Source organism: Anopheles coustani, chromosome 2, assembly GCF_943734705.1.
Source record: "Anopheles coustani chromosome 2, idAnoCousDA_361_x.2, whole genome shotgun sequence".
NCBI classification, from domain to species: Eukaryota; Metazoa; Arthropoda; class Insecta; order Diptera; family Culicidae; genus Anopheles; species Anopheles coustani.
The window spans coordinates 45,024,386-45,168,564 of NC_071289.1; the positions used below are offsets into that span (position 1 = coordinate 45,024,386).

A 144,179-nucleotide genomic window follows, 5' to 3' on the forward strand; every position below is an offset into this window, starting at 1 on the left:
ACTTTTCCAAACCCAGCAGCTTTATTCTGCCGTTTCACAGACTTCTCAGTTTAGAGTGGTAGACTAATGTATCAATTTGTACATCAATAAATAACTTGTACACTATCCAATATGGTAATCATAAAAAAAAACATAAGATTGTAGTTTTTATGCAAGGTGTTATTTAGAAATAGAATAGAAAGTTAAGTGAAAAAAAATTAAATTTTTCTATTACACAGTAAATGTTATGACCAAAGACAATTAAGTACTATAGCACTGTATTTCTTTTGCTTTTCGATTGGTGATGATTGGATAGCGACATACAGACTCCAAAAGCTGTATGAAAACTTTGTTCGCGAATGAAAACAATTAACGAAAGTTAACGCACAAACGACTTTAATTGCTGCATTGAAATATGTCGGTATGACCATTTGCCGTAACCTTGTTTCGTGATATGTTAACAGATATGAAGTTCAAAAATCGCACACATTTTTCATGATATAATTACCAGAGCTTGCTTTGAAATACAAACAGGACCAATAGCTTCCGCGAGCAATATTCCACAATAGATACACCGTAGATTACTGCACAACGAAACTCAAGAATATACATATAATAACACACGATTTTTATCTAATGATATACATTTAAATATAAAATTGTATATAATAACTCTGTATGCGTTTAAATACAACACTTTACATGGCAAAAACTTGGACGAGAAGAATATACTTGGAACGGATGAGCGTGCTACCGCGCGCAAATCAAAACTGCACGGTACGTTTTTTTCGCTCAACTCCTCCGGCTTCTGACTGACCAACAGGTGGTTATGCGAGGCGTAACCTTGTTTATTTTTTCCATGCCTATATTGTGCAGTATTGTTTAACTGCTGGTAATTATCATCGAAGCCATTCATTATGCTAATAGTTAACTCATGTACGGTCCAACTCGACCCCGTTTGATTACTAATGATATTATTTTTTGCGAATATATTAAGTATTTACTGGCCAAAAACAACAAAGCTATGAAAAATTGATCACTCATCCGGAATACATCAATTCTGTTTACTATTTTGCTTGGTGCAAAGTCTGTCGATTTGCAATGGCAAATTTAAAGTTCCCTTCTTATTTACCTTCAACACATCAGAATTAAGTTTGAAGGAATTGCAATGAGATGTGATTACATAATTCTTGCTTACTTTTGTGTTGTCTCTCTTTAAGAAAACTCTTCATCAAAACTGTGTATTTAAATGCATGTACAATAAAAAACAAAAAACCAAAAAAAAAGGATTCAATTTTCAAAGACGATATTTAATGAGATTGATACCATTGCAATGAAATTTAAAAAAGTTTAAAACATCCTTATCATCGTCCTCCAACAATGAATCTAACATTGACCAATTGCTTTTAATTATTACAAATATATGTACTTTGTTTAATTTCTTAAGTACCATGCAAACGTTTTTGTTGGAACATCCATCATATTTGTTCTTCTCCAAATTATATCTGTACACACGCATCTTTACAATTCTCGCTCCTTTATCCATCATAATTCATAAAAGTTCTATGTGATAGCAATAGTAGAAAGTTGATAAAACAAAGTAAACAATGTGTTCACTGTGTTACAGTTCAAAACAAAAAGAAAGAAAGTAAGCTGCAAAGCCCACGCAAAAAATTGAGTGAAGTAACTACATAAAATTTACATTCAGCTAATCAGGAGATCAATTGTCGTCCTCGTATCAGGTGAAAACATCTTAATATACAGGAAAAAAATAGAATCACTACAAAGCAGTCATAATGTGCACATCAAGATAGTCTTGCGATTCCTTTCTCGCAGTTAATGTAGCGGTGGAAAGCAAAAGTAGTAGTAAAACCAATTACCTTCTATACTTCCAACGTGATCGCGATGTTTGACTCTAAATGCTTTGCGGGAATAAGGTTGAGTGTTGAACGTTAATGCTGCTTAAATGTGAGGAGGACTGCAAGGTCCGACTATGGAATGACTACCGCCCACAACAACGGGACTGCCGTTCCAACGGGTATGGCAAAGTCGGCCTGATTCGGAGAGGACTGATATGCGTTTATCGTATAAATCCTTCCCGCTACTGCCGGCACCAACACCGCTGCACTGTGATGCCATCGCCGTTGATCCTCCGGCCGTGGCTGCTACGGACGGTACTACTGCTGCCACCGACGATCCTCCGTTACCGGAGGAAGAATGCATGCCGGTCGTTTGAGACAGCAACGTATTATTGTGGTGTTGCTGTAACAGCGAGGGGTCCGTGTTGAGTTGCTTCTGCGATTTGGCACGTTGTAACGTGGAACAGGACGCCATCGACGAATCTTCCGCGGCGCTCAGGTAGAGCAGCCCACCGGAACTGGTGACTCCGTTCGCCCCAGAGCTCGCACTCATAAGGCAACTGCTGTCGTCTAGACCTACACCGCCACTACCAGCACCACCGCCAAGAAGTAGCGAGCTAGAGCCGACAGCTACACTGCCACTACCAGCACCACCTGCACTGCCACTACAACTCACGCCTCCACCACTCGACGCTGACGTTGTGATCGAAGCGATGGCTGGAGGGGGTGGCATGTTGTTGATGCTCTTGTCCCAGGTGTTCTTGATCATATGATGGGAGCTGTCGAAGTTCGACAGCGTATTGCTGCTGTTGCGCTTTTGCCCAGCTGAAAGGTGGTGATTGTGAAACCCATGGTACTGCTGCTGTTGTTGTTGCTGCTGTTGGAGTTGCTGCTGTTGCGAGCCCGGATGCTGTGAGGCGCCTTGCGCCGACGAAGGTGAGGTCGAGGACGATTGCTGATGATGCTGCTGCTGCTGTTGCTGCTGCTGCAGGTGATGATGATGGTGCGAAGAGGAGAGATTGTGCGACGCGTTCTGTTCGTTCTGCTTCCTAGCTTCAGCGTCATCCTTCTCCTGTTCTCGCTGACGCTTGCGCTTGAGGCAGATGACTATCGCAGCCGCTATGAACGCAGCCAATGGAGTCGAGATGGAAAGTATAGCGATCAGCACAATCTGGCCACTACTTAATCCGTCGGCATTGCGGCGGACACCGACTCCGCCAGCCAAGTCACCACCAGCGATGGCGTGCCGCAGCTGCTGCTGCGGGTGATGATGGTGATGCTGGATGTCACCGTTGCTGACGACGGCCGCTCTCTGCACGGCGGCGGAGGTGGACGACGTTGGTGACTCCAGTTCGCAGGTTGAGCCGCGAAACCCCCCTGCACACACACACTGGAAGCTATTCACCCGGTTAATGCATGTACCACCGTTACGGCACGGGGCCGATGCGCATTCGTCCACGTCCGCACTGCAATCCTTGCCCGCGAATCCAGCCCGACACTGGCATCGGTAGTCGTTGTTGAGATTTGTGCAGGTGCCCCCGTTCGCGCACGGTTTCGTGAGGCAAAGGTCCACCTTTTCCTCGCAGTGCGTCCCGATGAAGCCAGGCACGCACTGACACTTGAAGTGATTGTCCGCATCGAGGCAGGTGCCACCATTTAGGCACGGTTTTCCGACGCAATCGTCCACATTCTCCTCGCACCGGTCGCCAACAAAACCGTCGGGGCACAGGCACATGAGCAATCCGCTGGCTCCCGCATCATTGCTCGACGTGTGACTGAGCAACGTCGATAATGCGGACGCTGATGCCGATGATCCCGCCACGTGGCATGTTCCTCCGTTCGCACAGAAGTTTGAATAACACTCGCCGGACTTTATTTCGCACGTCGTCCCACTGTAACCGGTAGGACAGTCGCATCGAAAGCTGGATGAAGATGACGACGACGACGACGAGCCAGTACCGCCGCCACCACCGTTCGAAGGCGTATCGATGCAGGTACCATGATGGCAGGGTTTTTCGGCGCAAGTGATCGCTTCCCGTTCGCAGTGTGTTCCCATCCAACCGGTCGTGCAGTGGCACCGGTACTTGCGATCAGCGCTCTCTTCGGTTGCGTCGTCCGGAGAAGGCACCGGTCCGGATGCAGTGGAGTCCCCGTCATCGACCAACTCGTGGCAGGTGGCCCCGTGCAGGCACGGCTTGTCGGTACAGCTCGTTATGCTCGACTCACACTCGGTTCCCGTATAGCCCGGCCGGCACTGGCACGTGTACGAGCCCTGACCAGTATTGAAGCAGGTGCCCCCATTCTGACACGGCTTGTGGTTGGTGCAAAAGTTCAAGTCCTGATTGCAAAATAGCCCGCCCCAGCCTTCCTTGCAGATGCATTCCCAGGGCTTTTTACACGTTCCGTATACGCAGCCCGGATAAGGTTCACACTCGTCGCACAGCGGCCCCTTCCAACCGGACTGGCAGCTATAGAATAAGAAAGATAGAGAGAGAAAGAAAAAATCGAGAAGCAAAACGGAGAGAGAGAGAGAGAGAGAAACAGTAAGTTAAATAATATGTTAAACCATCTCAGGGACACATCGTCATTATTGGTAGGCTTCGGACTGCGTCGGAGGAGGGTATTAATTATATATGGCATTACAATCTCTCGGTAGAAATCGGTACATATGCCATATACCATGCTACCATCGCCTGCAACCTGTGTTGGCGCATGTAACCACTCCTGTCGGGCATGAGGAGAAGAGCTTGCAAGTAGCTACCAATACTTACATGCATTCGTTCGGCTTGTTGCAGTGTCCGTGAGTGCATCCGGGAGTGCATCGTGCTTTTTGTGGAGGTTGTGAAGAAAAACGAGCAGCAGATGCGGGAGAAACATGGAAAGGAAGAAAGAGGAAAATGAACATTAATGTTACACAGTCCATGAAATTGCACTGAATTCGTCTTGTGCAGTCATAATGCCTCAGCAATGAATGTACAATATTGTTCTAAGTTTTATACCGGCAGCCCATGCGACGAGAGAATGTTATCTGTTTATCAAAAATGCCTTTCAAGCGAAGATAATTCATGCAACTAGACTTGCAATGGTATAATAGTTTTTTTAAAATGAATTATCTTAAACTTTTCAGGGCGAACATTTAGAAGGGTAAAATATAAGTACAAATTAAATTTGAAAAAAAATACTTATTTTATAAATCGCATATTTAGATTATTAAAGTTGTTTTAATACAACACTGTGCTTCAACAAAAACATGAATGTCGTAAAAAGTTTCTAACTATAAAAATATCCTTTTTGAAATTTTCAACTTCGTTTTTAGAGGGATAGGATTATATACAGGTTCATTGTCAAAACGAACATTGAACATTTATTTCTAGTACTCAAAAAAAAATGAATAAAAAGTAACTTTAAAAACATAGAAAATTCATTAGGATGTCAGATATTGTAGCAATTGAATTAAAATAAAACGTGCCAGGGAAAACCGCTCAAGAAAAACACATGTCTTTCAGTTTGTTTGATATAATAAGATGATATTTTGCTGGCAAAATAACAGCAAGTGCCCGAATTATTTCGATCTAAAACTAAGCACAGTCGATTTTAATTTTACTAGAAACGCATTTTATCTTCCATTGAGTGTTACATGGATGCGCCCTGTATTCAAAGGTAAAACCGTACGTAACTACTTACACAAAAGGATGTAATTTTAAAGGGAAAATTTGGAATTTAAACAGCGCAGCATTTAATAAGGGTTTCAATTATCAAAGAAACGTAATCATTTTTATAAATGCATTAAGCCGTACGTTTAAACGTTGGTTAAGCTCAACGGCTGGGAAAGGAATGGAACTCGGAGAAGAAAACATAACCGAAACCATACTTATTAAAACAGAAGCTGCCCGAACGTTTCTCAAATACGCTGCCCCTTTTCCTGAGACAGTAGTGAGCTGGGGTGGACTGGGTGGCTGGTTGGCTGGTTGGCTGGTTGATCACAGAGGCCCATTCAACCCCCTAGAGTATTAGCGACACGGTACAGGAAAAAAAAGGAGAAGAAATATTCGACTTACCGAAGGTACAGTATTCGCCTTGCCAGCCGGACAGGCACACGCGTTCACCGGTCGGTGAGCAGGTGTAATGGCCAAATTGATCGTCCCGCTTGCGGCACAAATTGGCACAGCCTGCACCGTAATAGTTCGGATCGCACGTCACCCGGAACGCGTACCGTATCATCGTGTGCGATGAGTTGTAACTGTCTTCCATCCAGTCGGCCGAAACCTCCAGTATCCGCTGAATCGAAAGCCGGGAAATGAGCGTGCCTGCGGACCGAAAGGAGAAATGCATAATTATTAATGCACGGAGCAACGTGGCGCAGTGCTGGGCGTATCAGGTTGGGGGGAGTCTGTGTTTTTCGATGCTGAACGAATTTTTATTCAGTTAAAGGTAAAATTTCTTAATTTTGTGTGTTCGTTTTTTTGTTTTTTTGTTGGTGTTTTTAATTTGAACAGCAAACGATCAGGCACACCGAGCAACATGTCTTTCGGGGCCAAACCAAACTAGATACAAACGGAAGTGTGTGCGCACGCTGAAGAGCTGTGGCGAATTATGGTGCTGTTCGATCGAAAAACTGGGAAATAATAACGGATTAATTTCGCGCAACGCACACACAACTCGCACTCGGTTGGCACACGAAAGTTCAAATTCCCCAGCCTCCATACCAGGGCGCAGCTATGTATAGCTCGATCCAATATGCACTACCTACCGGGCGATCGGCTCGTCGTTTCGTTCGTGTCGTGCCATGCTTCTATGATCAGCGTGAAGTAGCCCTGCGAAAGGAAAGAAAAAGAGAGAGATCATTAGCTGGATGGCCTCAAAACGGTCAGTTGAAAAATGGAAACGTCATAAGTAAACTACCAAACTTGCGCAAACGGATATGTGATACTGTAAACATCCCGAAACCCTACAAAACCTGCAAAAATTGACGGTAATGCTTCTTTTTGAACAACAAAACATTAAAGTCGTCTACTTGTGGACTACGGGTGCTGCCGATGTTTACAGTCGAAAGGAAGACGACATAAACAACACACGTCACATACAACAAAACAGCAAACTGTAACAAACCAAAACAAAAAAACACAAGACAAGAAATAGAACACTCTTTTCTGTCCGTCCACCAGCGAAACTTGCCGCGCTCAAGCGGGTTGTACTGAAGGTCGCTGCCTGCGGTAAGCACCTCCTGCCTATTTGCCAACATGACAACAACAAACATTCCATGTCCTGCCGAACGGTTCACCGGGAGTGGTGGGGGTTGGTGGTCGTGGAAAAGGGGGACACCTAAGAGTGGGCTACGGGTCGTGAAAGATTAAGGTTTGTCAAATTCCATATTCCGTTGGCAAAAAATTGCACCGTTCATTTGTACAGGAAAAAAAAGGTTGCCAGCTGCGCGACAGGTTGTAGAGCTTGCCTCTGCTTGTCCCAATAGTCAGTTGACCGGTTCTAGTGGCCCTCAGGTGTTTAGCCTCTGGAAAGACGCCCGATTAATCCCTGTGGCGTACAAACTCTTCGAGGCAAACCGGTACCGAGTGAGCCATTTCTAGGAGAAGCATATAGATTTGGTAGACGCGGGTGGTGACGCATGGACCCAACGGAAAGGAATGCGGCGTCGTTGTGGCTATTGCACCATACTTCTATTGAGTGCATTTTGGGCATAGTTTACAACTTTTTTTAATTCTTTACCTAACACATCAAACGTAAACTTACCGAAAGGCAAATTGACTTAGCAATCGAAGGAACACACTTAATAATTTAATTATTTTTTAGTATGACGGACCATGGGCGTACCGATACGATACCATGACCATATAATAAATGATATAATATGTGAGGAATTTAGTTTCCTAAGAAATTTCAAGCGAAGTACCAACTCAGACGCACCATCTGGCGGCAGCAGTCATCCTTTCAAAATAAATCCATTTATTATTATTTTTATTCTCTCCTTGCATTCCTTCCCTGTGGCATCGTGACACGAGGGGGGGGGGGGGGGGGGGGGACACAATGTTTTTTCAACATTCCAGAGAGAAAAGCGAAACATCTTCACGCGCATCCCAATGCCGTTGATCGCCTGCATCTCACAAGATTCTTTGTTGTCTTGGTCTTTAACACGTCGGAGATTTTGGCAGAAATTGGTAGAGCCAGCGCCGTAGAGCTGCTTGGTATTTTTACACCCTTCGCGGTATCGACAAGCGAAATGATAAACGCGCGAAAACATCGAACTATTCTCGTTGAATTCTGTGTTTTATGTGCCGCTTGGTAAGATATTTATTTCTATCTTTCCAGCGTAGAAGCGCACAGGTAAAATTACATTTAGCATGAGTTATTGGAAAATATTTTCGAATAGCTTCAAATGGGCAAAGAAACGATGAGTGCGATTTCATTTGGACCGACTCATGAATATTAACACTTTGACGGCCGGACTATTCACGGTGTCGCAACGCTTTACGACCGCCGCGTTTGCACTAGTTCCTCCGTATCTGGCCGCCCTGTTTGATCATTCTTTTTCAATCTTTATTAGAGTTAGTTATCAAACGTACGAACAGCAACGCGCCCTGTGAAATTTGTTAACTTTCCTTTTGATATTTTTTTACATCCAGTAGTCTGTGGTGCGTGTCAGGAGACAGCGTTGACAGCACACCAAAATGATGATCGATCGGATGCAGCACACCAAAATGCTCGGATGCAAACTGAAACGGAGCGATTACATCTATAGATGTCGGCCGTCAGAGTGTTAAAGTCTACACAAAACGCAAAAATGACAGAAAAACTGATATTTGCGCGTGTATTTACAGTCTTTGGCGATTCATCTAAAGCTAGCGTTAGACTGCATTAAAAAAATGCATCAACTGGGTGCTGGGTGTAGCAAAATGTGCTGAGGATTGTTAAGCGACAAATCTCCTATGTACAAATCTGCCTGTGAGGCTAAAATCTCCATCGAATCATACCAAATTATAAAAAAGATAAAGTTTTGTAACAGAGGGTGGCATAAAATTTGCGATTGGGGTTTTTTCAGTCAATGCGACAATGAACTATATCCTTCCCCTTTTACATAAAGAAAAATGATTCGAATACAAACGAACAGTTATTGTAACGTAAAGATGTACGCTTGATTAACTGAGCAAATTAAATTACGTTTACTTTAAAAATCAAACTGTTTAAGGTTCCATGTTGTATGGCTCGAATGGCTTCATGCGAATTCGATCTTGTTCCAAAAACTTGTCAATGGATTTTTTGGACGCGCCGATTTTCACCCTGGCCGGGACGCGATGCGTACTATTTTTTAAAAATATATTTATCTTCCATTTTTTCCACATGGACCAATTGATTATTTTCTGACGCGCACTGCTTTTCGCTTCACTGTGTATCTCCAAGACTCTTCGAACCAGCCCGGCCAGGTGGTGGCGATGGGTGACGGTCCGTCGCCGCTCGCTTGCCTACCCACCTCCACCGCCGGTCGAGGCCAACAAACGTGTCAACTAACGCAAGCTGCCCGCCAAATCAAATAAGAGCGGCGTGTGCGCGCTCGCGCTCCGGAGGACAGCTGGCACCCGCCGCCTGGGGCCGGGCAAGGATAGATGATAACCCACATGGGCCAGGCGGCAGCAGGACAGGACAGGGCGCGCGTCTGGCGACAGGTGAGACAGAGATACAGTGCGATCAGCAAGAAGGAAACGGACCAGACGACGGCAGCGCCATCCGATTCCCATGCGACCAGGGCGAGGATGGAAGATGATACCGGAGCCGATTCTAGGGCGCACGGGAGGTGGGAGTGTGAGGAAGGAAACGAAAGAAAGAACATTGTTAAAAAAACCGCTCAAAAATAAAATAAAATAAAGCGCTACACACCGCCTTGATGTAAGCAACAGCAGCGAACCATGCGCACACACACACACACACGTAGTATGTGTATAAAAATACGACTTTCCATCTGGCTCCGGTTTGAGACCCCGCCGCGGAGGCCGGCTGGCTGGCTGACAGTGGGTTGGTTGGTTTGTACTCAATTAGATTATGCTGGTCGACCGCCCCTGACTTTCCGTGTCCCACCACTCTTAACCAACTCCAACAAACCCCTGCCCTGACTGACTGGGCTTGGATTGATGCTTACTTTGATGGACGACGGTCCTTCCTCCGTCTGCCTCTTCCTTTCGACAACCCTCCACACCCGGAATGGCAGATTGCTTTTATTGGATGGCTTACTTCGGCGACTGATTTCTTCCCCGCTGGCTGGCTGGCGCTCTCACCTGAATGGCAAGGATTGGGAGTTTTTGTTGCCGTTTCATTCGTATGGTGGCGACAGCAGACGCACCGCGTCGTTGTCACTCTATAGAATATGTCGCCATACGTCGCCGACACGCCGAGATGGCGGCGGTGCCTTGCTGCTTGAGATTCCCTACGCCGAAGAGTTTTTGCTTTGTAGTTCTTGCTTTGCCATACCATCACCTCGACGACGATGAGACAGTGTGTACTGCGCTGCCTGCGTCCTTCTTTTTTCACATCGAGTTCGTGTTCTTATGTTGCACTTGCACTGCTTGCACCTGACCGACTGGCGCTGGCGGACTGCATCGTGAGCAAAAGTGTAGCCATCTTTCCGCGCTCCAACAAACCCCATTCCGACCATTGTCTCGCTCCTGCTCCTTGAAGTGCATAAGAGTGCATTATATTACGGTGCCGAGCGCATTTGTGCACGCTTCCCCATAGTGGAAAGGGGTTCTGCTTGTGGACAGAAGTCAGAACAGCATAGCAAAGCAAGAACAAAACAATAAACAAACGCACCGCTGAAGCCAACTTCGTCGCCGCCAACTGCAACATTGGCAGATTTTTCCACTGCTTTCCTTTCGACATTTTATTTTTTGTTAGTCTTTGTAAGACGCCAGCCGGATCTGGTTCTTATCATGCTAAGAACCTCCTTTTCCGTTTCAGTAATTGCTGTTAAAAGGAATTGACTTACAGGGGTGATATGGACTAATTGATAGAAAATGAAGCAACTACCTGGCTCATTCGAGTGAATGTAGAAATGTGTTAGATAATAAATTACTTATATTGAAAAAGTAAAATTTGCTGTTTGAGGCTGATGTTTTAGTATTCGACTTATAAAAGCTTAGAAAATTTAAATACGTCACTACGTTTGTTTGCCACGTGTAGCAAGAAAGATAATGGGAGTGCATTTATTATATCTATCTTTAATACAAATATTGAAAAAGTGTAAGGCTTGCGTAACTCCGAATCAGATTCATAAATCTGAATGAATCTTTCGACTGAACCCATCTGAATTCGCGAAATAATTCACTGACGATTGATGGTTCTCAAGAGACAGTTTTATAAAACTACAAAGTACATGTAGAATTTTAAAAAATTCTAGAACTTTCAGGCGATGCTGTACCATTTTGTTCAATGCTTGCGTCTCTGGAGATTCCTGAATCTTTGACGAATCATAAAGATTCATCAAAATCATACAAATGATATACATCAAGAAATTATCAAAACACAAAATAGCCTTTAATTTTCAATCAGAGTATCTTCTTTACAAACATATTTATCGCAAACATTCTACCTAATGCGAACGATACTCTTATCCAAAATGTTTGATTAAACACACTTAAACAGGGGGCATGCATGTGTGCAAAAATGTGGCTGTGCGGAGAAAGCACGCTTCGTGTACTTCGACGATTTATTTGCATTGTTGATATCTCATCGACTCGATCGGCATTCCTTTCTCCGGCTCCTGGGTAGGTGGGGTAGATGCAAACGAGCCATCGCCGTGCATTCCAATTCCCCACCAAAGAGTGTCAACTAGAGAAGCCTCAACAGCGGCCATTCACGTTCACTAAATCTTGAACAACCCTTCTCTCGTGCGCGCCTGAACGAATCCGAAGAAAACTGGCGAAACAAGCTATTATAGCTCCCCGCTGTGTCGCTGCGTGGTCTCCCTTTGGGAAGAGCTTAGCAAGCGCAAACTATTGGCAGTAGGCCAAACCTCACATTCACACACATACACATACACACAACAGCCAGCGCGTACAAGGTTGCTGGCTCCGACTACCGTTCGACCGCGATCAATTTCTGTGTGTGCTTTCTTCCTTAGTTCAAAGCTGCAGGTATAACCATTCAGTATAAACACGGCGTCTGTTAAGAATCAAATTTTTCACCTGGAGCTGTGCATCTCGTTTTATCTTGGGTCATCTTTCTCGTTTCACCCTTTGCTCTAGCGATGCAGCACACAAATACCTACACGGCACGTCGTCTTCCACCAGGCCATTCAGGCGCGCGATTTGCTTTCGAAGCTACAAAGTAGCCGCGCATCTTAGTTGAAGGAGGACGCGCATCTTACTCGGGGTCCACACTACAGCGCGACGTCCCGTTTCAAAAGTAGCCCAGTTTCGGCAGAACAATCGCGCAAGCCAAGCGCGACAGAGGTAGGGGAGTATGTGGAAATATGTATCACATAGGGGCGCAAACTCGGCTAAATTTTTTTTTGTTGAATTATGAGGTAGTAATGCATGATATTTGTTTAGCTACGTATTTTATGCACCCTGAGTGAGTTTGGCGCTTCTACATTTGAAATTCACTGAGAAAAGAAACTAAAACAAACATCGACGATACTTTGCCCCACCGTAGGAGGTATATATTTTCCGTCATCTCCTACTTGTTGAAGAGTAGTTTGTTTACGTTTCGGTACCCGAAAAAACATTGGTAAAAATAATTAAAGCGAAGTTTCATAACTGAATTACATTTGTAAAGAGTAGAAATAGGTAGTACAACGAAAAATCCGTTGTTTCGGGGAAAATATTGCTCGTTTTTCTCGCGTTTGTGTTTCGGTTTGGTTACGATTTGTCCAGCTGTCGGTTTGTTTACGTTTTCGTCGCGTTTTTCGCTGTTTCTACACTAGGCATCGTCTAGCGCGATTTGTGCGACACTTTTTTTGTATGGAGTTCAGCCGCCTGTCAGGCGACGTCGCGTTTTGTGACGGGACGTCGCGCTGTAGTGTGGACCCCGAGTTAGTTGAATACGCACGCGAAACCGCTTTCGGCGTCCGCATGGAACAAAAAAGTGTAGATGAAATCAACACTCACTCAATCGCATCTGCCCGAATGCCGTGTCGCTTCGAGCGGCGGTCGGAAAACATTTTTAAAAATTTAGAAGGGATCACCAGCGTAACGGGTTGTGTGTGTTTAGATGGAAATGGTGGTCTGCGCGACTTTGCAATATTCGTCTAAGCAGCCTGCGAAGCGAAGCAGCTGCTGCCACAATCGTCACTCGCTAAGGTGTTTGCTGTTCGATTCACCGAGCATGATGATGCCAGTGAGAAGCAAGCAGAGACCGAAGTGCAAGTTAGAGCCGAACGGCCAGAGCGATTGTCATGAACCTGATCTTTTCCCGTCCCGGCCAAAAGCCAATCCCTTGACCCTCGATGGAACATTGGTGCTTCGCTCTTCCCTGGTCGTGTTTCGGAGCTTGCTCCATCCCTATAACCTCTCGCCAATTCGATTTTATTGTGTGTATGCACAAGTGAGATGAACGCTGCTGCGAGCGACTCTTTAAAGAATTAGAGTATTCCAGGGCTGTACAGCCCACCTCAACTAATCAATGGATATAATGTAATTGGTAATTGGATTGGAAAAATTAAAAATTATTTTATGTATTCATTTACTCAACTTCCTAATAGTCGCCCTTGCTTTGCTTATAAAAATTCTGGCAACAACTTCACTGCAATCATGATTACTATCCTAAATCTCTTGCGATGTTCTGCTATGTAATATTCTATGCTTGCACAGCACAAGCGACGAAAACCACATCTGCTAACACGTTGACTGCTGCGTCACCCATTTCGCGGGAGGATGCAGCAATCTACCTTTTACACTATATACACTATATATAAGTGCACTAAGCACTTATATAGCATAAAGCTATAGTAACAACAAAAATGTTACCTCTGTGAAGTCTAGTCTTTAATTGCTGTACGAAATCTGTTGGTTTGATAAATGTTATAACCAAATTTTATTTAAAAAAATGATAGTTCTAAACACATGAACTAAAACATCGTGACAGTCGACGTGTTAAGGATATTATTTGTCTTGCTTACTTGGCGTAACGACCTTGTTGGTCATGCCTGCCCGTTAAGGGCTTACGAGACTTGTTTCCCTGTTGTACGTGGATAGTCAGTCCTCTCGTACAGGGGAGGGGGGTCCGGTCTCGGTTGGGATTCGAATCTTACACACGATATCGATATAAATAACCAACCATAGTACAAATTAACTTTTGTAGCATAGTTTAAAAACGATGAACAAAGTTTTACTTTTTTTTTATGTGGCACAACATCCCCAAGTGGGACAAGGCCTCTCTCCGAGGAGAGTTTTCGGGGACCGAAAGACGGTATATTATAGATCGGTGGTCAGCCGTTCGTAATACCGGAGGGTGCCAGACTCGAGATTCGATCCCACACCTGTGGCGTGGTGTTTCCTCGCGCTACCGCTGCGCCATGGGCACCCCCACAAAGTTTTACTTCTACGGTGTTTATAGCGCTTTACGACAGGCGCGTTTACACCAGTCTTCTTTGCGTGTGGCCGGCTTGTTTATGCCCTTGCTAAATTTCTGCATTCGAATATCCGTACATACAGCAATGCCTCCTGTGAAATTTGTTTACCGCCCATTAGTTGTTTGTTTACATCCAATATGATGTGACGAATGCCAAGTGACAGCATTGCCGTCACTCCAAAATGATGTGTGCGGCTAGAAATCGAAACGGTGTTTGCGGGACGGCAACGTGTTAAAATTGGCTTAGAATTGATCCGATCAATTCTTCAAGAGATTGATTTATATTTTGCATTCCTACATTCTTAACCAAAAACAGTTTTGGTCAACGAAATTTCAAAAATATACATACACAATATTTTCGTCTTTTTTATCCACAACTTTTATTCCTTGGCCCAGTGTTGTTGAGATTAAATTGTTCTTTTTGAAACCAATCTGTTGCTCAATTCTTTGCTCGAACGATGAGAACATCTTATCTAAGTCGGCAGATTTTTCCACTGCTCTCCTTTGGCAGAGGAATTATAATAGAGTTGAATGTTCCAGATTCAGATTTAGGAGTCTGGTTAAATGTTGTATGCTGAACAAACGAAGCTGATAAAATTTGTTCAATTTTACAGGCACAAAAAGTTGACGGTGATCGTGCGTTAAATCGTGCGTTTCATCTTACGCAATTAGAGTTTAATTCGCACGCCGGACACAATGAATAATCTCTATTTGAAATGGGGAACAAAAGCAAAGAACCGATAGAACAACCATCTCCTTGTGACCAAACAACCATCAAAAAGAGAAACGTGGGACTCAATCAATCATCACCAAATGCTACAAATGAATAACAATTAAAAATCAAAAGGTAGTACGTTCCATCGTCAAGCAGAGCACACGGCTGAAGAGAGGCATGGTTGATGGTGTGGGGAGGGGGTACATGTGCATCCGTTTTCCCTCCCGTGACTCGCAAACCCCAACACCGCCCTCGGCTGGGTGGTGAATCGGCAGCAGTGATCGTTCTCCACTTCCTTCACAACACACATGGGCCACGGTCATACCGTCGCTACCCCGTAGTAGCCCTCTCTCGCTCTCTCATTTCTTGCTACCCGCTCCTTGCCAACCCAGCACAACGCGCCATGGACAGCACCCGGAAAACCTGAACAGCAGATGTTCCCAACAAAGTGAAAAGCAGACGCGCAGGCCCTCTTGCTTGGCCTGAGGACGACCGACCCGACCCTTACCACCGTCCCAGCCCCCGTACCCGATCGTCCCTACTACCTGCTGATGCCATTCTTACGCTGTGGCACACTGCACTTTTTTGCTGTCGTTATGTTCTGTTCCTCTTTTTTTGTATGTGTCTTGGTTGTTGCTGTTCGTCTCTTTTTTGTCGTTCATTTCAGCATACATTTTTTTTTTTAAGTTTTAGTTACCACATGGCGCATTTTAAAATCGACCTCCACCCTTAAACGCCGCACTGTGTGCCGCTGCCTGCTCGCTCGCCCTTCCTGCAACCAACTCCAAAACCGTGGAACTTTTACTCCTCCTGCTTTAATATTACATTTAAAGCTTGACGCTGCCTGTTGTTTGGGACCAGTGATGTACCAACACACGTTTCATTCATTGGATAAAAAATCATTTACAAATTGCATTTGAATATAATTCAAATGAATGTTCAACAAATTTGAATGGCACCATTGAAAGGGGATAATCAGGAATTTTTATCGTAATTTTGTATATTTTTCGTTGAATCCATCTAATCTCGTGTTAACTAAAACAAGGTCCCTTAACGAGGGACCAAAAAGTGGGATTTAAAGTTTGGACGTCATCCGATGAGCCACGAACGAAAACACTCGATGATTAAAACGATTCCAAAAAACTCGACTCATACCAAATTTCTGTTGTTTGCCATGTTTATATTCCATGCCAAAAAGTTTTCCTTCCATCGGTACACCACTGTGCCGGGAACAGACGTTTGCTCGTTCGTCACCTTCAAGCGGCCGTTTGGGCATTGTCTGGCCAGCCGTTCTGATTTTACACGCGCTGCCTACAATTTTGCCAAAAGTGTACCATATCTTTGTGCCTGCGTTCTCTCACGCGTTCAAATTGGCCATTTTCCCGTCTCTGCCCCATGCGTTTCGGCTGCATTTTGCACTGTTCGCATTTAGCAGTTTTAGATCTTACTATAAAGAGATACTTACATCACTCTGGCAGCAACGGTTGCAAGAGGCCATTAACAAAAACAAAAAGTCACATCAACGAAACAAAACTAGACAGGCGTGGCCGGGCGACCGCCGCATGAAGTACCGACCATCAGTGATTAGTTTGCAAATTATTTTTCCCAGGCTCGCCTCACAGAGCCCACACGGTGTATACCGCGATGGGAACAATTCGGCCGGGACCTGTGGACCGGGACGGGACGGGGGAAAAGGCTGAACAGTGGACGACCTGCAACCAGAACCGGAGTGTCATTGGAATCCAAAAAATAATACTACCTCCAACAATCGCCATGCCTTATCGTTGATCGGTTGGATGGCGCAAGCAGCACCAACAGCACACATGTAATAACGTTGCAATTGCAATAGCGATGGATCTAGAATCACTTCGGCCTAGGGAGAAAATTCAGTATTGTTCTTGGTGAAATCCTTAGGTGGTCCTTAGGAGGTCCGTTTAAGATGGCTTTCAAATTCAACCTATTTGCTTTTAATAAGTTTGATGGCAGCTCTTACATACCGTGTTTCCATTGCGCCATTTAAAACACCGCTTTTTATACACAATTTATGAATCGAAAGGTAAAGGAGCTAGGTTGCTAAATTTGTATACCCATTTCTTCATTTCCTCATTGAGAAAATCACTAAACAAAAGGTAAATACAGAAACTCTTGACCCTGGAGTAGGTTTTATAAATTCAAAATTAACTAACTGTGAGAATAACACAACGAAGGCCATTCGTTTAGAAATAGCCGAGATAAAATAATTTCTTTTAAATCAAAGTAATTTAGTCAATTAACGCGTAATTCTTCTTCTTCTTCTTCTTGGCGTAACGACCTGTTGGTCATGCCTGCCCGTTAAGGACTTACGAGACTTGTTTCCCTGTTGTACGTGGATAGTCAGTCCTCTCGTACAGGGGAGGGTCCGGTCTCGGTTGGTATTCGAACCCACGCCGTCGAGGTGGTGAGCCCCGGCGCTCATGGGCCGATTTTCTAACCGGCGCTACCGCTCGGCTATCGCGGACCCCCAACGCGTAATTACGTATATAAAATTTGAAAAAAGGAATTGAAACAAAACCCTTCTTGCAAGATGCGGCTTACTAAAATATAGCATAAAAAGTAAACAAGAACTGTGATTTGGCTGCTTCATTGTATCATTCTAATTAATTTAATAGAAATGGCAATTCATAGCTCATCAAGTTCTTCAAGATTTAAAAACACAAAACACAAATCCTTAATATAAAGCTAAAAACATGAACCAGTTCTCAAAACGAAACAATCAGCTTGATCCACTTCCATGTAGTAAGCAGCATGTTTGGGATCCTACTTTCCCACACAATTTATTCCGTAATCGCAAGCATCAATATTTCTCCCATACAGATTAAGAAATCTTGGCACAGCTGGAGGTTTATCCAGTAAAGTTTCTCAAACAAATGGCAGACCAATACACACACACACGCACGCCCCGCCAGGCAGCTCTAGTAAAGAAACATCAAAACCCAGGATTTGGTGTTCAAGGAAACGTAACAGATTGTTGAGGCTTGGGAAAGGAATAAATGGTTCTCATAAAGAAGCAACCCGTAACACACAACAACATCCGCTAGGTGCTGGCTGCTCGCTCACCACAAGAGGAAGCACCTGGTGCGTGTTGTGAACTCCCTTTTTTTGTGAGCGCGCAAGACCAGGTAGGTAAAAACATGTTGTGAATTTTATTTTTTGTGTGTTTTCGCCAACGAACGGCCCATGCGTTCGGCCGGTGATGATTTTAATTCCACACTCGATCAGTTTTTCGGGGACCGCTGCCTGGAAACACGATGAACCTGACCTGTGTGGACAGGGCGAAAGATCGGGAAGTACGACCCGATGATGATTGTCCCGAGCGTGGCCAAAGGAAGTAATTTGAATGGAAGCATTCTCAAAGCGAAATAAGAGATTATAAAGTATATAACTCACGAAAACTGCTAGAACCCGTTCGACCGGATTCTCTTTAAAAAGGAGCAAAATACAGGACCGGCCAGGACCCGATCGACCCTAACGGCCCTCACACACGAGGTGTCCGCCCGATAAGGCAGATAAAAAGCGCAAGCAAGAATCGGACAGTAATAATCGAGGATGCAACCGTACGAACAGTTAATTATTGTAGTTGTACATACACACACACCCTCTATAACGGGTGCGGGTAAGGAGGCTTACTAGCCTGGTTGGCTGCTACTGTTACTTACCGGCCAGCCGAATTCGAACGGAAACCGCAATGGATTGGCGAAACCCTCCGTGGAGCTCGCGATCGCGGTAAAGTTGAGCGTGGTCCCTTCGAGGACGGGCGTGATGACGTCACCGAAGGTGCAGGGCGACGTGGTGTCGATGGTGGCCTGGTAGTGCTTCAGGCAGGCCCGGAACCGTGTTTTGCATGTGCCGATGCACCGTCCGAGCGCGTCCGCCCTTCCCGAGCAGCACTTTTCATTGTGGTCGATGCTTTTCTCGTTTTGAAAGTAGCGCAACTCCAACTCGAACAGTCCCGAACCGGCAACCTGGCAAAAAAAAGACAGAACAGAAGAAATAATTAACTAAAAAGCCGGCACACTCACACAAAACTCTTCATGGATCGAGCGCACAATATCATGCCAACACGCGACGCTAGTCGATGCGCGATGGCCTATACATATTTCAACAGTGTGAAACAGGGGTCGTTAAATGCCTCCCATCGGATCATAAGAAAATTTTAGTGAAACATACAAAACAACATTTCAATTGATGTTCAATATGCCTGAACGAGATGTTCAATAGGGCTTATTATGAAACTCGAGCGTTAGAGAATTTCCAACACAAACGTCATATTCGCATTATGCCTCATCTTCGAGTTTTCCTTTGGTTTCCGTTCGAGAACTTTTTTTGTCGATCAAAGCAATCTGTCAAATAATGTGGGAAAAATTGCATTACGGTTCCCGAACGAGAACTCGAATTCAACAATTTTTATCCGTAAGTTTAGTGCTACGGAAAGTGCCAAACAGTTCAATTGAAATTAATTCAATTGAGTAAATTCCAATACATAAAATACATTCAAAGTAAAATAAAGCATTTTTATAATACGCAGGCATCTTTTCGTTTTAAATTGTGCTTTAACACGCCAAACTCTTCACAGATTTTTCGTTGTTTACATAATGCAACAGTCGTTTCACACCAGTTTAACAGTTACGTTTGGAATAAAAATCTATGAAACTTACATCGACTCTAACGATCGAGTTGGCGATTTTCGTGTGATGTGACAATTCGAGAATCGTAATAGGCCCTAATATCAGAAGACAGTCTTGTACAGATTTTGTATATGTGTATAGATGTACATTTTCAATATTAATTATTGTAAAGTTTTCCAGTTTCGTACTGCTCGTCCAGAATCTAGCGGCAAAATAAAATGTAACAAAATAGCTGCTTGTCACCAGTACAATTATCGACACCATTATGGAACAATACATGTTTACAATTTACAAAACTTCTCGAAAATAAGTGTTTTCTTGCTGAGTGAAGGGTTAAGTATAATAAAAGAAATTAAATCAAAGTACGGTGAACGCAAAATTATACGTACAAAAAGTATACAATTTAATGTGTAACATAAGTATCAAAGTAAATGAATAAAGTAAAACTATGTAACAATTTATCCTATCATACTGTACGTTACTTCTCGATTTAGTGCATAAACAGATTGATTGGTTTAATAACACTTTTCGGCTGTTTTTCCTCATTTGCCCCCTTATCAGGAAGCGTGTGTGCCGAGCCCTGATGTAAAAGAAAAGCTTGCATCCGAGACGGATGGTGCGCTTTCGTGGCTTTCGGCAATCACCCAGTATGCGGGCCCCACTGGCCGTTGCCCCACCCCTCCTACCACCCCAAGCCGATTGGGCACCGTCGCACTGTCAATGACATATGCACGCCACCATATCAGCTCACGAGCTCGTCGTAACGCCCCGATCGGGTTGGCCAGAAACGCTAGTAGTCCCCCGAGAGGCTACTCGAAGCAAGAAGCAACTCATAATAAGAGCGGGAACGGGAATCGATCAGCAGGGCAAGATAAATAGCGCCTCGGTTAAAGGTGTTGTTGCTGTGGCCCAAAATTTAAATCGATTCCAACGCATCCGTGCGAGCAGAGCGGAAGGAAGAGAGAGAGGATCGCCCTACGTTATGTACTCCGTTGGGTCAACGTTAACTTTTGCGTTTCTTTTCCATCGGTGTATTTTTTGAGTCAGTTTTTCCACCAATTTGCCAACCATCAAAATACCATGCAATTTCCGGTTCTGGTGTCCATGGTGGGCTCTATAAGTGTTCGTTCGTTTTAAAGATAACCACAGGACGATCTACGATCGTTGTCGTTATAGCAACTTCAATGGAAATGCAAACTATCTAGAATTGCACCGCAACCATTCTCTTCCTTTGTTCATTGTTCGCAGCCACGTCAAGTCTATTGCAATGTTTCAAGAACAAATTAACAAATATAGTGAAGAACTGTTGAAAATGAAACAAAAAAATTCCATAACCATCGTGAGATGGTCTCCTCTACCCGCCCCTCCTCCTTCCCCCTCCTGCTAGTGGAAGAAAGCGAATGAACGAAAATTAGAATTAAACTCTCCGTTTTAATTCAGTTTGCCATTCGCCAGCCGTAAGCCGTTAAAAATCTAATGGACACGGCAAGGCAAGTAGCCGGCCGGCCGGCCACAACTTGTGGGCACAGCTTTACAATTAAGCTAATAGTAATGCCACGACGATCTCATTTCGGGCACAAAATAAACATAAACACTATAAACTGCCTTCGTAATGATAAGCATCGAAATATCCACGCGGTGCGTGTGTGCGCGCCCTACCCCGGTGTTCCACAAAGCCCGCGACATAGCACCGCGATTGAAATTAAACACAAAACACGCAGTGAAAAGATAAAGAAGATAAACCACATCACAGCGGGAAGAAAACTGCTTAAAACGAATGAAACAAATGGAAGCAAATCAGAAGAAAAGATCAACACGAATGATGAGCAGGATATATTGCAGGAAAGAAGATGGTTTAATGCTGCTGCTGCCTAGTCTGCACTAACGACAGGCACGCAACAACCCGAGCAAGAAAGCAGCTTTAACGAGTGGATTTAATAGCACGCTCATGGGACCTTCATTACGCTTCCACGACAGTAAGCTTGCCTTAGAATCGCATTATTTTTATGTTTTTTTTTATTGAGTTCAAATATTTTCTTCGAAACCAATTTCATCAGCCATAATTCTATAAGTATGGCAGTATCACTCATCATGACGCTTAAATTGTCTAGACCATGGTTCAATTCGGATAACTCACAATAGGAATAGGAATAGGGTAGGAAAAGTGTAATACTGTACGAAAGTTCTTTATACTGCTTGTTTAACATTCGAAGATGAGCCAAATGTTAAAATTCGCACGATGTCTGATAACTTGATTAGAGATAAAGGTATTTTTCTAAAGAACCCCAAACCACAGGAAAACAAGTGAGTATACGAAGCACCTATTTGCCGGTTACGAACGATCTTCCTACTTCTCTTTTGTCTAAGGATCCGTGGCTTGAAGCGGCAGCATGCCGGAAGCGGAAACTTCCCTTTTTTCCATGCAAACACCATCGAGCCGCCGGCGGGTGCTCCATATGCACACACTATCTACCTGCAGCGTCGTTCGTCTGGAGATTCATGTGCATCTGGCCAGCCATCGTACGAACAAAAAGATGGGCCACAGCAACAGCAGCAGCAGCATCAGTTTCCGCCATCGATGGCAAAACAAGCGACCGGAAATGAACCAGGAACAGCAAACGGACGTAAAGGAAAATATATATCCGTCTGGCTCAAGCTCGCCACACGTAGCACAACAGTTGGCACGCCGGTCGGTTCCACAAATTGAAGAGCTTGAAAGGTTTTTTATCCAAAAATCTATGCAGGATATTTGATACGGGCAGGAAGTAGAAGGGAGTTTACTTTTTTTTGTCGTTCCATACCCTTCCCGATAGGGATTCCTCCAGTGGAAGAGTTCTTTTGTTCCGCGCTTATTTCGTGTGTTACATACCTTAGGGTTTTACATTTCGGGACCGTGCTTCGGTTGGGGCTTCGTGTTTCCAATGGTATTAAACTCTCTTTAAAATCGGTATTGTATTTTTAAACACATTTAATACACCAATTTGTTCGTACCTCTATCTTGATGCTTTATACATGCTACCAAAGTGAAAAGTTTGCTAATTGAATTTATTTAAATTTCAAGCTTTTGAAAGCTAGTCTAGGTCACTTCAAATGAACGGGGAAAATCCAAATAAGTATTTGACAAAACGTAGTAGTACTTAAAGCTTCTAAAAAGCCCATCCTCCTCCAATAGATGAAACGTGTTTGATAAAAAAGCGATTTAGTCACAACTTAAAAATCGAGAGTTCCAGAAAATTATGTGAACCAACGATATACAATTCATAAATGTTTTCATTAAGATTTTAGAGTCATTAAAAGTCTTGAAGGCGTATGACGTGCTTTAAATTTTTGGCCCGCCCTTCGAGCATCCGGATAATAAACCCCAGGATTAACTAATCAATTGCAATAGAATAATTAATGGAAACAAATTAATTGAAGGTAAATGTTTATATAAAAAAAGCCTAATTTTTAAACAACTACAATAACTCAAGCAAATTTATGGAATCCTTTTCACTGACATTTTTCTATTGACGGGGCAAGATGATGTTACTCAGCAAATACATGCCCAAAAGAGTTTATAGGTGATAACATCGTGTCGCCTGTTGACTCAACCGACTATCTGACAACCAGGTATCAAACCTCACACAGTGAGCTTTGAAATGTTTGTAGCTTTTAACGATGCGTCCGGCCTGTTTGATTTTAATGTGTCGAAAATGTTTGTTTCCTGAGCTTCTGCGTATGCATGTTAGCTGGCATTGTTTATGTAGATTTGTCTCCCATATGTGTCCAACAATATGTTACCAACTTACACACCCAGAATTCGATGGCAATTTCCTTCCCTAGCATAATCCGTAGAATTAAGCCCAACCGCTTAAGCATACACAGCATCCGAACAGATTCTAACAGTTTGGCTTGGCATAACTATCGAGTGAATGTGTCTGTTTTTATTCTCCCACCGATATTCTCCGGATGTATGCATTAAGCACAACACACAGTGGAATCATTCAATCAAAAAGCAAGGAAAACAATATCTCATCACCATCATCATCATCATCAAAGACCTTCGCGATCCTGTTGTTGCGCATTCTCAGACCCAAAACCCACCTCCGCAACGGCCAGAGTGTGCGGCCTGTTCTCAGGCCTACCGATTGTGCGCTCAAAGAAAGGGGAAGAAACCCATTGGCTAGGTGAGAATAGGTTTAGTAGAGGATGGACAACAGATCGCTCTTGTACGGACCGAAGAATAAGGCTAGATTGGGCCCGCGCGCAGGGCGGCTTTTGCTTCTTCAGTAGCATAAGAATCCCTACCCTCTTACATCTACCACGCCAACCCGTTCCGACCAGCACACAGCTATCCCATCCTTTTTCATGCTTTTAATCACCCCTCACATCTGAAGTGTAAACACACAAAATAAAGAGAAAACATCAATAAAAACAATACTACAGCACACAACGGGGCCAACAAAGGCGAACAAGAATAAAAAATTAACACTAACAGTTGATTTCCTTGATCCTCGCCACCACCACGTATCGTCTTTCCTCGTTCCACTATCATCAACAAGCTTTCGCGGCTCTTCGCATCTCTTTCGCTTTCTTTTATTTATTCTTCCTTATTTTTCTATCTCCCGCTCAACCCGCGGTTCGATCGTTGTCTGCTGATGGGTTTACCGATCAAATTTACCGGTTCCACACAAGTCGGTTAACAAACCTCTTCATTTCAATAGGCGCATTAATGGCAATTCCATCAATAGTCCAAAACCATCACTCCCGCTGCCTGGTCTGCCCTCGTTCTCCTCGTTGTTTCCGACCGTTTCAAACCGGCCGTTCCTTCTTCGCAGCGGCGAAGGCGAGCGGAAGAGCGCCAACCACCACGTGGGAGAGAAAACGGTTGGGAAAAGATGGCGGCCCAGCAGTGTGACTCCCTGTCGCGGTATGTTCTGTTTATTTAAATACGATTTTGTGCGCTTATTTCATGGTTCTTGCGCGAGCCTTCCTTTCCCCTATTCCCGGCCCCATCATGTTGCGTTGCCGGCGGCCGAAGGAAGCATTCCCCCTTTTCGTCTCTTAGCAACAATCCGTGATCATGCATCATCGTTCCATTCATCTGCTCGAACACTTTTTGATCGATCTTTTGTTTGATTGCGCCTTCTCCGTTGGCCCTCTCTAGCTTTCCTGTCCCCCTCTTTCGCGTTTCTTTATCTCGTCCTGTTTTGATCTCTTCTCCCCTTTTCCGGCAACCCCAACCCTTCTGCCAATTGCGAGCTAGAGATAGCATCTCCTTTAAGACAATCAATTTTGTCGATCACAATCGGCGGATCAACGAAAGTGACCGAAGGGGGGCGTCTTGAGGGCGGCGGCGTGCCAGCTTCGTTAGAGGGCACCCTCTGCCTGTTCTTGGGAGGGAATCACCGAGCGCCTAAGCACAAGCCGCCCCCGCAGCCGGCCGTCTTCTTGCCAGGACTTGCAGCGTCATCGTTTCACGCCTTGAAGCAAGCTACCCTTCCAGAAGTGCTTAGCCCAACGGGAGCCCAACACATACTCCTAATGTACGGAAACACCCGGGGCCAAAGCAGCGACTCCCTTCTTTGAACTTCCCCACCACCGGACAAGTGAGCGGAGGAAGCAACACAACAATCTGTACCTACGTGATTTTGTTAGTTTTTTATTTCATTTTCTTACACCCGCCTTTGTGTTCGTTCGGTTGATCGATGTGCAAACCTTGATCAATTTCGTTCGATTAATCTTCCCTTGAATTACTGCCCATTCTCTTCAATTTCCACACGCTACCGGTGGTTCTGCGCTCCCGTTTATCCCTTGCGAGCTTCTTTTGCGTGATGGTGAGGACTTCGTTTGCAAGTAAATGACTTTGTGAAGCGTGGCTTTCTTTCTACGTAACTTCACGCGTCCTCTCTTCCTGTAGCTGCAATAAAGTTGAAAAATGATGAAAAGTATCTACTGCATGCCGAAATAAAAGTAAGTACACTAACAGAGGTTCCGCCTCTGGACTACCAATGCATTCCAGAAACAACCCGGAATCGTTGTTTTTTCCAACTTCAGGGCTAAAGCAAAGGAAATACCATGCGACTGTGGCCTTTGTCGATTCGATTGTTGCGGAAAATGTTTAATCCTCGGCTGAAGACCCACCACCCAGCCACCGCTACGTACTTTTCCTCTGCTTCCCGGGATACGAATGATAGTCCGGGGGTTTCCGTTTTTATTCCTTCAGTGGCGCAAATCGACGACGCCCTTCATGGGAACAGAAACGCGGTACTGCCGGTAAATACGTGAAATTCTTTCCAGAACTTCTAAACGAAGTGCTCGGTCAGGGACCAAAGAGTTACTGACAGAAAGAAGAAAAAATCCACTTTTAAACAGCCAAACATTCACGATTAAGGAATTTTCTGTTTATTTGTCATTTGCCATCGTTGCACAGCGCATTAAACGAAGAGAAACCCTGAAAACCAATACACATATAACTCTTTTTCTGTAAATTTTCGAAGTGTACAATCCATTCTTAGGAAAGAACTAATCACGAGTCAAATGTTTTACAGAAATGTTCGTACGTGGATTAACTTGATATGTTGAATAACTAATTGTTGTTCCCTGCGTTGGAGATATGGCAGTGATAATTACGTTATTTACTAAAGATAACCTGGAAAATCAAATCATCATCCTATTTCCCATTTGCTCAAATTATAATTAATCGTTCAAAAAGCAAAATCGATTTTTTCATGGCATTTGTATCTACCAATTCACTAAATGCTGAACTATAAAAAGCCATAATATCTTTTAAAAAACATAGTTATATGGTAAAAACTTGTGTTCATTTAAGCAGCTAAGTTCTGATGATCAGATGACAACAAAACTGATTATTTTGTAATTAGAACCAGCATTATTTGCAAACAGACAAGATATTCAGCATTTTTGTGCAATATCGCCTATGTCACTTACGCAGTATCACAAAGTCGTAGACACTGTTTAACTGTGACACGATAATTTGTACCCACAAATCTTGTTCTCAGTGCCAATGGATTGCATCATGATGCGGTGGAAGTTGAAGGTCGACCTAGATGAGTGTACCAATATATCGATTTGTAGGCCCGATCCCGTTCCTTTTGCAGCACACAAGCATGGTGGATCGTCGCGATTTGGTAAACACACATCGACACCTACAATCAACCGCGATCAACGATTAAAATCAATCGGAAACCAGTGAAACACCAAATACCTAAATAGTCGGCATCACTGCTTAGCTTTTAATATCCGCATCTAGAGATGGGGCAACAAGCGAATAATGAAAAAGAAAATCGTGAGAGTTTTAAACGGTGATTCACTCCTAGCGGAAGTGTGTCTTCGAAACGACAAACCCAGCAGCACCGCAAAAACGTTGAAAAACCGGTATCCACGGGAGGTCGTCCCCTGTGTGCATGGGTATATGTTGATTTGGTTTTCTTTTTTCACTTCGTGGGAAGATGAGAATCCCCAAAGCTCCAGAGAGCCTCCACACTGACGTAAGGGAGCGTGTTCCCAATGGCACAGATGCAGAAGTCCGAAATTTTTATTAGATGATTATTTTTTCATTTTAATTATTACTTTTTCTATAAATTCTGTAGAAGATCATTCAACAAAAAAACTTTCAAAATGATAAAAACTGACTCGTTACCAAAGTCCAAGTAGTTCCATTGGACATGAATTTGTACTTAAAGAAATCCGTACATTATACGCGTTAATTTTATATTAAGAAATCATTTATATTTAAAACAGTAAGTGTAGTTTTTTCATTAACACTAGATTAGATTGCTTTGGAATTTTGCCCGAATGCTTTTGAGCGGTCATTTTGATCGCTCTTTTTAACACGCTATAACTTCGTAATTTTTGAAGATTTTTCAAATCCATAAATGGTTACTTTTTAGTATCATTGTTGGCTATCTTTTGACTATTTTTTAAACATAATTTCATATTTTGTAGATAACAAATGACGACACAAATTGACCTTGAAGATGTGGATTTTAGAATTATATAGATGTTAATTTTTAAATGTTACTTAACATACTTTGTATAGCTCACACTTTTTCGCTAGATGTACATTTAACATTTTGAATAAATAAAGCTGGAAAAAATCAAAACTTCAATTCCGATGTATTATCGAATCGAAAATTGCGTTGCAGTCATGTCTTCTTGTTGGGCTAACGACCTTGTTTGGTCATGCCTGCCCGATTAAGGGCTTACGAGATTTGCCCCTCTCGTACAGGGGAGGTTCCGGTCTCGGTTGGGATTCGAACCCCCGCCATCGAGGCGGTGAGCCTCGGCGGCGCTCATGGGCCGATTTTCTAACCAGCGCTACCGCTCGGTTGTCGCGGACTCCCAAATCATAGTTTCTAAATACAAATATAAACAACAGAATAGAAAGTGCATGTATCAAATTGTGTACTAAGGGTACTTTAAAAGCATTTAAAAGACCAATTGTTCTCTTCGTATGTTCTTAAAAGATAGGATATATTGAATAAACCAATGGTAACAGTTTGGAGTGGATTCGTGCGGTTAGCAGTGCACGGTTGTCGTGAAATAGGTTACCGGCAAGTACGGTTAACCGGTTGGCTGACTCACACAGATAGTGAGGACAATCACAGAAAATTAGGACATATGGCCTTAGAAACTGGTCCTTAAAACTATAGAGGTCTATGTCTCCAGGATAGCTTGCCCAGGATTCAAAAGCCGTACTGGGGTAAATCCTTATCGAAGAAGAAGAAGAAGAAGAAAAAGGAGAAAAAGAAAAGGAAGGAGAAGCAAAAGAATAAATTTCCTCACATTTAACATATTTATTTGGTCCCGTCCGAATTGCATTTCGGAACACTTTCCCCTATCAAAACGGATTCGCCCTGGTGGCATAATATGTTGATGGCACCTAGAGACTCCTTCTACCCTGTTACTTCCCCATCCAACCCCCTTCCTCCATTTTCTGACCCATCCTTTACTATCTGTTCAACATTAAACTCTTCCATACACTTCGTTGGTGAAACTTAGATTAACAGCACTAAGCTTTGCGATTCGCTAAGAGAATAGATAGTAATAGATATTAGAAATTCCATCCCGTTCAACACGCTCACACAGTTTGTTCTCTCCTTTCAACTCCCGTTTGCCTTGTCGCACTCTCGACACACATAAATGCATTTATAGCTTCGAGATATTACATAGCGTTTGTTTTAATGTCGTCATAAGCTTCTCCTTTCGCCCATTCAAGCACGCCACCTGCCACCTATCACCATCCTTTTTTTTCCATCGATCCATTCGGGCTTCTTCTTCGCTTGCGTCTCGCTCTTCTTGTCCTGCCATAACTCTTTTACTTCCAAGATTCAACATTCGCCAGCGCGTTTTGCTCGATACCTCATTCGCTCGTCTTCTTTTTAGCAGTTTAGCTGACGACAATACACTCTCTCACATTTTATTTTCCCTCTCCTTTCCGCCACTGAGTTGTGCCCGATTCGTCCCTTGCCTTACCAAGAGACGACCTGCCACAGCGCGCTGGAGCCGATGCTATTATTGTTGCTCTTGTTGCCGCTGTTGCTGCTGCTGCTGCTGGCTGGGTTTAGTTTTGCCGGTTTATTCGTTCGTTCCTTGGCTCGCTCATTCGTTCGCCCGTTTGCTCTTGCATCCTTCCTTTCGTATATATTTTCGAACCGTGGGAAACAATTCATCCACATCGTGCGCCACCCGCCCAACACACAACCGACTAACCATACCAACACTGTGGTCGCCACCGTTCCTTCTCCGTACCCCTTCTTCACCTTCTTGTACCACCTACTTCTTCCTTCTTCCTTCTCTGCTCATCACGCCCGGCACCGTTCATTCGCATTATTCGCTGCCACTTCTCCCACTCCACCGACTTCTTATTTATTCTACACAACCGTATGATTCATTTTAAAAAATGAAAAAAAGCTATCTCTTTCTCTCCTCCGCTTTGCGGTGTCCGCACGAGGTCCGTACTTCACCTGGCAGCTCCAATACTAATCCCCAGCCCCCCCCCCCGCCCCCGCAAACAAACCAAACCAAACTTCGAACATCAATATAAACCTATACGTCGCTTTTTCGAACATGTTTACCTTTACCCTGCATTGTGGCCTACCTGCCTACATACATTCTCGTTCCCTTCTCTTCATTTCCCTACACATACACAAACGCACACGATCGCGTGCGATCACGTGTACCTCTGGGCCACCACAATCCTCTCCCTCATCTACTAGCATCCAGGTATCCATCATTCGATCTTCATCCGCTACTCCGTTTACCTGACCCTACCCGCCCCTTCGCCTAAACCATAAGCCGGTGTGCGCGCTGATGGCCCACTATGCGCCGGTGTGCGTTTCTCCCATTTGATACCACGTTGCCGATCGGGAGGATAGCCAAGCGCGTTTTCGATATTCTTTCGAATTCTTTTTCGCTGCTTCATACGATCGTTTACCGGTCTCTACCCGTTGCCGCCAACTGTACGTCCCCCGCACCCAGCGACACTGCACAGCCCGACGACCTGCTTGCTGCACCAGTCTTTTCTCGTATCCTCGACAGCACACCGATACAGCCAAACCGCGGCAGCAGCATCATTCCTGCGCTATTCCACCGCTCTGTAATCGTATATCTGACAGCCAAATACATTATAGTAGGATGCGATCCGTACCCCCGCAGGAGAAAGAAGGAAAGAGAAAAGAACTAAGCAACAAACAGGACAAATTTTTACGCGTTGTGTGTTTTGAACGGTTTCCTTTTCTTTTTTCACCCCACGGTTGTGTGTTGTGCTTGTGTATGTTTCGAATTTTCTCCACGACCATCCATCGTGCACCCAAATCGTGGCAAAAAAAAATCTTTACCTCTACTGCAAACGCATGAACATGTTTTTTTTCGTTTTGCACATGACACACTGCCAAACGTACACTCGTTCCGCTGCAATACCGGCCTTTTTTCATGTCAACACATACTACGATCTCATGTCGTTGTCGATCGATTCGGCAACGTTCCAGGTGCAACAGGAGAAATGCAAAAAAGCAGCAGCAGGTTTGCTCGGAGCTGAAGAAAAGAGGAGCAAGCCATTTCGTGCACGCACACAAACGGTAAGGAAACGCAACGCAACAGGTAAAAAAAGAATTCTCCACATTGCCAGCTGCTTCGAGTCTCCGGCCATGATTTCCCGATCCCATTCAAAGATCTGCAGGATACGCCAACACGATCGGAACAGAGAATCGCTGAAGCTTTTAAAATAAATAAATCAAGAAGATGCGTGAGAATTTGAAGGAACGTTCGATGATTCGATTTTATTCCGTAAAGCCATCGGAGAAGTGTACAATCTGAATACGTTGTCCACTACTGGAACGTTGGGTATTTCCTTGTTTGTCGTTGTAGTTTGTTGTATTTCATGGCATGCATGCATTCCATCAAGTCAGTTTATGTTGTTACCCAAGCTCTTTCCACACGAATGGGTTTGAGCCGACTTCTAGTCGAGTGAACTATCCCACAAAAATTATCTCTGACGATGGAATAAGTGGTTTCAATCTTTATAATTGCTTCTTGAAAGCAACTTCATTGCCGCATGAGCTTCCATGTTCCAAATTCAGATGACGAAACGTTGTCACGCTGATTTTTAAAATAAACTAGACGAGAATGCCCCTTCTATCTTCCTCTTCATCCTACAGTGACCGGCAGGAAAAAGTGCCCACTTCGAATTTTGTTGATTTTCGCTCAATATTTTTTTCTCAATCCAACTAAATATACTGCAAGTATTTTTCGTATATTGATTTACATATTTCATATAAGATCCACTAATGAGTAAGCGAAAACATACATATTTTGATTTTGAGAAAAAAATAATAAAAAAAGTATCTAAAAAACAGTGACAAGAAAAAGTGCCCACTTTGAAATTTCGAGTTTTGCATAAAGTTTTGCATGGAGGGCTAACCAATTTATTGCGTTTTCATATTTTTTAGGTTTGTTAGCACTATTTCTGACATTTATACACGTATGATCACGTGTTTAATTCATGTTTGGTTGTAAATATACAATTTGTTGATATTAGGTTTAGGTATCTCATTAATTTGAGTGTTACAAGAAATTAAATAGCATAAAATATGTTTTATGGCACTTATCTACATTAAAGTAAATCCACAACGCAGCGGTAGGAAAATTCATAGTTACATTTTAAACGCACCGATCGGTGGAGGATCGCCCTCGTAGAGGAGACAAGCGCAAAACAAATGCGCGCATGGACGCTAAGATCATTCGTGAGGTCAAGAAAAATTCAAAAGTAAATGTCAGGGAGATCTTGGAAATACTTCAGCCATCAGTTTTTGAAAGAATTATCCGTCGCCGGCTTGTTGCATACGAGTTAAAGAGCAGATTTGATAGGAGGCGCCCTTATATCAGCAAGGCCAATAAGGCCAAGCGTCTTAAGCTCGCTGAGGAACATGCTGCTATGCCTCTAGTGTACTGGAAAACGGTTCTGTGGTCTAACGAATCAAAATTTGAAATTTTTAATCGAAGATGGCATGAACGTATACAGTGCAGATCGAAGAAGACAATGCTGCAGGTTCGCCACATCCAGGACACAGTATGCCATGAAGGAGGCAACATGGTGGTCTGGGGTTGTCCAGTGGAGTGGGGAGCCTTGGGAACATTTACGGTGTTAAGACTGCAGATTACAACATAAACATAAACATCCTGCAACAAAATCTGGAGATTTCACTGATCCTAACGGGCCTTGAAGAGAAGTTAGTTCTCCCGGCGGGGGCAAGTTCGACGCAGCCCTGCGGGGCCAAGTTCGACGCAGCCCGGCGGGGCCAAGTTCGACACACTGCCAAGAAGACGAAGTCTTTCTTCCCGTCTTATCGGACAAAAGTATTGAAATGGCCTCCTCAGAGCCCGGAGATTAAGAATTTGTGGGCAATTCTCGATGCCAGGGTGGACAAAACTGATGTATCGAATAAAAACGACAATTTTGAAGCTCTACTGCGCGCTTCAGAAGAATAAAAACCCCAAAAACTAAAAATTCTAGTAGAAAGTATCCCAAAGCGCCTTCAGCAGGTTCTAAAAGCTAAAAGAGAACACATAAAATATCAAAATGCATTTATTATTTCTTATTTTTATGGATAATAATGAACAACTGAAGTGGGCACTTTTTCTTGTCACTGCTTTTTTAGATACTTGTTTTTATTATTTTTTTCTCAAAATCAAAATATGTTTTTCTTTCGCTTACTTATTAGTGGATCTTATATGAAATATGTAAATCAATATACGAAAAATACTTGCAGTATATTTAGTTGGATTGAGAAAAAAATATTGAGCGAAAATCAACAAAATTCGAAGTGGGCACTTTTTCCTGCCGGTCACTGTAAGTAAACCTTAAGCAAACATGATTATTCCTGTCCACAGTAGCAGCAAATTCCCAAATAATTCAACATCCAGCGAAGTGGCCATTTTAGATTTTCTTGCAGAATCATTCCTGTGTTAAGTTAAACGGTTTTTAAAAGCACTTCGAACTGTCTAGCTAACGTAATATTCCTTCTTGAGGAAAATCGAAAAATTCAATGGAATAAATAAGTTTCGTCACATTATAGATAGGAGAAATGTATGATGTTATATAGCTTAGTTCGTACAAAAAATAAAGATCGAAGTATGCAAATTCGAACAAAGAGCTCAACCCTAACAAAAAAAAAATGGAATAGTTGGTGTAAAATACTCTAAATAACAAATGAACTATTAGAGAAAAGGCCAACGAATGCTTCACCTGCAACAGGAATATCGATTGCATTTCAAGGCTAGAAAGGCAAAACAATTTAGATCCTGTTCTACGAAGTCTGCGTTCGAAGGAACCCGTGAAAAAAGAAATGCTTCTAGTGTTGTAGGAATCGGTAGGTAGAAAGGACAACTTCCAACTTAAAACACTTCCTCTACTCTGGGTATCACAGAAAATACATGACCTAGGATAAACAGTTAAACGGCATATGTATTGTAGATGGGGGTCCGCGACAGCCGAGCGGTAGCGCCGGTTAGAAAATCGGCCCATGAGCGCCGGGGCTCTCACCACCTCGACGGCGTGGGTTCGAATCCCAACCGAGACCGGACCCTTCCCCGTACGAGAGGACTGACTATCCACGTACAACAGGGAAACAAGTCTCGTAAGGTCGTTACGCCAAGAAGAAGAAGAAGAAGATGTATTGTAGATAAAAGTCTGCTCTATCCAACAGGTACTAAACATTCGGAATGAAAATTAGTATAGGTCACTTTGTTTTGAAGACTCCACATCGATTACAAAAATGTATCGGCTCATGATGGGTATTTGGTAGAGTTGTGTAAATCAGATTCAGATTCTTTACGTTTTAGCCGGCCGATTCTTTACGTTTTTATCTCTCGACGAAAGATTCATGAATTCCAAAGACACACCAAGTGATGAAAAGTGATCAGCCAAAAATTGGCAGAGGGACCCCTTTTTTAGCCGCATGGTTCACGGCAATCGCCAATTGGAAGAATCGTGGAGATTCATGACAGATCCATGGAAGATTCATTAAGCTTAGAAGATTCGAATCCTCAAAGATACATGAATCCATCTGAATGAATCTTAGGCGAAAGATTCATATGAATGGGCCTCGTCAAAAGATTCATCAAGCACAACACTAGTATTCTGTTACTTACCCGGTTGACAGAAATTTAAATTTTTGCTGCTACTATGTAGTTCCAGCAAGAGACCCTGCAATCTGCCATGGAAAAACTTGCTGAAACTACATGACAGCTGTAAAAAATGTGAATTTTTGTCGACCGGGTATTGCCAAGGCGATCTTTCTTAACCCTTTCAATCCCAATCTAGATTGATGATCTAGAGAAAACCAAGTTAGAAAACTCGAGTAGTATAGTTTTTATGACGTTAAGAGCATTCAGCAGCAGCAGTGGTTGAATAAAAACGAGAGATGTCGGTTTCTAGTACTATCCCTAGTTCTATCCACGAATGTAATTTTTGTCATCGATGTTGAGCCTTTTTGTGAGTTTCTTCAAAACAAAGTGACCTACAACCTACCTTTTCTCGGAATGTTACAGAGATTTTCAGAGCTTAATTCGTTATGAACCCACCTGATATGTAGATCAACCTTGGGCTGTCATTCGTGCGACTTACGTTTATACTTGCTAGTTACGTACATCGCTCGACCTGCCATACCAACTTTATAATATCAACTGCTACGTTTCTGATTTCAACTGATACAGTTATAATAAACGTGATCGCGTTATAAAATCAACTGATGCTATTGGAATATCATGTGCTGCAGTTGGAATAAATGCTGCTACTGTTATGGTATCATCTGAAAATCCCTGTAAGTACTCTCTGTGTGGTATCAATGTCAATCCACAATATGCCGGTTTAATTTTTGTCTGAGGTCTACATTTTCCGGATGTAAATAGTAACAGTACGAATATTTTATGCATCCCGCAATGTAAAAGAATGGACTGCATTTTATTCCAATTACATCAAGTGGAACATCAACAAACACAAAACTATTATTGCCTTATTCCCACAACTTAGCATTTTTAACGGAAGCCAGTTGTGCGTGGTGTAACTTCACCAATCTAGAACGATTAACATCGACGGATTGGTATGTGATGTTGAACAGCGGCAAAAAACATTGTTACCAGCGTTGAAGCGGCAACAGAGAGCAAAAAGGCGGAAACAACAACAGATGTTTGCACGCTTGTAGCGCAATGCATGGTAGCTCTGCAGCTTTTAAAAGTGAGACGCTCCGTAATTCCTGGAGGCTGCATACGTCGCTTTGCTGGGACCGGGTACATTCATTAGAATATTGTATATGGCTAGTCGTTATCAACAGTAGGAAAAAGGGTAGAAAAAAATAAATTAATTACACACAGCGCGTAGTTTCTCAACCAAAAAGGTCACTATGGTTGCTGGGATCGACCGGCAGCATCAGCACGACAGACTCCTTTCGCTTCAGGCTACCTGCCGTTTCCTAATGATGCCAGATAGCCATCACCTATCATGTGGTCACCACACGAAACGGTTTGACTGTTTTTTTAATGTCTTGTTTAGCAGCAGTAAGCTGCAACGTGAGTCTTGTATAAAATCATAAGAGCTGGAGGCTACACAAATAAAGAGAAAGAAACAGAGAAATTATGCAAATAAAAACTTTTCAGACGCCATGTCCGTCCATACAATGTGTATGGAAAAGGATATAAAAATAAAGCATTCGAAATGCAACTATCAACATACACAGATTGTAGACTGTGAAAATAAATTGAAATTGGTGAATAATTAAATGATCTGTTTAAAAAAGGTTGAAATAAGTTAAATAAATTATTAGGGCTCAAAATTGCTGTAAGAATAATTTTTACTAATCTGATAGTTGTTGAGAAGTTCAATACAGTTGTGCAGTGCTCAGTTGTTAGGCCCAAGCATAATCCGACCCCCGGTTAATCTGGCCGCGGATAATCGACTTTCCACTGTATGCCTAAATTGAAAAAAATCTATGGTATCAAACAGTTATCATCGAAAAAGATCATAAATATTTTATTATTTCAATTAACACAAGTGGAACATATTGATACTGAGAAGTGGAATTGATTGTAAAAATTAAAATGATATCATATAAATATAAATGTTTTAGGAAACGAAAATCCCCGGCATGATAATAGATCTTATTTTTGATCAGAATACCTCCATAACTTTCTTCTCTTTCTCCTTTTCCAATTAATTTTCACTCCATCTGCATCGTTCTCCAAAAATAACCTACACACCGCACAAACTAATACAGCTAAGCTCTACTTCAGTAGAAGGTGCTCCAATACACATCGCAATTGGTTTCTTGGCCAGAGGAGAAATCCCTTGCGCTTCCCAATGCGCACGTGAGGCTAAGCGAACAGTTTACTTCACGCTTCTCCATCCCGGCGTGCTAGCAAGGCTCTTCTTTTCACTCGTGCAGGCAACAAACGGCTTGAAAGGCCGAGCGTCGAAGCAAACGGAGCGGATGGAAAGGAAATATAAAATTAAAAGCAATAAAAAGGTAAAACATCGACGATTCCGTAAGCACACGCACACCAGCAAGGCAGGCATCTTCCTTCTACGTTACCTACACCACCACGCACGGCCAAAACAGCCAGCCAGGTGGAACCTGAAGTCTATCGCGGCGAATGCTGCTGACATACTGAAGCACCTTTCGAATGGATTATTAAAAAAAGTTGATACTCTGTGGAAAGGAAGCATAAGAAACGTGGACGTTGCAACGCACGGGACCAGCAGAGAAGAGGTAAAAACAAACAAATAAACTGCACATTTTTGTTGCTGCTTAAGCTGTTGCCCGCCATGGAAATAAACCATGCAACATTCGCAATGATGGCAGGAGAAAAAGAAGTGAAATGCTTTCCTAAAATCGTTAAAATTAAAGACGATCGCTTCGCGCGGTTTTTTTTTACTTGCAGCGCTCCCGTTCGTCCCTGAAGATGTTGCACGTAGAGTAAGCAGAATTCAATCGTGCACATACAAGGCGCGCCCTCCTTTCCAATCCACCCGGCAATCCGCCAAGACCAAGGGACCAAGAGCTACTTAATGCGATCCGTCGGCTACATTCTTCCCGCTCGTTTCCTTCCCAATCCGCCCGCTTTTAATCACCCAATCATTCAATCCTTGTAATTTTCCAGCCTTTTTTCTCTTAATTTCTTCATTCTTTTTGCACATTCTCGCGCGGCCAACCGAAGGCAGTGGGACAGAAACGACTAGAATCTGGCTGTGGGAAATCATTAAACGAAAAGAGAAGGGCGCAGCACTGCACGCTCGTGAGGTGCTTTAGACTGAAATTGAATCATTTTAGAGTTTCGCGACTTACCTCAAGCAGCAGAAAATGTGACGATATGTAGACGTAGGCTAAGATGTACATCCAATTCATGGTCTGAGCGGTAAATTAAAGCAACGGCGTGATCGCGCGCGCTTTGACGGGTGGAAAACTATGAAAAATCGCTAGTTTTCTGCCTCCAGGTGATGGACAGACAGCACCCGAAGAGCACACGCTCCTGAGGGGGTTGCGAAGGGCCGAAAATTAAATGGAGCTTAAAAACAACGAGACACCGCGAAACCGCCCCGAATAAACAACGGGTAGATAGAAACCGCTAGCAACAATGATTATGCTGCTGTTGGGCTTGTTCCCGCGACACTCTCTCGGAAGGAACTTCTTCTTTCCAGCACCTATTCTTCTACTGATCGGCTACTTCGTGAGATTCGTTTGCTATTTTTCTTCCCAATAAGTGCGGCGCGTTCCGCTTGGCCACCGTTCTCCACTGCGACACCAACGCTCCTACAGCCACATACGAAACACACACACACATACACGGCACACCGTACTCGCACTTTTCTTGGGTGCACCACTCTTAGCAGGCTGCGTGCCAGCAACAAAGCTGCTGCTAGATGAGCTGCTTTTTCCACCACTTTTATTTTTTTACCCCTCTTCCCACTGGTTTCTAGGTACGCCGTTTTCCGGCGGTTTTTCAGCGCACTACGGCTCCGCACACGGCCACTTCATACCGCACAAAATAACCAAAAAATAACGAACATGTTTTTCAGCTGCACCACTTCCTTTCTTTTCCTTCTTTTCCTTTCCTTCCTTTGCTTAAACGCATGTATTCCCGTTGTGCGCTGCAGCCACGCACTTTCCCTCTTCCTACCTTCGGCTGCAGTTGGAAAGACTACAGACGGTTGCCCAGGTAGCCGATTTTTTCCATCTATTTCTTCTCCTTCTTCGCCGGCTACTTCACGATTTGGTTTCCACAACAATCGACAATGATCCGCGCGCGCACTTTGGGGTAAATTTCACCAAAAATTTCACACGAAAATCTCCATTATCGCTTGGCCGTTGTAGGAGGGAAGGGGTTGCGAAGGCACCTGGTCGCTACCCTCACACTGCCCTAGTCCAACGTGCCCCAGACGCCAAGGGCCTGGGCCTCTTTATGGTGTACGAGGGGCCCCTCGTGCAGGGGTAAGCAGTTATCCGGCTTGATGATAAACTTTTCGAAGAGCACCAACTATAACAAAAGCGAACGCTCTGAAGCCACTCTGGAATTCGCCCTACCGCTGGAATGAGGTGCAAACAGCGGGCCTTTCGTGGGTTCACAGTAACGACGACGGCAATTACGATGCACGCACATGCACTTAACGATTGCACCGGCAGAAAAACCACTAGATTTTCATCTCACGTCTTCCCCCACGCACTCACCGGCCTTTTTAGCGTGGCTGCCTGAATGCTATCGCACACCGAAAACCCCTCGAATATCACAGATGAGCCTCTGCTACGCGGAAAACTATACGACGGAGGCGTCGTACTGTAATTTTCCCATTTATTTCTCCTTCCTTTTCCAATGCGTTTTCATTCACGAAAACACTGCATAACGGGGTCCTAGAAAGTCACCGCAGGGGATGGGTAGGAGAGTCGAACTGTCGATGTGTATGTATGCTGGAACGAGTAGGCACTTCGTTACAAACGAACCAAGAAGAAAAGCCGGGACATCTGGATCCCTACGAGAGGCACGCTGCAACAGTTTGCCGAAGTGACGCTTTGCTCGTGTTCAGGGTTCGATTTCGATTCCAACCGGCCGACGAGCCATATGCAGTACGGATTTTGGCGATTTTCACCTCTGAACCCTTATTGTTCCGCGTTTTGCTAACGGGTACATCAGGGTACAACGCACTCGGCACATGCTAAAAGGGCGCACGTTGTTTGAATGGATTGTTGCATATTTACGCCACGGGACGCTGGCATTAGTTTTCGTTCCAGTAGAAACGATGAGGCATTGCAAGGCGTACGAACCAAACTAACCAAACGCCAGCATACACTGCGCGCAAGCTGTTGCTCATGGACGCTTTTGTTCAGTGCTACTAAAACCTTTTCACAAGAGTAGAAATGCTTTCCTCTTTTCCTTTTCAGCCACTCACTTTGAGCATACACGTTAGCAAAATTCACTTGAATTGCATTTCGAATATGAATTTTCACTCTTCCATCATCGGTTTTGCGATGCTTTCCTCAAAATATTAAACCGTACACAAATTACCGCAGGTACTGCAGTGAGCAATGGTCCCAGCACCGGTATCTTTTTCGACAATTACGGAAAGTTCAATGTGCCAACCAACCGTTACGCGCCACCGGGAACCAAGCGTCTCCAACGAATTCTAGTTGATCACTAACGTCGGCACGAAGTGTTGACTGAATCGGGATTCGGAAGATTCGAAGATTCGATCCCTAGACGGATTCTAAAGATTCGAATCCCACCTGACAGATTCTAAAGAGTTGATTCGATTGGGATTCGGATCAGATTTGATTTGTTTGGGACTTGATTTGATTCGGTTCTGATTTGATCCTAATGGCCTTATCACACTGGTCACCAATGGTGGCTTTGCAAAGCCACCTAACTGTCAACCTTTAGTTTTGGCATCCAGTTTGACACAATGGTGCCTCTTGGTAGTGTGATAAGGCAGGCCACCTGGGAGTGGGAGTTTATATAATTCACTTTCGGTTCATGCGGTTTTCGGCAGTTTAAGATTAAAATACCGAAATTTTATAATCTTATTATGCTTATAATTGATTATTAATAAAATTAAAAAACATGAATCACTTTCAAATCAAGCTTAGCATGCCAGATACAGCAAAATCCACACAATGACAGCTCGGTGATACGGGTAAGCCCATTCACCAACGGACCCCCAGCCACTCCAATGTCATTCGTTTTCGATGGTCGTTTGACAATCCAGTGCTTTTTCCATGCCACCATTGGTGACCAGTGTGATAAGGCCATAAACTGTTTCTCGGGGTCCACACTACAGCGCGACGTCTCGTTTCAAAACAAACTCAGGGTCCACACTGCAGCGCGACGTCCCGTTTCGAAAGTAGCCCAGTTTCGGCAGAACAATCGCGCAAGCCAAGCGCGACAGAGGTAGGAGAGTATGTGGAAATATGTATCACATTGGGGCACAAATTCGGCTAAAATTTTTTATTGAGTTTTGAGGTAGTAATGCATGATATTTGTTTAGCTACGTATTTTATGCACCCTGAATGAGTTTGGCGCTTCTACATTGGCAATTCACTGAGAAAACAAACTTAAACAAACATCGACGATATTTTTGCCCGCCGTAGGAGGTATATATTTCCACATCATCTCCTACTTGTTGAAGAGCAGTTTGTTTACGTTTCGGCACCCGAAAAAACTTTCGTAAAAATATCAATTAAAACTGAGTTTGATAACTGAACTACATTTGTGAAGCCTAAAAATAAGTAGTACAACGAAAAATCCGATGTTTCGAGAAGAATATTGCTCGTTTTGTTCGCGTTTGTGATTCGGTTTGTTTACGTTTTGTGCAGCTGTCGGTTTGTTTACGTTTCGAATTGACATTTGACAAGAGCTGGCGCGACGCCGCGTTTTTCGCTGTTTCTACACTAGCGCGATTTGTGCGACATTTTTTTTGTATGGAGTTCGGCCGCCTGTCAGGCGACGTCGCGTTTCGTGACGGGACGTCGCGCTGTAGTATGGACCCCGAGAAAGACAATTAACAGACAGGTCGCAGCATACCATGTAACGAGCCGAAAACCGTGGGAAAATTTTGACAGTTGGTTAAAATTTTGTTTTCTTCTCACGAACAGCGAAGAAAGTATGGTAAAACTGCAAATTTGGTATGTTTCATCAAAAGAGGGAAAAAAAGAGTTGAGGCGTTCGAAATATGTTCTGGAGGAAGACTGGGTATAAGGCAGACCTACACACTTAATTTCGGAAATCACAGCGACCAAAAGGATCTATATCACATGATTTCATACAGAAGAGCAGTTTCTATCCACAAGACCATGGATGCTGTGATCTAGAATTACCAACTACCTATTTCGCGAAGATTTTGGCGGAGATCTCCCACAAGTAAGCTGGAATTTTTTGAAAACACTTTTTTAACCAACTATCACAACAATGAAGGAGCAAAAAACAGCTTTGACCCGACCTGTCCGTTAATTGTCTTTGGTTTCAAAAGTAGCCCAGTTTCGGCAGAAACTCAATCGCACAAGCAAAGCGCGACAGAGGTAGGGGAGTATGTGGAAATATGTATCACATTGGGGCGCAAACTCGGTTAAATTTTGTTTGTTGAATTTTGAGGTAGTAATGCATGATATTTGTTTAGCTACGTATTTTATGCACCCTGAGTGAGTTTGGCACTTCTACATTGGAAATTCACTGAGAAAACAAACTTAAACGGACTACGACGATATTTTGGCCCGCCGAAGGAAGTATATATTTCCACATCATCTCCTACTTGTTGAAGAGCAGTTTGTTTACGTTTCGGCACCCGAAAAAACTTTGGTAAAATATCTTTTAAAACGAAGTTTCATAGCTGAATAACATTTGTGAAGAGTAGAAATAAGTACTAAAACCTAAAATCTGATGCTTTGTGGAGGATATTGCTCGTTTTGTACTTGTTTGTGTTTCGGTTTGTTTACGTTTTGTCCAGCTGCATTGGATAACAGCTAGCGCGACGTCGCGTTTTTCGCTGTTTCTACACTAGGCATCGTCTGGCGCGATTTGTGCGACTTTTTTTTCTTGTATCTCGGGGTCCACACTACAGCGCGACGTCGCCTGACAGGAGCTGAACTAAATATAAAAAAAACCTTGCGTGATGTCGCGCGAATCGCGCTATGTTTTTTTTTTGCATGGAGTTCAGCGCCTGTCAGGTGACGTCGCGTTACGCGACGGTGCAGTCTAGAAAGCGTGTATGGAGTTCAGCCGCCTGTAAGGCGACGTCGCGTTTCGGGACGGGACGTCACGCTGTAGTGTGGACCCCGAGTTTGAATCGACTCACAATGATTTGAGTGACATAACGAGTCGATCTAGAGAAAATGTTACTGATTTCAGTAAACTCAAATCGAACGCTGGGTAGAATGGTTTATTGGACAAGGATTGAGTTTTTTTAGGCTCTAGAAAAATTCCTGGAACCTAGTTTTTACAAAGAAATACAGTAGAATGTCCATTATCCGAGTTGCTCTTCCCAACCAAACCCACTTAGCCCACGGAGTGACAATGGTTCAGACCAGGACCAGACCATTTTTTCCAGATTCTGAATAAAACTATCACTCAAAATTGATAATATTATTAAGACAGTGTTATATACAAAAATAACTGTGCCCAATTTTGAATGCCTGCAAAGAACATCGTTTCCTTACGTTAATAGATTTTCATGATTAACAAAGCTACTTACAGCGGTGAACCTCACAATGGAAGTATGTAGCACATTTTCATCACGAAAACGCGAGTTGTGATTTGATGGGGATTCAGATTAGGATAAACAATTTCCACACCGGCATTGATTTGCTTACTGTCCGTCCACACGGCGCTGCGACAATTCTGCGACCGGGGTTTCTGCGACCGATTTGTGCTCACCGGAAGTGTCAAAGTAATCAAAAGTAGCCCAAGTCGGCCATCTTGCATGTCAAAAGTGTCGCAGAAACGCAGCGTTGGACAATCTGGCCAACGTTTTCGTCGCAACTTTCTGCGACATTACAAAAAGACCGTTATTCGTATGTAAAAATGGTCATTGTCGTGGTTTGTTCGACGAGAAGGAGTTTTGATATAGTAAATAAATATACTGGCGTGCTAATTCATGTTTTTAATGCGTTTTTTTATTTAACTATTGTGTTAAAATGAAAGAATGTAAATAATAATTTTAATGTAAATGCATAAAGCATATTTTTATTATTCTAGAAAGTCAACAGCATTAAAGTAAAAACAAGTAACGCCGGTTTGTTCGACGAAAAGGAGCTGTAATATAGTAAATAAATATACTGACGTATTAATTCATGTTTTTAATCCGTTTTTTAATTCAACTATTGTATTAAAATGTATGAATGTAAATGTATGCTCGTCGCGCTGCAGTGTGGACTCCGAGTAGTGTAGTAACAGCGAAACTCGGGGTCCACACTACAGCGCGACGTCCCGTTTCAAAAGTAGCCCAGTTTCGGCAGAACAATCGCGCAAGCCAAGCGCGACAGAGGTAGGGGAGTATGTGGAAATATGTATCACATTGGGGCGCAAACTCAGCTAATTTTTTTATTGAATTATGAGGTAGTAATGCATGATATTTGTTTAGCTACGTATTTTATGCACCCTGAGTGAGTTTGGCGCTTCTACATTGGAAATTCACTGAGAAAACATCCTAAAAAAAAACATCGACGATATTTTGCCCCACCGTAGCCACGATGGAGCGAAGCCGGGATAAAAATCAAAAATTCATTTTTGGATTTCAGAAAAATGAGATATGTTTTCTCAAACTACAAGATGAAACAAAGAAATGACCCAAAAACAAGATCCTCTGTTTTTCCAGGTTCTGAGAAACAGCCCGTCAAAGTCAAGATTTGTGAAAATATTGCGTGAAAAATTGAAAAAAATCCATCAACTTTGAAGGTCTGTAACTCATATAATAATGGCCGGAATCGAATTTCAAGTACAGTTTTTAAAAGGTATATTATCATGCTTTAAAATTGTTGAAAGTTTAAGTAAAATGAAATTGAATGTCACAAAAAATTATGCATTGTTTCGCAAAACTCCTGGAAATTTTTTCATGTTTCTGTTTTTAACCTTACGCCATCGCTAAGGATTGTGAAAGATTGTAATATGATGCATACCCACTTATAGTCTAGAATGTTTTGTAACAATAAATGATACTTTTTTTTGCGGATACCTGCGCATCTTTACGTTATTCTGTACTTTATATGTGAAGCTTATAGTTTATCACATACTAGGCGTCTCCATCATGCCATATGCAGCATCATGTATGGTAAGAAATATATGAAATTCTCATTCAATGAAATATAGGTCGATAATCGTATCGTAAAAATCTGAAGCAGGATAGTGGTTGAACATCACGTAAAAGGGGAAAGACAAGCAAAGTCAATGGCAAAGAATGAAGTTTGGTTTGGTTTGCTTTGAATGTATTAGGTCGCTTTTTCTTGTTCTACAGCTCACAAACCCATCTTTTTATACCCAAAATTCCTATTAATAATGTACCCTACACTAACATTTTGTCCTGTTAGTACCCTTACCTGTAAAAGTTGAAGTTAATCTTCAAGAGTTGGTGAATCACAATGCGTGTAGAATAATTGAAATGCAAAAAGCAGAAATCTTGCGGCACCTTTCATCTTCTTTGTGTGATTCACTAAGCATCGTATTATTGTGGTCGTGGGGCATTGACGGATCTAGTGGACACAGCATTTACAATCAACTGTTTCATGGTTCCGGAGAAAATACTGTATCAGACAGTGAATTACTAGTATCGGCATTAACTCCCATCCGTCTTTCGTTCATTAGTGACAATTCAGATATCATCTGGATCATGTATATATGGTACAAAACCAACAGAAATGAACAGTGTAGAGCACTTATAAAATGGATTTATTCCAAATCCTGCGAATTTATCTTATGACTTATATACCAGTACACTGCACTGTTGGATGAGATTTTTCGAATGCTTGCCTCACATTTCGTACAGAATAGAAGTTAAAAAACGGAAGGTTACTAAACATTTTAAAAACATGTGCAATGACCGAAAAAAAATGGATTGGAAAAGATGTACGAGGAATTTGGTGTTAAAGTAGATGAACCAAGGAAAATGGGTGGAAATAGTACGACGGGAAATGTTTGTCGTCGGGCTTTTTCAAACATTGAACAATTGAGCGTTATTTTGCAAATAGGAACAGAACTTATAGAAAGGTTTCGAAATATTTTAATAGCCATCAACTGTTCACAGCCTTTAAATCCAAAAACTATTAGTCTATATTGCAAAGACACATACATGTTTTACATACATAATTACAATTGGTATAAAACGCCTTCTACTGTCCATAAAGTTCTTGCGCTTCTTCTTCTTCTTCAATGGCCCGCTCGCAGTTGAGCACGTCGTGCTGACATGGCCTGGTCACCAATCGTTCTCCAGGTAGCTCGGTCCATGGCTGCAGCCCTCCAACCCCGGTCGCATCCGATGTCTCGCAGGTTCTGCTCCACTTGGTCCATCCACCGAGCTCGCTGAGCTCCTCGTCGTCTCGTGCCGGGCGGGTCGCTGGTGAGCACCTTCTTGGTGGGGCATGAGTCCGGCATCCTCATGACATGCCCCAACCAACGAATCCTGCCGGCCTTCGCCACCGTCAGGATGTCCGGCTCGCCATACAGCTCAGCTAACTCGTGGTTCATTCTTCTCCTCCACACGCCCTGCTCGTACACACCGCCAAAGATAGACCGGAACACGCGCCTCTCGAAGACTGCGAGGGCGTTGGCGTCCTCCGTGAGCAGAGTCCAGGATTCATGCCCATAGAGAACGACCGGTCTTATCAGCGTGCGGTATATGACACATTTCGTGTGCGGGAGAAGCCATCTGGACCGCAGGAGTTTGTGGAGTCCATAGTAGGCACGATTCCCCTGAACAATGCGCCTCCGGATTTCACAGCTCACGTTGTTGTCCGGAGTTACGACAGTGCCGAGGTAGCAAAACTCCTCTACTACCTCAAGTTCGTCGCCGTCCACTGATACACTGCTCCCCAGCCTGGCTCTGTCACTGTCAGAGCCTCCGACGAGCAGGTACTTTGTTTTCGTCGCATTGATCATTAGTCCAATCCTTGCGGCCTCGCGTTTCAGTCGGGTGTACGCCTCGCACACCGTCCTAGTGTTCCGCCCGATGATGTCGATGTCATCCGCGAAGCCGAGGAATTGGAGAGAGCGGGTGAAAATCGTGCCACGGATGTCGAAGCCCGCGCTTCTCATGACACCTTCCAGAGCGATGTTGAATAGAAGGCAGGAGAGTCCATCACCTTGCCTCAGACCCCGGTGGGATTCGAACGGATCCGACAGCATGTTCGAAATCCTCACCTTACACAGCACCCCCTCCATTGTGGCCTCTAAGGGCTCGCAGTCAATGTGGGGTCACTCCGGTCAAACGGTGTGACGGCGTGAACGCCTGGAATACTGGCCTCCTCGTGGCGCCACTGGACCCCCTAGCAGCAAGGGGTGACTAACAGAGATCCGGGTGGGAGGGGTACCCGACCTCCCGTGCACTATCAGAGTGAAACTCTCGAAGGATTTGTGCGAGATTCCTCCTCCTTGCCGTCGGGACCCAGGATGATCAAACTGCCTGGATTGAGTTTGGTAGTGTGCCGCAGACGGAACGGGCCTTGTAAGGTACCTTTAATCCTGGTTTTAGGTATCTAGCCCTCTGGTCTGTTTAGCCTCTCCGGAGGTTAGGATGGACCCTATGTCAGTGGACAGGACCGCGAAGACGTAGGGAGTGTTTCGGAAGGGATTCACTCTCCTGGAAGATTCACGAAGGTCACGAGTAACCCTGGTTACGAAGGAACTGTTGATTTGTTTCCGGGGGCGACCGGTTACAGATGTGTAGAATGTGCATAATTTGATAATCCCCTTTTGACTGGTAAGCAGGGCGCTGGGGTTGCTCGTGACAAAGGCGGAAGGGCAAGTCTGGCAATGGGGCGACCTGTTAATTGTCGGTTAGGGATGCACCGGTGACGTCGACACCAAGGTGGTACCCGTCTGACTACGACCAGGTCAATCTAGAAACCAGATTTGCAAGAAGGGGCCCGGCAGAACAGCAGCCGGGCCAAAGAGAGCACCAATAGGTGCAGAAGGAGGAAGGCGGTGGGTCTTGTCTATGGGGCGACCTGTTAATTGTTGGTAAGGGACACACCGGTGAACTGGCGCACCAAGGTGGCACCAATGCAGGTTACTAACTACGACCAGGTCAAACCAGAAACTAGACCCGCCAAGGGTCTGGCCTGACCAGCCAGACCAAGGAAGCACCAGCGGGTGCAGTACGGGGACGGCACGTAGATCGGGCAGGAGCTCGATTTTGCGGGCCATAAGATCGCAGATCAGAGGTGTCAGAGGAGAACCTGAGTGCAAGTCCCATTTACGGGTTTTTAGGAGGTAGTGGTGTCATGTAAGTCAGCTGTCGGATCGATCTTCTGAGCCGCTTAAGTTGCATTGCGCCGAGTCCGTCGCCTTTGGAGACATGCGCTTTCACCCTTCAGGAGTTAGTTGCGTGCCACAGCGTCCGTAAACTGAGATTTTAACCTAGGGACAGATGCCTCTTCCGTCATTGCTTCTACCGTGTAGGTGCATAGCGTGACGGAAGGTGAAAGGCTCAGAGGAGGGAGTAATGTTGGTCACGGTCCCACGGCGGGGCCAAGGCCAATGTGAACCCTCGTCCAAAAAAAAAAAAATTGTGGCCTCTAACAGCCGAACCAGCTTCTCGGGGAAGCTGTACTGCCGCATGGTCTTCTATAGCTCCTTCCTGTCTATGGTATCGTAGGCCGCCTTGAAGTCGATGAAGAGGTGGTGCGTCGGGATCTGGTGCTCCCGGCACTTCTGGAGGATCTGCCGTAGAGTGAAGATCTGGTCGGTGGTGGATTTGCCTCCAACAAACCCAGCTTGGTAGCTTCCGACGAAATCTGTAGCAAGGGGCGCGAGTCTGCAGAAGAGTATCTGGGATAGGATTTTGTAGGCGGCATTGAGGACTGTGATGGCTCGAAAGTTGGCACAGTCCATTCTGTCACCCTTCTTGTACACTGGGTGGATGACACCCAGCTTCCAGTCCTCCGGTATCCTTTCCTGCTCCCAGATTTTCACAATTAGCTGGTGCATACTGACGGCAAGCTCTACCGAACCCATCTTGAATAGTTCTGCCACCAGCCCATCGCTGCCAGCTGCTTAGTTCTGTTTCAGCTGCTTGATGGCACTAGTGACTTCGTCCAAGGATGGTGGGAGCACCTCGTCATCTACCTCCTGGCTAATGTGCTGCTCAATTCTGCCTGCGCCGCTGCTGGACTCCCCCAATTCCGCTCCGTTCAGGTGTCCGTTGAAGTAGCACTTCCACCTTTCGATCACCTCTCGCTCGTCCGTAAGAATGTTGCCCTCCTCGTCACGACACATTGCGACGTTTGGCGTGTAGCCGCCTCGTGTCTTCTTCAACATCCTGTAGAACTGGCGAGTTTCCCCCGACTGAGTTAGCTGCTGCAACAGTTGTTCATCCGACTCCTCGAAGCGACGCTTCTTGCTCTCGAAGAGCCGGGTTTGCTGTGTCCTCAGTCGTTTGTAGTGTTCCACGTTCTGACGGGTTTCGCGCTGCAGCATTCGGGCGCGCGCTGCGTTCTTCTCGGATAGTGCCCGCCTGCACTCGTCATCGAACCACTCTTTCCTCTGGTTACGTGGCTTATGGCCCAGTGTCTGCTCGGCTGTGCTGCTGATGACTCGCTCCACCATACGCCAGTGGTCATCGAGGGACATCGTGGCGGTCGCGTTGTTGTCCGGTAGCGCTTCCCCAAGCGCTGACGCGTAGCCCTCGGCAACAGCAGGTATTCGCAGTCGATCCGTGTTTAGGCGTGGGGTAGGCCGGTGACGCAGTGTATTGACAACGCAGAGCTTCTGCCGTAGCTTCACCATAACCAGGAAGTGGTCCGAGTCGACGTTTGCGCCCCTGTACGTACGTACGTCGATGATGTCCGAGAAGTGCCTTCCGTCTATGAGAACGTGGTCTATTTGGGAATATGTCTGCTGTGGTGATCTCCAGGTGTAGCTGAAACGAGGTTTGTGCTGGAAGAAGGTGCTACGGATGTTCATGTGCCTTGAGGATGCGAAATTTATGAGCCGGAGGCCGTTATCGTTGGTTAGCTGGTGGGCACTAAAGCTTCCAATCGTAGGTTTATAGGCCTCCTCTCGCCCGACCTGAGCGTTTAGATCTCCGATGACGATCTTCACATCATGTTGTGGGCAGCGGTCGTACTCCCTCTCGAGCTGCGTATAAAACGCGTCTTTGTCGTCATCGCTGCTCCCAAGGTGCGGGCTGTGCACATTAATAATGCTCAGGTTAAAAAAGCGTCCGCGTATCCTCAACCTGCACATCCTGTCGTTGATCGGCCACCATCCGATCACACGCTTCCTCATGGCACCCATAACAAGGAACGCCGTACCGAGCTCGTGCTTGTCTCCACCACTCTGGTAGATCATGCAATCGCTACGGTAGGGGCGCACCGAGACTCCTTTCCAGCGAACCTCTTGAAGTGCTACTATTTCGAAGCCGCGGGCTCTCACTTCCTCTGCGAGTATTCTTCCACTCCCGGGTGAGGTAAGAGACCTGCAGTTCCATGTACCGAGTTTCCAATCGTAGTCCTTTTTCCGTCGCTTAGGTCTTGCATGATTGGTCCAAATCGGTTCTTCATTATGGTAACTTTTCGTTGCAATGATACAGAGGGTGGCTTGCAAGGCCTCTCCCTCCGCCTCCTATCTCGTCGGTGGAACAACGCATCCTAGCTGTTTTACGTCCCGTAGGATGCCAGGACAGGGTGTACACCCGCCCCTAACATGGGGAACAGACGCTGGTTCGAGCCGCTCCTAACATGGAGAACAGACGGGATGAACTACTAACAAGTAGTAGTCCAATGTATAGGTGCCTTTCCTGTGCACATTAAATTGTACTCAGGGCGGGCTCTGGGAGAGTCTGGCTTGCCAAATAAGAATTTGATTCATATATATTGACTAACGGCGGATATATTTATCGAGTAGATATTGACGTTCGTCAAGTAAATTTTGAAAAAAGTAAAACTTTGAAATAAAATCGAGGAAACAAACACGCAAATATAGTCAACAACTTAAAGCTAATTAAAAAATGTCTAAGCAGGCACGTTGGACTGGGCAATACTGATGGTGCACACACTTTCATTCGAACAATTTTTCATGCAATTGTTGTATTTAGCGTGAAATTACCAGTCAATTTGTGCATCGACACTGAGCAGAACATCGTAGATGAGCTGTTAAACTCGTTTTTCATCTACCTAAAGTAGCAATTAATGATTGCAGAACTAAATAGACCATTCACGGTTCCTCAAACTATTCTTTCACTTAACATCCTGACCAAACTCGTCGTCGTGTGTCGTGGCGTTTTGGACCACTTTATATGGTTTACCTAAGTAGGTATTACTTTTGTTGAAGGTGCACAGCCATCTCATTTTCTCACGAGACGCCACTGGTTCTTACCAATCTAATAAGCTTAGATGTGCTGCGGTGAAGGTAATTGCAAGTGAGAATTTCAGATTCCGTGATAAACAAGCTCAGCAAAGGAGAAACAGGATTAATTTGCCCACTGAGGAGTAGTGAATTGGCCTTTTATTCCCCATTGAAACTGGAAAAGAAGTGTTGGCTCACGTTTATGCCAAACTCGCATATCGAAACTTTTACATTATCGAGATGTTCTTATGTAGCCTTTAAATTTAAATGTAAATGTGATATGCAACTAGTTCCTGTAAATGATCAGTGATTTATCAAATCATCCTTTGCATCCTTGCAGAATATAATAAAAACTATAGTTTGGTCGAAATAGCAAACCTCAAACGTGTACTTTCAATTGCATGCCAAAGAAACAATACAACAATGTAATAATGCTTTTCAGTGGTTTGAGATAAACTGATCCTCTGAAAATGTTTTGAACTGTGTATGAAAATGTTTTAAATCTAGGCCCTGCCTGATTATTTGCATGGTATGCAACATTTTAGCGTGGGTTTTAGGAATTTATACATAGCTCACCACAAAAATGAACAAAATATAAATAGGTTTCTTAGACTAGATGGGGGGGACTCTTAGACGTTCTCAAAATAAACGCCCTAGTCCCTGCTCTTGCCCTTTGGTGTCCCCACACAGCATACACCTACACGGTAGTGCTACGTGGGGGCGGGCGTCTGGCTATCGAGCCGTGGTTCTACTTATCTAGCCCCTATACTTATTTCTGTGGAGGCGTCTCGCCTCTCGCAGGCTTCTCTCGGCGTCGTCTAGAGCTCGCGTAAACCCCGGTTGGCATCCGCTGTTGGCGTCGTCGGAGTCGCCTGATGCTGTCCAAAAGCTGCCTTGCTCTACGCCGGAAGGCCAACCGCGTGTCCGGGTCCATGGCCTGGATCCTAGCCCGTAGCGTGGGGTCACGACCGAACCTGCTCGTTCTCGCTCTATCTTGGGCCGCTGCCCGTACCGCTGCTTGTTCTGTTGCTCGCCGCCTGGCCGCTGCCGTCTGCCGCTTCGCGATGGCTTCCCTCTCGGTGGTCCAGAGCCGCTGGAGCTCGGAACAGATGATTCTTGCTGCCTCCTCCAGTCGATCCCAGGCCTCCGTGCTATGGAGCAGGTTTTGGCTGCGAGATACTGGCGGAAAAAGCCGTGCCCCGTCAGCACCTGGGACTGGCTCTACATCCGTGATCATCCGGTAGCTCCAGCGGACGAAAGCTTTCTTAGACTCGAACAATGACGGCTCATTCTGAAAGCGGTAGGTTTGTTCGTTGCTTGTTGATTTCATCAAATGCCGTCGTTGCAGTGAAAGTTGCTGTTCATCGTCTTGAGCTGACACCAGGCTTGTTTTCACATATGCACCCAGCAGGACCAGTGCCTCCAACGCGTCATTCTTTTCTAACACTTCTTTTCCAGTTTCAATGGGGAATAAAAGGCCAATTCACTATTCCTCAGTGTGCAAATTAATCCTGTTTCTCCTTCACTGAGCTTGTTTATCACGGAATCTGAAATTCTCACTTGCAATTACCTTCACCGCAGCACATCTAAGCTTATTAGATTGGTAAGAACAAATCTTACATTTCCGTTTCTATGGGCCCTCCTATGATTTTTGTATACCACAATATACCATTTCCATAACAGATATTCAATAGAACCGTTCAATCGTTTAAAATAATTGATTCACAGCGTGGATACAATTTGTGAACAGTAACGTCTTTTTCGAATGATTGACTATATATGTATGTGTACACAATTTGCATCTATGAAACCCAAAACAAACCGGCCTGCAATCTGACAGGGCGATAATGAAGTTTAAGGATATCATATTCGAGTGTATAGAATCATTAATGAAGGTGACAAACGCGATGAAGGATTGCAAGATGTCATATTCCGGTTTCAAGACGGGATAACGGAGTTTACAAAAGCGATCAACGCGTTTCAGCTTACGCTATCCATCGTAAAAGGCTGCAAAACTGTGTGATCACCATATTCCAGTTGTGATCCGCTGCTTCTCGGATGTTGTTCGAGAACACTGTGCAGCCATGTAGGTTCTGTAGGTTATGTACTTTCTTACTTCAATCCTCGTTTATTCCACGTTCAGAAACAGACCACAGACTACAGACTAACGAGACTAACAGACTACAGAAGACATACGACAGACCAACAATATTCCTTGATGCATCTTCATCACCGTCTACTAGATAACTATAGAAAACCAGATTGTTGAAGCTGTAATCGATAACTCAACAGATTCGGTGCACGGTCCAATGTCCTAGTACAACTAAATTTAGCCTGATACCAGAGCAGATGTAAAAGGTATTGCTGCTCTGACTCGCTCTATTTTGCAAGAGGAAATACTCACTACTAAGATATCGTCAGCATAGGCATTATTTATCGGGGATCAATGTAAAGAAACAAACAGGCCCATCGACAAAGGATTCCGTTAGAGGGAAGCATGCATAAGGGATAAGGAAAATCATATCCCGGTATCTTCACTTTTGGGAGTAACTGTACATCGTTCAAAATGGAATCCGGTATGGGCATACCAAAACTCTGTGGATCTTTACACGAGGAAGCTAACCAATGAATTTCCTTTGTAGTGTATTCACGAATATCAGAAAGTACGACACATTTAGACACATTCTGCCATTTTGCTATCGCTTTCAATACTATCTTGCAACTCCATAGCGCATTTCTTTTTGTTGAAAATTTCGACGTACGTCCCCGAGCGGTTTATTGTCAATACTGTACTCATTTACACTTTGCATCCCGTGTCTACTAAAGGATAGTACGGATATAGATAATTTCACTAGAATGTGTGCAAATGTTGAACTGGTTCTGAAATCTAGAGCGAAAAAAAACATCAATTAAGGGGCACACTTTGAGGCGTACGACACTTTGCTGAACTGATCTTTAAAGGGTTTCTTTATTACCTTTATTTAACGATATATATCTTTGCAACGATACAAATACAACACAAGTGTTTAGAAGAGAACGAGCGATGGCATTTGCCTGGTTGTGTGATGGACGAAGAATGGTTCGGTTGGTGTATGGGGTGATCAGATCGAGACATCGATCCAAAGTTTAACGATCCCACACTTTACGCACGCGAGGATCACATTTTTCAAAGGGAGGTTATTTTCATCTACTTCGCTTTAGTTCGACTTTTGTTTGCGTTTCCTTTGCAACCACATTATTCATCATCTTTAATATTCTAAACTTTCCAGGTCCAAGACATTCGAGAAACTAACTAGGAAAGAAAATTCCACCGAGTGGGATGGCTAGTTTGCTTTTCAGGGCTTACCTCAGCTATTATTTTATCCTATTAACTATAATCGTACTTGCAACATTGCCAATCTGCTTCGAGACAACGTTTTGCCTGTGCTTGGTTTGTCACGGAGTACACCGTTTGCTTGTGGTGAGGATACGTGAGTACAAATATTTTACCGAGGGCATTTGGCTTGAGACGACGCTTCCATTTCTGCTTGTTCGTTATATACGTTTTTATAAGAGTAACTGTAATTGCAAAATACTAAATTTTATTTCTTTTAATTTTGTGGCTTTTGTGTACGCTGTCCACTACATGCTAGTTAGTTGAAAGATGTTGCCTCTTATTGCCCGAGTAGCACGCATATAGGAAATGTCTATGTATGGCATTGTGTTTATTGTTAGAATCGTTTTGTTAAATGATGCAATGACTTTGAAAGCAAGCACTGTGTAGCTTAGTAAATACTGTTTTCTTTTCTTTTTTGCTCATACGTCAGCTCCGAACAGTATTGAAGAGCTTCTCGGCAAGCGGAGCTTACCTTCCCTTGGTCAGTTTAATTAGCAGCGAAAGTTTATACACACTCTTATAGGTCGTTAACGGATGCAAATCTAAGAAATATAAAAAGAAGAACAGCAAAAAGAGAGGGATGAAATACTGCAGGACGCTCGCTGCTCGCCGCTCGGAGGGGTAATTAGTCCACCTACCCAACGCTATCTGGATCTATCCTGCCGATCGGATGGTGATCGGTTTGGCGATCGTTCCCGGATACTGGCGTGCTGGAGGGTGCCGCCGCTGTAGACGACGAGGACGATGATCGGAGCAGTGGTCGACAGTCATCGGCCAGTTCGGCGGATAAGGTCCCCATATCGTCGCGCTCCAAACCGCTGAGGGTAGTGCTCGTGCTAGCAGCGGTGCGCTCATGCTCGTGGCATTCGCACTGGCAATCTTCCGGATTGACGTAGTTGTACGGCTGCCCGTCAGGCCCCGTATCCTGCCGATCGAGGGATGCGGCCGACATTTCAGAGGTGGAATCGAGGCGCATATGGTGCGACTGCGGCTGCGGTTGCTTCTGCGGGATTGCTGTAATACGTTTCGGTGCTTTTCGCATCTCGGGTATGGCCTCGACATCGATCCACTTATGTCCGGGCGGAGTGGCCAACACCGAAGATGTGGACGCTTTTCGCGGTGGCAGTGGTGGCGGTGTAGGTGTATCATCCTGTCCTATTGCGCGGTTTTTGGAAGCGGTCGTAATCAAAGTCGAGGTCGTAGTCGTGGATGTCGAGCGGTACTGTCTGCCCATGCGTGAACTTGTACCGGTGTTAGAATTGGCACCGCCGGACGCAGAACTACTTCCACTCGCTGTCGTCGTAGTCATCGTGATTGCCCCAAGCGAAGAGCGGTGCTCGAACATTCGTACCCCTGTTCCAGAGCCAGTGCTGTGTTCCAGAGCCGGCTTCTTGGACGGTAGGCTAATGCGGAGCTTTTCCCCACCAGCACCCGGTGTGGTCCGATCGGGAAGCTGTGAAGAAGAAGTCCGCTCACCGACACTACCTCGCGAGGTGTAACCGCCACGGGTAACCGCTGATTGTTGATTGGCTGACCGATCGCAGTATTTCTCGAGCGCACCCGGATGGATCGGCGTCGTTGAACGGGGTCGTTCCAGCGGATAAGTTTTCATGTCGATTTGTGAGCGCTCCTTCACTGGGACGAGCTTCACGCCCATCGGTTTTTCCTCCGGCAACGTAGTCGGTATGTAGGGTAGCTCGTCATCGAACGACTCCTGAAACACGAGTCCAGCACTCTCGTGGTCCTCGATAGCCAGCATGTTTGGCCGCATCGCGTGTCGATCTGCGGCAGCTCTTGTTGCTGCTGCCGCCGCCGCCGTCGTCGTCGTTGAGGCGGAATCCACTTCCGAGTCCTTTTCGCTCTCCGACGACAAGCCGCAGTCGTCCTCGACGGGCGTAACGGACGAGGGTCGATCGATCGACGATGATTTATGCTCATGATGATGCTTGTGATGCTTCGGGCGATGGTTTTGGTAATGGTGCTGATGCTGTTGGTACTGGTGGTGGTGATGTTTAACGTCACTACTGGCACATTCGGCCGGACTACTACTACGTGAGCCTAGAGCGGCAGCAGCAGTGCCGGTGGTAGCGGTGTCGCTATGCTGTTGCTGCTGCTGCTGTTGCTGCTGCTGCTGCTGTTGCTGTTGCTGTTGTTGTTTTTGCTGTTGCTGTTGTTGTCGTTGCTGATACTGCTTTTGGTGCTCATGAAGCTCCTTGATCAACATCGCTCCTTGCGCCATCATGACCTGTTGAGGTGAAGATGATGATGTTGTTACACTATCAGCGGTCACTAGGTCGCTTGGATGGTCACTACAATTACCAGCAAATGGTTTCCTCTTTGCCACGTCACCACCACAACCACCAGCCAGCTTTTGGTGCTGGGAACTCTCGGAACTCGAGCTTTTCCGGTGCTGATCTTTGGTGTAATCTTTCAACGGGGTGCTGAATATTTGTTCATCATTACTACCGGACCCGACGCGCGTTTGAAACACGCTCTGCTGCTTTTGCCGCAAGATACTGCTTCCCGGAGATACTTGGTGCAGTTCCGCCGTCGTGGTAGTAGTAGCCTTTTTCCCAGTACGCTTGCTGGCTGTCGCGGTTGGAGGTGGTGGTGGAGGCGGAGGTGGAGGCGGCGCAGATGGCCTCGGAGCTCCCGGATGCTCATCGGGGCAACCGGAAGAAGATTCGATTTCATTGTACAGCAGAGATACTGGCCTTCGGTTGTTGGGGGCACTCTTGGAGGTCTGGGACTTCCCGACCATTACCATCCCGACCTCCTCGTCGCGGTCCTCACTGACCTGCTTTTCGATGCGCTGCGACAGCTCGCCTATCACGTTCTCCCAGTTGTGACTGTTGGCTTCCTTGTCTTCCACTGGCGATTTCAGTGGTATAATGATGCTGCCGTCGGGATTGTCAATCCGATAGCATTTGAGCGGTGGCATCGGTTTCGGACGGTCGTGTATCGTGACCGTCATATTGGCAATGCGTTGTTGTTTAGGAGCGCTGCTGTTGCTGTTCTTGATGTACTTTTGCTGATGGCTACTTTGTCCGGTTGGGGTGGCCGAAGCAGATACTGACATTGGTGCTGTCGGTGCTGAACCAGATTCCGAGTCTGGGTGGGTCGATGAGGAAACTCCTATTGCACTCCGGAAAGAACCCAACCTCCGTTCTTCCGGGGGCGTGTGCAAGGGAATGTGTATGCTTTGCCCATCGAGCGGTGCATCGTAGTACCGTAGCCCGGTGGTGCCAGGTGATCGTGCCGCCCCTATATTGCTTGTTGTGTATTGATCCCCACCACCACCACCACCAATACCATCCGCAGCCGAACCCATTGGGGAAGGTGACTTCGATTTTGGGTCCCGTTTCGATTTGAACATCTTCAGCACGAGCTTCTGCTTCGAGGGTGTCGAGTTGGCTGAAATGCTGTGATGGTCAATCTGCTGCCCGCCCGCACCCGAATCGTTTGAAGTGGTCGAGGTCCGCTTCTTCCGCGACTGATGCTGCTGCTGGTGCTGCTGAAGGTTAGTGGGTTTGTCAAAGTGTATTCCACAGTCAATTCTAGATCTAAAAAGCGAAAAGAATGAATTCATTCGCGAAAAACTTACATTTGCGGGCGATCCAGAGCGTGTGATGCTCGAGGTACGTGTGCGCTGGGGGTCGTTGGCCCCGAGGAGCTCCTGGCCACCGTTCTCCTTCGAAAGTTCCACGATGCGCTCGTTGTCTGCAATGCCGTTGTCCGTGTAGCAGTGGTCCGGTTTGAGCTTGATCCGGATGTACTCAGTGCCACTCGGCATCACACCAACGATCGAGTTCTTCAAATCCCGCGGCGGAATGTTACGTTTGTTGCCGACGCTGCGGCTAGTTTGACTTACTTTAAGCTGCTGTATATCGAGGTTAGTGGCCGTGCCGGTCCCACAGTCAGACTTACGCCGCATATGGCCACCACCGTTGTTGGGATCTTCTTGTTGGATGAGTCCCTCTTTGTTTCCCCCGCCTCCAGGAGGTGGCTGCCGAGGAATGTTCGGCGATAGTACACGGCAGCCGCCTGCCACTGATGGCTGCAATTGCACCCCTTCTGCTAGGACCGCCTCCGTGGGGTCCTTCTTGCGGGATAGTATCACTTGCTCGAGCATCTTCTCGGTTGAAGGCTCCAGGCTACCACCAACGATGCTGCCTTCGGGGTAGGAGAGCAGTGGCTTCACTCCGCAGAAGGAAGTCTCGAGTAGCATCTTGTGGGGCGAGGGTGAGCGAGAAATTCCTGACATGGCTGATGTGGCCGATAGTTTGCTATTGGCTGATCCCTGACTACCGACACTGGAGAGCCGGCTCGTTCGGCCAGAGATCGATAGGAACGCTACTACCTCGGAACTCGCCGAATCTTTGCGATTGTGCAGTTGTTGCTGGTGGTGCTGCTGTTGCTGTACTTGCTGCTGCTGATGCTGCTGCTGCTGATGATGATGGTGCTGCTGGTTTATGGCTGTCACTTGATCATCTAGCTTCCAGATGATCGGAGAGTACCGTTGCGAGGGTGATGACCCGTACATGATCTATGGTAGAACAATAACAGTACATTAGCGATACCAAATTTTATTCCAGACTTATGCGATATTTCCTGGAAAAACTATTTTTTTCCATAAAAACATAATAGCTCGATTTAACAGCTTTTGCGATTCCTACTAATTGATAAACATTGATATTAAAATTAGATTAATTAATTTTTAGTTAAGCGAGTCAGTTACGGCTTGGCCGCTGGGTAGTTAGGTATGTCAGCAAGTATTTTAGTCGTTAACACTTGAAATAGATCAACATTCTTTAACAACTTTATCTATTAACCCTTTGTTTTCATGTATTTATTACTTTTGTATTTTGTAATCGATCAAGACAACTATCACAGTACTTTAAAAAATCTATTCTATTTTGACATTATTGAAAATGCTTAAACGTAACCACCGACACACACGTCGTACAACAGGATAGATGGAAACAGGAAAAACAATTACAACAAAATTTGCTATGCAAAATCAGTTCAAAAAGTAAATGAGTCCTCGGGACAAATCCCAGCATATCTTTTGAAACCACTCCGCCACTATTTTTTTAACAGCTTCAAACGTTTTCCAATTTCATTGATAAATGGATTCGAAGGATTTCGGTATGAAACTGAGTGTAAGTGTACATATTTTGGTCGTTATCTTAAATTCATTCATTAACTCAGATGTGATGGAGTGGAAGGTCATTCATTCTTGGCTAAGGAGCTTCGTGCTGTTTAAGCAAGTTATCAATCCTTCCGTACATTTTCTTTAAATTTTTATCAAATTTTTGCACAAAATTTAGCAAAACTCCGTAATATAACAATATGCATTGATATTACCACTTTTCTCGATGAGGACAAGCGATTTTTGTATGAAGATAAACTGCCCATACTCGCATATCAGTCCCATTTGACTTTTCATCACTTTTGAGTTAGCCCCATGACTAATGTTCATTTTCAATATATTTTCCAAAAAAAATCTCAAAGTGGCCATTTAGTGCATGCTAATGTGAAAAAAATACCCAATTGACTGCGTCCCATATTGAAAGTACCCGCATAACAGTCCCATATATGATTACTTTGCTTAAATTAAAGAAAAGTCCTAGTTATTGAAACTTCAACAATTTTGTAATATAAAGCAATTAAAATAATCAACAAATGGTTGTAATTCAAGTGGTTTTAACGAATTATACACTGTTAAATTGCAAATATCCGTATGGAATGAAATCCCGAACATCGACGTTTTGACGAGCAAGGTAAACAAAGTATGCTATAAGATGGGACTGATATGCGAGTACTTTTGCTTTCGCCTTCGAAAGTACCCGCATATCGTGTCCCATCTAGTTTATTTTTACCATTTTAATATTAAAAACGTGTATTTTATATAAAATGTCATTCTCAGCGAAATGTTTATGTTACAATACAATAGTTGTGATTAACCAATCATGTATTTTGTATCACTAATAACAGCAAAACAATTTCTAATGTAAAAATGTTCAATCGTTATTTTCTCAAAATGGTGATTTTGCAAATGGGACTCATATGCGAGTATGGGCAGTAAACCGCGTTTGCATATCTCTCCCACAAACCATGACGTGAGGTATGTTGAAACCGTGGAATTTTTCATCGATATCTGGATTTTTCTTGGAACAGAACGACCATAACCTGTCACCTTGAACATCTTGAAAATGCTACAGGATAAATAAATTTCATTTGAAGAGACACAAACTCTTCTAGCGTGCCGTGAAGATGCTGCGATAGCTTGGCTTTCCAGCTCTTGTTACGGTACGATTAGATAAAGTTACGAGGCCGTTTTATGACCGTTTCACGTGCATATCTATCTTTTTGACATTGATCAAGTGCGTTTCTTGACAGCCATAAACATCCCGGTTGACAGAAATTGACATTGTTGCTGGTACTATGTAGTTCCAGCAAGAGTCCCAGCAATCTGCCATGGAAAAACTTGCTGGTACTACATGACAGCTGCAAAAAATTTGAATTTTTGTCAACCGGGATACGTTCAAAGCTTACGCGAGTGTCACTGATTTTATATAAACATTCCGTTTGATTCCCAGGTTTTAAAATTCTTCACATTAGCGTATGGGTGCTCTCTTTCTGTAACGGTGTCAAATAGCCATGGGCCATATTCTAACCAACATAGCTTCACTCATGTCTCGGACTCTCCTGTTTAACACTAGAATACATTGCTTTTAATCTTACTGGAATGCTTTTTCGCGGTCTTTTTAACACGTCTAACTCTAAGATTTGTGTAATCTGTAAATGGCTACTTTTAGTATTTTTTTTTTCTTTTTTTTCTTGTTTTTGGCGTAACGACCTCTTGGTCATGCCTGCCCGTTAAGGGCTTACGAGACTTGTTTTCCCTGTTGTACGTGAATAGTCAGTCCTCTCGTACAGGGGAGGGTCCGGTCTCGGATGGGATTCGAATCCACGCCGTCATGCTCTTGTAGTATACATGTTTTCTATTTTCTGGAGTTTTTCCTTTTTGATGCATTTCTTCACCATTCTGCTAGCACGGTGTAAAGCAAAAAAGATCGAATCGAACCGTATTTGAATGCTTTTCAACTATTATGTTCTCAAAACTTAAAATATAAAATTAATTTAGTCAATTTAAAAAAAAGTGTGTTCTAGAAAGTTAATAAATTAAGCCACCTATAAAAACTTAATTTGTTTATGTTAACAAACAACGCCACAAATTGATCTTGAAGGTGTGGATTTTTGAATTTCTATACGTTGTTACCGTCCAGTGCTCGTTGTTCCGCTATTCCGTACGTGAGCTTTCCAGCGAACTCTTTTTTCTGAGTTTATTTAATACTTTTTGAAAAAACTAAAAACTGAAAAAACTCAATTTCGCTGGGAAGCTATAGCTACAGCTTTTAGCTATACACCAGCTGGTGGATGATGACGAGGTGCATCAAAACACAAAAAATGCCAAAAGATAGTCTTCTTCTTCTTCTTTCGATATGCGAGTCGGGGTATATCCTCCTACGCTAAGTCGAACAATTTGTTCCCTTACTCGTAATCAGAGGCGTACCGACTCTGGCCGAACTCCTATGAAGGGGCTCGTCCTTTAGGACCGGCTATAATAGCCATATGTCCACCCGCCGTCCACGGGAGGGATAATTCCTTCCGTTAATCAGGACACAAAAACTCGTGGTCCGTTTGATTGACTCAAACAGGACGAGATGTGCGGCAGCTAGGATTTGTCTGACTTGAGCTCCAGCTCGGCGTCACCACGTAAGATAACCTTACTTTTCCGCTAACTATTTCAGGAACCCCGTGCACTGCTAACGATTCGCTCTGATGCACTACCGAACTGGAACTGCAAAAGATAGTCAACAAATATACTAAAAAGTAGTCGTTTACAGATTTTAAAAATCTTCTAAAATAGCTAAGTTTGAGCGTGTTGAAAAGAGCGGTAAAAATGACCGCTCAAAACACGCATTTCCAGAGGTTGTCAACTTAGTTCTCAGAACTGGTCGAAAAGTAAAAATCTGAACTTGAAGATGTAGCTTTGGATTTAAAAAAAAGTCTTGTTGTTTTTGAATAAATATTCAGCCGTGTTCGAGATATTAAAATCGAAAACTGCGTTACGGTTAAAATAACCGCTATTTGGATTCTAGTGCTGACTATTAGCTGACTAACCTGTGTATTCGGTTTCTCTTTCTCTCGGTTGCCTTTTTCAGGCTCCATGAATTGAAGCTCCTCAGTTGAATTCCGCAGATCCAGAGTGTCCTCCTCCCGAAAGCCTAAGACTCCGGCATCCTGTAGTGTTCCCGTGCCGACCTGCATGGGATCCAACCACCAGGTGCATTTGAATGAAACGGATAAAAAAAAAAACACACATACACACAAGACGAAACAGTTTCAATTTGCTGGAAGTCTGTCGATCGATGAGATGATTGCACCGCATGTGGGACAGTAATGTTACCTGGTCAAACACATTTTCGGGGCTGCTATCCCGGCTGTCGTGATGGGACGAGTGCGAGGAGGCTCGGCTGATATCGATACGTGGCGTTGCCGGCGTCAGTGCTGTGGGTCCATCGGAGGTTTTTGTTGGCGAGCCACGGTTCGAGTCAATGGACGACTTTTCCTGCGACCAGCGGTGTAAGCTGTGATTGGTTTGATGCTCCATCTGTACCGAAAAAGAAGATCACCAGGATTGTGTAAACTCCACATTTCTTAGTCATCATTTCAAGATTAAAATATTGCGTATTGAATGGAACGTTTAAGCTAATCAGGTGATACTATTTCTTGATAATTGTGAAACAAATCGGATCCCAAGCCTGTATCAAAAGGAAGCTCTTGAAAAAGTATCAAGTAGGGGAAATGCCTCTTCTTCTTGGCGTAACGACCATCTTTGGTCATGCCTGCCCGTTAAGGGCTTATAGACTTTTTTACCTCGCGAGGAAATGCCTCATAAACCCCGAAACATGTAACAAACATTCAGTAAAGGGTTGGTACAGCTGAAATTTAAATGTTGCGATAACATCAGTTTAAAGCAAGACTTAACACTCTCAAGAATAATACACGAAGGATTTGCTACTGCTGTAGCTTAGTCAAAAATGTCTTCCATTAGTCTACAGAACAGAAACCAATAGAATATTTCGGCATGTGTGGAATTGCACAGCGAGTGGCAACCGGTTGATGGAAAACCTGTGATTATGGAGCGCACCGAAACTACTTCCGGTGCGTAAACACCGATGTGAAAAGTCAGCATGCCGGGAAATACATAAGTGTTATAAATAGAGAGCGCCCCGGAGAACATTCAACGTGGAGAACAAAAGTATAGCTAAAGGAACAATACGGTGAGCGAGAGCAAGGGAAAATCAGAGCAAAAGAAGAAGTAGGAGATAATAGTACCTACGAGAGAAAGCAGAACGAAACCAGCTCGCCAGGGGCAGAAAAGCAGCAATCAGGACATCACGACATCGGGATCCGATTGTGAATGAAAACCCGCTGGGAATTTTTTATGCCAAAAATCATGTAGAATCAAAATACTTCCTTAGTTAAATCAGGATCAACTTAAGGCAATAACCAGCAGATTTTTTGTGTTTATTCGAATTACCTGAATGTCCGACTTGTTAGATGTATGTTCTTCAAAGAAGATGGAAAATAAAACTAAATGCTCTATGCCCATATGAATTTTACTGGAAACCACCTTGTTTGACTTCACTAGCAAGTGCAATATAGTGTCAGTAAGGTTAGAGAACTTGGGGATGCAACGGTAACTTCCATATCTTGTTGCACAAACTCGCCAAGTGTTTCAAATTAAACATTAGCATGCCAGCATTACGTCGAGAGAGTTTGAAATAACAATCGTTAATTGTTCACGAGAAAATTTCTCATTGAAGCTGGCGATAAGGCAACAAAAAAGCTCTTCGTACAAATGACTCAAGCCATGACGTAACAAGCCACATGCGGGCGCGAATCCTTGCATAAGGGTTTCTCCTCCGTTTGTGTGGTCAGGGAATTAGGATTGCTATCCTAATAAGCTACAAACCTTTTCTTTCTCTTCAGCTGTAGTGTCTTCCATTGAAGCGATAGGTGCGGGGCCAAGGCGTTTTTGCTTGCGTGACGATGGAGAAGATGATGCCGCTACGTTCATTTCGCATCGAATCCACGCTCGATATAAGTTTGATAGGAATTAAGGATTGGGAGAGAAGGGACTGAAAAGATAGAAAAGAAATGGAAATTCTTGGTGGGTATATACATATGAATGGTATCCGTATGTGTATGTGTGTGTGTGTGTGAGAGAGAGAGAGAGAGAGAGAGAGAGAGAGAGAGAGAGAGAAAGAGAGAGAGAGCGGAAAGCGAAAGAGAGAAGGAAAGCGGAGGGCAATTCCTAACGCAAGTATTCAATAAAGCAAGAGTGTTACACAAAAAATTGCGGCTCGTGGCTGCACGAACACGTGAACCTTTCAGTTTCCGGTGAAAATCGGGACACCGGAATCCACCACAATCTCCGCTTCGGTGGTTGCACTCTTCTATGGGTTGCACACTGCTGTTTCTAACACGGTCATCACGAAATATCCGACGACGACGACGACGATGATGATGAGGATGTTAATGATGGTGGTATGATGCAACGGTTCGGCTCATATTGATCCATTCATCAAATTTCTATAGCTATCGCTGATAGCTAGAACCGCAGATATTTTTTGCACCAAGGCCGCAGCGAGCAAGGTTTAACTAATCAGTAATTTGCGATTTGCCATCGTCGCCGTTCTGCAGAGACGGGCTGATAATGTGAACCAAAATCGCACATCCCTAGCCATGATCGTTTTACACGTTCTGCTTTGAGCAACCAGTTTCGGTAATTTAGATTCGCCAACAATTGCTGCTAGATGCACTAGGAATCTCTTATACACTCTTGCACAAGGTTTACAAATTTCACAAACTACTCTTCCTCCTCCTCAACATGCCCGCCAGGGTTGAACACTTCTACTTCTGTATCGGAAATGGGAAGGGTATACTATAGTTATTAATTTAGCACCGTGTGTTTCATAATTGTGTGTGTGTTTGTGTGTGTATATGTACGTATGTTCCGAACACTTCCGATTGACTCTCATGCATATAAACCTCTGCAGAAACGTGCATCGAGAAAAAGCTCATTGGAACAGATGAATTCATAGAATATCATTGAGGCACTTTCTTCTAATAATTCAGTGACTGCTCGTTTCAGGACTAACCGATGGCTTATGAGGTTGCTGCGGGCACTGTCGAGTGCCGAATCCAGACTGACTGGCGGGCTGACTCTGGATCATGTGGTATACGGGAACATCGATTTGCTTCACCACGTTAGCTTATAACGGAGGTCGCGACATTTCATAAGCGCTTTCAGCAGGCGGAACATTTCAAATACAAGATTTGGTCCTAGTGTAGCCTTTTAATTTCACTTGAAAGAGACGTGCAACAACAGCCCACTGCGGAAGTGTGCCACGGAGATCGATTCTGTTCTTTTGCTCCGGGACTATTTTTTCACTTCAAACACGCTTGGCCGTGCCTGGTTCAGGCAAGGCATTAAAATTTTCACAGACAGAGTAGCGCGTAAACAACACAGGAAGGGCACCTCTGCACTCTAGATGGTGGTTTTGGGACATTGCAATTTAATAAGGCGCATGTCGTCCCCACTGTTACCTCCATCAATGACCCCCAGGTCTAAGCAGTCACTATATCCGTGTGACCTGTGCTTTTGTCCAGGCAATCGTTCCTGGTACTGCTGCTAGCTTCCATGTCGTTCGACTGCGACTATATGTCTCGACCCGATTCGCTATCGATTCACCGCAAACAGGCGAAATTGGTCTGTCATGTCGTGTGCTACTGCAAAGGCCTCAAAAAAGAAAACGGTACGACACGACAGAGGGGGCTCGACAGGCCGACCGTTTGTGAGGCTTGCGGATGGCGCATGAGCACAACATTCGGCACAGCACCAACACGGGACTGTTGGGAGAATGACGGACTTCGTTCTAACGCGAAACCTTCAAATTGGAACGAAAACCTAATCACTTGTGCGCCTTCTCTTCTTGCATGATTACATGATCGGTTTAAACGTAACGGTTGCTGGTGTTCATGTTGGTTCTTAACCGTGCAAGCAGCTACTTGGGATGGATAAATATGTTAAAATTTCGTTTGTACTTGCAGAATCCACATAAACAGAAGTGCAGGAAATCAATCCTTCCATATTTGAAAAAAAAAAATTATAGACGAAGATAGTAGAAACACAATAAATTGATATATGCTACATTGAAATCTGATTTATTTTTTACATATCCTTTCATTTTTTACTATATGTCAGAGTTGTTGTACATCGGCTTTCTTATATGTTTTTATTTAACAGAACAACACCTATCATCTTCGATGGTGTTGCAACCGCGGATAAAAGCATCGCGCGAATACAGTACGGCTGTTTTAGATGTTTGTCTACGTGTTTCTGTATTTTTTCCACGTTACTGTTGATGTCATATCCTTCGAAAGTTGCAATCAAATGTTGAATCTCTGCTATGCAGTACGCGCGAAGCAACTCGAACTCACCGTATATGTTAACTTCATTTTTGTCAAATACTTTGATCTGCAATTGTATAACATCCAAAGTAATATTTTACTATTTTTATTACAATTAAAGTAGTGTATCTAATTCCAGTTATTAGTAGAATGTCAAACCAATAATTCATTTACAATCATTTTGTTTGTAAGTATTTCAATTGATTCTACTGCCAAAGATGACACAAAACTTGGGGGATGTATGCAACAATTTATAATAGAAAAGCATCATCAAATTGGTATATTGTTCTAAACGCAGAAAAATTATATACTCTTACGACGATCTATTTTCTATTTGGTGTAATAACCAAAGATAGTTTGACATTCTATAAATGTATGAAACTTTAACTATAAGCAATATCAGACAATGTACTTACGTCCGTTATTTCGTCAATATTTACAGATTCATCCTTTCTATCTTGCTCCTTCATAACCAGCACAATAATGACGACAGCTATCACTTGGTTTACAGTTATCTTGTGTGCAACCATCGTTTTGGTAAGTAATCGTAAATATACGCTTTGTGCATATGTTGCTACAAGTGGTTCTGGAAGGACAAGAAAATGAGAAAAAAGTGAGCTGGTTAGGTACAGCAATTGAGATAATTAATGCACTTTTTTGTACATAGTTATATACTTACTCTGTTTAGTTTTTTCGATCGCTTGATACAAATGAGTCACAACCAGTGATGCTTTTGAGCGAACTGTGCAGTCATCATCATTGAGCAAATCCAATAGAGCATAACTAAAACTTATGTATTGGTTGGCAGATTTTCCATCGAAGACGCGCCGTCCAACAATATGCAAACATTCAACAGCTGTCAACCTGAAAAAGGGATGGACATTAAAAATAGACAAGTCGTAAGTACGAGCATCCAAACAAGTATAAAGCATATGCCTATTCAAATTAGACGAATCCGCTTTAATTCAGCATACCTGATGGGGTGTGATTGGTGGGCAGCCGCAAGGGTTGGTAAAAAGTCAATATTCATCGTAAACTCGCTAGAACCTTTCGTTTCGTTCTGTAAAAGACGCTTTAGACACCGAAACATGGCACCGCGCAGCTGGTGTGGTTGGCTGTTGGCTGTTTTGAAGATTGTCTGTATTGCTTCCCGGCCACTCTTTCCGTTCACCAGCGCGTTATTCACAGCTACGGTACTGTAACTAAGTACCAGATACGCTTTAACTCGAATCGTGTATGGTTGTTGTGCTGGCGATGTATGATCGTCATCACAATTTATCAGACGATGTAAGCAACTATGAAACACCTGCGAACGAAGCAACTCTGTTTTCAGCCAACGTAACCGGTCAGGCTTAAGCTCGCAAATATTGCGAAAGTAGAACACCTCCACAGGGGTGATATCGTAGTCTTCGTAGTGCTTTCCAATGTAATCAACATCCAGCACTAACAGTGCCATATTTAGCATGGCTTCTACGTACTCCATAGATTGTCGGCTCTCGCCATGTGGTTCAATGCGCAACAGAAAACACTCTGTACTTCTGCCGGCGGTGTCATCATCACTGTACAAATACATAAACGTTTTCATCAGAACTATCTTCTGCTGCACTAACGGATCACCGTGATACTTCCGATGCTGGGCAAGATTCAATAGATAGTCTACAATATTGCTCAGATCATCGATGAATTGGTCGTCCTCACTAATTATGATGTGCTGGCAACTGTTGAGGTAAGCGTTGAGGATAGAAAAATAGCGATTAAAACTTGTGTAAGCTGAAAAGAATCTACAACGCAAACGTACCGTGCCAGGATTTCTAGTAAAATATCCAAAACAGTGCAGTAAATCGTAAAGTTGGGCTTCACTTCGAATAGGTAATTTGAAATCGCCGTGTATAGTTCTATCCAGTTGTTCAACTGCCCGCTAGATGTGGCTGCCACCACCAGGCCAGTATTTTTAGTTTTGACGAGGTAAAGTATCTGCAGCAGTGCCCCGTGTATTGAGTTAGGGTTGATGTTGCGATTGTTAGACCGGTTTAAGCTTTCCAGCAGCAGGCAAATTCTATCAAATACCAGATCCGGGGATACGATGATAGAGATGATTTTGGCTGCAAGATACCGTGTCTGTAGTTCGGCGCACCCGGAACAAATGGAAACTAGAGGTACGAACCGCGACAGCTGTAAAATTGTAGGTAAAAAGAGCAATAGAAAATGAAAGTTAGTCTTTTAAGAAGAACAATGGCTTCTTATGTATTCAGACAACCCATGATACCTTCTTCTTGGCGTAACGACCTCTTGGTCATGCCTGCCCGTTAAGGGCTTACGAGACTTGTTTCCCTGTTGTACGTGGATAGTCAGTCCTCTCGTACAGGGGAGGGTCCGGTCTCGGTTGAGATTCGAACCCACGCTGTCGAGGTGGTGAGCCTCGGCGCTCATGGGCCGATTTTCTAACCGGCGCTACCGCTCGGCTGTCGCGGACCCCATGATATATTAGGCTTAGATAACGGAGAAGTTTGTAATTGTAAAATCTCTCTTGTCATTGTCACGACAAAGTCTTGATGATATTTGTTCTACACAGCTCATAATTATGAGATTCAGGGCCTAGGTTGAATTTTCTAGTTTTGACGGCGTGAGTACGAATTCAGCAAATGATTTAGTTTGTACAATATTTACTAGAGAAGTGAGTGTAAGAAAAATATTTAAAAATAATCTTAGCTAGGTTATGGATAAAATCTACTGGAAGCAAGGTAATAAGATAATAATAATAGTCCTGATTCTTGATGTGCGAAGATTATCTATAACTTCTAATTTTAATAGTTTAACTAATGCTTAGCGTATTACCTTTAAATTTGATTCACTGCCTTCTAGCGCTGATGGATACAATCGGCTGAGCAACAACAGGAGTGGATGTAGTTTTTTACTTCGGCTTCCTTGTATGATGATTTTACTGGCTTTCTCTAGTTCCAGTACAAAATAATCGTAAAGAAGAGGATATCTAAAAAAAGAGTAAAAATTGTGTAAGAGTATGATCCACACTCTTTCGACCACCGTATGCATATACCTCAAAAAGAATATTCTTCCCGTCATTTTATTACGAATGTTAAGATTTTCAGTATCTCTGGAACGATGCACTCCAAATACGCGTACCATTAGCGCAGAGAACAATAGTGTAGCCGAATTTCTTTCCTGTAAAAAATGCAAAAAATAAAGGAGAAATGTAACGGAACAACCGATTAGACATTGCACGTTGTATCTACTTACCGACCAAGACTCTGCCTCATAACCGTCGATAGCTCCCATAATGCCTTCGGAGATAAATTCACCAACCGTTTCGCCCAGATCGGTTGATCGAAACAAGGAACGTAGTATGTTAAGCGAATGAGTCCTAGTTTGGCTGCTAGTATTGGTGGAACGACAGAGCTCGAGAAGTGCTCTCATGCAAAACTGAAGTCCCTTGGTGGAACTGACCTGGAGCTCGGAGGTTATAAGCGCTTGAATAATGAACGGTATTCCGGCACTACGCCTTGTAATGCACAACTTTTCGATTCTAATTTCACCACCACCAGGTTCCCCAGACGTTTGACCGTTGCCAGTGATGGCGTTTATGAGCTCCTTGATCCAACGCATCGGCAGCTGGTGTAGTTCGGCGTGGGGTGAGCCCCAGAGGCGAAGGCAAATCTTGGAAAATCCTATATAAGCTTGCTCAAACGCTCCTCTATGTGTCGTTTCGGAGAGTAACTCGATAAACTGGTTTCCAATGCCCAAAATCTGCTGGCAAGTTAGGAGACCCTCTCCATCGTCGGCAGCGGAACTGCTCGTTCCGTCTGTGATTGGTGATCGTGAAGCAATGTCACCCAATATCAATGAAATTTCTTTTATCGTACGCCATGAGCAGAGCAATATCATTTGCGGTGTCGTTTCGAGTTTGCTCGTATCGTCTACTGTGGCACTGATCACGTCAACCATCGTAGATTCATCACTTGGCATATCTTCTTCCTCGCTCATTTCGATATCTTCGGATTTATCTACGCCATCATCCAGAAACTCATCTAAAAATGTACCTTCCGGTGATGAGTTCTTCGTAACAACGGAAACTATCTTTGCTATGCTATCACATGTACCAATTAGGCGAGTGATGGATGTCTTCCAGCTCTCTTCTCGGGACAGTTCCTTGTAATCCAACTTACTAAGCAAATGACGGATGCAAATCAAAGCCCCAAACATAGGATTCTCGCGAGATGCGCGTAATAATGAATTACTAGCGAGACGAAAGCCATGCATAAGTATTTCCTCGCACCATAAGAAGCATCGGTAAGCTTTGATTTCCGAAACGATGGCATCGGCTGGTTCTCGCTCTAGCCTGGGCACCTCGATCGTCTTGTTAACGAAGCATAGATACTCCAGATAGTATGCGGCCGAAAGCGAATCGTTCGGTCGTGGGCTCACCATAAGGGCTCGTGTAACTTCATAGTTAAGCTCATTATTGAAACGTTCAATAAATTGTTGTGGACAGAAGGACAGCACTTTGAGTGAGTTGTGCTTGTTGGACTCATAACTATCGTTCAATGCGGTCAGTAGCATGCGAACTTGCTGTTCATTCCATATGCTGGTATGTTCGTCGTCATGAAATATATAGGTAGAAATTTGTAACAGCTGCAATAGAATTTGAAAAGAAATCACGCGCCGGCTATAATTTGCTCCTAAAAATTGACTATCCACACAGAACTCATGAAGACGCTTTACAAAACCGTAATAGTAATGACTCTTTCCATCGATGTCCGACTTCTTGATGATGCTAAGAAAACCTGACCGAAGTCTATTCAATGCACTCTTCATGCATGAGGTAATCTTATGTCGAAGAGAAGCCGCCTGTACATTGATGTTCGTCTCGAGAAAGAACAGGATGCACTCTAGATCTTGCTGGGTGAAAATTTCCGTACTCTTGTGACACTCCGTTATCAAATACAAGGCCGACATGCGCGTCGATTCATCGGCCGATATCATAGCCTGCCGGATGTCTGCATAGGAAAGCAGATTCTTCCACATACTCTCGGTAGATTGGACCGCGTCAAACAGACCACTCTTCCGGGCAATTCCCAGGGACGATAGAATCAATCCGAAACTTACACCAACTTTACTGTCAATCATGCGTATTGCTATTTCCGGGTTCGCACGAATAGCCTTTCTAATCAGGTCGTGTAGGGTATCTTTTATGTCGTTTCCATCACTGCCATCCGAGGCCGCAATTTCCGATTGACTTTCCGAAGCGCCCTGAACTACATTGACGCCACCATCGACAGGTTCGTCGGTGGTAACCGAATTCTCACGACCATTCATAATTTCCTTCAAAATGGGATGAATCCATCGGTTAAACCATTCCTGCTTGTTGTCTTCGTATGGATAGGACATCATAAGCGATTCGTAGCAATTGTTAATGTGCAAGTTCGTGTTTGCGTGATCATTGCAGGTCAGCGACCCCAGCAGAAACTCTGGCACGTCCGGGATGGCACGTAGTACTTCCTTCGCTTTCAGTATCGAAGATAATGCTCCAATTAGTACGCATTTGGTATTAATATTTATGGCTCCGTTGCGAATATAATCATAAATGATGCCGTTGAGCGTATCATCCAGTCGCGTTCCAAGTTGAATGGTGCATTTAAGCAAATCTCGCGATATATGCCGTATACTATCCACATAGTGATCCAAATGGGATAGCGAATAGCGTAGATTTATGGCTAAGATATCAATCAATTCTTTGCGCTCGGAGGTTTTATAGCCTTCGAGTTTCAGGCTAAGCAGACGTTTCGTCATTTGATAAAATCCTCGTGTAGTACCCAACACGATGCTGACTTCTACTGAATTTTCTTCGGAAATTTCTTTAAGAACTGTTGCCGCCTGATGTAGCACTTCGATGCCTTTCCAGTCGGGGCTGGTAAAGTGTTCGTTTTCTATCGAGCATATAATTCCATTCACCAGACACATCTGCTTTGCTGAGCTGTCCTCTGCAAAAACACGCTGGGCCAACCGCAGGAAACGCTGTTCAAGGTTGGCATTCATCGCTATCAGTATCCCGCAGTTGGTTTTAGTGTCCATCGGTATTTCAGGATTCTCTAGAAGATCCCAACAAATAAGTACCAACTTTTCGACATTTTTCTCACCCTCATAGGATGCTTTTAGCTGATCAGGGAACTGCTGAAAGCATGAAATCACTATCCTTATCGCAGAGTGTATGAACAAACATAGCTCACTCTTGTCCGATGGCGAAACATGCTCACTGAAAGGAGAAAAACAAGACATTAATATGTTGTTACACGGTTAGTAAACGTTCGTCTTGCAGAAGGCTGTCGCTTACTTCATGCGTTCTAAATAAACCATGACTGATTTGTTTAGAAATTGAAACAACTGTTGCAGACTAAGCCGCACAGCTTCGCAGCCTGGTTTGAAGTTTTCAAAGCAGCTACCAATACTGCATATCGTGGCATTGCGTTGCGCCGGGTCAGTCGATCCGATAGAGTCCTGTAGAATGCGTGCCTTGATGCTGGTGGCGATACTTGTTGCTACGATTTCTCGACTGGCAGTCAAATTGCTTAAAGTACGAGCTATAGTATTGCGTACGGCATGCTTAAGTGGGGCTTCCATGAACAAATTCGCTAATGTTTGCACATTACTCTTAAACGAATCCTCCAATCCGACCACGAAAGAAGAATACTGTAGAAGGAAAGACGATTAGTTAATATGAATGGTTTAACAAAACACATCTGAATGTGTTCCATCGTCTACCTCTTTAAGAACTTTAACTTGCTCCTCGATTGATGCTGACTTATTCAATTGGTTTAAATAAGCATTATCTGTGGAAGAAAACAAATGTGATTAGTTGGCCTGCGAACGTGTTATGGCCAATGTTCGTTTCATTACCTGCATTCAGAAACGTAGAAGGCACTTGGAAAAGATCCATTCTTATTTCAGAGTTCTTTTTAATATTTTCATTCGCCCGTACATTTGATATACGCAAGGAAAGTCCGTTCATTGTGATGGAAAACTTTAGACACTGATCTTGCACCACGATATGCCTTTTTTGCACTACGTTGAAAGTGGTTTCAACGATTCTTTCCGTTTAGTTTCTTTCCAGTTTTGGCAACAAAGGCATTGCCCTGTAGATATAACGCTGGAATGTTGAGCGTTCCGGCTCGTCGTGGCACCAACCGATTAAACAGAAACTTGTTTGGAACAGCGAAAGTTGTTGATTGTGTGCTGATTCGTTTTCCCTCGCCTCGAGGAAAATATGCAGTATTGGTCAATAAACGTGACACTATGACAGAACTAGTGTTGGCAGAATTGGGATTCGGAAGATTCAATAATTGGATCCTTACACGGATTCCAAACATTCGAATCCCAACATGACGGATTTGGTTCTATTGGGATTCGAATCAGATTTGATTTCTTTGGGACTTCGGGAATTAGTCACGTTACGAATCGATCTAGAGACTATGTGAGTGATTTTAGTTTACTCAAATCGAACGCTGGGTAGAATGGATTGGACATAGAATTCATGAACCTTTTTTTAGCAAAAAAAATACAGTAGAATATCGATTTCCTGAGGTGTTCTACCATAACATTAAGCACATCCCAACGAGAAATTTTGGCGTTACTTTGGGGTAAAATAATTCTCTTCACAACTGCCCGCTCTCCTTTTCAGAATTATTTTACCCCTTCTTTTGCAGCAGATTTCCTATGCAATCTAGGCGTAAACCGACTTCTGAAAAGAAGTGTAAATCAATTCTCTCTATACTTGCGGTACACCTCAAAAGAGAACGCTTTTGACGTGACTGACCGTTTATGTATAATACCTATTTCTACGCGCAAAAAACGTATACCCATTCGTAGTAGATTATATGAGCTGAGTTCAGGATATCTTTTCTTTCCCATAATAATTATTTTCATGCAGGAAAATATTTTTATTTGTTTTATTATTTTAATATATCGATAATAATAATATATACATATCGTCCGGTTCGGAAGGCGATCAGGCGAAACATCCAGAAATCGTCCGACCCCTCCTCTGGTTCGTCCTGGCAAACAGCGACCAAGGATCGTAGCAGGCTCCTGCGATGTACGATGTGCAGCACTACTCCGTCATGGCCAGTGAAAACACGTAGAACGCGTTGATGTTCACTTTAAGCTGCTTTTTCCTCCTTGAGCTGCTTAATCCTCCCGATTAGCCACCCCGAGTCGGTCGATCCAAGCGCTGCTATCGGACACTGGCCACCGATGCTATGTTACACCCGGTAACAACCGATGATCGCCACGATGTCCAACCGCCACCGATGTCCAACCGCCAACTTTTAACGCAGTGTTGCAGTTTCGGCGCCTGCCGCTACGGGTCATCGTCTAATCCTGTTTCCTTTCGTGCCCTTTTCCTACCCTGTTCCATGATGTTGATTAAAAACTTGTTCTATAAACTTCACTCCGATTCCGACACCCAAACCCGCGAAAGCGTTATTATTAACTAGCGCTCCAGAACAAGTTGCTTCGATTTCATTAAAAAGAAAACAAATTTTGGCAAACGAAGCCACATGACGTTTCGTACGGCGATGGTGCCGAATACGCTTTGGTAGGTTATGAGGTGTAAATGTCAAAAAATCCTACCAAAAATACACTTGAAAGGCGTTGTTTTGGTAGGCATGCACACTTTTGGTAGGAAAGTGCAGCACGGTTCTACTTGGGATATACTGACAATTTAGGGGAATCACGATTGGGAGCGCGGAAACGATAAACTTCTCGGCGCTGGCCCATACAAAAGGTAAACAACACTTTGAAAAAAGCGAAAAAATGGCTGGCCGTCCCGACGATCCAAAACGACGCCATCTACGTGTCCAGACGATGCGCGGATACGAAACGACCACCACATTGTTTCACGACTTAAGCCGGCTGTAGACGTCACATATTAATCTGTGCAGATCTTTGACGTCTACAGATTTCTTTTGTTCTCTCGTACCCATCGTCTGTCAAACATCCCTCCAGATATCCCGAATATCTCGAGGGATGTTGGAAATAGCTAAGGAAAGGCTGTAGACGTCAAACATCTGTGCAGATTCATATGTAACGTCTACGGCTTGCTTTAAAAAAGATGAGAATATTTTTTTCAACGTATTGAATGCTGCATAACTTCTTTCAAAACGAAATAGTTGTTGGATTAAGAACTATGACCAACAGAGCGGGTAGAAACAATTTAAGCAAATACATCGTATCAATTATTATAAAAGAAAAAAAAAACGAGTATTTTTGTTTCTTAACGCCTGGTTGGAACGACAGTTGCAGCGCATTATTTTCATCCATGGAGTAAAGTTGTCATGTTTCAACAATATTATGGTACGGAAAAATAATAATAACAGTTTTAAACTCCATCATGATTCTAAAATATGCTATTATTTTCTATCAAATAACTTTTTGGAGATGCTCTTCACAAATTAACTGATAATTGCTCGACAAGTTCTTACCAATATGAAAAGTCGATCACTTCATCGAGCTCTTTCGAGCACACCATCGTCAGCCAACCCAGAAGTGCTGGGTTGCATTTGGTATGGTGCGCTGGAGCTCGACCGTACCAAGTTTTTGGTATGGTACGCCTAAAGGGCTCTTTCCACGATGCGAGTATGGTAGAGAGTATGGTAGTGAGTATGATGACCCAAATAACCTTTTGCGTGCTTTAACCTCGCGATGAGTTGATATCCGTTCAAAAACCGAGGGTTATCCGTTCAACGGATAGTTGTGACAATAGCAGCTGCATCCGTGCAATTTTTGAGAGGTGAGCGCGCGAGAGCCCCAGACCCGAGAGTTACTTCCGAGAGATTTTTCTTTCGCTTCTACGCGCGGCTGTGACGTCACAGCCCTTGCGCGAATGAATACACTGGACGAAGTTTGTCGTTGCGTTTTCACCTTTTTATTTCTCGATTTCTTGTGAATCCAATAACACCGAAAACTAAGTTAACATCGATGATCCATCAAGAACAGCATACACACTATACAATAAACTACTTCGTATGAAATACACACACTTCACTGCAGAGCTTACCTGCTAGTTGAGGAAGTTTTTTGCTCAGCTTTAATCGGTCAGGTGCGTTGCTCCGGAACTTATCATTCTGCGTAAAAAGATGTCTCCAACTAGCTAGAATCGTAGGTTGAATAATTGATAGTTGATTGAATACCAGATATACTACCCTGCAATAGATGAAATGTAAAAATTATATGTAATTATCGCCGAAAAACTTTAGCGAACTTACCGTGTTGCTTGTTTACGTCGATCTGGCAAAATCGCTCTACGCATGTGATGAACGCAGCGAAGGAGTAAAAAATATTCACGTCTCCATCGTTCTAATGGAGAAATGCAAGCTCATGCTTGAAGCGACGGAGCACGCAGCGACAGATGCACGCAGCGACGGATGCACGCAGTGACTGAGACAAACGCACAACGCGATGAGCCGCAGTGGAAAATTTTGAGCTCGGTGCGCTTCCCCTTGTACGGGAGCGAGCGCAATGCAGGGTGCGCGCGTTCGATCAAATAAATAAGATCTCTTCATCGAAAAATCCGAGAGTGGGATCGAAAAATTTGGCTAAGTCCGCGAGCGACGGGTCTTCGCCACTATCGCGGCACCTGCGCACGGCAATCATCGAGGGTGGCATCGCAAAAATCGGCTAAGTCCGAGAGACCTGGTTTTTTTTGTATGGAGTTTTCTCTGGCATGCTCAATTTTCAAAAAGAACCCATTCCAGGCTGGTTGGGGAGTGACGGGTGCTCCGACACTCATCATACTCACCAGGCACCCATTTTCATACTCACTACCATACTCACCATTCCCGGCATCGCCGGGAGTATGGCCGATACCCAGGACGACTGTCACCATATCCCATACCATACTCACCTGGCTTTGTCCACACGGAAGCATACTCACCCATATACGCTGCGCGTTTTTGACATCTGTTAAAAACTCACTACTAGAAATCCGTCCCATACTCGCTGTGTGGAAACGCCCCTTAATGTGGTCACGCGGTCAGACCAGGTTGTTTTTGTTGTTGTTTTTATAGAGATTTTGACTTTTCAGACCAGGACCTGATTTATATTTATACCGGATTTTAAATACAGGCTGGCCCCGGTTTTTGTCGACCTCGGTTTTCGTCGTTTGACAAATATGGGTCGAAGCTGATTTATAGTAGCGTGCTTTGTTCTTTACTTAAACGATTCAGTGCATTAATGCAAAATGCATACAAAATTTTGTATGGCAGAAGATCCGAACATGGACTCATAAGCGAGTGGTGCACCCGGTTGACAGAAATTGACATTGTTGCTGGTACTAGGGTAAAAGTACCCATTTTGGCCCACTTAGGGAAGGGTCACCACAAAATAAATCGTTGCATTAATTGTACCGATCATATCACGACAAACTGGGTATGATAATGTAGAGTAGCTATCTAAGCATGCATTAAAATTCATATTTTTTAGTTTATTGGATGTTTTCACTGAAAAATTATCAATTTCCGAACACACTTTTTGTCGCTATTTTGGCCCGCTTTGCTTCTATTTTGGCCCACCTGTGTACCAGTTTTGGCCCACATGCCTTTTTTATGTGTTTTATGGTTTTAATAATCTTTATAATAATTTAGATTGTGCTATTAACTCTTACTTTTGTTGAATAAGTAAGATAAAATGTTTAATTCGATATTTTAATTTCCACTTTTTTGCAAGATCATCGGATTTTCGTTTAGACAATTTCTGACAATCAGCTGTCAGTGTCAGAATGCATACAAATTTCGTTTCAATCGAAACCAGATTTCCTTGCATCTATTTTGGCCCACTTTTGGATCGAAATTAAAATTATTTCTCGTGCTCTAAAAATTCAAGTGACATTTTGATAATTCCTAAAAACACTCAAAGCTTTAGAAAAACAATGCTTCAGAATTTTTTACGCAGTGGTTGCTTATATCTCAAGGTGGGCGAACTATCTGCCTACGGCATGGTTTTTTGAAAAAGAGACAGCGTCGTAGTTTTAAGCGATTTTCTCGAAAAATATTGATGCAATCGCCTCCAAATTTGGTATTTAGCAAGAATAAATTGACCTCAACACTAAAAAAAATGTTAGGGGGCATTTTTATTTGAAATCATTGAAATAATTGATCTACTTTCTAGTGGGCCAAAATTTCATACATGGGCCAAAATACCCTCACTCAGCCTATGTAGTTCCAGCAAGAGTCCCAGCAATCTGCCATGGAAAAACTTACTGGTACTACATGACAGCTGCAAAAAATTTGAATTTTTGTCAACCGGGCAGGTTTTCCGCTTCAGACTACAGTAGATATCCGACATACGCGGTACTCGACATACGCGGATTCGGAGATACGCGTGTAATGTCGTGTCCGTCACCGTCGATCGTCGGAACATGAATGCCCTCTCCCTTGACAAGCTTTAGTACTTGTCTCATACCGTTGTCACATCTGTCACACGTTGACATTAGTGCAGGGTTGATGCAGAATGATGCATGCACAAGGTTGATATACTACAACCCTCCCTTTGTATAAATAAATGTGTACGCTTCGGTAGGCTATCTTTATTTGTATTGTGTTAATTCAAAATCATTGTTCCTCTTCTGGTTCTCGATAGAATTCTAATGTGCTATAAATTCGTGGTACTTTTTCGGTGGTTGTCTAACTCGTTTGTTCGGATTACAATTTCTGTTATCTGTCGAACCTGTATCTACTAATTCCGTTGAAGAAGGTCCTTCTATCTTTTTGAGATGAGCTGAGCTTCTCCTGTACTCATTACCGGTTTCCTTTGACTGGATGATCGTATCCGTGCCCATTTTACGGCGGACAATAAATTCTTCATTTCTAAACTCCGTGTCTAGTTTGTTGGTTTTCCTCATATTTTTGGCTAATACGTGATCACCTTCCTCGATCTGACTTCTCTTCGCCCCGCGTCGTTTATCAGCATACTGCTTTCCCTTCTCTTTTACCAATGCGTCCCTATCTCTTACTTCCACATCTTCCTGAAAAGAGGAAATGGTGGGCAATTTACTTTTGATGCGTCGACCAAACATTATTTCTCCTGGAGATTTTCCCGTAGTCGGATGTTTGGTTGCATGATAAGTTAACAAATAATGGTACAATTCCTGTCTCCAATCTCGTCCCAGTTCTTGCGATATACGCAGGCGTTTCAAAATTGAACGGTTCTGACGCTCTACTTCCCCGTTCGATTGAGGCCAATAAGGTATCGTATTTATAAGTTTCACACCATTTGCTTCGCAAAACTCTTTCAATTCAAGACAATCGCCACTAAACTGGGGTGCATTATCAGCTTTCATCGCTGCTGGGATTCCATACCGACTGAATATTATAGATAACTCTCTGATTATGCCACTGGTAGTTGTCGATTCCATTTCACACACTTCCAAGAATCGACTGTAACAGTCAATTACTACCAACAAGTGTTGTCCCTCTGGTAAGGGACCTAGAAAATCTAACGAAATTGTGTGCCATGGTGAAACGGGTAGTTGACTTCGCTGCAATGGCTCAGGAGATTCTGGTGCTCCTACGAGCATACAACCTCGACAATTCTTTACAAATTGTTCCACCTGCGCATCCATTTTTGGCCACCAAACATGAGACCTCAGATGGTTTTTCATCATTGTAATGCCTGGGTGACCGTCATGAGCCGTAGTCAGTACCTTGTTCCTTAACGAATTTGGAACAATTATTCTGTCTCCACGTAAGAGCACTCCTTCCAATTCACATAACTCATTCGCTATCACCCGATAAGTTATCGTCAATTTCTCGATCTCTCCACATGCTAATAGTCCTAACACTTCTTGTATTTCTGTATCTGCCTTGCTTTCTTCCTTGATACTATGCCAATTCAACGCTGTAGAACTTGACGCATACATAACAACCTCTCGAACAAATATTTCTTCTGATGGGTCGAACGGTACTGCTTCTTGTACTGGTAGTCGAGATAGCACATCAGCTACATTGCTTTTCCCTGACATGAAAATAATCTTGTAGTCAAACGCTTGTAGTCGTAGTACCCACCTCTCTATGCGAGCACACGGTTTCGATCGCGGTGAGAAAAGAAAACTCAGTGCCTTGCAGTCCGTAAATATATCGAAGGATTTCCCCAGGAGGTAATATTGAAATCGCTCCACACCCCAAACAATTGCCAGTGCTTCTTTTTCCGTCTGGCAGTAACGGCGCTCTGTATCAGTTAATGCTTTAGAGGCAAAACTAATAACCCGATGATTGTCAGCTTCATCGAATTGAATAAGCATGGCTCCTAGACCGTACGGACTAGCATCCGTGATTACTGCTGTTCGGTCTTCTACTCGATAGAAACCCAGGTTATCTATCTTTCCCATAGCTTCTTTTATATCATTGAAAGCTTTTGCATGTTCTTCAGTCCATTCAAATTTGATATCTTTGTGTAGCAATCGGCGCAATGGTTCATCTAGGGTAGCAAGCATTGGCACAAACTTATTCAAATAGTTTGCCAGCCCTAGGAAACTTCGCACTTCCGCTTCATTTGTTGGTTCTCGAAATGATTGGATAACTAGGATTTTGCTGTTTGCAGGCCTAATTCCTTCTTGACTCAGCCTGTGTCCTAAGAATTCTAATTCCGAAAGGCGTAACTGACATTTCTCCCAATTCAACTCGATTCCCCGTTTTTTCAATCGACTTAGAACCTTTTCCAATCGGCTATTGTGTTCCTGCAAATGTTGTCCTTCAATCAGCACGTCGTCCAGATACCAAACTGTTCCATCACAACCGGTTAGGGTCTCTGCCATTGCTTTTTGGAATAGCTCTGGGGCTGTTACCAACCCAAATGGCAGACGCTTGAATCGGTACAAACCACGTCGTGTTATAAAAGTTGTCACGTCTCTCGAATCTTCCTCTAACTCTATCTGCAGGAATGCTTCCTTGATATCTAACTTGCTCCACAACCTTCCACGTCCTAATTTGGCCAAGTAATCATCTACTGAAGGCATTGGATGATGTTCCCTTAAGACTGCTTCGTTAACTCTGCGCAGATCGAGACACAAACGAGGCTCCCCATTCGACTTCCCGACTACGACCAGTGGTGATACCCACGTGGTTGGTCCTCTCTTAATTTCAATTATATCTCGTTTTTATAAATCGTCCAACTTACGGTCGACTGCAGCTTCCAATGGCACAGGAATTCGTCGCATCGGCTGATACACTGGGGTTATTTGCGGGTTCATCTGGATCTTAGCTTTTATGCCATTCATTTTCGGGAACGGACATCCTTGCACGTTGTTTATATTAATTCCAACTTTCAGCACCCCCAGCTGCTTAGCAGTCTTATCTCCTAATAAACAACGCTGTCCTCCGTCTACAACCAGAAACTCTGCTTGGATCCGTTTTTCTCCAACCGCAATCTCCGCTACGAATGCTCCTAGAATTTTGAGTGGGGTTTGGCTTCCATAAGCTCGCAGAATCTTAGAACTCCCTTTCGTTGACGAGACCACTTCAATCTTCTTATCCTTCAGTGTGTTCCACATCTTGCCATTTACCAAATTGGCGTCTGCACCGGAATCAACAAGCATTTCCAAAGGAATTCCTCCAACCACACACGTTATAACATTCGATTCATTCCCCGAGTAGAACGCGTAATAAACTTTTGGGTCAGGCTCATCAGAATCCGCTATCACTTGTTTCGCGTTTGGTGATAACTCAATTGTTCGGATACGCCTTTTTGAGCCCTTTTCCGTCGGCTGTTTTGGCTTCCGGCACATCTGTTCGAAATGACCCAACAACTTGCAGTTTCGACATTCTTTTCCCCGAGCCGGGCAAACAGGTGAGGCGGCAAAATGTCCTACCTTACCACAGTTGTAACAAGCATGTATATCTCGCTTGGCATTTGCTTGTCTTGTTCCCGTCATATATGTGTCTCTTGATCTAGAGTTCTCCTTCGAGCGTCCTTGCTCTATTTTAAACACTTTTTCAGGAGGTGGTCCCGCTTTCATCTCCACTATTTGCTGATCCACACTTTCTTGTGCGATTCCTAAAGCCTCGATTTCTGAGAAAGGCAAATCTCTCAGCAAAATTCTGCATCGGACTTCATTTGAGGAGCATCCTTCAACCACCGCATCGATTAGGTAGATGTCACGCAAGACGGAACATACCTCGGAACCGTACCTCTCAAATCCACATTGAGACACTTGTTGCTTTAGCCGGATCAAAAAATCCGCGAACCGTTCTCCTGATTTTTGCTTCATCAAACGAAGATTTCGCCGTTCTGTTGTAGCTTGATGATGAGGTGCGAAAAACTCGTCTAGTTTTTCTATCGCGTCATCATACCATTGTGGTTCCACCATCACTAACGGAACGTGATCATGGTCTTTCAAGTTCCGGAACACACGTTGCAGTGCAGGTCCTCCGAGATGTAGGAGCTTGGCTCTCTTTTCCGACTGGCCTTGTATGTCGTACGCCGCGAAAAAGCACTCTAATGCTTCCTTCCATTCCTTCCATTCCATGGCAAGTTTACCGGTTTCGATCCGGTCACACCGGAATGCTGGCACTGGCCTTGCGTCTTGCATCTGTAACACAACACAACAAACAACTTAATTTTCTCTGGGGAATACGACCTATTTTCCCAATACCAATTCCAACCAACAATCCACGAATTCATTTCTACGGTTTCCATTCCACTTGAAAACTCCAACCTCTGATTCTCACAATAATGCATGTTCTGCGAACGTATGCCGAGTCGACTACTAACCTCAATTTCTCGCAATTCCACGCTTTCTGGAGAAACACTAAAGTTTCCGCCAATCGACTACTCCAGCATAGAGAATTCCACCTTCGAATTCTCTAAATCTCCTCTTGTGAGGAAACACGTTCGTTTCCGTCGAAATTTACTAATACATGGAGAATTCAATCTTCAATTCTCGCGATCATGCTGGAGAAACACTTAAGTTTCCGCCGTTCAACTACCCAACATGGAGAATCTCACTTCCGAATTCTCGCGATCTCCTCTTCTGGGGAAACACGTTCATTTCCGCCGAAATCTACTAATACATGGAGAATTCAATCTTCAATTCTCGCGATCATGCTGGAGAAACACTTAAGTTTCCGCCGTTCAACTACCCAACATGGAGAATCTCACTTCCGAATTCTCGCGAACTCCTCTTCTGGGGAAACACGTTCGTTTCCGCCGAAATCTACTAATACATGGAGAATTCAATCTTCAATTCTCGCGATCATTCTGGAGAAACACTTAAGTTTCCGCCGTTCAACTACCCAACATGGAGAATCTCACTTCCGAATTCTCGCGATCTCCACTTCTGGGGAAACACGTTCGTTTCCGCCGAAATCAACTAATACATGGAGAATTCAATCTCGCGATTGTTCTGGAGAAACACAAAAGTTTCCGCCAATCCCCTTCCCTCCATCGACTAAATTCTTGCCTTCACGACTGTTCTGGGAATCGCATGAATAGCTTCCAGCTCTCGGATAGGACATTGGAGCACACCTTTTGCCGTTCACAGCCACTTCTTTTCATCGCGCTTGAACAAATGCCTATCGTATTTATCTCTTTTCGCGTTACACTGTCATTTCCGTGATGCCATAGAAAATTTTTTTTCTCTGGCTACTTCTATATTATCGTATAACTTTCATTTTTCTTTTCTCACCTTTCCAAAATCCTCGTCGCCAGATTGTAATGTCGTGTCCGTCACCGTCGATCGTCGGAACATGAATGCCCTCTCCCTTGACAAGCTTTAGTACTTGTCTCATACCGTTGTCACATCTGTCACACGTTGACATTAGTGCAGGGTTGATGCAGAATGATGCATGCACAAGGTTGATATACTACAACGCGGTTTTCAAAGTTTGACAGTAGATTGGGTTTATTACATCGATTTAAATTCCTCAGATGTACAACCACACGAAAAATATGTAAATTACACATTTGCATAACTTACGCTTTTTATTTCGTTTGTTGCAATTTATGTTGTTTGAATACGCTTGCATTAAATTCATATTAATGGGCAAAGAAAAAAATTGAATATTCTATGATACATGTACACAAGAGCTCGATCTCTTAACTCCTAGTATAAACTATGTGTCAAACAATATTCGAAATACGCGGAAATTCGAGATACGCGGATTTCTCTGGTCCCCATTATCCGCGTAATCCGGCGGTACACTGAATATCGAGCAGTTTTTTGCCTTTTTCTTTCGGACCCCCCGATATCCGCTTAACGGGGGGCCGGATTACACGCACACAACGTTGAGTCAGAGGTGACACGCACACCAAGCGCACCAGAAAAAAAGAGAGCAAAAACATAGTTGCTCTCGTATTCCGCTCTCTACTATGCCCAGCCCCACTCTTTCTCCCAGCTCGCCTTCAATTCTCACCAATGCGTCTTTTTCTACTATTTTGTCGTCATGTTGTCTCGATAGGATAAGTCAGTGCAATAATCACTCTGGGCTATTTGTCAGTTGTCGATGCCCGAGGTTGAACAACCTACGAGGAACGAACATCGTTTTCCATGACGTTCAATTCATTCTCCCATCACGGCGCACGACTTTGCTCCGCTCAGGTGTGAGCACGGATGGTTTCGCTCACAGCTGTTCGTAGGCAATTATATCGGGCACGCCACACACACCGCGGTTGCCGCAGCATCTCAAGCTCTAGCGCTCCAGAGCTTTTTAAACCGCGTCAAGTATTCAACCCAGAAATGGTGGGTTTTTCGTTTTGTATGGGAATGACAACGCAGCGCGTTGTCAAAAAATTTGGATCGAGCACTTTTTTGAACGCCAGAAATGCCTTCAATTTCAAAAAAAGGGACGTTACAATTTTTGATACGAAGTTAATTTTTCAATAAACGATACCATGTTATTATTTATTGTTCGTGTTAAGATGGTATTCGTTATTCGCGATATTTTTAGTAGTTTATTATTCCAAAACTTCATGTGAATAATAAATGTTTCTTATTTTGATTTTACTTTCCCGTGTTGACAATGGTGAAAAGGATGGAAGGAATACTTCTAGAACAATTTAACTCTCTCGATGTGTTTTCTGGTTTGGTGGTACTTTAACATCCGGCATCCGGCGCGGTTCCTCCCGCATTTCCCATTCCATGTCTCTCACCGCAGAGACCGCTTTCTCTCCTCAAGGCTTCTGTAAACTTTTCACCACGCACTTTCCAAGCGTTCGTTGGCCAGGCTCAGTCGGCGGCCCCTGGCCCCTGGACATCACCTTGTCCTTCTGCGTGCAGATTGATAATGTGGTATTCAAGGCCAACCGTACTCTGCGGCTTATTTATCCCCTAGCGTCGGAGGTACGGGACCCACGCTGCTTGCTGGCGCTTTACTGTTGCTGTAGTTGCGTATGCTTCCGTGGTATGGACCCCAACTGGTGTCATTGCCTTGGGACGGTTAGAGGGGGTGCAAAGACGCTTCACGCGTCTGGCCGTAAGGTGTCTTCTCGGCTACAATGCCTGCTCCCTTCTGGCTCACGAGTCACGATGTCTATTGTTGGGGCTATCCACGAGTCAGACTCGCCACCGGTACACTCAAGCTACTTTCATCGCCCAACTTCTCCTGCACTCCACTGACGCTCCGGAACTCCTGTCCCATATTCCTCTTTATGTCCCTTCCTATATCCTTCAGGAAAGGTCATCTCTCTGTATTCCCACAATCCGTACACATTTCTCCCAGAATGATCCATTTTGTCTGCGCCATGTCTTCCTTCAATAGCTCTAGTCACCTGTTTGATTACAACGTCTCCTTCCCTTCCTTTCGCTCACGTCTTACCAATATAATAAATTCCATAATCAGAAAACGTTATAGAATGTCTTCATAGAATGGAAAATATAGCGTCGCATACACAAGTGTAAATTTATAACGACCTAATACAGTTTCCCTATCATTGAAACGAGAGTATTAGAACACTCGTTTAGTTGTCCGTTATAGTTAACGTTGATTATTTGAATTGTTTTGCAAAGACAAATCAGAGCTTTCGGTAGAACGGGACATCTTTGGGAAAGAGCGAGAGGCTTCGCGGCTACGCAAAACGCGCTAGGATCAAGCAAATCGAGTAGTTTCTGCGTTGTCAAATTTGACAACGCGCTGCGGAACGCGGTCTGTGTGGCAGCGGCGTATGAATGGTGTATGTGTTCGATGCATGCATGGGGTTTGTTTTGATTGCGGAATGAAATTGCGTCTAGCTAATGGAATGAAATTGCATGCATGAAACTAAGTAATTTCCTTATTTGTCGTTTTACTTCTTCTTCTACTTTGTTTTTCGTACGTTTTACTATGGAGTTGAATGAATGAAAGAACATTATTAAAATAACGATTGAAAATTAATGAATCGCAATGGATTGAAATATGATAGCAATGCGTCATTACATTAACGCAGCAAACGCAATCATGTCGTTAAGCGCTCTATGCACGTGTCAGCATGAGTAAAGGACCATCGGATTTCGGTTCATGAAAGTGAGCCAGAGCCTCTGCGTTAATTTTCGCCATTCACATTATTGAAACAAACAGAACCGTACAGCGATTGCTACCAATTTCGAACGTTTGTAAATCTGGAGACCTCTACATTGCTCAGCAATCAGCTGTGCTAATAACATCATAACACATACAAACAAAAAAATCATAACACATACAAACAAACACAGGACCAATAAGAGTGAAAGAGATAGCACATTTGAGACATGTTCTTTTTGCACACAGCAGAAAGCATTGAAAGAGAATCCTCAATACGCATACAATGCATATGCCTTCCGCTTCACACACACCATGAACCGGTTTTTATTCCGCGTTAACACCAAATGCATGACCCAATGAGGAAGAAAGAGTCAGGGCATATCATCAATAGCCGCTATCTCGATCTTGTCCACAGTAGAGGGTCGTGGAGATGGGATTCTCCTTACCCCTCGCCTGTAAAATGAACTGATTCGAGCAAAACCTTTCGCAGGGTTGCATCGCTCGATTCTGACAGAAAAATCAGTTTTTGACACTTGGAGCGTACCAGTTTTTTGGTATGGTACGCCTAATGTAATCACGCGGTGACACTTGGAGCGTACCACTTTTTTAGTATCCCCAGCTACGTTAACACGTTGCGTACCGCGTCACCCAAATATGGGTGACAGCAGTTTTAGTACAACAAAGTTTTTGACCCATAAATAAATGAAAATGCAACATAAAAATTATTATAATATTTTATATAAATTTTTTGGGAGGCTAAGTTTTTGCTTGGCCTTCGAAAACAATCGGTTTAACAAATATTATAAACAAATTGTAATTTCAAAAATTGTACTAAAAAGTGTGCTAAAACGCTTGGTACGCAACGTGTTAAATAATGCGATCGTACGATAGCCATAGTAACGATCGCATCGTTAATCGATGCGATGGGCAACATAACACCCCAGCATAACGGCTATAACCCCAAAGGATCTCAAACCGTCCGCGTCGCACAGGAGCAATCAGTAGGGGCGCTAGTGTGCTCCGCGCAACACACACATAAAAAAGAAGGTTGGTTCATCTAGAACAAATCGCGTTGATTGAATAATAAAACATTAAACGTATTTTTTTTGCACACATTGCCGTCTGCCTACGAATTGTTGTTGGTTGTGATGATGAAATATTGATTTCCACTTACCTCGGTAAGCAAAACTCAACTTCAATACCACATTCAAATCCAAACAGATGCTATATGAGGTAACCTCCAAATTAACTTTTCTTGGGTCTTGTTGTTGTTTGACGTCTTCGAACCAAAACAAACTTGTGCGCAGCGCTTAGAAGACTCCATTCAAAAGAATGTTTTTGCTTTTGAAAAAGTGATTGTATAGTGTAAACATGAAGACGGTAAAGGTATTTCTCTACACGGAAAATATAAATCGTTGTGAATGTAGTTGTTACATTCACACCGCTATACAAACTCAAGTAACTGAGTGGTTCCATTAGATAGCACGATTGAGTGAAGTGAGCGCGAAAGCGAGATGTACTGATGTAACGCTTTTCTTACGCTTAGATAGCAATATAGCAACGAACGAGCGAAGCGAGCGCGAAAACGAGATGCACTGCAGCATACCGGTTTTCCCACGGGTTCTGCTTTTGCTAAAGATACTAAGGATAAAGGGGAAATTTTTGTTGCGCTCTGATCGGGTGTACGAATTGATGAGCGAGTTTTTGGTAGTCGATGGATACTTTGATTATCGATGGTTGCCTAGCCGAAAAATAAAACAAAGCAAAGCGGAAATCTGCAGACACCGTTTCATTCAAAGTGTGTAATAGGAGGGAAATGAAACGTTTTCGTGATTTTGGGGACAATTTCGAATCGAACGTTGCATTTACTCTTGGGAAAAGATGATGCTGCAACGTGATGAACCAACGCAGAATAAAATTAACATTCTAGTGCCATTACGACGGTCTTTGATTTTTTATTTGTTTGATACCAAAACTATACACCTTGACTTCGATGCTCTTTAAACCTTCGCCAGTTGTTTAGCTTGGTTTAGTCACCTTGTTCAGCAACGAACAAGATGAGCGAATCGGAGCGAAAGCTGAACGTATTGGCACAGAAGCCAACGATCGGGCTTACAAGACAAAGTTCGAGGAGCGTACGACAGAGCTGGCCGGTAGCGGCTGTAAAATAGTCCATAAAAACTGAAAATGTAACTGTTGGTTTGAATTTTCAATTTTTAAACCGAAAAAACCGTTTACATTTAGCGCCTACATGTAGGCAACCGCCAGGTCGAAACGTTACGAGAGCGTACAATAAGGCGTTTGTATCTCTTCTAATAGACGCTAAATGTACGCTCTTCTTTTGTATGTTAATGTACGCGATTTGTCGCATGACGCATGAATTAATGCAGCTGGGGCGCCTAATGTAGTCACGCGGTCACGCTTTCTAGACTAGTATACCCAAAGTGATTACTATCCAGGTGGGTTCATGCCGAACAAATCGCCTTGATTTTTTTAGAAAAATAAAGGAAAAATTTGACAATCGTTCCGGGTTTTGTTTATGTTTACAATTTGCTAGTTGTTTTTTCTTCTTTCCGATAGCGTAAGAATGCCGTATTTATCCTGTTCAGCTGTTTTTTGCAAAAATAACTCATGGAATGGGAAAAAATGCGATATAATGAAGATATTGTCGTGTTAAAAAACACGTACGTTTCGTGTAGCATTGTAGTAACAAAACTGCCTCAGTAAAGTTGTGGCTAATGAGGGCAGAGTCTTCCGGTAACCGTATCAACTGGAACCACCCAGCCTAAAATTTTCGGCCACTGGCTCGGATCTCTCGCTCTAATCTCGCATTCGCTCTTGCTTCCACTCGTACGTGGGTAGAGAACACGCGATGAGAGTGTGTGCGGTGCACGGCGAGCTGAGAGCGTGTGCGTTTCAACGCGTAGAACTTGCACCGCGCCCCACTCACACACGCTGCGTCCCCACACACCGCGTCCATAAGCGTATGTTATTTTCTATGCTTCATGCACTTCTAGATGTCCATCATTTAGGTTTTGCTCTAATTTGTTATCTTTTTGCTAGTTGTAATTCTGTTGCAGATCGATGAACCATAAATCCATAATATATAACATGCTCGGATATTTTAATTTTAGTTAGATATACATTTTAACTTTTGAGCGGATTCAAGGTGGAAAGAACGGGATTAGAGCCGTCCTGTACGAGTAAAAACTTTCGTATTGTTCCGAACTAACATTTTGTGGAAGACCGCAAGATCGTTCCAGCTACCGTTCGTGTGTAAGGACCTTAAATCATCTTCATAAGGTCCCTGATGAGCCATCGGCATCAGAAAGTTACGAGATGATGCGCAAACGATTTTTCAAATAAAAATATGTCGGTCAAAAAAACCCCTATTTTGTGGAAAATGTACGTTCCTCAATTCATAGTGGTCAAAACACATTAAAGAATGAACGTTCTTCATTCGCAATGCGTTCACGAAGCGAACGGCACATCACATAGCATCGATTAATATTTGATGTATAACGTGTCCGTTTTCGTGGCAAGGAATAGCCCAGACATTACCGACTATTTACTTTCAGATCCCAGGCATGGCATTGAACGGAACATCGAGACTTGAGTCGAGCGTTGGATCCAACAGCGCACCATAACCACGACGCATGATTCGCGAGTGAACTTAGAGCACGTCTATTCCCTAGCAATGCAGAGTCAAGACTGTTGGAAGAGAAGCAAAAATACGTGTATCGGAGAAATAATACGCGAGGCAAACACACAGGGCGAGCAACCCACACGTAAAAGTGGCAACGTTGCCAAAAGAATCAACTTTTTGGCTTCTTACAAGAACTTTTTTAAAGGGACACGCCGAAGCGCTTGAAAACCGACACCTTTTTCGGCCGCCTACGCCGGATTTTTCGGCCGCCGAGCTTTTCATAAAACCCGGCCGACAAGCTTGTCGAAAAAGCACGTGTTCGGGAGACTGGGCAGCAGCTTGCTAACGCGTCGCAATCCTTTTGTTGGTAAACAAAACCAGGATCGATTGTAAAAAATTAATTTCAAAATGGCTGCCACGACCAGGCCTTTGAGCTCACCTCCCTTAGGAAACACCTTGAGTATACCTCGGGGTCCACACTGCAGCGTGACGTCCCGTTTCAAAAGTAGCCCTGTTTCGGCAGAACAATCGCGCAAGCCAAGCGCGACAGAGGTAGGAGAGTATGTGGAAATGTGTATCACATTGGGGCGCAAACTCGGCTAACATTTGTTATTGAATTTTGAGGTAGTAATGCATGATATTTGTTTAGCTACGTATTTTATGCACCCTGAGTGAGTTTGGTGCTTCCACATTTGAAATTCACTGAGAAAACAAACTTAAACAGACAACGACGATATTTTGGCCCGCCGTAGGATGTATATATTTCCACATCATCTCCTACTTGTTGAAGAGCAGTTTGTTTACGTTTCGGCACCCGAAAAAAATTTGGTAAAAATATCAATTAAAACGGAGTTTGATAACTGAATTACATTTGTGAAGCCTAAAAATAAGTAGTACACCGAAAAATCCGATGTTTCGAGAAGAATATTGCTCGTTTTGTTCGCGTTTGCAATCCGGTTTGTTTAAGTTTTGTCCAGCTGACGGTTTGTTTACGTTTCGAATTGACATTTGACAAGATATAGCGCGACGTCGCGTTTTTCGCTGTTTCTACACTAGCGCGATTTGTGAGACATTTTTTTTGTATGGAGTTCGGCCGCCTGTCAGGCGACGTCGCGCTGTAGTGTGGACCCCGAGTACGGCATGTCAGGCGGCAAAATCAGCATGCTTTCTCGTTCTGTCGGTATCAATTGTCAATTGGACAGAACGAGAAAGCAAGCTGATTTTGGCACTAGGGGTCTGGAAAGCGTGTCAGGCGACTCCGCGCTGTAGTCTGGACGTCGTGTATGACAGAACGGAACTGACAGCAGCGTTGCCTGAAAGGCAAAAACATTTACCTTCTCAACAAGCTTGGTTGAACAAATTTCAAGATGTTGGTGGACGTTAAATAATGGCTGAAATATTTTGTTTTACTTTATAATCAATTTTATAATTCGGAACAAGGTAATCCAAATAAAAGGTAGTTTTCAGACAACTAATTTTGTTTCCGGCCAAATTGTTCCTTCTTATTTTGTTTTTGAGAAAATTCATTGTGTGCGATAGAGATGTACAAATTTGTTATTGATTTGGATGGATTTTTGGAAAATAAGCCATGTGTGAAAAAATTGACGTCTTTATATTTGTTAACGAGTTCGCGCGGGTCATAATTATTATATCAGAATGTCGCAGCGCAGTCTGGATGATGTTTCATTCCGTGTGTAGAGTTTGCAGTGTGTGGGTGTATGTGTGTGTGTATAGTTATCAATTTCTGTTTATCTCAACCGGTATATTCTTTATTTAAATGTTTTTCTATGATTGCTTTTTGTAACCCAGCAACTGTTAATTGCACTGATTAACATTAATTGTATTAAGTGCAGCGAATTGAAAGGTCGTTTTAATGTATGTAAAAATAGTCGAAAGGAAGGTGCCCCATGGCGCAGCGGTAGCGCGAGGAAACACCACGCCACAGGAGTGGGATCGAATCTTGAATCTTTGGCACCCCCTCGGTATAACACGAATGGCTAACCACCGATCTATAATATAGCGCGTCATACCCCGTCTTTCGATCACAGAAAAACGCTCTCTTAATGAGAGAGGCCTAGTCCCACCACAGTGTCACTTAAAAAAAGAAGTTGATTCGAATATATGAATGATATACACGCACATTAAATATAGTTTAAATCGTCTAATTTATTTAAAAATCCTTCTTTTAATTATAAATTCTTATTATTCTGCGCATTGTTATGATGTATAGTCTTAATTTATTCATTGCTAAATTGTTGCAGTTTATCTTCCGTTTTCCTATTCCAATAAAAACAAGGTATTGCCTATTCTTCTGCTCCTCGAAGGCATCACATAGTCGTTTCACCGTAAAATATATTGATGGAAAATCGGCTTGTCGGGTTGGAGAGTCTAATTCGTATACGATTATTTATCTGAGAAGGTTTCGAATGCAATGCGCATGTCCTTTTAGTTGTCGCTTGCAGGTGGTTCGGCTTTCTTTCGGGGCGCCTGTGATAGAAAAACGACGAGAACAAATGGCCGTATTCGCCTCAGACACAGGAAGGCTTTAGTCCTGATTTGCTAACCATCGTTCAATCTGTTTGTTTGTCAAGCTGTATAGATAGCTGCGATAGTAAAACATTTTACATCGTGAAAAGGAAACTATGTTTGTTATACAATGCTATTAAACCATAGAGAACGTATTTCAGAGAAAAATCTGTTGCGTTTCAAGTGAGCGTAGAGGTTGTGCTAGTGATAGAAACACATATCAAAACCGGTCTGCAAGCCATGATTTCTACCTCATCGGCCTAGACGAACCAGGGGGTGTGTGAATTTAGTTAGTCCCGTATTCGATAACGATTAGGAGTTGACAGTGAATGTTTTACTTTATGCTGTGTGAAGGTGTGGAATGGTACATTTCAACAAGCGGTTGTGGAAAATGATATGACGGTATATTCGACGGTGAAAAACCGGTGAATACATACTAACCATTCTGGGACGACCGTAGCATTGTGACAAAAAAAAAAATCATATCTCCCTACGAATGCAAATCAAGCTTCACATAGTGGTAAGAAATTCTTATTGTAATTTAAAGTGGTTAATGTGGAGTGGATGAATGAATCAGAAGCCTCCGGTCATCATTTATCAATGTACCAGATATAAGTTGCTCGGCTGCAATCGATAGATCTTTACTACAAAGGATAGGCTTTCTTCCATAATCAACAACGCCATGGAACCACGCCAATCCGGTGCTTTAAAAGAGCAATACACACGCCCTGCTGGTGTTGAAATCGAGCCTCCTAATGCTCTTCTGTTTCGCGCAAATCATGCCAAACCACCGGAAATACCCGTCCGAGCGGGTGCAAGCAACGTAAAAGCACCGGAAGTTCCTCCAAAGAATCTTTCCAAGCGACCCACTACTATTGGAGCCTCTAGTAAGGACGAAAGTAGCATTAGTAGTCCAATGCTGGTAGGACAACATGCTGCATCTATACCATCCCGAGCACCCCCAGTGCCCCAAAAAACTGCCAATATCGCTAGCAGCGGTACTTTGCCTCAAGCTACCTTTCAGGCAAATGCTGGCACAGGAATTGGTACATCGGTTACCGGATCGGTATCGGCTGCAAACCAGGGTGCTGTCAGCGCAAAAGAAGCTTCTGCAAAGGAACCTACATTGACCACCAAATCTTCTACCAAGCCCGCAAAATTGGAAGACTACGGTTCCGAGGACGCACTCCGAGGTATTGAAAGTGGGCTGCGAAACGTTGAACGCGCAATTAAAGAGCAGATGAGTTTGCGTTCATCTGTCGAGGTTGAAGAGCAGGCAAAAATTTCGCATCCAATGAAATTCGGACGAATGGAGCTGATGAGTAAACATTCAGGTTCGTTAGGATCGGGTATGTCCCTGGACAATCCTTTCGAACAGCCAGCATCTTCCTCTGGATTAGTGCAAGGGTTTAAGTTTGATCGGTTTGATCACAGCCAAAAAGGTATCGGAATGGAACGTGGCGTTAGCATGGAGAAGCTGCGCTATGGAGAAAGCGGTGGAAATGTAGGATACTCAGATAATAACACGAATGGCATGGATCACGGGATGCATCAGAGACCGGTGGAGCATCAATTCCGCTCATTGGATCGTCATCTACCACTTGAACTACAGTATGGTAACAATCAACAACGTCAGCGATCGCAGGAAATGGAATTCATCAAACAGCAACTGCTTCCGGTGATTGCTCGTAATAAAGAATCCAATAGCCTGAACCGGCAGATGGGTCTCTCGAAGGATGATCTGCGATCTAGAAGACGGTCGTCCCACGACGAAAGCCTTTTTTCGATGAATAATACAGGTAATTATGGGTTCATATTTGGTGTTTTTTGTAACTTAAACAGAGTTCATATTATGTTTGTCTGTGTGAATATCGTTACATTTGTGAGTCCGAAATTCAGGAGTGCGTCAGTTATCCGAGATCGGATTAGCCGGCGGGGTGATTATCCGTAGACCTGAAAATAACCATTTTGATTTGTTTTAAAAAAAAAATCCAATGAGACAAACCTTTTCAGAGTAATTTTGTGTATTATCATCATTCCTTGAAAGTATTCAACATGTTAAAGAAATGATTAAATTGAATGAAACTTCACGTACTAAAGCCTGTCTCATAGTAAATTGAGCCAAAGAAAGCGCTCTACTGTGGCGCCTCTAGTGGCGCCAGCCGGAAATTAAAATTTTTAGTAGTATTAGTAACTAGTAAAGATCATTTTGTTAAAGTTTCAGATGTGTACTATTTTTTTCGCTAAATGCCGTAAATTTAAATTGAGTGGTCAGAACTAATCCCGCACAAAATACTGGAGCGCCGGTGGACAGATTGACAATGCCTGAAATCCACAAATAAAGCAAAAAAAAAAATTACAAGTATTTTTCTCTTGTACAGTTATACATAAGGTTTATTATAAAAATAGGTTTTTACTTTTTACGTGATTATAAAAATTCCGCGATCTTATAAATTCACGTACGTTAAAAAAAATTACGCGATCTTATAAATTCACGTACTTTTTTTTAGCCTATTTTTCGACCTGCCATTATTCCAAGGTTGTCTTGGAGTGGTACTGGGCCAATAAGATCACTTGGTACCAAAACCAAATTTCCCAGAGTTTCACCCCATCGAAAAAATCTTCGCAATCACACAACTTCGTCTTAGATTAAGTGGTGGAATAGTTAGAGATGTTCTTGACAAGAGGGAGTGAACGGAGACTGCGAAAACAGTGTCCCTTTCCACGATACGAGCGCTAATGCAGGAACCAAAACACAACATACGTGAATTTATAAGAACAGGGAACACGAGAATACTAAAAACCTATTTTTATACAATCGTTATGCATAGTTGTACAAATGAAAAATACTTATCATTTTTTTTTTTTTTAATGGGTTCCCGGCCTATTCAATTTACTCAATTGCCTTGGTACTCCAGTGTTTTGTGCGGGCTCAGTTCTGACAGTACGGCGCTTCGCGAAAAAATAGTACAGGTCTGAAACTTGCACAACTTGATTGTTACTATTTACTAATCTACTAAAAATTTTAATTTCCTGCTGGTGCCACTAGAGGCGTAACAGTAGCACGCTTTCTTTGGCTCGATTTACTATGAGACAGGCTTTAAGAAAAATTCCTAATGGCACAGCGATTTTTCATTCATTTATGTTTTCAAGCTCCACGAATGAAAGAACAGTGGGAGGATTCTACTCAGTCCGTTATGCAGCGCAAAAACCAACTTACCGCAATGTTGGGCGATTCACAAAGGTAACTTTGAACTGGGTCATTTGAAAAAGTGAAGAGATAACTATTTAAATCAATTTGCTTTTTTTTATTTTTATCAAATCACCTACAGATACGAGGCGAAAAGATTAGAGATCGACGCCTGGTTGAGCAGGATGGAGACAATAACGGAACGAATGGGACCAGTTGCAACGACGGCCGACGTATTGGAAATCCAACAAAAAGAGCAAAAGGTATACGCTTGAACTAGATTGCAATTCTAAACAAGGGGCATAATTATTCATGCCTTTCCACAATCTAGTCCTTTCATGCAGAGCTACATAAATTTAATCACCAAATAGAATTATTCAACCAACTGACCCAGAAACTAATATCAGTTTATCAGTGTGACGATACCTCGAGAATCAAAAGAATGACCGAGTCCATTAATTTAAGGTGTGTTGGATAACATTTTTCTGCTGTACTCTTTCTTCACAGTAGAAAAATGAAAAATAATTTTCCTAATCAATTTCAGGTACAATAATCTCAACAACTCAGTCATATCGCGAGGCAAACAGCTTCATGCAGCTATGCATTCGTTGCAAACCTTCGATCGTACATTTGAACAGGTAAGGAAAACATGCGAAAAAGCGAATGGCAAGTTTACTCATAACTATTATTTTAAAACTAGTTTCTAGGATGGTTGAGTGAAGCAGAATCTTTGTGTGAAAACACTGAATCCGAGGTTGAGAGAAACCCTCACTGTTTGAAGGTGAGTATGATATCTGATTCTAGATATGCATTTGAAAATAATAAGTACAACAATTGTTAACAAATTTGTTATTTCAACTGAAAATACTAACCATGGTTGCTGTACCTACGTTTTTCAAATATTTATTTCATAAACTAAGAATTGAGGAAGAATATTTATTGCAATAAGTTGTTTGCCTTCAAAAGGCCTTTCATTTGTGGGGTCTATAGGTAAAATTAACGAAGGCACTAAAAAGCTATTACCAAATCAACTATGTATTTCAGCCATTTGAGGTCATTATGGAACGAAAACGTCGTGATCTGTCAGTTTTCTCGACGCTGTACCATACAAAAGGTAGACAACGTTTTGAAAAACTATAATTTGTCGACTATAAAAATCGACACCATTTACGCATCAGGAGACTCTGCGCGGAAACTTAACGACGCGGCTAGCCATTTTACAACGTTTACTTCGGCACACGGGAAGAGGAGCCTTGATTATGCAAATCTGCGTCGTTGAATCATTAACAGCATCCGCTAATGCGGTAATAGCTGCCTCTTTTCGCTAAATTAGCTTTAGAAAAGCAAATTCAATGCACTTTTTCTAGCACACCATTATCTCAGACATTTGGTAGGCATATCGGAACAACCCCATGGGTATGCAATTGATCGAGCACTGGATTATTTTACAAAATATGCCCAGGATTGGAAAGAGTGCATCGAATCGGATTTCTGAAGCCACATTTGCAGAAAAGAGGCAGCTATTACCGCGTCACTTGCCGCAGTTAGGGCTTCAACGGCGCAGATTGCCAAAATCAAGGAACATCCCGCTAGGCGATTTCGAGCAAATCGTTCTAAAAAACGTTCTACGTGACACAAACATCGAGCAGCTTTGTATGGGAAGTAGGACGAAGTAGTATGACTGCTCGAAAACGTACTGCATTTATTTCACCCCCATACAAAAAAGTAGAACGTTTGTTCCGCGCGTAGGACGTTTTTAGGACGATATTTCGAGCTGCCTATCGGGATCTTCCCGTGTTTCCCGTTGTATCGCTTTTGTCGCCAAAGTGTCGCTTACCTTTTGTATGGGACAGCGTCGAGAAAACTAAGAGATCGGGGGGCAAATCGTGATACCCTCAATTATTTCAATCTGTGACCATTGTTTATAAAGCTTATTCAAGTTTACTCATAGCTGTTCAAGGTAACTACAGTAATCTTGAGCTTGTTGATGCCTGCGCTGTCTGCTTCGATCTAGTGGTGGGTAAATCAAATCCCTACTAGGCACTCGAATCCCTAAATCCGAATACAATCCATTAAGGCTGGTGTCAGTGCTTTACCGCACGATGTTTTGACAGGTGAAAATGTATGGGATTTGACAGCTGCAAGCTTCGCACGATTTAATCGCACGATAAAATCAGAATCATTTGGTTTTATCGGATGGACGCATCCGATTTTATCTGTCAATAAAGTTGGACTTCGGGGGGTCCGCGAGTTGGGGTCCGCGAGTTGGGGTCCGCGACAGCCGAGCGGTAGCGCCGGTTAGAAAATCGGCCCATGAGCGCCGCCGGGGCTCACCACCTCGACGGCGTGGGTTCGAATCCCAACCGAGACCGGACCCTCCCCTGTACGAGAGGACTGACTATCCACGTACAACAGGGAAACAAGTCTCGTAAGCCCTTAACGGGCAGGCATGACCAAGAGGTCGTTACACCAAGAAGAAGAAGAAAGTTGGACTTCTCGGAGTTGTGGCTTTCATCTAAGAAAAATAATAAAATTCATTTAATCGCCTTAGAATTTGAAAAATTATAGAAAAATTGGCGGACATGTCGTCCGACAAAACATCGTGCAGTAAAGCACTGACACCAGCCTAAACAGTCGCGAGACGATGTAAACCCATCGTTTATCCTAATCTGAATCCCTATCAAATCACATGTGTTAACTCGCTTTTTCCGTAGTAAAAACATGCCACACATTTCCGATGAAAAGTAGTTCTGTTGATCTTGAATATCAACTAACGTATGGAAACGATGTTCTTCGCATGCATTGAAAATCGGGTACAGTGATTTTTTAAGTAACACTGTCTAAAGAAGATACTCAATGGAGAGTGATATTTTTATCAAAAGTCCGGTAAAAATGTAAATCAGTTCCTGGTCTGAATCATTGTCATTCCGTGGGCTAAATGTAATGGTAGACCACCTCAAATAATCAGATAATCAACGTTGTACTATATTCTTTGTTAAAAATAGGTTCATGAATTTTTCTCGAACCTGAGCAAATCGCACGAGAACCTCAATCTATGTGCAATCCATTCCATCCAGCATTCGATTGGAGTAAATTGAAATCAATCACATTGTCTCTAGGTCGATTCGATACGTGACTTATTCGACTCACTTCGTGCCTGGGTTAAGTCGCATCCAATACAGATAGATTTGGATTCGAAAAAATAACAAAGCTAGAACCTTTTGTATAGCGGATAACAAGGTGGTCCAACGAACTTCATCTCGTCTCATAGGCTAATATTGGAATAATTAAGTATTGAAACTCAAGGGAATATGACTTATGAAGTTGGAGTTTTCATACAAACGAAGTAGAATTGCAAAGTTCGCTGACTCCATGGTCCATTGGATTAGATTTTTTTGCAATTTCATCTGGTGGAATCTTGTCCACTTTTCATAGGAAAATGTGTTCGTACAGCAAACCTCTTTTCTGCCAGTCAACAAAATACATTCAACACCTACCAGATTTTTTCTTTTAACGAGTTTTCAAAGTGCTCGGGGAAGCTGTCAAATGGGACTCAATCCTTTAGAGTCCGTCGAGGAATTGAATCCTCGGGTCTTCCGAAGCTCGATTCTGCCAACGCTATGTTAGGGAGTCCCTCAAATAGACAAATGCCCCGCTTTAAAGTCTGTTCTATTTTCAGTCCATCACATCTGGTACAATTGAAAATGTATGAATTACTCTGCACAATTGGTCAACAGACTGGTACGAGTGATAAACTGAAGAACCATTTTGACTAAAGGTTGTAGTATTGTCTCAAAAGAAGTGTTTTTTCTTAATTTGTGAGGGTTTCATTGGAAACAAACCAACTGACTTGCCAATTGTGTTATTCCGAAATCGTTTACACGATCGTTTCGTGGGTGTAGAAGGGGCGGATTCTCACATAAGAGCAAATATCATATTTCACCCACGGTATTGCGACTGTATATGAGTTGAACAGAGCAGGTTCTTGCGCAGAAGTGTGTGAAAGTGCTTGCGCAGCTTTTGATATTGAAATTTCTCATCCCGCAAGCCGCTGATAATGGTACTTCTTTATTTACTCTCCATCAAAATGTTTTAGTTCCACCGAGGTTCTTAATTTCAATTGGTTTGTTCCTACAGGATTTACAATCGGAAATCGATTCCAACCGAAAGGTATACGAGGGGTTGGACAATACTGGCCGTAAGCTGCTGCGCTCTTTGACTTCACAAGAAGATGCCGTCATGTTGCAACACAAATTAGATGAAATGAATCAACGTTGGAACCATTTGAACTCACGCAGTGCTGCAATTCGAAACCGTCTGGAGTCTAACTCAGAGCATTGGAATGCGTTGCTGCTTTCGTCGCGTGAACTTACAGAATGGGTCATACGCAAAAACACTGAGCTCACCACGATTGGATTCGGTTCCATTAACGGAGATTCTAATAGCTTGCAAAAGCAATTGGTATGTATAAGCTTAGCGATAACAGGAATTATCAAGGCGTTTCTCAATGAATGATGAATTAGTGTGGTTTATGGATTTCTCATGTTTCGGAATATTGTGAGCTTTACGCGATCTGGCTCGCGAGTTACTGGTTTGAATTGAATTGGTGATGGAAAAATACGATCGAAAAAAAATCTTCTTTTGCAACTCAACTAACTTAAAAAAAAAATTTAACAATTTAATGATGTTGGGTTGAATCGCTTTGGCTTATTCACCACATAAGGCGAATAATGGAAAATTTTCTTGAACTTTATTTATCTTCGGAAACATAACAACGCATCAAAATATTGATCATATTTTTTAGTTTAAAAACTAATGTGAATATATTTCTCTCCATGGCCACATTTCACGGTGAATTTTTCATTTACTGTGCATTTCTCTTCAGCTTCGATTAAATGGTTCTGATGTTTCTGATTTCTGTTATCTAAGGTGTTGTCCTGAAGTAGGAATCTAAAATCTGTTTAGTTTGTTTTTGATAAGTTTTAGGAAACATCACCATTTTGCTTGGGAAATATTTAACAATAATTGCCATTTCTACTACCACGTTGTATCTTATTCCTAATCGGATCGAACTCTCCCAGTTGAGGGGGATTACATCTATAGAAAAATGCAATGCAGTACAATTTACTTTATTTGCAGGACGAGCATAAAGCCTTTCGTCGTCAGTTGGACGATAAAAGATCAATCATTGAAAATAACCTTATGAACGGAAGACAATACATATCGAACGAATCACCGATCTCGGATACCAGCGATTCTGAGGGTGAATAAATACTAAAAAATGCCAGTTTTGTTTCCTATGTACTTATGGTACTTGGCGGATAAATCTTGCAGCTATTGACGAGACGATGTACATTTCGACGGAGGAACAGAACCGCATTCTTGGTCGAAGTATACGCAGGGAAGTTAACAAGCTATCCGAACAATGGACACTTTTGATCGAGCGTTGTGACAAATGGAAACATCGATTGGATGAAAATATAACGGTAAGCAATGGTTTTCGTTAACACGTTAAGCGCTATGCCCAAATTGCACTGCTTTCCTTTCTGCCAGCAATTCGTAGAAACGCCGGCCTACCTAACGGGTTCTGTCGGTCCAAGCAGACCGACGCCGGCTTACGGGGAAGAACACTGTCGGCCCCACGGGGCCGACGTAGCGCTTAACGTGTTAACGAACTCTTTTTTCTAACTGTAGCTAAAAATTGATAATTTCTATTTAGAAAATGCGCCAGTTTCAAAAAGTGCTAGAGGATTTGAGCTCGCGGGTAGCATCGGCAGAAACTATAACGCATTCATGGACTGTACCAGCTCCAGGCTCAGACACCACCGAAGAAGTGCAACACCTGCAGCGATTGAAAGATAAACTTACTACAGCCAACGCATTATTGGACGATTGTAATGAGCAACAAAACTTTTTCTCCTCTTGTCATGTGATTGTTCCCAGTCCTTACCTGGCAAAATTGGAAGATATTAATACTAGGTATTTGACTCACAGCTCATAGCTAAATTTGTTTCAAATAACGCCCACATTATTATATTTTCGAACACATTATTTGTAGGATGAAATTGCTACACATTGCGGTGGAAGAACGAAGCAAAGTTCTACAGCATAGCAGTGACAAGCAAAACAACGGAGCAGACGGAATCCTTGGAATTCATCATAGTGAGGGAGGAAAGTTTTCCAAGCCCCTCCATATCGCTGCTGTAGGCTCGACGGTTCCAAATTTGGAGAAAAGTGTCCAGATACCATGGGAACGGGCAGTAACGCCGGCAAATGTGCCTTATTATATCAAGTTAGTTGTGATAACAAGTGCCGAAAGGTATTCGAATGTAAAAACCTAACTATAATATATTTGCTCTGCATTCATATAGTCACGAACGCGAAAGTACACATTGGGATCATCCGGAGATGATAGAATTGATGAAAACACTGGCGGATCTGAATGAAGTTCGATTTTCCGCTTACCGAACTGCACTAAAATTAAGAACTGTTCAAAAACGGCTTGGTAAGTAGATAAATAGCAATAAGATGTTATTTAATGTACATATAAAATAGTTTTTAAAAAGATTCTTGCTCAAATACTAATTATGAAATTTGTTTTAGCATTTGATCGTTTGAATATGAGTGTAGCAATCGAAATATTTGACCGATATGGATTGCGCGCTCAGAACGATAAGCTGATCGACATACCTGATATGACGACGATATTGAATTCGTTATATACGACGCTTGAGCCAATGGATCGTGCAGTGATGCTTGATTTAGCCATCAATTGGATACTTAATGTGTACGATTCGCAGCGCACCGGACAAATTCGCGTTCTCAGTTTTAAGGTAAGTTCAATACAAATTGATATTACAAAATAAAGTATCTCACAAAGATATATTACATTTTCTTAAAACTAATGGGACATTCTGGGAGGGGTTGTTTTTTTATTCAGTTTCCAGCGTAATCAAACACCATTTATCAAAACGTGTCATATAAGATTCAAGCATGCACGTTAATTTATCTTACATACCTCGGTTTTGAATTTACTTTTTGTGCCGTAATCCAAGTATCGCGTGTAGCGAAAAGGGAAACCACGTATATGTACTTATGTCTTATTTCCTGCACCTTTCACATCCTTCTATGGTAAAATGTGCTACTTCAAACCCGCTAAACATTTCGTTGCATTGATTTACGGATCGTACAACTTCAATGCCGGATGTTTAAGTTTTATGCCTTTTTTATAGATTTTTTATATGTAATCACTATACACAATTTGATCAGATTATTAATTTTTAAGGAATGAGTGATTTGAATTCCATATATTCTCTACACTTCATACTGAATAAATAGTAAATGACAGGTTATAATTTATTATAGACATTTTTACAACATTAGCCGAAACTGATTTTGTGTCGAAAATTGTGTCGAAAAATGAAATTGTTTGTTGCACTTTACGTTTTGACAAAATGATTATTTTTCAAGGAACACTTTAAACAAAAGTTGGATAGTCTTTTTTACATTATCATACAATTTTCTTAGCTTTGTAAGCAATATATCAACACCATAGGTTTTTATATTTACGAGATCAACTTCTTATATCAGCACCATCAATATATATAGTTGGTTAAAATATTTCTCTACATCTACACGAAGTTTTCAATAAATAATGACTGTTTGTTTTTATTTTGTAATTTCAGGTGGGATTGATCCTTTTATGTCGAGGGCATTTGGAAGAAAAATATCGTTACTTGTTCCGTTTGATAGCGGATCTGGAGAAGAAGGTAGATCAACGAAAAATGGGTCTTCTTCTACACGATTGTATTCAAGTTCCCCGTCAGCTCGGTGAGGTTGCTGCGTTCGGTGGGTCGAATATTGAACCATCGGTTCGTTCTTGTTTCGAACTGGCCGGTGGTGTTAACCAAAATGCCGAACCTCTGGAAACGGCGATAGAAGCCCAACATTTTCTAAGCTGGCTGCAGCACGAACCGCAAAGCTTAGTGTGGCTTCCTGTGCTCCACCGGTTGGTGGCTGCGGAAACGGCAAAGCATCAAGCTAAGTGTAATATCTGCAAAGAGTATCCAATCGAAGGATTCCGGTACCGATGTCTTAAGTGTTTCAATTTCGATATGTGCCAAAAGTGTTTCTTCACCGGACGCAGCACTAAGAACCATAAATTGAGTCATCCTATGCACGAATATTGTACTACGGTAATGATGTGTTTTAGCCGTATTAATTAAACGGCTTATTACTAAAGAAAATAGCAGTTATTTTGACCTTTTTTCATTTAACTTTTTCATAGGCAACCTCCACCGAAGATGTGCGTGATTTTACTAGAGCGCTAAGGAATAAGTTTAAGAGTAGAAAATATTTCAAGAAACATCCTCGAGTAGGTTACCTTCCAGTGCAGAGCGTTCTTGAAGGGGATGCACTTGAAAGCCCCATACCGAGTCCCCAACACGGTACGCACACCCTACAGAATGATATGCACTCCCGGCTGGAAATGTATGCATCACGATTGGCCCAAGTCGAGTGTGGAACAAGAACCAACTCTACTCCCGATAGTGACGATGAGCATCAGCTGATCGCACAGTACTGTCAATCATTGCCAGCCGCGGAAAATACAGCTCGAGGTGGTAACGGAGGTCCAAAGTCTCCAGTGCAAGTAATGGCTGCAATGGAGGCCGAACAGCGTGAAGAATTGGAAACGATGATTAAGGAGTTGGAAGAAGAAAACGCTAACTTACAGGCGGAATATGAAAAGTTGAAAGCAACGAAAAAGAGTACTCCCATCACGACACCGGACGAGGGGTACAAAACGCCTACCTCGGCATCGAATACTGCTTCTGCACTGTCCTCGACGGCATCAGCGGCTGGCGGTGGATCGGTAATGTATTTTAACCTTTACTTGATTGCTTGTAATGAATCTCAAACTAACATATACAAATACGCAGGACATGGTAACCGAGGCAAAGCTTTTGCGGCAGCATAAGGGTCGATTGGAAGCAAGAATGCAAATATTAGAAGATCACAATAAACAATTGGAGGCACAACTACAACGTCTTCGACAATTGTTACATGAGGTAGGAGGTTTAATGTTACATTTGAATTGTTTGAACATTAATCTTGTATTCATAAAAATCTGGGTGTATCCCGTCGAATGTCGCCGATATCCCAAACACAATTTGTTTTATTCCACTATCATTGATTGAAACTTTTACCAGAAACGCCTTGAGCTCCTTAGTGATGTGAATTGACACTGATGGAAAATTGTCCATGGCTTTCAATTTTTTCAGCCAACTCCATTGAAACCCCAAACTCTGCAAACACGATCGGTTACGGCATCACAATTAAACACGGATTCGCCGGCCAAAATGCAGCATAACGGACATTACGAGCAAAAACCTTGTAAGTAAATCGAATTAACCATAAATGTACAAGTTACATGATGGATTTCATAATTTTAATTATACGTTAGTCAACGAACCTGGACAAAAGCCAACTTCACTGTATGGTCCAGTCGGTGGCGGTAGTGTTAATGGCTTCCTGTCCATGGCGGGCGAGGATAGCAGGCAGCGTGATCAATACAACATGGACACTTATGAAAAAGCGGGAGCCGGTGTAGCTGCGGTTACCGCAGCCTTTGGAGCCAACAAATCGATTGGGTCAGTTAATCTTGGTGTAATGGCAGGACATTCTGGAGGAGACTACACAATGGATGAGCGGCCTCCTCCCCCTCCTCATTCGAGTTTACTACATATGGCCGGTGAGTATGACGTGCTGATGATTGTTCTTATTTGTTTTAATAACTTGCATCATAAAATGCAAATTAACGTCGTTGCCGCTAAATGTTGCCTCTGAGTAACCAATTTATGCCGCTAAGCTAAGCAAAGAAAACTTATTATTAACAGACTGCAAAGTGCCCTTCAAATATCGGGTGTCACACTCTAGAATACAGGTTATAGAAGCAAGTCCATTCCCTTGCCGCAGTGTTTTCAGTCTAGAATGATTCTACAACTTGAATTGATTAGAATGAAAGAATGTAAATCTGATTATCAGACCAATCTTTCTGATATAATTAAAAAAATAAAGAATCAAAGAATTCTTTACTTCAAAGCTAGATTTACATGAAGTACAAAAATACAAATGCGAAAACTTAAATCATCATTGATACGCTTCTATCCGTCATAAAGTTTTTCGGTCGGCTAGAAACGATCTACAATCGTTAGCAATGCTGGTTATTTATTAAGTTTCGGTTACAAATATTTCAAAGTTTGATCGACAAACAGAGCAGACAGAAGAGTAGATACTAATGATTTTTTCTGAAAATTGCTTAAAATGGTGCTAGCCTTTGCGGCTTTTAATACTTCATAGAAAGCAGTACGTAAAAACATCAATACGAATGTGTCGCGTCTACACTATTCGAAAAAAGAACATTGCATCGAAATTTTTACATTTTCGAACGAGTTTGCGCTTCGGAATTCATTTCGAAGATTTCATTTAACACATAAAGACATGATGAATATGCATAAATTGGTGGATAAGAGAAAACTGTCACAAAATTATGCGTTAGAGACTAAATTTAGCGGCATCGAATGTACATTATCTAATGAAGAAAGCTTTTTTAAAATCTGAAAGGGTACTAATTGAGTGATGTGTGATTTTTAACGTTTTTTTACATGTTCCTGTTGGCTTTCGTACGGCAATTCTTGTGTGCAATAACCTCCATCTCGCCTCGCTGACTTATAGGACGAATTCAGTAAATATATTCACTTATGCTATTAATTCCTCCAAACAATTGTCATGTTTTACGCTGTGTGATAGATTTCGCCCAAGAATGAGCTTTTAATGCTTGCAGAATAATTTTTAATTGTTTCTTCTTTCTGTACCATTTCCGGTTGCAATCGAATATTTCCGCTAGGCGACCTCAATAAGGCAGTAGAGGAACTGGTGCACATCATGACGGCGGAGTCGAAGGACGAATATAGTGACAGCATAAATGCAGGGCTACAGTAACAATACGCGATCATATCGACAATCGCTGGTGATGGTGCGATGTATAATCTAATTTGATTACATGATTATAGTACGAAAAGTTACTGTGCTTTAACGCTTACCACATTTTTTAGATCAAAATTTATTGTTATCCAAAGTGGTTGAAGCACGTCCTTGGCTGACTCCTGATCGAACCAAAACTGGTTTAAGTTATAATGGCAACTGAATCGTGAATTTGGATTATTTTGATCAAAAGAATGCGGTAGGCTTTAAATATCGAGTAATTATGATAAAGTCGGCACTTTATGCATATCCTTTTTTTATTTACATCTCAATTGTCCATCAGCGGTTATATAACACCACATGATATGCGAACTATTTAACCATTGTGTGGAACCCTACGTATCCTTAGAAAAAAGTACTTACATTAGACGACAATATTCATGTATTAAAAACTAAGACATATTTTAATCAGATCATTTGCAATTATGAACCTATCATTATTATAAACATTAACTATTACATCTATGAATATATCTATACACATTATACAAAAATACATATTTTGCATACCTTTATCAAACGATTATTCATATCAAGTGTGTGAGTCACGATTATGTATTGGACATTATAACACAAGTTGATAAAATTTCGTCGGTGGTCGTGTTTGAGTATGAAGCTGCATAGCGATTTGCTTGATCTGTTTATCACTAATTCAATACAAACAACTGAACTGAATGATATAAATCAGGGTAACTAAATCCAAATATAACGCACTTCTCGTCACTTCCAAATGGAATGTCAGAGGGTGTGGGCTAGCATGATAAATATCAGCACGTTGAGCAAAGTGAATTAGACCATCCAGTTTGGTCTGGGGTTGTTTACCTATCATTTAACTAGAAAAAGAGGAACCGAAATTATTGGCATTGTTGGTATATAATCCTCTGACAATCAAAAGGATCGTTGATTGTAAGCCGATTTTACCAAAATCATCAATTCAGATTTATTGCTATGATAGTTTCTCACTCACTTAGTTTGCTTTTACATTGTTTGGATCATTCACACGAATGATTCATGCTTAAACGAATAGTTTGTTTATGAACACGTCTTAATTTTAAATTAATTTAAGTTTGAATTATTTTTAATTCAAATTTCACTACTGTTATTCATCTATACTATGCCCAATTCTGCGCTATGAAATCTGTATTGCAAGCGATTGTGTGAAACAAAATGAATGGGGAAATGGTAAAACATTTGACTTTGCAGTCAAACAAGCAAAAGTATAAGATAAATAAAAAATACAGGCAATTGCATGATACATATGATCGCGAGACAATTTTACGACAAAATCAAATATGATAGTGCACTTTCGAATTGTGCAGCCAACTTCTATCATCGAAATAATACACAAATTTTTAACATTATTCGTTTACTTACTTACATAATATACATATCAGCGATACTACAAAGGCAGGTATCTATAGTGTAATGGGGGTGTTTGGAATCGTTTGTTGGAGAATGAGGAATGTTGTGGGGAAAGTACCAAGTTTTTTAAATATGTTTCAGTTTGATCGACCCAGTGAATAAAAACGAACCATCAGTGTAGTGAAAACAGAAAAAGGCACTATGATTTTTCATACACAACACATTGCATACCAAAAATAAGCATTTGAAGGAAGGCGAGCATTGCATGATTTAAATGTGTTAAATTATTTATCTGTTATTCAATTAGATCACAAAGTCAGATGAGAACTTTTTATTTGCTATATATGGTGTGTTTTTTTGTTCGTTTACTTTTCAATCGAAAACAAAAATACTGATTATTCGCGTTAGGCATCGAAATGTCGCATATTTCATAGTATTATAGCCAACCAAAAAAGCACAATACACACAGAATTAAATTTTAAAGGTAGACTGCTGTATACCGTGTAATAAACATGCTACTAATCATTTACTACAATCGAATTTGCGAGTTCGAGCAAAACGCTAACGTAAGCTTGACATGGAAAAACGAAGACATAAATTCTAGAACGCCTATAACCATTAAAAATCTTCAACGAATCCATCGAAAAGTAACATGTGAGGTATTAAATGTTACTATCAAGTTCAGTAATATGCTTACAGAAGATGTTGAGATGAGCAAAACTAACTCGGAGAGTTTTACATCAATGCTTAACCAGTAACAGTACGAGATAGGTTTAATGCAATACATTATATGCATGATATTTGTTCGGAAAACAAATATAAAAACGATATCATGAAGCTGGCTGGAGGAGAGTATTTTCCTGATTTCCTTTCCATGTCATATATCACATTTCTTTCACATGCTCTTCCCACCGGTCGTACTTACTATGGTAGTGATGATCCCTAGTTTGAGTGTTTGCGACAGTTCAATGCTTGCTCTGGCCACTTCGATTTCCTTCCGTTCTTTCCTTGCAGCATATGCACTTCCATCATGAGAGGTTCCCTTTCCTTTTGTTTCCCCTGTTTCATTCATGGCCGACTCGCTATATCGAATCTATCTAAATTTTGGCAGTCACCAATCTACGTCTATTTAGTTAAGTATTTACTATTCCTGTGTTAATACTTAGTTGTATTTGCACAGCCCTAGGGGCAAGCAATCTGATGCAAATAAACAATTAAACAATGATGAAATGAATTTTACTTAATCCATCTTATGTGAAATATGAAGGAACGGCAAGTAAATGTTATTAATTTCATAGCATTTGATTGTAAATAAATGTAGATTTCCTTTACCCAACAGGTACTCATTATTGCGTTGATTTTTTATTTGATTTTCGGATGATCAATTCTATTGCATGCATTACATGTTTTTAATAAAAATGGAAAATAAAACACAATCACTCGAGATGTTGACACAAGATACCGGTATAGATATATTTTTGATCTTTTTATGCTGATCGTCATATTTCCCTGTTGCACGATGTTTTGTCTTGTAATTGCATAAGACAACAGTTTTATTGTTTGTTCTTAATGTCCATAGAAGACGGCCAGTGCTCTCCAGGTTCTGCTGCTGGTGTTGCTCCTGGTACAATCAGCGACTATTACATCTTAAAATATACACGTACAGGTTTTGTTGACGATGTATTCTTTTAACTTCACAAGTGGGTTGGAGGTGAGTGAATTATGTGGAGTAAATGTTCTTGTGATTTGATAGTAAATATACATATATGTGAATGGGGACGTGTGTTTGCTTCATAGTAACTGCATGTGTATATATCCTGAAAAAAGTGTACAATGAAATCCTTGGAAATGGTTTCCGTATGAAAAATCCATCCTTGCATGGGGTAGTACAATTTCTCGAAAAATCAGTTCTATATAAGAGCTCAGTAGTGATCGGTGATTGGGATGATTGTTGTCGTAAAATTGTTGAAAACGATACAATTTCTTCTGGCATTCATATTTTCATTTTGTTGATGCATTTTGTCATTTTCAAACCCTGTTGGTTGCTGCTTCCCTCGTTTTCGTCATCTTCCGACAGTACGCAAGTCAACCTTCTGTAATATCTTTTTCATGTTGTAATGAACGTACGCCCTGCTCTCATAACAAGCTTTCTTACAAACATGTTTTCTCTTTATAATCGTTAGTGTATTGCACGATACTTAAGGTACTTCACTTTGTCGCCCTCATCTTTCGTTGATATGTGTAGGAATTAGCGTGCGTAACCCCTTAGGATCATGGTAAGGTATTAGCACTCATACACACTCTAGTGTGCTCGTTTTGATTTTTGTATATTTATATAATGTATAATGTATATAAGCATGCACTGGCGCTATAAATATATGAATGATATGTATTTGGTGGTTCCCAGGACTCGCATCCTAGCTTTACTTTGTGCCAATAAACTTCGACACTTTCACATGATTTTTTTTCGTCACTTTATGACAAGTGCAGCACATTCGAGTTTCTCGATGGGCACGACATGAAATTATGAACAAAAGATTATAAAACTATGAGATTCTTCTATACGGAACTATTGGACGTTAATTTGTTCGATATGCGTGATCGATATGGTATCGGCAATAGGAATGCCTATGTTTTCACATTCTTTGAAGAGTTGCTCATTAACAACCAGGGTTGGTAAGTTTTCGCCATCATTTTTGACGTTATGTGTTCTCCAATTATAGCTAAAGAACAGTTCTGTACGCATTTTCTCACTCTTTTCTAGGCTACCGAAAGGATGCTTCATTGAAGCGAATGCGTACAACACACCGCGTTAGAGGTAGAGGCTTAGGTTACGCTTGATTTATTGGGTCAGGATTTGTGTCAGGGTTTTGCGATTCATTAAAAAATGGCCCTCTCGAAAGCACCCACTCCCTCCAGTTTTGTTACCGTGAATTGGAACTACTCTCGAAAGGTTTATCGCTTTTTTTCAATCGTAACCGTAGGCTCTACTGCATTTAAATTCTATTGTTGTTGTTTTTTTTTAATTTATGAAGAGGGTGTGTATCAAGAGAGGCGTAAGGGGAGATTGTCCAGTTCATTTGTCCACAGTATCTAATTCGGTTCGCATACATATGTGTTAATTTGGTAAGGATTGCTAAGCGTTCTGTGAGCTGGCTCTCCAATCCGACTAATTTAGTGCGTTTGGTGATAAACCTGTGCTCAAAAGGTGAAACCTTCCGGGGAGCCTAGGTAGGAGTAAAGCTGTGGGGTCAGGGGTACGAAATAATAGAAGCTATTGCTATACGGCAGGTCGGATGATACTCAGTCTAAGAAGCCGGTGTTGACGAGTTTTTCAAGGAAAAACTTAACATCTCCAAGCTCCGAGTCTTTTATACCAATTGACTTCAACATTCCCAAGTCGCCATTCTCTACAGCCATGAACACCGACCGTAAATGTTCTAGATCTGACCTGAAAGGGATAGATTTTATTGGTTAAAATTATTTTGTAAATGTTTCTAAAAATAGGTTTAAATTTCTTCATATATTAAAATTACAATGACGAAGGATACAATTTGACTTCAAACAACACGTTTTTATCAAAATGCCAATGGAAGGTACAACTGTTAGGAAGATACGAAACAGCCGAGCGGTTAGGCCGGTTAGAACATCACGCACGGGCCTAAGGCGGCGTTGGTTCGAATTCCTACTGAGACCGGACTCTCTCCTGTTCCAGTGAATAGCCTATTTTCAAATTGTAGTTCAACTACCTCATCTACTTACCTCATTAAATGCAATGCAGCTCCGAAATCTTCGATGGTCTGCGATTCACTGAGCGCAATTGCAACCTTCTCAACTCCACCAAGCGGGGCCAGTGCATCTCGTGCTTTACTACCGAACAGTTTCTCAAGATAGTTCGGTCCGTGTGACGCGAGCAGACTTTGTAGAAAGGACGCCGTTTCTTCAACAGGTGGACGCTTTGCTGCAAGAGGGTAATAGTTTGATAAATTACCATATGCACAAAACTTTACAGTACACCTTCGAGTGTAACAAGAGTGAACGTAGGAGCGATTCTCACCTGCTGTGCAAAGGCGCATATCCTCATCGTATCCATCGGAGCAATCAGGTGCTCCATCACAGAGATACTGAATGGAGATACAATTCCCATCACCAGGGCATTTGAAGGGTTCGTAAGGGTGGCAAGCCTCTGAAAAGCAGAATGAAAATTCACTTCCATAGTTGTTGCGGATATCAGCACAATAAAACGACGATGAGGACGAACAGAGGAGGTAAACGCCCTTTTTCCTAGCCATATTCGTTTCTTGGAATGCTTACCATTGCGCTTCGAAACAGCTGGTAGATGACCGTAAAGCCTACTGAGATCGATTCCCAATATCGCTAATGGAAACGAGACGAAAAACACATTCCCTATCCAGAACAAACTTGTAGGAGCCATAGCTTAAAGAATTGTGGACCGCGATGTGGACTGATTGCTCTTATATTCCCGAAAACTTCGATTTTCGGTTCGATTTCGAACGCGCTATAACGCACTCCCACTAAATATCCTTGTAAGGGAAACGTCGCGCACAACGACGTCTTTGTCGTTTTCGTGTTGATGCCAAGTCTCTTCGAAAACGATTTCAACCAAATCTTAAACTATAAAATTAATCTTGTTACACGAACAGAGAACTACAGTCTGGTAAGCAAGTAAACTACACATTGAATAAAGATAACTTTCGCTTCGTTTCGCCCCGAACTGACTGGCGTAGTGCGTTAAATTGGTTAGAAGACTACAAAGCAAGATTTTCCTCAAACAAGAACGAAAAATGACTGTGGAAAACTCCCGCGAAGAACGAGAGGTCCGAACGATCGTGAACGCCAACGCGTGTACGTGAGAACGAAACGAACCACTCGCGTCCAAACCACTTCGGGTCGTCCTGCTCAACTGCGGCCGAAGCCCCAGGCTTCCCAGGATGCCCTTTAAAGCGCCCAGCGAGTCCTCCTGCTATTGTCGTGGCGCCCACACTTTTCCGATTTTCCTAACCGAACTGTTCTCAATGACCTTTTTTTCCGCCACACAGTTGAATATCGGAGAATGAACGATTCATTGAAGCTTGCTCTGATGTGTCGAGAAAGCTGTGTTAGTATCGCTCACCAACATTTGCTACGCAAACAAATGTGTGACCGTGCAATGCGCTCGTACGCCTTGGAAAAGGAAAACGAATGCATCGGTTCCGTGTATTGGACTTGACTTTCCAAATAATCGCGCTTGCGCTTGTGCGTGAAAAAATGTATGCAAATACATACAGCAAATAACTGCAGTTTGACGTCGGGAATGATGGTATAAATTATTCATCTACGTGGCCTACATGCTAGCTCATGAAAAAAAGGTACGACACTGATGTTTGTTGGTTTGTTTCGCTGGTTTAGACAAGCGAGTATGAAAAAACCCAGCTCTTGGAGCACTAGAACTTAGCAAGCTTTTATTTGGAATAGCTTTTAATGAAAGCTTTATTAAAAGCTCTGTGATACTTTATAGAGTAAAGCGGGGCAACACAAAGTATTTGGCATATTGAAGCAATTTATTTCGGATTTCTCATTTGCATTTACCTGTACATACTTCTTATCCGGAAAGAAAATTGGGCAAGTTCTTTTCGATATCGATATGGTTAATTCAATTAACATATGTATTTATTTCCAGTTAAATTCAGTTTAAAGTGAATTAAAGCATAAATCAAATAAATACCAAGTTTGTTACATAACAGGAGTTTGGGTAGATGCAGCGATTTTTAGGAAGATATGGTCGAGTCTAGAACTAACTTTTAACTTTATGCTTGTTTCTCTAAGTGCTGATGAAGACACAGGCTATGTGTAAAAAAAGTTGCTTACATTTGTTTTGTTTTACGTTTCACTGCTTATATATAATTTGAAAGGATAATGCCTCCAACCGATTTTCATAATTGAAAACTTCAAAACATCAAAATCAAAACATTACATTCAATCAATGGATCTAAATATACAGGACGCTAAATAAGGTCCAGTTAGTATTTATTCTGCTACGCCACATTCTGTTTAGCTTTTCTTCCTGAACTTTTTTTACTAACACATTTCGTTTAACGTATGCCAATTTTAGCGATTTTTAATATGGTTACTCCGAAAAATTGTGGTGAATCGTTCGCGGACATAATTGGCAAGCATGGCGTTAACATTCGCTTAGAAGAGGTCTAACATTCGTAGAATTGTGTTGGTAGGGAATTGTTTCTCATTCAATTATCATTTGAACGTTTCTTTCATCGCTATCAAGCCCGCATTTTAAAGCATAAGTGTTTAAGTGTTTAATGTTTGAAATTTGGGCTTTCGAGACAGCTGAACGGTTAGAGAATCAACTTTGGCGACATGAGTTGGAATTCCATCCGAGACCGAACCCTCTTCTTCTACGAGAGGACTATCCATCGAAACTCTAGTTACCCCAAAAAAGAAAGCGTCTTTGGCCTAAACACGGTCGTTACGCCAAAGAAGTAGAAGTTTTATTCTACACAGGTGACTCGTATATCCTTGTTCTTGTAGCTGTATCTCGATGAAATTTAGCAATGTAGTTTTTCGCGCTCCCGTTTGGTAGGATTGTAGGAACCGGTTCGTTCATTAAGCCGTTTGGTTCGAGTATCGCCTTTCGTAGGAAACCGGGAAATAAAAAAAGAAAATCGTCAAATTAGGTTTTAAACACGTATAACCAGCTGTTAATGAATAATGTTTGTATTTAAGAATACTAAAGACTGAACAGTGAACGGTCAATGTGGATTTATGCCAACCCTCAACATTTACATAAGACATATGGACTTAGTAGCCGGTCCTTCACCGCTTAGAGATCCATGAAGCTGGATTCAATAGTTTTACTGGTGTAAGCCCTCGCATACATCCAAACATCCAAATCTTTTGTTCAGCAAGAAGGAGTTCGATACCAAATCCGATATCTGTTCGAACACGGGAATTTTCTTGATCTTTATAATGTTATGTCCATAAATATAAAGGACCATAAATTTAAAAGTTTAATGACTTGAATTTCATGGGTATGGGTACCAGCAAACGTTTTAGTAGCTTTTCATACATTCATTCTTCTATCGAGCGTATATGACAGGCAATTTTACAATAATCAAAGAATACATTTCAGTCAGTAAAGTTGTACAAGTAGAGAAATTTGCAAAGTTGAAGAAATAATGTTACTCTGCTAGCATCAAATAGTTCAAATTGCAACAATACAGAGTATTATGATTTTAAAACTACATCTACATTGAGTCCTAAACAAGCTCACTAAAAAAAAAATAAATTAAATAAAAGCAACAGGAAACACCACGCCATAGGGTGTGGGATCTAATCTCGAGTCTGTGTGTGCACCCTCCAGCATTTACGAACGGGCAGTGACCCACCGATCTATAATATAATACCGTCTTTCAGTCAATACTTAACTCTCTTTGGAGAGAGGCTTTGTCCCACTAGGGGATGATGTGCCACATAAATAAAAATATAGCAAATAGTAATAAGCCTCTTTATTCGACTTTTTGGTATCGCTTGTTTAGTCGTTTACTGAAATTGCTTAAATAATTTCAAAAATTATTCAAAACAGTAATTTAAAAACAGTCTAAAAAACTTGTTTTTAATTGCACTAGAAAGATTAATGAGATTCAAAGCAACCTTGACTGTCTTTAGAGTAAAACGGAACATCAGAAATATGTAGTTCTTTTTATAATTATAAGACGATGCTAGATTTCATGCCAACAATGTCACGTTCACATACTAGAATCTGACTAACATGACAGCATAATTAAACAAATTTAAAAGGTTAGAAAGGGTACTTTGATACGTTGTGTGAAAATATGGTTCATGTTGTTAAGCTTGCAATGAAATACCACCAACAACATGATGTTCCTTCTGTTCCAGAGTGCATACCTTTGATCAAGTGCGACCAGCAGCTGAGAGTTTCCTAACGACCAACTTTCCCACCATTTGGTTAATGAGAATCACAAAAACAAAGGTAAGATGCAATGGGATCGTGGGTTAGTTGCCAAACGACTGCTACATGTAGTAGATTTAGGTGTTGAACGGAAAAGTAGTGTGTTAAGCGTCATCCGTGCAATACCATTTTGCATCGGTGGAGCAAGACAAGTTGGGCGAGTCCGACTCTCTGACGACCCCGGTCGGTGTAATCTGAGAGTGTGATTCCAGTGGCGGCTCGTCCCGCTGCTGCTGCTGGTGCTCTGGTTGCGCAAGATGTTGGTTAGTACGGTTAGCATAGGACTTGGAGTGTTTGACGGCAAAGGTAACGCTATCGCTGGAGCTGGCATTTTGGCATTTGGCTTTGGTGAGTAAAATTTGCGATCGCATCGGTTTCGCTTCCGTTGCCTGCCTGCGTTTCGTGGCGTCGGCTGTGACAAGATGCGACGGTTTGTCCACACCAGCCGAGGGCTCACAAGGAATGCACTGCGTTTGATTAGAATTGTTAGTGGACGAGAGATCTCCAAGAGTAGATCCTGAGGAGTTGTTAGCGCTTGAGTTGGTGCTACCGCCACCACTGCCACTTGGCGTGCTGGTGCTGCTGCTGGTACTATTGCTGATGACGATGGAGGAGCTAGTGGTTACGGGTTTGGTTAAGCTTAACAGATTAAAGTCAGCACCGGAATCGATGTAGTCGTAGGTGGTTGCGGATGGTGCGTCATGGCTAGTGTTAGCGAGGGGTTCGCCGCTATCGCTGGCAGCACTGTTACAGTGTATGGAAGTGGTTAGCGAATCTCTACTGTTGCTGTAGGACGTACCCCACATGAGGACGGTTTGGCGCTGTGGCTCGCAGCGTAGCGACGGCGAAGAGGACGACGGCGATTTGGTATCGGAGGCCAGCTTGTGGTCGTCCGCGGCCACTCCATTGCGTAGCTGATGCGTCTGCAGCTGGTGCTGGTGAGGGTGTGCCAACATCTGTTGCATGTCCTGATGGTGGTGCTGCTGTAGTGCATGATGATGCTGCTGCTGATGCTGGTGGTGCTGGTGTTGTGGCTGCTGTTGATGCTGCTGATGCTGTGGGCCGAGCTGATGGTGATGGGTGCTGGGGGGCTGCCGGTGCGCAGCATGACCGTGATGTTGAGCACCATGGTGTGAGTGCTGCTCTAGCGAGTCTTTGGTCGGTGCGGCGTTATCTGCCGTGCAGCACGGATCAACTAGCTCCTCCGATGAGTGTGGCGACGCACTCTGACCCTGGTGGCACGAGCTCTTGGGGACATGCGGAGAGCTTGTATCGGCACCGCTGGGGGCTGTGGCGAAGCCGCCGACCAGATAGGTGGACTCCCCGGCGCCACTCTCAGTGCCACTCGATCCGCCGGCCGGGTGCGACTGGTTTGGATCGCCGCCGGTACCGTAGCCTTTTGTCCCTTCGTGCCACCGCATGGTGTCCTCTTTAGTGATTCCATAACTGTCGTACGGAATAAGCCCGTTAGTAGGTACAAAGGTGGATGCACTAGTGCTCGTATGATACTCGGGATAGTAGCCACTTACACCTTGTAGCCGATACTGGTGGAATATGTTATCGGGCATCGGATAAAAGTTCGGCGAATGGACCGGGCCGCCCATATAGACGTTGTCCGGGCCGGCACCAGCAAAGTGTGCGGCTGGCGAGTACACACTATTAATGGTGTTTGTGTAGGCGGCTGCGGCGACTGCAGCGGCTGCGGCCGCCGTACCCGGAGGTCCACCGGGTATGTAGTCGACCACCGCCACGTTCGGCGATACCTGAAAGCACACAATCAAAGGATGTGATAGAAAGCAATATCAATAAATGCCCAAATGATTTTCAAATCTTAAGTCCAGTAAGACCAAAGAAGAGAAACCAAGGACATATTACAAGTACTGGTTAGACGTTGGCCCTGAATGTTCTTTGAATCAAGTTTTTACTACAAATAATTAGAAAGTCATTAGTTGATACTGGATAACCAAAACTAACGACACTTGATTTTTTTTAATGGAAAACTAATGTTGAAATGTAAAACTGTACATTGAAAGCGGTTTGTCCTAACAGGAAAAGATAGAAATACTCTCTGAATGATTCCATTCAATACCATGCACAATGTAGTGAAAAGAGTATCGTCTATCGTTTGTATTTTCCGTCCGTTAGTCAAAGCCAGAGAGTATCGTTAGCGTTCCGACGGTATGTTCTTTGTACATTCGAACTACTCTACTTCTACTTCTTCTTAGAGTAGCGACCTTGTTGTTGGTCATGGTCATGCCTGCCTGATAAGGGCCTACGAGAACTTTAATGTGTACGTGGATAATCAGTCCTCTCCGTGTCGGTTGAGATTCGAACCCACGGCGTCGAGGTGGTGGGCCTCGGGGCACATGGGCCAATTTTCTTACCGGCGCTACCGCTCGGCTGTCGCGGACCTCCAAAATTACAGAAATTCGAAACCAACTTGATCCAGCTTTACTACACTTTATTTCGGTAGACACGAGGCAAGGGTTCAGTTTCAAACGTAACTTTTGCATATATGTTCTAGTAATGATTGAAAATTCAAGCTAATGATTGAAGGAGATAGCTGAACGGAACCTAGCAGAAACATTACTTTGATTTTGTAGAAGCAAAAGTAGTTGGTAATAATAGTTAATGAAATTAAGCTTCTCTATGCTTTTTGTTGAAGATTATGATCGTCCAATCAACGATGGGTTAAAATATGCGAAGAATGGTTGATATTAAGGAAGCTAAGAGAGCAATTTAGACCATTATTTGATTAAGAGGTTCGAAACTAATTTTTTGTACGGAAATTTTACATACAAAACAATGCACCTTACCGGTTCATTTGCGCATTGGTTGGGAAGTTTTCGTTTATGGCGGCAAGTTGAGAGAAAATCGCGCAGCTGGGTTTTGTAGCGCCGATTGGCACGCTGCTGCGAGGTTGTTGGTGAACTTGGGGCACTCGTGCTATTCGAACTTATGATCAGCTGATCCGACTCGAAGTAGGTCGAAGAAATGCCTGCATCCAGATAGCTAACCTGTTGTAAGTGGCCGAAAAAGGGGCAAAAGAATACGTATTAACGTTCACTCTATCGGCTCTTTCCTTTCCAGACGCTCAAAAGGACGTCTGCAGTTTGTTACTTTAAAGTCCATCGTTCGTTTCCCGAGCAGGTCGCGACCTTCCTCTTCCATCAGCTGCCGATGCGTGCAGATCACAAAGTCCGGTTTCGAGTTCTTGTACACCAGCCTCGAGCTGGTCTGCAGCCACTGCCAGGCGCCGTCCTTTTTCTGATATCGATACGCTATCATGCCCGACGCGCCGGTTTTCAGTACTTTTAGAAACGAACAACGAAATTTTGGTTACCTGGAGAAATTGATGCGACAAACTTGTATTTAGAACAACTTACATTCCTGATGAGCGCTTGCCACGTACGCCAGATCGTCATAGTGCACCAGATCGTAGCCTCCCATGTTGGCCAGCTCGGAGTCTGAGTAGCCGAGTGTGTTCTTCCCCCTAGAAAAAAAAGCAAATGAGAGATAAAGTGCTGCGCACTGTATGCACACGGTCCAGGTGGTGCTAGTAATACTTGTGATCCATCGAAACGAGTGAAAAGTCCAGCTTGTGCTTTGACTTGAACATGTTCTCCTTCGGGGGAATCTCCAGCAAGCTAGGCGGTCCAAACGGGGTGCAGAAGGCGAATAGTGCCAGCGGTGGCTCTTCGTTCTTCTTGTTCTGTCCATGCAACACCTTCACCCGACCTCGTATATCCAGGCGCTGAAGGAGGAACATCGTAAATGTAAGACTCACAGGGTCGAAACTTGCACTGGGTGGACATCGTATTATTCATACCAGAAAGCCGGATGTGTTGTCGAGCAAACAGCGAAATCGCACGGTAAAGCTACGCTCCAGCAGTTTGTCCTTTTCCGGTACCAACGCTTCCGTTAGCTGTATGCCGGAAAGGTCCGCCGGTAGAAAGGAGTTCCATAGCAGCTGCTTCTGTAGCTCCTCGCGATCTTCCGAATGTACCAGCTCATATACTGATTGGTGTATGATGTCTGACTGGGGAATTAGGAGGATGGAAAACGGCAATCATCACAGAACACAAGCCAGAAGAGTGCAGAAATGAACGAACTAAATTACCTGATGAAAACCCAAGTAGCTTTCAATCGTGTGAGTGGCGAAGAACACTTCGCCTTCACAGGTGAGTATCATTATGAAGCCATTTAATGCCTGCGAAAGACGAAAAAAACATTGAATATTATTTACGATAAATAAAATTTGATCATTATGGGAATAGTTCGAGAATGTAATGGAAAGGGGTTATTGAAGTTAAGCGCTCTAATACACTGCATAGGAGAAACGGTTCAGTTCAGATACAGTTTTTATCTGATTACAGGCACAAGTTTGTGAATTGTACCCAAATTTGGAGCTTAAAATGCTTTTTCGTTGATTTTTTTTATTGTATGTACATACATACATACATACTCAACAGCAAATATACGTCAAACTACTACATAACATGGACTGCGTCATGATACTATGTCGTCAAATCATTTGCTCTTGATGGTTCAGCCATGTTTTTTTGTGTTTGGTGCTGTTTGGCATCTGTTGCTTACTGTTGGCACTTCAATAGAAATTAATTTCCAATCGAATATGCTATTAAATACCGATTACCGGGAAGGGCATTTATGATGAGCTGTAGAAACCCGTTGTTCAGCATGTGGTTTGAAGTTTTCCCTTTCTGGAGATGATATTTCTTTAATTACAGCATCGAACCAACCCCGTCCCGCCGGAAGCGACGCTGGAAACGGGTTAAAACGTCGTGGTTCGCGTCTCGAACGCTATCATAATTATTCGTGCCCGTTTCTCGTTAAGAGCTCGATCGAAAAGTGCAAAGGTATGAATGATGAAGCTGTGAATGGTCACAGCAAAGACAGCGGCTTAATACAGAAGCATACGATTTTCTATGTGATGTCGCACAATATGATCGCTACAGAAAGTTGACGACAGGGGTCAGCGTTTATAGTGTTCGTTAAGTTTGAACGAAATTAGAATGAAAAGATTTACGTCTCTTAAAAGAAAACACTAGCCTGTTGGATCCATTGTGTTTGAATGATGTTTTTATTGACTAGATAATCTTATCTTAGCACTTACCTGTAAAAACATATCGCTATCAACGATGAAACTGTGATCGTACGATGTAAAGTCACGTGCTCGATAGCTTTCGTCGGAAACGGATTGTGGTAGCAAACCATTCTCGCTTTTATCTTTATGCATCACAACTGTTGGAAAAAAGTGCCGTACATGTAAAAGATTTTTTTATTTCTATTGCTATAGTTGTTTAATATGTATTTACGCATAATGACTAAAAATCTATTGGTAAAATTCACAAAAAAAGAAAAAATTGTTTGGTTTAACAAACAAACAACAATAGCACGCTGAGAATCTTCACTTGCTTGTGCAAAATATGAAAGAGTCCATTCGATCGCTCATTTCAAACGCGTTTAAAAACCACAATTTCAAGTGGTCCCTTTTTAGTACACTTTTTAATTCCCGGGGCTCGCTATGACAGACAGTGTGGGGGGGTCACTATAATGACCTTCATGTGTAATAAGGACACACGCAACTATTAAATATTTTATAAAAGATAACGCGTATCACCTTTTAAAAACATTGTTATTCAGATAAAATATTTATACAATGTAGGTAGGATCAGGAAGTAATGGATAAATTAGCATATACTTAAAAATGCTTTGTTGTGTTCAATATAAGTCGTATCCTTCAGTATGAGGAGTACAAATATGTTGTTGATCTTAAATTAATAATTTTATCAGTAAGTAGTCTTCGATTTGTTTCAACAAATAATTACTGTATAATAACTTAACAAGAACATTTAAAACGTACTTAAATAGATATTAATGTAATGCTTACCTTGAAAATAGCTCTTAATCCTTAGATAGCTAACCGACAGCCGCAGGATGCTTAACCGGTCCAATTTACTCAGTATGTTTTGCTCGAAAGGCAACAGCGAAGCCAGCAAGTCTAGCTCAGCATTTAACCGCTCCCGGTGTCGCTTGGAAGGGTTACTCTTCGTGATGCCTTCCTTCGGCGTGGTCTTAATGCTGTATTGGAGAAAGGTATGGAAAACAGATAAAGATAAGCACTCACTAAGAATTCCGCGGCCGAACAACAACAAAATGGAACAATTCTCGTCTTTGCGAAGGTGGTACCTGGTTTCACCCAAGTGTTGTGGCTTTGCTTCTTAGAAGCGACAGACAGTGTACAAAGTAAAGCAAGCAAACAAACAAAAAACCCAACAAAAAACAGAACTTCACAGCAGAGAACGTCCAACTCGACTACGACTCGTTTATTATTCTTTAAAGGTTTTGGCATCGAATGTTTTTTGTTCATCTTTGGGCTTCCTGAATTCCTTAGTAAACTTCGGAGACGAAATAGGTGTGAAGGTGTTAAATCCGCTTTCATGATATATCAGTCCCGGCCGTATGAATTGCGAATCTTCTGAACTGAATCGTTGAATCGCTTTTTTATTTTATTCTTGTTCAAATTTGGCAGAGCAGTCTGAATGCTGTATGTTGTTTTTAGCGACAGGACAGGATGGTCAACTTTTGTGGTACGGCAGCATGTGTGCCACTTTGTGTAAACAGATGTATGAGGGTAATTATCAACCGAAAGAGCAACCTAAAGGTTAGGGAAACTCTCCATTCGAATGCAAAGCGACGCTCACTCCTCCAATATGACCGGCGGATGGAACTATGGGTGAAGAAAGAGTTTTAAAAAGGCCAATAATATGTGAAATAACATGCACGTAAGAAAAATCATCTTAAATCATTTGATAAGGTGCCTAATTATTTTGTTCTAAGACAAAATATAACAATCCCAAACGATACAAAATGTTTGGGCATGGCTAAGCAATAGGAAAGAATAATTTTCCGCATATTCATGTTGAAATAGAACCAATTGTTACAAGCGATTCATTGAAAGCTCTCTATGGAAATTATTGGACCTAAAAGACGACCCGTTTGTATAATCTGACCAGCTTCTTGTCGTACCGTGGTTGGCGTAGAATAAAGTTCCCAACAGGGACAAAAGTAGGATGGCAAAAATTGTTGAGGGTGCAAGTTCAAAATCGAACACAAGAAATCTTCACCTTTTATTAAGACTAATGGGGAAACAAAATTCCTTTCCCATTCGCTGCTGCAATCTATAGGGGTCATTCGTAAATGCACGTCCATTGAAGCAAAGCGCAAGGCAGCACTCGTTGCCTTCGCGCCTACAATGAAAAGGCGTTTATCGGATTTCAATCGGGATCCCGGAACGGAACTCCGCAGCTCGAAATGCGACTGCGGCGGAAGGTGGAAAATTAAATTCAACCGATTCCGGCTGCATCTGACCAACGCGGCTGCGGTGTGTAATTCAGAAGACGACATTTGGACTGCATTCCACGACGAAGGTGTTGAATTAATCATAAGCCAAATGGCGATTAATACTGCAGCAGCGAAGGCCTACAATGGAAGCAGTTCGTGGCGAATGGCTTATTTAAATTTAATTGCCAAAAAGGGTTTGTTTACTACCACACTTACCAGCCCTTTGATTTAGTGTATCTCGTTTCTGTATTCAAACTTATCCTTCTAGTTCTTATCCTCTTCGCAGTTTGGTTTCTCGGTTTGGTTGTTTTCTTTCTCTTAATGGTGACAGATCAATCCTGCTTGCTGCTCACAAATCGGAAGCCAATTCGAAATATGTTATCAGGTTAAGGTTAAACCGTTTTGCCAAAACGAGAGTGAAAATCTTGGTTGTGAGATAAGATATAGGCTGTTATAATTTGAACGAGTTTCGTTCGTTTGTTGACCTTATTTTATTTCATTTCATAACACCTTCTGCTTCAGCAGATGGACTTGAACTTGAATCAGGTAAAATTTTATCCAATATTCCGTTCCATATTCGTTCATATTAGTAATGAGATAGATAGACCGTAAATTGTCATTTTTTAAAAACATTTGGATGGCCAGGCCGTATTATACTTGATGTACCAAAAAATAGCATTTTCCTCATTGTAGCTAACCATAGCTGTAATCGTATCCTGGGTTAACTCGGGTATAGACCTAAAATTGCAATCACTGAAATATAACGATTTAAAGACAATTTGTGGTATTATTTATGTTTGTGTTATTCGTTTGTGTATTATAAACAAACGATTCAGATGGTGGATTATCCGTGCACATTATAGCATTAAGTTTTTTTTATTACTTATGGCAGCTGATTTTATTACTGCACTCTAATTGGTCAAGAACTTGTTGTCCAGAACAGCAAAATTGTTCGATCACATCTCTTCCATTTTGCGGCTTCAGTTTCCAGTATTTTTTAAAACATTAAAAGGTAATTCTCTATGAACTACATAATGAATGTTTTTCAATGAACTTCTTTGGGAAATGTTGAGTTGTTGAATAATTTTTCGAACTATTTGCGGATTCTATACCAACTTATTACCGTAGACGGATAAGTAGACTCTCAATTATCATTCATCATAAGAAAATAAGAAAAAAATGTTTTCTTCGACATTCAACCACCATTTAATTGTGTGTTAGTTTTACTAAATATCTGTAGCATACGTACTACCAACTTTACTTACTCATACAAGCAGACTAGGTAAAGTGCTTTGGTGAATAATTCGCATGGCCTTTGCATGCCTTCCAGTTTGCTATGTCCATGCTACCGATGGAACGGCGGGGTTGGGCAGTGGGAGAAAACGTTTTATTTAAAACCAGCCTTATTACATTTCCATTAACGATCCGTTATGCTCGTGCGATCGCTGAGCTACAAAAACAATGTTTTATTCATTAAAGTAGCACACGAGCGCCACGATACCCAGGTTGGGTTCTCTGGGGAAATGTGCACAATCCGGCCCTTCCGGTGAAAGTGAGATGGAAGTGGCTTGGTAGTTAAACCCATCACTTCGCTTTGTGCCATCACAGCCTTGCGATAAGATCCAGCACGCACCAGGTTGACACTATCATTAAGCTTTTGCGCAGTTGCATTATGGTAGCCATTACAAATGCAGCTTTCGGGAGCATTGGCCATCGATCGATGTGACACCTGCATTTCATTAGAATTTTTACTGCTCACAAAGCCACCAAAAATTGCCTCTTCTTCAGCAGGTGATTCCTTATCTTCTTTGCAATATCTTCTGGTCTCGGCTTTATCATTAAACGTGAATAACCATTGCTTCGTAATCGAAATTTGAAAAGAAGACCAGTTTTTCATAAATAGTTTTTTGGAAAATTGTATGGTTTGCAGCTATAAATAACCCTTGTATAATTTTCAATATCATAAGGCATTAAATAAATAGTTACGTGTATTAGCTTTTTAGTATTACAATTGTTTAAAAACAGTTAGTTCTGTTAAAGGTAGCCAAACATTTCATTCTAGTTATCGTATCGTTCTTCGTTTCCTCCGTCATTCGGGAAGATCCCGCACAAAACGGCATGTGCAGTTTCCTTCGACCTTGTTTTTGACGTTCGATCAACCAAATGCTCGCAACCAAACGGCATTGGTGTAATTCGTCCAGAAAGTGTTCATTTGGGCGAAACGGGTACGCAGTTGGATCGGGCTGCACCACCACCACCGTTGGCCATCACTCGACACTAGCTCGACGGCAGAATAAATGCTCAAAATGATAATTATTAAGGTAAAACTGCACCTCACGCAGCTGCTGCGTGCTGCAGTCGGTGCACGGTGGGGCCCTAATTAGCCAGCAACCTGAAAGGGTCCGATGCATATTGTTGCGCTGCCATACGCGCATTTGAGCAGGGCCATTTGGAATACGCTGCATTTGCTAGGCCATTCTTTAACTGTCTGCTTCTAGAGGTTCTGAATTTGGTAAGCCTTTAGGTCGGCTCCTTGGTCGGTATCTCTTTTGCATTTCACGCTATGCGATATGTGTAGCTTCGGTCGTTTGCAAAAGCTTTCATGTGCTGTTTTCCTGGAGCCTAGTCGTTATTCCAGGGAAGTAGAAAACATGTATTACGTATGAGCCAGACGATTTCATAGTTCATGCATGGACTTTTTTTATTACGTAGGGTTTCATCATCAAAAATTTCACAAAAATATATTTTTGTAATAACGCTCAACGGTGCAATGATATGATCTTACCCGTTAAAGTTTAAATGCACTTTTTATGCAATATCTTAAACTGGTGACTCATTATAAAATTAGCCAAATGAGTTTTTGTTGAATAAAGCTGCTACTAAAAGAAACCCAATTGAAAGGACCAATTCTCTCGTCTGTATTAATTTTTTTTATAATTTAAGGTGCAAACGTAGACATAGACGTAGACGTCACATTCACGATAATAAAACACCGCTTTTCGACGCATTTGCTTTTACACGTTGGATCAAGCGTTTAAGCGTTTAGAATGTGTGCTTTACGTTAACTAATATAACACATATGTAGGGGTCCGCGACAGCCGAGCGGTAGCGCCGGTTAGAAAATCGACCCATGAGCGCCGGGGCTCACCACCTCGACGGCGTGGGTTCGAATCCCAACCGAGACCGAACCCTCCCCTGTACGAGAGGACTGACTATCCACGTACAACAGGGAAACAAGTCTCGAAAGCCCTTAACGGGCAGGCATGACCAAGAGGTCGTTACGCCAAGAAGAAGAAGAAGAAGAAGAAGTTTCTGTCTGTACATAAATTTGGGTAACAACCCCCTGTCGAATTGTGGGGTTGCCTTGTTGGTACAACTACCCAAAGTATACACCGGGCAACGGATAACGCAAACCGAGTGTTACTTTAGCGTATTTATACTAAAAAATTAACTGCATTTAATAAACATTTTCATTCACACGTTGAAATAGCTGTAAAATGCATTTAAAAAACAAAAAATCATAAAACATTGTATGCTTTGACTTGGTTTATAAAATCATCGTGAAAATCCAATAAGCAAACAAGTAGATACACTTTTGCTGCCCATAGATTATTGAAATTTGAATATGAGCTTAGTTATGTCGAAGTCGTTACAATCAATGAACTTTGTTGTAAATTCAACCACCACATGCAATGCAAAAAGGAAACGTTCTGAAATTTCAAATGATATTTTTTATTTTATTTATTTATTTGAATCGTCGTCGGATCACAAAGGTCTTCGCGACACATCTTAAGTATAAATTACAAAAACGGTTACGCGTGAGAAATGTTTAGACGAGACGGAGACGTAGGCGCTCGCGAAACACTGACATAGGAAGATTAAAGTCACACAAGTCCGGCACTAAATTCAATTTGTTGCACATAACATGGTACGCTCAGCAAGGAAATGGAACCAAGTAAGAAGTGATCTGGTGACGATATACACCAACTCAATCAACCAACGGGTTTGTTTTTGATTAAAAATAACTACCACAAGACCCACCGTGCGACTTCAGTGATAACATGGAATGTAACAATCAATTAACAAAATCAATAAGTAAATAAAATGATATCTCCGTCGCCCTTAGCATGCAAATAAAACATTCCTAATGCAGTATCAAACCGGTTAGAACGTAAACTGATGCTCTCATCGCTGCCATTCGTGTTTCTGCTTAACACGGGCTTGCACTAATCAATACGATAATAAATAAACATTTACGAATCATGAAATGCATTCTAATGGCCGATGATCACACGACCCCGAGCAATTAGTCGCGCTATTAACAGCGAAAACATCTGAAGTTGGACAATAAGGTCCAAAAGGTAGACCATGTTCGCGAATTGGTGCCGGGTCAGATATCTCAAGCTGAAAATATGATACCCTTTTGACGGAAACATATTTATGTTCGGCAGGAATCAATTAATAACCTACCGTTAATCGAGCCACATCCGGGGGTGCGGGACGATACGGTGATGGTGGGATCGAAACCAGCGGGCCGTATCTTGGCCCCGCCAAGGTTCGAGGCTACGGAATCAGTCCCGTCCTTCGAGCGGCTTTCGGACGGCGATTTTCGGGTAACACATTGTATATGAAACCACTCTTCATTAGCAGAATATCCTGGCCCCAGATCCTTTACAGCGGATCAGTCAAACAAACTTTCTCGTCAGATGGTCGGGTCATTCGGAACCGAGGGAGAACCTTAACTCGAAGGCACGCGGCGACATTATGCTGAATTTATTTTCCAACATATCTTGCATAGTTTTTTCCACTTTTTTTCTTTTGTTAGGGGCGCAAACCTAAGGGGTGAGTGAACCTCGCTACGAATCCTTCGCCACCGCGGGTTAATCGCACCTTTGTCTTGCCCCCATACCTGTCCGGGCCGATCGTTTCTAATGACCGCCGGTTGCTCGGACCGACGGCAGACCTTTTTACACGTGCTTTCGGCTGTGGCCCCTGGTGCAGCCCCTTCTCAATAATCCTAGTCCTGGTCCTTACGTGGGGGTGACAGGAAAGGATATCGCACTGGCACTATGTGTGTTGTTATTGCTAAGAAACCACGAGTAGGCCAAACAACCGCTAACGGGCGGGGGAGGGATATTGGTGTTGTTCATTTATATATTTTTTGTTTTCAACCTATCCGGACAGGGGCCTATTTACCCTCGATTTATTTTGCTACAAGGTAGCGAGGGTCATGGGTCAACTCACGGCTCGCTATCCGTCGTCCTCGTGGATCGCGGGGAGATCCTAGCTTCAGTGTTCATTTTCACCAGAGGAGGGGAGATGGAGATCATTTGATAGTGCCGAACCAAGTTTGGCGCCCACAAAACAAAGGTTATGAGTCACGCGCGGTTTAATAACTCTTCGTGATGCAAAGGCGCATGGGTGGCGCATGGGCTCGGCTCTGAAACAAAAACGAAATAAAAAGAAGTACAGGAGACTGTCCAACTCACAGCAGGAAAAGCGGCAGGAAGCATATGTTCCTGGCGTGGTTTGATTCTCATTGACGACGCAGGTCTCTTTGGTTTGTTAGCTGGTTTGGTCTTCCACTCCATGCACCCTCCATATGTTTTTCCGGTAACGCATGTCCCTGTTTTCCCGCTCGCCACAGAGGTATCGGTATCATCGCCGGTGGCAGGTAACTGAGCGTGATCGGGAGGACCAACAAATTTATCATCGAAACGAGAGCCTTCGGACTATTCCCCTCGGACTGTTCGCCAGAACAAAGGCAGCCCATATCCGCCTCGCTCCGGATGCGGTACCGACCTGATCCCGGATGGCGAAGGTGAATTTCGAAGTGCAATCGACAAAAGGGCACCTACATCGGCGTCCCGATTGCGTTTAAATCGACGGAAAAATGAAATCCATTACCGGTTGACGTTACAATCACAAACTGTGCGTGGGATTGCGAGGGAAGGATGATGGTCCTTGTGGTCACGCATGTAATAGGCGAACAAAGAGGCTAACGAAAGTGAAATGATCCACAACACAAACGGCCTCGCGCGTGGCGACGCAATTGTGAAGTAGGAAACATTAGAGCCTAACTTGTGTGTCGCATCCCGATTGTGTGTGTGTTCCGAGGTGCACTTTAAAGTGGAGGTGGTGCGGAGGGGTCAAAACAGAACACGATAATCGGTTTTGGTGCAAAAACAATACATACAACCCTCAATATCTTTTTTCCGATACTTCGTCAAAATCAAAACAAGAATTTGCAGGAGTTGTTCGGTTTCGGTTTCGGTAGTTCAACAGCTTTCATTGGTGATCTTCATCAATCATACTAACAAGAAACAGAGGCGGATCATACAGTAAGCGAACTAGGTAGCTGCGATGCGAAAGTCGATGAAAGTTTGATGAATTTGTCGATGATTTTTATTGATTATGTTGGCAAGTAATTATTTGTCTCGAGGAATACGCAATGAGTTTGCAGCATTTTGTATGAAGTAAAATGTAATATAATTTGATGATTGATTTTACTTCCGACTATTCCCAAGACTTGCAGCAGATTAGGTGATAAGGTATGTTTCAGCTTTACATATTGAGGAAAGGTTAATATATTTTCCACTAATTGAAAATCATATTGCCACATATCTAAATAAATGTCTCGGGTTGTAAAATTCAAGTTTTCAATTCTGATTCTTTTGAAAAACATCTAAAGGGAAGTATCGAACTCACAAGTTTCAATACGTATTGAAGGACAAAAAATAATGTAACATCAAAAGTAAATACATTATCGCACAGATTCAGAACAATTAAGATAACTATTAAAGTCTATCCCGTACAAATTAGAAAAAAACACAGAAATAACAGTATGACCAGCGATCGGCAAATCAGAGACCGCCAGTTGATTTCCGACCCGTTAGAAAATATTTAATATTTTCATTCTTGTCGTCTTTGTCCGCAATATCACACATGTTTTTTCTATGAAAGCTACCATTTGTCTCATCGACACATCTGCTCGCTGAAGAATGTTTGCAATGACTGGATGACATATTTTTAAAATTGATTTTCATTTATTGTACTATGTAGTATAGAAATTGGATCCGACAGATCGACAGAACTGGTGCAAACGAAATTATAAATATGTAACAATAAATCCAAATGCCAATAGACATCCTACGGAAAAGGAGTTTTAATTTTTATTTTTATCACAAAGAGTTTACATCGATTAATGATAGATTGCAAACTTTTACTCTGTTCTGCCAATAGATTCCTCTATACATATTGTAGCTAAATTTCTTCTCGCGGAAAAACCACGCTTATAAACGCATACCCCTAGGGTAAGTGCTCCCATAGTGTTGCTAGTACCAATCGTGGTAGTAGTGGAATAAAAGCCTAGCTCTACGACGCATTAAATACTATGGAGATATTTGTTCGTGTGAAATGTTCTTTGATCTTCTACGACGTGTTCAAAAGTTACACCTTGCCATTCCGTAATAAATTAATGCCCCAAAATTAATATTTTCCGAACAGTTTGTGCTAATATGCTGGATTTCTTAAGAATTTATCAGGTATACCACCAGGTTTCCTTAAGGCTTTAAATAACTGCAAAATGCATTGGTATATGAGAGGTCTATGAGGCCAATGCATTGGTGTATAAAAAACAATGCATTGGTATATGAATAATTTTGGCGTTCTGTCCTGAAATATGTTTCAAAAATAAGTTACAGTCAAAATATACTCAGTTTTTCCAAGTTTTCTGTACTACCACCACTATAGGTACATGATACCACCATTATAGGAACAACCAACAACCATGTTTTACGGCGAAAATAGATGTTTTGCAGAAGAAAAGCTGTGTATGTGAAATATTGTGTTCTTGACCCTTATAAATTACATCATACTGTTAGTTACATACTAACTTCGCCACTATTGGTTCCGCTACCCTACCGTTATATTAAAGTAAAAGAAAATTGGCTCGGCTCGGTTCAAATCGTTCACATATCAGGAATCATACGATTAGGAAAGTCAGAAATAAAACGATCAACTTGAACCGCAAGGTTACCTCTGCTAAGCGCCTTGTTGGTCTGGCCTAAGCCATGTCTGCCACAGTCTTGCTTGCAAAACAACGATGCTAGGGAATAATGCGCATATGTTGTAATAAGCTTTGCCCAAGGTCATTTATGTTACCAAAATTATTGAATCAAGGCAGTTTGCAACTATTCTAGGTATTCATCCAGCCTCATTTTTAGTAATCAACTAGGTAAAAAGGCCCGGTTACACGGGCACATGTTGATGAAAGAATTGGCATCAGAATCTAGTAAAATTGTGGAAAATTCAGTAAATCAAAGCCTCAGCCCAGTTAGAAGTTTGAACCTGTATCAAACTGTGAGAGGCTAATCCAAATCCCGGCTCAATGGCTGCCTTATGATATGCTCATGGCTGAATGGTAATGAAACATTTATCGGGCCAAACAGAAGAATGGTTGAACTCACTGAAGATTTTATCTGAGGGATGTGTTTTACATTGCCCGGATACAATAATTTCCTGACTATCATAACGTGAAATTCAGTCAAAGAAAAAAACAGGGCCAATACCCATTATTTGCATTTTTGCATCCCGGTCTTATAATACAGCCTAATGGCTTATGCCATGGCATTAGGTGCTTGGTCTAAGGAACGTGTTGTAAAACGATTAAAATTTCGTCACCCCGCCATTTCAATGAAGTATGAGACCTCTTTCTTTCAACGAAAGATATGTTTTCGATTCCTACTGATTTCGCCCATGTTCTATATGCGGTATGAGAAAGATAAATCTGCAGGCCATCGCATAGTTTAAATACCGTGCCTAACTTTGTTTTTAAAAAAATTATGTACAGTCATTTCAAGGAAAAATGTGACCAACTTTAAAATCACGTGAGAAATATGATGTTCTCCTGTGAATCCCGTTAATAAAATGGTACTAATCAAGCCATAGGGACTGAATGGTTGTCCCACTGTTCCATAACAAACCAACTTAATTTAAAACATTACATATATTTGATTCAAAGTGCCTACCAAATACTTTCTTTCTTTCAATTGAACGCGATTTGAAATTCCCGTGACTGGAGCTGTGCAATTGAGCTCTTTTCACCATTTCAATTTGAAAACCGTTAAATTTTAAAATACGATGTAATAGGATTAGTGTTCGGTGAGTTTCTATATAAAGTTGAGGTTTTCCATAATTTTAAGTATCCTTGCTCAAGTAAGGACATCACCCTGAAAATATCACACTTATCTGATCGTTTCAAACACTACTTTTTCGAATATTCGTTTTATGAATTTCGCTATCTAAGTATCCTTTCGTTTTACTCAAGCGAGCTGATTGCCATCGCGATCAAATTACAGAAAAACGTAGACGATAGGCTCTGTAGGCAGACAGTCGTAGAATCTGTAAGTTAACGGTCCAGCCTCCGCAAAATTGGCTGTGGATTGTTTAGGAAATTTTCTAATTGTGTTTCTTAGAGGCCTGTGTGTGGTTTTTGTCTGAGCCGGCCCAGCAACTTTTACTTCAGGAACTGACCTTCAGTGAGAAGTTTTTTTTCTGATTGTGTTGTGATTGTTTCGGTGATAGTGTTTTGTGTCGAAAACTGTGTCATATGTGCTTGTTTTTAAGTCGTTTTTACTTCTTTGTATTGGTGCCCTTTCGAAGAATTGTTCGTGCATTTCGAGTATTAGAAAATACACGGCAAAAGTGATTTGGGTCAGCTGAGAAGCTTGCCCGTGCATATCGAACACGGATTTGGTGCATTTTTGGAACCATGTTGAACGATGCATTATCAATCCAGTGTTTCGTTGATATGTCTAATCAATCGAACTCTTAGTGCCCGAGATCGGCGCCGTTTTTTTATCATTTTCTTTTCCCAAAATGTAAGACCGTTTCGAAAAACCGGGTTTCTTTTTTTCCAATCGATTTGGTCTCCCCAGGATTGCTGTGGTTGCTACAGCGAATTGTGAATAGCCTTGTTTCGTAATTTTGTATCAAATTTGTATTTGAATGCGAGAGAGAGAGAGAAAAAAAAAGAAAGAAAGACAGAGAGATAGAGAGAGAGAGAGAGAGAGAGAGAGAGAGAGAGAGAGAGAGAGAGAGGGAGAAAGAGAGAGAGCGAGAGAGGGGGGGGGGGGTGGGGTGGGGGGGGGGGAAGATCCTCTTATTAAGTGTATAGGACACAAAGCATGAAATTTATAATGCAAACCGTAACATAAAATAAAGAAAAAATGTTATCTACTACATATTTTAGCTTTTTTTTATGTATGGAGTTCTATGTACATTAAAGACTCAACCAATCGTCGCTTCTGAAACCTTTCACACATTAAGTTTAAGTACTGCAGATGTTGTTGAAGGTTTGTTTGATCATTATTTTTTAATAAAATAATCTAAATTTTACAATTTAAACTCAGTTTTACTTACACAGACAAAACAAGCATGTAAACAAATGTCAAGGTGTATCCAACATAGTTACACTAAGGTTTATACATCAAGGGGAAATTGATGAAATATCAAACATTTTAAATACGTCGGTATAGTAGCTATTAAATTCAAACATATCTTTCAAGTATTAGTCAAAACCATAATACTTTTCTCAATCCCTTTGTCACCGAGCAACGCCGGGGCGTCAAGCTAGTAAACCCTATGCATGCTTGTGTTTGAATGTACATGTAGTGTGAGAATACGCTTCGAAGTACGCGTGCGCTAAAAGTGGATACATGAAATTTAGGATCATTAAGCGTCCAATCCACAAAGGATCCTACCACACCTAACAAATTTAGGATGTGTCCTTTTTACCAACATCGGTGTTATGCGTTGTTTAGTTTTATGTTGAGCGCTTGAGGTTATTATTTTATCATACATCATCATTGAGTTCTTTTTGCTCTTTGCCGTTAAAAAAAAGAACTAAACACACTTTGTGTACTCTAACAATGTTTTCGGCTGTTTTAGCTTTTGGAAAATTATTTCAAAAACGTTGTACACCCACAATAGTTATCATACAAAAAACGAAACATTCGATATTACACGCTTCATTTCACCGCGTGTTTATGAAAAAATCTGTGAACATCGAAAACGTCAAAATTCCAAAGAAAACCAATAATTTCATTGATTTTCCTGACGGAAAAATAGCAACTCTCAATTCCAGCATCGATAGAAGAATAACAAAGAACATAAAACGAAAAAAATTAGCAAACCGCAATGCCCGAAATAGTGTAGCACTTCGTCTCGCGGCGTGGGGCATTGGGCCTGTGTGTCTGCACAGTAGTAGTTTAATTTATGTTAACGAAACAATCAAAACGGCTCCATCGGAGAGGAGGGCAGCATGGACATGGCGATACAAAAGGTAGCCGGAACAGCAGATACAATGGCACCAAGAACAAATAAACAAATTATAATGAATCCTCGACCGGCTAGGGATCCGGCAAGGAGAAACCCGCGAGGAACGGTGAATCAAAAATGCAAACGAGAACACAGTTGCAGCACAGCTTCGCGAATGCACCTCGAAGAATCCCACGAAGAGAAGGGAAGAGGGAGGAGCTCTGTGGGAGGACAGAGAATTAAACAAACAACATCCCTTTTGCACCGCGGTATCCCGGTGTTCATGATAAACGGGTTTGTGTTTAGTAACATTTTGTTCCAGTAGTGTGTAGGCTCTTCAAGCTGCGAATTGGGTTCCTTCCAATTGGGGAGCGAAGACGAATATTATATTTTCTTCTCGTTTTTCGAACGATCGCCAACCCGGACCCCCACCGTCTTGCCCCGAGTGATCGCATGGATGCGGGGTGAGGAATGCCTCGGATTGCAAATTATTGGCGACGGCGGAGAAAAGAATCACCCGAAATCGCAAAAGGTTTGTTAATTTGGCGCTTGGGAGAGAGATAGCCAAAAAATGTGATCGAAATGCGCAACGATTCGGATTCGGTGGCATGCGTGGAGTCTGAGATGCACCGGAACCACTGCAGTATGTTCGGTGTTGATATGTTTTTGTTTTCTTTAAGTTACTGCTTGCTGTACATGGTACAACTTGAAGATTCAAGGTTCAAGTGGTGGTGTTTGAAGTTAAATAACAAATTATTTTAACACTTTACATGCATTCCAGTCGAGCGCGGGGCAAGGCAACGAGGGATGATCTTATTGGTGTCCTGTTTCAAGCAAAGAAATAAAATCTTTGCCTCTGCAGGTCAGATCCTGTTGGTATTTGGCCATTTAAGCTCTGGCAAAGTTTGCTTCTTGAAATAGATTGTTGAATTGAATCGTTAAGAGAGATTTTATGTCGTTCAAATTTTCTCCATTGCATCTCTTTTCTACCAGGGGAAGGTGTTTTCTTCTCAATACTCATGGAGCAAACGCATGCTCGTGATTGGGGCTGCGAAAAAAACGACTCAAATAGCCTCGAGAGCCATGCTTCAGCAGAACAATTCAATTGATTGGTATTACAGTCGAACCTGCCCAGTGTGGATCTGCGTAAAGGGAGATCCCAAATTGGAAGAACAATCTAGCCCATGTTTCCATAGAATGGGAAAACATCCGTAGCTTGAATACATGTAACTAATCCCATAAATTAGAACATGTTGCATCCCAAAATCCTTTTATTTAGTAACTTATCATGCAATGAAGTTTATTTGCTATACATTTCCCAACCTATCACATATAATGAATAAAATACGTATTTGTTTTTTTTTCGTGACGAAGATACGTAAACATATAATATGATTACAATGTAATGATTACAATATTAAACCATTTGTCGTTTTTGGGAGCTTATTTGACTTAACACTTTGCCCTCCGATAAAACCGTATGGTGTGATGATAACCGATGCGGTTAGATAGCAAACCTCAGTCGTATGATCAGTTTCTGACTAGCCAAATAGAAACAAATCGAAAATAAAGCAATTATTTTACAATCCAAACGCTTTGTAGAAAATTTTAAAGTTCTGTGAGACTAGTACTTGATGATAAATACTCCTTTTGAAGCTCGAAGTGAGGGCAAGAATGCCATAACTTTCGTCTTGAGTTAATGTAAAAATGATGAAATTTCAATGTAGTGTAAACACTGAAATTTATTATTTATTTCCTATATTCCAAAAACAGCCCCGGTACCCTTCCACCTCTGACTTACTCTGGCATTTTTTTAGGTATTGCTAAAAAAGTTTTTTTTCTCCTTTTCCAAAAAGATTACATTGAAAGTTTGAGTTGCTTTTATATTGAATGGAAATGCTGATATCGTCGTCAAGTCGTCGCGACAAAACGAATGTTCAGCACGAAAAAACAATTTTATTTAAGGCCTTAACGACAAACCTTTACAGCATAAACTATCAGCGCTATAAGTTCTTTAAATTATTTGAAAAGGCTGCTGTATAAAATAGTCGCTTAATCATTTATAAAGGCTGATTGCATTTACAAAGAGTACAATTTGAAATATCTAATAATACTCAAAATACGGATAACAGATACGGATAAATTGTATCACGCGTCCCTTGGATTCTACTGTGTCCATGTTCGACTGTACATTTATCTTACGAACGGTTCATTTAACCAACGTGTAATGCTCCAAAGCAAGCATGATTAACCCCTTCTTGGTGGTGCATACAAAATATGTTCGATGTGGGGATTATAAATTGAGTTTTCAATTCGGTGTTTACTTTTCCCAACGCGAACTGGATTCCTTGCGCTTGCGACCAGAAGGACATCACATGATCAATATTTATTTTTCTCCCACCGTTAAATTTTCTTTTGCAGCAGTGTAAAGTGGCCTAGCAAGAGGTGGCGTGAAGGAAAAACAAAAACCGAAAAACGGCTCACTAACTTCAGACACAACAAAAACCGGTGAAAAAATATAAAACGGTTCAGGTCTCAAAACCGGTTATCGATCGCGATCAATGAGGGCCCTAAGGTAAGAAAAAAGGGACGTGTCGGTCGGATCCAAGGTGCCGGAGTGGGTGCGTTACCGGCACGCTGTTCCTCCAGCGGCAGGTCGGTCAGACGACCCTGGGCAGGTTGTCGGAAACGGGGTCTACGGTTTCCAAAAGGGAAGCTCTTTATCCGCCAATAGCGATCGTACGGAACTCTTCGGGAGAATTGCTTTCACGCACTTTAGGTTTGCCATTTGTTGTTCCTTTTTTTTGTTTCTCGCAAACAACGCGGAAAACTGATAACCACGGGCGAACGGTTTGCAATCCTGCGGCGCACGTTGGAGGCACGCTGCATTTCACTAGATTCCAATTATGATAATCAGCCAAATAAGCCGGCGCTCCGGTCAACAAATGATCGGAGACGCAATCTTCGAAAACCAATAAAACAACCGAACCTGGATGTCAGGTTCGAGTGCGATAAATCGCACTGTTTGCGAACCCCTAAACGCAGATGACCCTTTCAGGATAATGGCAGGTCATAGTCGCTTTTCGCTTCCACCGATGAGCGCATTCACAAGGTTACATATCAATCACAAGGCTACATATGCATAAAATGGCAGCTTGTTAGATTCGCTCTGCAACTATTTCAAAAGTTGTGTACACTGTGTATTGACATAATTCCGTTACAAATTAGTATTACTTCTCAGTGGTGGTACAACAAAGAAAAAAATCAAGGGTGCTAGTGCCGTCACCCATTTGTTTTTTGGGCGGTATTACAGCGCGGTAGATGGATCAGAATAAACAAAATATTTGCTTCATTCTTCGCCTCCTTCGGACTGACGCGGTTTGATGCAAGACACGAGTGCTTAAAGAAACGGCTTTTCTGACTGGTGGTGAATTATCAGCTTCTATTAATCGCTCTAACCACGGTGTGCCGGACCATCAGCCCGCGGGGCTTCGAGCAAGAGCTTGGTCAAAGCGAAGGCATTCATCTCTCGTGTACTTTGTATCTTCAAATATGAATGCTTGCTTACAACAACGCGCCGGGGTCAGTTTATTGCTGTTGTTTTAAGATGAACCCGATATTCTGGATGGGCATCTGCATTACATCGATGTTCGAAAGTTGCATTGGGTGTGCAGTTGAAGCAAGTTTAATTTTTGTGAGTCACACCAACATCCCTACCAATGGCACGAGGCAGAAAAGCCTTCTATGCTAGGTGTTTGAAGTTTATGTTTGAAAAAACAAATGTTTCCTGAATTTTCTACAGCGAAGAGCAGTTCGTTTGAGATATTACGACAGGTTTTGTAGATTTATAGATTTTAGTGATGCTGGAAACTGTTTATTTTTAACATATATAAGACAAACTACTACACACTGGTGTAGTACGCTAGTAGATGTTTGTTTGAGTGTAAAACCGAACCAATAAAATCATTAAGAGCTAAACTTCTAAATCTTTAGAAAAATTACTCGTAACTACAGTGGCAGGCAATCAAAAACGCTCAAAAATCAGTCGGACGCTCAAAAATCGGACAATCGTATTGTTTTAAGTTACGTTATCTTCATCCTCCGAGTTGCTAGCGACACGAAACTTCACTAGGGGCTTCTTCAATATTTTCTTCTTTACGAATATCCAAAAGAACTTCATAAGGAAAAAATATAGGAGATGAGTGAAACAAGTCTTTAGTTTAAATCAGGCATTCATTGTCGGACACCATGGAAATCACAAAGGATTTTTTTATTATTCGTTTGTAATTGTAATTTGAGATGTCATTTGTCACTACTTAGTAGCCTTTTCTTGCATTTTCTTAAATTATTTCAAACGAAGGCTTTAAACAAAAATTTGTTGTCCTTGTATTCTTCCTTCAGTTTTTTGCCGATTCTTCCTTCATCATTCCCGCCGATAAAATATTTTAACAATATAAAGCCTACTATCAATATAGAGGAAAAGTAGCCTGTAAAGTTTCGTACCGTTATCAATTTTAGAAAAAAAGAAAATAATATTTTAAGAAAGTCCAACTTTGAATACCTGCCACTGTATATAAAGAAAATGAAAGAAAATAAATTATGGTATTATGAAAAATAATGGTAAAGTAAGTTGTTGGCATTATTTTCTGTAATTTAATCAATTTAAACTAACGATTTCGTACGTAGTTTGTTTTCAATAAATATTATTTATAGAAAAATATTTTGATTTCACTAGTGAGGCTCAAACGGTTACACTTGAGGAGTTTTTTTTCAAGGGTCGACTGGAATAGTGGCTTCTGTTTTTGTATAAGAACATGTCAGCCACCTCATACATTTTTAAAATTCTTCATTACTTCTATATAGTTGATATAGAAGTAGGTACATACAAAAAATTAAAGTGGGTCTTTCCTAAGCGGAGCTGTTACACGCTCCTCAATATACATATTGCCGGATTTGTACATTATTGCAGTGTGAATTTAATTTTCATTCTAGCGCTGGAAGTTAATAGAAAAGTTTGTTTTTTGCTAGTCACCACTATTATTAAAAACAATGAATAGTTCACCATATATGGTCGCTTCATTTGGAAGCTAATAAAGTGGACAACATTTATTGCAGTTAACAAAGAAAAGACGGTTTCGACCAAACCCGGTTAACATGTTAACGGTTAACCGAACAAATGTACAACAGCACTGCTATTTTATTATGCTGGTATATAGTAAGATTACAATACCGCTGATTCTAGAAATAAGTAAATGTAGAACTTCACCATTACCGAACCAGTTGTTCTGTTCTTTTGCAATCAGTGAACTTATTTCCATTGATCAGCTGGTTGTTGTATTTTTAAGTTGTATTTCAAATTCAAATCCAAATTAATAATTACTGTTTACCAATGAACTTTTTGAGCCGTTTTATGGGATGATTATTATTGGGTTGCAGGCAACCAATAATAACACGGCAGAGGCATTGGTGTTCGGCACTACACAACCCTGCTCGTCGTCACGTCTCCAAGACTTCAGAATAATAGTTAAACTGTTTTCACTGATTTGCACACCGTTCGTTAAGGCTGAAGGAATACCGGAGAGCGAAAATAAAAATTAGAATATTGAAGTGAAGGAAAATCACAAAAAATAACAAAATGCGGAAGGCCAGCAGCCAGTACGGTTGCTGGAACATTTGCATAAAAGATCATCAATTTTGGGGCAACGAAAATTGTTACCCCAAAATAGGGTGTACGTTCAAACAGCCAATAATTGCCGGTATTCTTGGGTAAGATTTCGTGCCGTAGTTCGTATGTATATGTGGTGTAGAAAAATCCAAAATATTTAATTTCGATTTGAGGTTTTTTGTTTTTCGAAAGCACTCTAAAAGTCGGCTTAGCGCAACGTAAGGTATAATAGTTTCAAAAATGGCAAGTTTATCGATTGTTGTAGTTTACGCATCCAATGTCATGAAAGTGGTAGTGTTTAGTGCGAAAGAAGTACGGAGACTGGTGAATACTTAGAGACTCTCGGTGTAAAATCTGTGTGAATTGTACGTACCTTTTACCATTACGACGCCTCCGTTTGGTCGCATAGACTGTTCCGAGCTGACTCATTTTCATTCCTGAGATCGTCACGTTGCACGATGGATAAATTAAAGGTATCAAGGTATCACTAAAAATTCTACTCCTTCCGAAATGACTGAATTTCAATTAGGCATACAAACACTTTGAGATTATGCTTCAGTTTCACTCTTCACACAACACTCTTTATCGACTTTAGGTAGTGATAATATTACTCTTTTGTCTATTTCCTCACTGCACACCCCTTTACGGCGTATTTGTAATAGTATTGTTTTGTTTTCTTAACACTGAATTTTTCACGCCAACCAATTTGCTCTGAACAGATTCCTTCTTTATTGCGAATACTTGAAAATTTAACACTCATTCATACATTTGAATGCTCTGATAAGGTAGTTTGAGGTTTTAAGGACCCTGGCTAGGGTGAATATAAGGGCTAATTTATGTAGCTCATGGTGAATTTACAAAAAGCGCCACAGCGCTGAAATACAATTTTCAGAGAACAAAAATGGAGCCCGACCGACGATGCCTGAAGATTCTTTTGGGTAGAAGTAAAATTACCGTCACTCTGGCGGCACCAGCGAGCTACAACGCGAAGTCACGCGATTCGTTCTTGATTATTGACGTGGGGAGAAGTGAAAAAGGGCAAAACTACAGACGATTCTACAACATCGCGTTTTCCGCAGCCCAAAGTCCAAGGCTTGGACTCGTACTTTGGACAGGCTATCCGAATCCCCCCACCCCCCTCACCATTTCCTACCAGGGGCCTTTCCGCCCACCTGCACCCTCATGCCAACTCTTCTCCTCCTCCCGCCCTCTCTTCCGCTCACCATTGCTTTCAACGAAATGAACCATACGAACAGGGCACGTTATATTTATACAGAGGAAAAAAGTGAAGAAAATATATTCACTTTATATATAATAATGTTTCCAACCGTTGTCACGCAACCACCACCACCACCACTGCCACCGGCCAGTCTACCCCCCCCCCCCCCCCCCTACCCCTTCCCCTTGGCCCCTTTCCTAACAAAGTGCCATCGTTGGGTACGAAACCGCCGTTGTTGTTTGCTAATGGATGGGAGAGTTGAAATTTTCCTTCGTTTCGATTTTCATTTGCCGTGCCAATTCACGTCGTATTATTTTTCCCATTTTCTTTCTTCATTACTCCTCCTTTTGACACTCCATTCCGCGCCTCGACATTCCTTGTCGTCCTCCACCTTCTTACATCCACTGCAGTTACTGTAAATCATTCTTCCTGGCCAATTGTCGTATGATAATTTAGGCACACATTCACAGCAACATATCACGTTGGATTAATGGCTAATTCCATAAATCGCCAATGTTATTGATACTTTTCCATCCTCTGCACGTTACTGCGCAACAACCAATAAACCATATTTGGCTACAATTTTTCAAACAAATCACGGGTTCCTTGCAAAATATCGATTGATTTGAAAGTCACACATCACAGTGCAGTGTTTCACCTGCCCCTGGTTCCCCGAACTTTGACCTCCCCAAACACACACGGTGCCGATATAAAGACCTCACCGCTACGCAAACAGGCGTAAGTCCTTCCGAAAAGACGACCGCGATCCGACTGAAGCAGCTGGAAACCGAGCTGTTCAAAGTTGTTCATCAGACCACCTCACCTCCTATGGCGGCTACCCCACACCTTCAACGACCAAAAACCGTCCTCTCATTGGCTGAATCGCACGAACCAATCGCCGTGGCACATAGTTCTTTGCTGCTTGCTGATTGGCTATTGCATTTGACGGTAATAACCGTTTCGGTTAAGCAACAATTGCTCGTGTGAAGGGCATCGTACCGGGAGAATCAAGGGCAAAAGTGTGGCGGGTTCTTCAAATGGTCGCTTCCTGAAAACATTTTTGATGTAATTATAAAGAATTATCGTGATAGCCCCCTTTCACTGGAAGATTGTTCGTGCTGTCAATCATTCGATTCCAATTTTCGAATGGTGCGTACCCGTTTTCTTTCCCGTTCTATTTCGACTTCGGTTCGGCAGCCCAATTAAAATCACCATAAGACAAAACCTTAGAGGTACGGACGCTGTAGCCGGTGTTAGAAAATACGATCCCATTATTATATCAAATCGAGTGACGTGTTCCCCCCATCATTTGCCACATGCTATTCTAATAGACTCAATATTGAGATTTTTGTGCACCAATTTAGAGATCTCGAAAGAGCAATGCAGGTAGGATCGATATGTGACGGAAAGTTCTCCGATTTAGTCATGTAATACAAAAAAATCCAGCGAGGATCTTTTTATGTTTTTCTTTTAATCTAATGAAACATCCTACTGTGGACAAGAATTGAGCTTAGTAAATTTTAAAACATTTGGTACCATTCTAACAAAGACGCTCTACAAATGTGTAGTAAAAACAATTTGACCATTTATGGCCATTAATTAAAAAACAAAATTATAA

General features: G+C 42.4%; 6 protein-coding genes across 8 annotated transcripts; 1 reads left to right on the top strand and 5 right to left on the bottom strand.

Annotated features, from left to right (window-relative positions):
- Window positions 1-605: 605 nt before the first annotated feature.
- On the bottom strand, window positions 606-39,964 carry LOC131266008 (neurogenic locus protein delta). Of its 3 annotated transcripts, none has more exons than XM_058268335.1 (7): window positions 39,922-39,964; window positions 37,631-39,247; window positions 18,822-19,127; window positions 6,589-6,652; window positions 5,897-6,145; window positions 4,610-4,664; window positions 606-4,306 (listed from the first exon to the last, which is right to left on the bottom strand). In XM_058268335.1, the coding sequence occupies exons 2-7, from the start codon at window positions 37,688-37,690 to the stop codon at window positions 1,942-1,944; spliced, it is 3,099 nt and encodes a 1,032-aa protein (XP_058124318.1). In that variant the 5' UTR covers window positions 37,691-39,247; window positions 39,922-39,964; the 3' UTR covers window positions 606-1,941. The 3 variants fall into 3 exon arrangements, with proteins under 3 accessions (XP_058124318.1, XP_058124319.1, XP_058124320.1); XM_058268336.1 differs by having other exon boundaries at window positions 37,631-38,819; window positions 39,922-39,951; XM_058268337.1 differs by lacking the exon at window positions 39,922-39,964 and adding an exon at window positions 39,843-39,865 and having other exon boundaries at window positions 37,631-38,819.
- A 13,810-nt stretch (window positions 39,965-53,774) lies between these two features.
- On the bottom strand, window positions 53,775-64,348 carry LOC131266006 (nucleolar protein dao-5). The gene is made up of 6 exons (XM_058268333.1): window positions 64,244-64,348; window positions 62,672-62,875; window positions 62,386-62,526; window positions 58,679-58,741; window positions 54,834-58,642; window positions 53,775-54,737 (listed from the first exon to the last, which is right to left on the bottom strand). The coding sequence occupies exons 1-6, from the start codon at window positions 64,346-64,348 to the stop codon at window positions 54,713-54,715; spliced, it is 4,347 nt and encodes a 1,448-aa protein (XP_058124316.1). The 3' UTR covers window positions 53,775-54,712.
- Window positions 64,349-66,484: 2,136 nt separating this feature from the next.
- On the bottom strand, window positions 66,485-73,979 carry LOC131266004 (thyroid adenoma-associated protein homolog). Its single transcript, XM_058268331.1, has 11 exons — window positions 73,654-73,979; window positions 73,519-73,586; window positions 73,091-73,446; window positions 70,000-73,012; window positions 69,800-69,924; window positions 69,580-69,733; window positions 68,543-68,916; window positions 67,719-68,462; window positions 67,424-67,608; window positions 67,161-67,330; window positions 66,485-66,811 (listed from the first exon to the last, which is right to left on the bottom strand). The coding sequence occupies exons 1-11, from the start codon at window positions 73,763-73,765 to the stop codon at window positions 66,560-66,562; spliced, it is 5,553 nt and encodes a 1,850-aa protein (XP_058124314.1). The 5' UTR covers window positions 73,766-73,979; the 3' UTR covers window positions 66,485-66,559.
- A 20,114-nt stretch (window positions 73,980-94,093) lies between these two features.
- LOC131266005 (dystrophin) lies at window positions 94,094-110,240 on the top strand. Its single transcript, XM_058268332.1, has 19 exons — window positions 94,094-95,210; window positions 96,565-96,655; window positions 96,744-96,864; window positions 96,933-97,066; window positions 97,146-97,239; window positions 97,302-97,382; window positions 100,739-101,062; window positions 101,741-101,864; window positions 101,936-102,087; window positions 102,321-102,580; window positions 102,660-102,893; window positions 102,973-103,106; window positions 103,205-103,434; window positions 104,287-104,796; window positions 104,889-105,473; window positions 105,541-105,669; window positions 105,883-105,994; window positions 106,065-106,352; window positions 107,508-110,240. Exons 1-19 carry the CDS (start codon window positions 94,094-94,096, stop codon window positions 107,600-107,602), a joined length of 4,815 nt encoding a protein of 1,604 aa, XP_058124315.1. The 3' UTR covers window positions 107,603-110,240.
- A 218-nt stretch (window positions 110,241-110,458) lies between these two features.
- Window positions 110,459-113,455, bottom strand: LOC131266028 (IDLSRF-like peptide). The gene is made up of 4 exons (XM_058268366.1): window positions 113,321-113,455; window positions 113,064-113,192; window positions 112,769-112,967; window positions 110,459-112,457 (listed from the first exon to the last, which is right to left on the bottom strand). The coding sequence occupies exons 1-4, from the start codon at window positions 113,439-113,441 to the stop codon at window positions 112,310-112,312; spliced, it is 597 nt and encodes a 198-aa protein (XP_058124349.1). The 5' UTR covers window positions 113,442-113,455; the 3' UTR covers window positions 110,459-112,309.
- Window positions 113,456-116,654: 3,199 nt separating this feature from the next.
- On the bottom strand, window positions 116,655-141,777 carry LOC131264447 (uncharacterized). Its single transcript, XM_058266748.1, has 12 exons — window positions 141,716-141,777; window positions 122,905-123,095; window positions 122,128-122,255; window positions 121,114-121,203; window positions 120,823-121,032; window positions 120,560-120,747; window positions 120,380-120,486; window positions 120,114-120,304; window positions 119,810-120,010; window positions 117,451-118,756; window positions 117,162-117,317; window positions 116,655-116,683 (listed from the first exon to the last, which is right to left on the bottom strand). Exons 1-12 carry the CDS (start codon window positions 141,775-141,777, stop codon window positions 116,655-116,657), a joined length of 2,859 nt encoding a protein of 952 aa, XP_058122731.1.
- Window positions 141,778-144,179: the final 2,402 nt, after the last annotated feature.

Coding starts and splice junctions, on each gene's coding strand:
- LOC131266008 (XM_058268335.1), bottom strand. CDS start 37,690: ATGAATTGGATGTACATCTTAGCCTACGTCTACATATCGTCACATTTT. Junction 4,665..5,896: donor AGGCGAATACTGTACCTTCG/GTAAGTCGAATA, acceptor CTCCACAAAAAG/CACGATGCACTCCCGGATGC. Junction 4,307..4,609: donor AACAAGCCGAACGAATGCAT/GTAAGTATTGGT, acceptor CTTATTCTATAG/CTGCCAGTCCGGTTGGAAGG.
- LOC131266006 (XM_058268333.1), bottom strand. CDS start 64,348: ATGAACGTAGCGGCATCATCTTCTCCATCGTCACGCAAGCAAAAACGC. Junction 62,527..62,671: donor CCGAAAATGTGTTTGACCAG/GTAACATTACTG, acceptor GATCCCATGCAG/GTCGGCACGGGAACACTACA. Junction 54,738..54,833: donor ATAGATCCAGATAGCGTTGG/GTAGGTGGACTA, acceptor TATATTTCTTAG/ATTTGCATCCGTTAACGACC.
- LOC131266004 (XM_058268331.1), bottom strand. CDS start 73,765: ATGAACGGACTTTCCTTGCGTATATCAAATGTACGGGCGAATGAAAAT. Junction 69,734..69,799: donor GGAAGAATATTCTTTTTGAG/GTATATGCATAC, acceptor CTCTTTTTTTAG/ATATCCTCTTCTTTACGATT. Junction 68,463..68,542: donor TTACTAGAAATCCTGGCACG/GTACGTTTGCGT, acceptor TTACCTCAACAG/TTGCCAGCACATCATAATTA.
- LOC131266005 (XM_058268332.1), top strand. CDS start 94,094: ATGGAACCACGCCAATCCGGTGCTTTAAAAGAGCAATACACACGCCCT. Junction 101,063..101,740: donor ATAGCTTGCAAAAGCAATTG/GTATGTATAAGC, acceptor CTTTATTTGCAG/GACGAGCATAAAGCCTTTCG. Junction 103,107..103,204: donor AACTGTTCAAAAACGGCTTG/GTAAGTAGATAA, acceptor AATTTGTTTTAG/CATTTGATCGTTTGAATATG.
- LOC131266028 (XM_058268366.1), bottom strand. CDS start 113,441: ATGGCTCCTACAAGTTTGTTCTGGATAGGGAATGTGTTTTTCGTCTCG. Junction 113,193..113,320: donor AGCTGTTTCGAAGCGCAATG/GTAAGCATTCCA, acceptor TCTGCTTTTCAG/AGGCTTGCCACCCTTACGAA. Junction 112,458..112,768: donor GCTGCATTGCATTTAATGAG/GTAAGTAGATGA, acceptor TATCCCTTTCAG/GTCAGATCTAGAACATTTAC.
- LOC131264447 (XM_058266748.1), bottom strand. CDS start 141,777: ATGAAAATGAGTCAGCTCGGAACAGTCTATGCGACCAAACGGAGGCGT. Junction 120,487..120,559: donor CTCGTTTCGATGGATCACAA/GTATTACTAGCA, acceptor TTTTTTTTCTAG/GGGGAAGAACACACTCGGCT. Junction 120,305..120,379: donor GGCAAGCGCTCATCAGGAAT/GTAAGTTGTTCT, acceptor CGTTTCTAAAAG/TACTGAAAACCGGCGCGTCG.